The sequence below is a fragment of the Takifugu rubripes genome, chromosome 18, assembly GCF_901000725.2.
Source record: "Takifugu rubripes chromosome 18, fTakRub1.2, whole genome shotgun sequence".
In the NCBI taxonomy this organism is placed as follows: domain Eukaryota; kingdom Metazoa; phylum Chordata; class Actinopteri; order Tetraodontiformes; family Tetraodontidae; genus Takifugu; species Takifugu rubripes.
Window position 1 is genome coordinate 7,873,765 of NC_042302.1, and position 133,540 is coordinate 8,007,304.

Here is a 133,540-nt window from a genome sequence, read left to right on the forward strand (position 1 = left end):
CCTGTTGCCGGGTCGCGTTTTGGAGGTGGCGGCTTTGATTTCAGACGAACGGGAAATTGGAAATTTGTCTGCTGTGTTTATGGTTATTTATGTGGTGTGTGTGTGTGTGACAGGGGGGCAATAATCGACAGAATATTGTCATTTCCTTCCCGGAGACATTACTGATTGGTCTTCTTCCCCTCCGCTTCCATTTATTCGGATTCGTGGCGTGCGGGCACGGGGGCGAGCGTCGCGGCGTGTGCTCGTTCAGGGAGGCGCGCGGTCCCTCGTTCCCTCACTCACTGATGAAGTGGTGAATAAAAAGAATTGTATGTGTGTTTTTATGTGGCGCAAATGCTCTAAAACGACCCTTTTATTTTGATAAAACATGAAATAAACCCCCGCCGAGCAGGAAATTGCGTCTGACTCAAATTGTAGTTTAGATTTCCTGCATTCAAAGTCGCGTAATACGATAACGATCTTTGTCACCGTGACTAAAGGCGCCAAATTTCACGCGCTGCTTCTGCCCTTTTATCTTTATTTGCCCCTGACAGCGTGAGTCTGCCGCCGCTCGCCGAGACGGATCCTTCCGGTAGTTCCACACTTACAGGCGCATCTGCCAGTGTCTGTCTGGACTTGCTCCCATTAGAGGGTCGTTAATGAATAATTAGGCTGGGCTCGCCCTGGGCTGGCCTGGTGGACGTGCGGGGCCCCCTGCTGAGGCTGCGACCACCGTGACCCGGACCACGTCGAGCCCAGACAGGGTGGGAGGACCTCCAAGGGTGGCTGGAACTTGGCTTTGCTGCAGGAGCTTCGGGTCCAGGCGGAGGCGCTTGCAACTGCAGGGCACCAACAGGAAGGCGTGGGAGGATCCTTTGATGGAGGCCCTCCTCACCCAGAAGAGAAGGGCGGCGGGCTCACCGGGCTCGTTAACGGGATCTTACAAGAACCAGGGAGAGGAGGGAGCGGCCCGGCCGGCTCTGCTCCCATTAAACCTCCACTTTTATCTCTTTCAGGACTTGACCTCAGACCTCAATTAATTAAAAAATAGATGGTTTGCTTTGATTTATTTTGGAACACAATAGCCCAAACGTCTTAAATATGAGCGCACTTATCGAAGTTTGGGTTTTAAATTCGCCTCGCGCTGCTGTCATATTCCCTTTGAATTCCGTTGAAGCTCGTGCCTCCGGTGAGCTCGGTTCTATTCGCCGTTTGTTAAAACGGGTTCACCCTTCGCCTTTTCTCCCTCCAATGGAGCTGCGATCAATAGTCCGTCCACGTCCTGCCAAAGCCTCACGCAAGATGCACTTGTGAATATTTAACAAACAAAAACCGTGTTAAGAGCCATCGTGAGCGTGTAGCTCAGGTGTTTAAACATACGGCTGCGTTTCTGACGGTTCCCGGTTCAAATCCCGTTTCTGACTTTTAGAGTAACGAGTGTCCAACTTGAATGTCAAAAGTCCCATGAGGACGTTGGCTCCTCCTCTCCGACGGCCTAGGTGGGAAAGAACGCGACCGTAAGTCGAGTTTCTGAAGGTTCCCGGTTCAAGTCCCCTTTCCTACTTTTAGTGTAACGAGTGTCCAACTTGAATGTCAAAAGTCCCATGAGGACGTTGGCTCCTCATCTCCGACGGCCTGGTGGGAAAGGACGCGACCGTAAGTCGTGTTTCTGAAGGTTCCCGGTTCAAATCCCGTTTCTGACTTTTAGAGTAACGAGTGTCCAACTTGAATGTCAAAAGTCCCATGAGGACGTTGGCTCCTCATCTCTGACGGCCTAGGTGGGAAAGGACGCGACCGTAAGTCGAGTTTCTGAAGGTTCCCGGTTCAAGTCCCCTTTCCGACTTTTAGAGTAACGAGTGTCCAACTTGAATGTCAAAAGTCCCATGAGGACGTTGGCACCTCATCTCCGACGGCCTAGGTGGGAAAGGACGCGACCGTAAGTCGAGTTTCTGAAGGTTCCCGGTTCAAGTCCCCTTTCCTACTTTTAGAGTAACGAGTGTCCAACTTGAATGTCAAAAGTCCCATGAGGACGTTGGTTCCTCATCTCCGACGGCCTGGTGGGAAAGGACACGACCGTAAGTCGCCAGTGGTGCTGCGCCTGGTTCGAGTCCCGTCTGTGCCTGAGGGGGTTAAGGGAGGGGATCGTGTCCCCTCCCCTCCCCTCCCATTTATGGACCCTCTGGGTCCATAAATGGAGGGTGTTATGCAACAGCTGGAATTTTACAGTTACTTAATTAAAAGGAAAGGTTACATGATTACAAAAGGACTTTGATTATGTTGAGGCCTTTTACTTTCACTTTTTGGATGGAAGCATCACATCAGATTAATGAGACAAAAATAGGAACTGGAAAGAAAGGAATGTAAAAAAGTAGGTAGGAAGTTAGCAGGTGATGCTAATTAGTTTAACCCCCCAGACGGGACTTACAGTCACATTCTTTCCCACCTAGGAGATGAGGAGCCAACGTCCTCATGGGACTTTTGACGTTCAAGTTGGACACTCGTTACTCTAAAAGTCAAAGACGGGATTTGAACCAGCATAACGACGCATCTGGAGAACTTCCAATGACTCTTAACACACTTTTTGTTTCTTAAATATTCACCCAAGTGCGCTCACATTTAAGACGTTTGGGCTATTGTGTTCCAGAATAAATCAAAGGATTTTCTTCAGCAAAGTTAGTTAGCTCTAATTTCTTAAGTTTCACTTTTCTGATCTGTTGGACAACTTTGATTACAGAAGTAAAATCTAATTTTCCTTTGCTAGATTTTGTTTTAAACCTCATGAATCTCTGATTTGTTTTGTAATAAACTCCTGTCAAGTTCTTCTATTTGCATCTTCGCTTTCCATCCAACATTTCCTACAAATAAAACAAACATTTTCCAACGTTTTGGCAATGATGAAGGCAAACGAGCTGTGGGGGTGTCTGCTGACATCAGAGGAGATTAAAGAGACAAAAATAGGACCCCCCCCAATCTTCACGGTGCCAATCCATCCATGTAATGACAAAGCAAACTTTCGTCAGTTGAACGTTTTGGTGCTCCATCTTTATTTTCCATTAATTGTTAAATTAATTGGTTAACCTGAGTTAGTTAGCATGAGCTGGGTGACCTAGGCTAGTTCACAGAATAAAACAAGACATTTGGGCCTTTGTCTAAAACCATTTGGATTTTGGTACTTTTGGTACCGGAAGTGGAAATGGTACTTTTGTATTATCGTGTCGGTCTATTACCTTAAAATTCTCCATTCTCTTTCAAGCTTCCTTGCCGTCTTCCTCCTGATCCTCCTTGAAGTCGGAGAGCTTTCTTGAAATACACAGAGTGATCTGAACATCGAGAACGTCAAACAGCTGCCATCCGGTTATCAAATGGGGGGGTGGGGGGGTGAAATCAATCATTTCTTCCAGCTCTGCATTCTGTGATTTTATTCCTCTATATTGGATTTTCCTCATGAAAAGACACACAGACGTTTCTCCGACGATAGGAGGATCTATACTGCTGAAATGTTTGCATCCAGCGGCCTATTTTAATTAAAACATGAAAACGTAAATGGGTTGTTGGAACAAAAATAATGGCCGCTGAATATTAAACACAATATATATATTTTTTTTTTTTACAGATGTGAAACCTGGTTTCCTCCCTCCGCCTGTCACACCAGGGTTTTATTGCAGGACTTTGTTATTTAATTTTAGCACTTTATTGTTTCAAAATTGAATCCATCTAAACCGTTTTCGCTTCCTAACCCAATTTGTGTCCAGTGGCAGCTTTAGCACCCGTCAGTCAAACGGAGCGAGCGGGGAGGTAACGAGCACGTAGCTAATCACAGGAACGGCCAAATCAGATTCAATAATCACAATCACGGCATTTTCATTGTGGCTGAAATGAAGTTATTTGACTTCCTTTCATTAAGAGACGAGCTGTGCTGTTGTCAAGGAGGCGGCTGATTAGAGAACCTGGGTTTATTGGTTGTTGGGAACCATACACAGAACCACGGTGCACCGTATACTTCACACGCAGGCAGCGATATGTAAACATAATCAACGACAGCACATTATCCACAAACGACATAAATAAATAAAAAGTGTGACGTGATTCAGTGTCAGAGCGAACGGTCTTCTGTACAGCAGTGCAAAAACAAAGGTAGGACTCGGGTATTTTCGGTTCGGTTATTCAGGGGGGGCGTAACCCCCCCCCCCACCCTGATGTTTGCAGGATTCTTTTATAGAGCTGCCAAAACGGCCTCCAATCTTTCATTTCCACTTCGCACAAAAGTCCATTTCCACCCTGGTTAACTGCCGTATGTGAAAAATGAAAAGAACTCTGGCTGCACTCTGTTCCTCCAGCAGGGTGGGGGGGGCGGGGGGTATAACCTAGGGGGGGCGGGGGGTATAACCTTGGACAGCCCCTGATGGGGGCAGTGCACTGTCACGAACTCATAAACAGCATTTTACATGAACCACTTCACTTCTTTTACTTTCAGCTAGCTTGCAGGCTAATATGGACCTACTGTACATCAGAGAAGGTTTCAGTGGTTTTTGTTTTTCGGGACCCGGAACTCGAGGTTCGGAGGCGATGAGTGCATGACGTGGGGGGGGGCTCGGCGCGGGCTCCACTTCACCACAGGTGCGTTTCCCTGATCTCCGCGATCACCTGGCTGGCTCTCTGCAGCGCCTGCCGACAACATTACCCAAACGATGAAACGGGCCGTAACGAGCGGTTCGTCGAAACGCCTCCGCCCGGCGAGGTCTCACCTGGAGCATGTCGGCGGACTCCTTGCGCCGCTGGGCCATGTCCTCGGACTCGGTCAGGAGATCGTTGAGGAGGCCCGACTTGTAGAGCTGCCCGACGAGCTCGCTCTGGAGGCTGTCCTTCACGTGGTTGACCAGGAAGTGCATCACGGCCTTGGGAACGCTGCCAGACGGAGAGGGAAGAAGGTGAGATGGCTGCTGAGGCCTCACCCACCAGATGGAGGTGTTCAACTTTGCAATACGGAAAACCCCAGAGAGCTCTCGGGGGGGGGTGTATGATGGCGCCAGAGCACATAAAAACTAATGCGACATGATGATTTTGCCTAATTGTTGTAGTATTTTCTGTGAAAATCGGGAATTCCACCCCGCCTACCTGTCCTGGATATTCTTCCGAACAATCAGGAAGTAGGATTTGATGAGGCGTTCGATGACCTCGCAGTCCCTCTGCTCACGGGAGGACAGCTTCCTGGCGACCGGCACAGGCTGGACGGAGGGGAGAGAGGTCAGCGCCCACTTTCCCGCTCGGGAGATGGCGTGCCGACGGGCTTACCACGTCCAGCAGGTTGATGGCCCCTTTGAGGGGACTGCCGGGCCCAGAGCCGGGGGCGTCCTCGCCTTTCTTCAGCATCCCCCTCCAGGTCCCGGCGCCATCCTGCTCTCCCTGGGGCCCTGCTGCCGGGGCCTGAGGACACGAGGAGGTCGCCACAGGTTAGAGGAGGCCGACGGTTAAGCACAGCAGAGAAGATTGATCCCGGTTCGGGTTTTGAGAAAGTCCCTCTGCTGCTCGGAGCAAAACTTGAAAACCTCAGTCGCTCCTCTCGCGAGTTGGTATTTGTAGGTTTCGGTTCGGTTGAATAATTTGGACTAAAACTGACAAATGCACATTTCCCACAATCACACGATATCTACAACCAAGCAGGAAACAGGTGAAGGAAACGGGGGGGGGGGGGGGGGGGGGGGCACATTTTCTGCCACACGGGGCAGATTGACAGATTCTGCAGAGAACAAAGGTGGTGAGCGCGAGTCCGCACAAGCTGAGCAAAAACATTAACAGCAGGAAAAGAAGGATGGGAGTGCATGCCAGCAGCCCCATGCCCAAACATCCACCCATCCATCCAACCGGCCCCCGCACGGAGCCCGCAAGCTGCGTACGTGCCCACCTTGGCACCGTCCATGTCTGCTCCAGACGCGGTGGGATCGCCAGAAACCACAGTAGGAGCGGCCAGGCCTCTGCCAACAGACTAGCGGGGATATGAGAGCAGGAAGACAGAAAAAAAACAAAAAAATAGAAGGAAAAAAAAAAGCAGCACTGAGAAGAAATGTGGAAAAGGAGGCCGGCAATGGAAAGTCATTTGAGGGGAGGAGAGAGGAGGAGACGCGGGATCGAATTCCTCCGCGGAAACTACCCGAGACACCCGCGGATCCTCATCCCGCGGTGCCATGAGTGATTAACGCAGTACAAGCTCCCTTTATGCTCCGGAAAACGAATGTTACAACAGATGGGTCCGCGCGAACGCCGCTGCACGCCGCTTCTTTTACCTTATCCCTGGGCACGGCGGCGGGCAGCTCTCTCATCCTGTTCCTCCGCTGTTCCTACAAATAAACAAGGACACTGAGTTCTGGCCGAGCAATAAGCGCTTCCTTTACGTTCTAAATGACACTCGATTCTCCCCTTTCAGCCTGTTTCCTTTGATGTATTTGGTAATTGCTGAACTCCTTTGATGTTTTGATCCCTATGCCAGAGAAATGAAATATCGATCTCAGGCTAATCTGCAGCGCACTGACCTCTATATTGTTATTCAGGACCCCGCAGGCATCTGCAAAGTCCGGGTGTTTGGTGTTGATGTAGGCCAGCTCTATGGCAACCAAGTTATGCACCTGAGAGGGCAAAAGACAGAAGCTTTGTTCTGGTTCTGGTTAAAGGCTGCTGCTGCTGACCGGCGGCCGCTCGCTACCATCTCGTTGGTGACGGGCAGCCTCTTCCTCAGGAGGGACGTCACCACTTCCACGATGGCCTCGTGCAGCTTGGGGAATCTCTGCAGCTCCTGCGGCACAAAGACAGGCGGCCTCGGTTCCCCTCCTCAGCGCACAGACGGGGCTAACGCCGCCGTGGCTCCGCCTACCTGCGTGCTGTAGTTGCTGCAGTGCTGGATGATCCGCTGCATCTCCTCGTGGACCAGCTCCACGCAGCGCAGGCTGGGCTCCTCCAGGCGTTTCACCTGCTTCTTCACCAGCAGCTCGAAGGAAACCTCGGGCACAAACAGGGATGGACGGGGACCCTTGGGGGGGAGGGGGCAACAGGTTAGCACCCTGCACTGCTAACATGCGCTCAAGTAACCAAATAATTCCAAATAATTGTCTTAAATAATTCCCAATCTGAAATACCATTTGAACACACAATGATTAAATCCTATTGTATTCTTCTCTTCACGTAATCTTACATAATTTCTCTGCTATTCCTTTAATCTCCCCTTTTCTGCCTTGGCTGCTTTTTAAATCTAATTTATGTTTGCTTATCTAGTTTTGAGTTGTATTAATGCATTCAGTAATAACAGATAACTCCTCCTTGCACAATTGTGCCAGATGAAAAATAGGTCCGGTCATGGCTGCGCGTTCACATTTCCCATTTTTCCAAGTTCCCCACATCAGAATATATCAATCTTTCCGTTTTTATGCTAATTTGTGGTGAATGCACCACCTGTGAGGAATGTAAAACATTAGAAAATGGTGAAACCTGAAACGGTTTGTCTTGACAATATGGTAAATGTCAGCTCCGGTTTTATTCTTATTGGGAAGTGAAAAGATGAGGAAAAAGGCTCACTTGCCGTTTTGCCAATTTAATTAAAAATCCATCTTGGAATTCCAAAAATGCCATATTTTTCATTCAGAAAACTGCAGCAAATTAAAATTGAGACTTTTTTTTTTTTTCCTGAGAAACTCTGTTGTTGGTTTCGTTGATCTAATGATCGTGTTGAAAATAACTTCAGGTTTAAGGGAGCTGCACTCACAGTCGCGTTCCTGATGGCTGTTAGTATGTCTATGGTGCTGAGTCCTCCCAGAGGATCCACAGACTCCAGCGTTCTTCCGAACGTCTCGTGAAATATGTAGCAAATCCGGGCGCCGCCGCACCTGCACAACAGAAGCAGGATGATATTAGCTGTGCTGTGAATCCTGCGGTCTGCCCTGCTGTCAGTCGCCGAGGCTGTGCGTGCCTCAACTCTCAAGTTAAAGCCACAATAAATGGCAAAACCAGGAGTTGGTTTAGCGTCCGTCATCTGGAGCAACAGCGCCCCCGTGTGTCTGTGCGGAGGGGTACTCACAGCTCCGCGGTCTCGATGTACTTGGCCGTGCCCTCGATGGTGTTGCAGTACTCTGAGGCGAACTTGGTGATGAGCTGCAGCAGGGTGGCGCTCTGGTCCTCCACGGGCTCCCCGTAGCTGCTGAGCAGGGACTGGTACTGAGCCGCCAGGACGTTGATCCGGGTCTTCAGCTCCGGGAGGCAGTCCCGGATGTGGTGCATCAGCAACCTGGTGTCAGAGGACGGAGTTAAATCTTACAATTGGCTTGAATTCTGTTGATTTAATTAACATTCTGGTGCTGGTGAATGAAGTGGGAAGTGACAATGAGCATTTTCAACCGTGTCCCGTCCTGTAGGTGAGGGACACGCACCTGTTCAGAGTCTTGGCCAGGTATTTGGTGCCGTTTCTGTTGGCCAGCGACGGATATTTCTTCTGCAGGAAAACGTACTCGTCCCGGATGGAATCGGCCACAGATTTTCTATTGTTAATGTCCAGCTGACTCCTGCGAACGTAAACGAGCGTGGAACGAAGGCGACATGAAGGTCTGAGTATTGGCATCGCGGCAGACTTGTGACGGGCTCACGGACCTGTTGACGACTCCGATCAGGCCCAGTTTGACAGGAATCACCCGGCCCATCAGCACGTCCATGGCGTCGGTGCCGGCGTCCATCAGGTCCAACTTGGTGACCACGGCCAGCGTCCTCCTGCCTGCAGAGGCGCATTATAGGCGGGAGACATTTGGGATTTCTGTTTCGCGTCACCTTCTTTTCTTTACCGTCTGGGTCGACCTCGCGGGCCACCTTCAGGGCCTCCGACGTGGCCATGTCCGTGTTGGCCGCGGTGACGGCCAGGATGATGCAGTTGGGGTTGGAGATGTGCTTCAGGATGAGATCTCTTATCTGAACCTCGATGTCCTTCGGCTGATCGCCGACGGGAACCTAACGGGAGGCAGCGAACGCCATCAGCCAACACAGAGGAGCGAGATCGGATCGCTTCAAAGCTCCCGCAGGGAAAGGAGGAGGAGAAGGAGGAGGAGGAGGAGAAGGAGGAGAAGGAGGAGGAGCAGCACCCCAGACTCCACCAAATCATTGGCGAGCCGGGGCGCAGTTACCTTGGTGATTCCCGGCAGGTCCACCAGAGTGAGGTTGACCACGTGAGGGGAGAATATCTTCAGGTGGATGGGCTCGTCGCTGATCCCCTGAAGAACGACAAGAAAAGAAGAGCGAGTGAGTTTAACTGCTCGGACCGGTTTTTGATTTAATGTTCCAGCATTAAGGGGGTTTTATTTAACGGCGACGCTGGGTGATGTCATGCATTAACAACACAATTATCTGTGAAATGTGCGTCAAACACATTGGTTGACATCAATTTTCCAGGAGTAAAATGGGAGCTGCTAACGTTAGCCCAATGCTACATCTGTCATCATTACTGCGGATGTAAATCATTCTGAACACCCCCCCCCCCCCCCCCCAACATTCTGATGAGAATTTTATTTAAAACAGACAAATGGAATCATTTGTGCTGTGTGGGAGCCAACATTCCTCCTGACGTCTGCAGCGAGCACATTTTTATGTGGAGATGTTCTATTCTGACATCAGCAGCGAGTAATGGCCCCCATTTAAAGGACAGGAAGATTATGCATCTTCACACAAAAGGGACAGATTGTGCTGCATCGGCTTTGCGTTCGAGCGCGCAATTAACTCAGGAAAGTGTTCTCAAGTGTTCTTAGGCGAAGATCAGGCAGAGTGGTCAACAACAGGTCATTCCCGGTGACTTCCTCAATCAAACACATAATACAAACGAGTAAACTTTCAGTTTTATTCATTTTTGCACCCGAAATGCTTTTTTAAACCATTTCATAGGTTCCGCCTCCCCTCCCTCCCCAAAAAAAGCTGTGATTTTCTGCTGTGGGCTGAAATTTGATAAACAGGCTGCATAATCTCTACTGTGAAATCCAGTTTTCCTTAGCTCGGGGCGGTCTCCAGAGCAAAGCCATACCCGCTTTCCCCAAAATTTCAGTCAGAAAAAAACCCCAACTATTTATACTTTCGTCTGCCTGCATCTGTTTAAATGAAACGCGTCGGTAATCCTCACTCTGCCCGCAGCGAGCTGAAGAAGAGGACCTACTTTTCCTACTGTAGGAGAGCCCGTCGAGCTGGTAACACGCCGACGTTTGCCTCCGTCTCACCTTATTGTTCCCTGACAGCCGCTCAGTTTCATTTTCAATCTCTTGCCGGATTTCATCGAAGTCCGTGAAGATCTGAGAGGAGAGAAATAAATGAGAACAAGCCCAGAAGACGAGCGCTGAGCGCACACTGCAGTTTACCTCCGTACCTTGTTTTTTGTGTGCAGAAACTTGCCCCACTCTTCACCCTGCCTGCCTGGAAACACAATAAATAAGAAGACGCGTTGGCATCTAAGATAAAGGGTTCAATATGTTATTTGTTAAGAGATGACTACTCTGGGCTGGGAGCTAACGAGGATCAACGCCCGGTGGCAGTTATGGTGGTGGTGTGCTGGAGTTAAAGGGGGGATTCTGAGGATTTCAGGTGCTAATAAGCTAGCTTTAAAATCTGGAGACACCTGCACACCGATATGAAGCACTGTGCGTGTTCACACCCTGGGATCTGCAAGTAATTAGAGAAACAGTGACAGAATTGTCAAAATCTGCACGCATGCACGTGCAAGCGGCATGCCTAACACCGTCTGGCTTTCCTCTACAAGCGTCCCAGAATTCTAAAGACTCAAAACCCAGACCTTCTGCCAGCTGGGAATTTACCGGTGTCGTCGTTTTTTCTCGCATCGCCAGCATCTACGTGAACCAGCTGCAGGATCAGAGGTCTCCTGGTCACGATGCCGGTCCCGCGGGGCAGCAGGTCCCTGCCCACCAGGCTCTCCAGCACCGAGCTTTTGCCGCTACTCTGCAGTCACAAGGAGAGGCACATGCTGCAGGTTAGATGAGGCAGAACTCCAAGATGATCATGTGGGAAAGCCAGAGCTGCAGCTACACAGGCAAACCCTGTTCCTCTCACACAATGGCCTTCATATGGGAGGTTAGTGCTCGAATGGAGGGCTGTAAATAGCCCTGATTGTAGAGCAAAAATAGACTTCATTGCCACTGTCAATGTAGGGCACATAGGATCTGCAGCAGTGGGGGAAAGGACGCAGCACGTTTATTGCCTGGTTTCCTTGTGTCTGCGGTTTAGCTCAACAGCTTTAAATCGATGATAACCTTTAAAATCACGTTGTGAGATTTATCTGACAGACAACACGGGATTCCTTGTTAGCATAGCAGCCGATATTTCACAAATCAGCCCCAACATTTTACCTGGGTCCCCACCACTGCTATCTGTGGCAGCTGTATGATATCCGCGCCCACGGTGTTGAAGACATCTTGAAGCTTGTTTACCACGGGGATAAGAGCCTCCATAGCCTCGGTTTAGGAATTAAACTGAATAAACTAGCTATTCTCGTGATGGAGCCAAAGTCATTCAATGTCCCACTGACGCCACCATTGCAACAACACCCAATTCGAACGGCGGTAGAATTTTCCGGTGTTGGGAGTTGTAGTCCTCTAACACAAACGGCGCGTTGCAGAGACCTGCATCGACGTTCATAAAAACTACAGCATTTGGAAAATAGCGCGAGACTCTATGTTCCCGCGCATGCGTCGCAGTGTTGTTAGCGGCCGCTGTTTCAGTATAAAAAGTACCGAAGCTTGCCTCGTTCTTTTTCCTTAATTTTTCCACTTTGTTCCGTATATTATTTCTATTTGACTGTTGAAGGCCAGTGTTATTCCACCATGTTGCAGTTTCTGGTGAGTTTTATTATTTTTTTGAAAGCGGAATCAACCTTCGCCAGCGTCCCAACAGATGGGAACTGGTTTAGCTAACGTTTGTAAATGTTCACAATTTAAAACACACCACGCTTCAAAATGTTGTGTAACATTGAATTAACGTGCCTTTAACGTCATTTTATTCCGCTCCCCAGGCCGGTTTCACCTTGGGGAATGTTGTGGGGATGTATCTGGCCCAGAACTACGATGTAAGTTTCTGCACACGTTTGTCCGACTTGTGTTGTGTTTAAAGGTCAAACATCGATCCAGAGGATCAAATTCACGTCAAGGGTCGCATATCCATAGAATATCCATATTCATATCCACAGAATGCAAGAAATATTAGCTTGATAGACAATGTCCAACCAGGTTTGCAGCAGAAAATGATGCTAGATTTACTGCAGGTATGAAAGTGGAGCCTTGCAGGATGATTTTTGGAACCGCTGACCTGTGGATCCCTGTTGTTTAATGTTGTTCTGCAGGTTCCCAACATTGCCAAGAAAATTGAGGCCTTCAAAAAAGACGTGGAGGCCAAGAAGAAGCCCCCCGAGTGAACAAAGTGCAGCTGCAATGTTGGAAGAAGGAACACTTTGACTTCAAATGGCGGATATTTATTTTCAGTTATGGTATTTTAATCAGCATGTAATTAAAGAATTTGTATTGTTTTTTGTTTTTTTTGAGTATTAATAGTGCCTGGAACCACTTTTATACGACTAAATGTGCAAGAACTCTGGTGCATCTCGTCATGGCACGGTTGGCTGGACGCTCTGGTGCACTTTCATTCTCTACGTTTCCTATTACAAACGTGTCCAAATGTTTTAAGAGTGTGAGATTTCATCGTGCTCCCAATAAAGTGGATGATCCATAGTTTGGCAGGCTCTACTTTTTTTTCTTGGGCTTGGACCCCTTCTTTTTCTTCTTGCTCTTTGCTTGCGACCAGCCGAAGCCTCTGAAAGTCAAACAGTCCACTGCATTGTGAGAAATGTAGTAGAGGTTCTCCATGGCTGCTGGGCTGAAGATGTCCACCTCTTTTGGGGCAGACTTGGCACCAGAGGGCCCTTTCTTGGGTGCTTTTGCATCCCTGGGCTTTTTTGCAGGTTTGGAGCTGTGTGGAGTTGATTTTCTGGGTTTGGTGGGCTTTAAAACACAGGCATGGATTTATACTTTTGGTGGAATGGCGAAGAGGAAATCTAGAACAAGCAAACGTACCATGATGAAGCGTGGAGAGAAATGATCCATCTGTAAGAGGAAGCACAAGGGTGCTTTTATTTTAGCGGAAATATTCTTGAAATGCTGTGGGATAAAAAAGGTTTATCTTACCAGAACTTGGCACTGTGGAGAGTGGCAACGGAACAGCCTCATCCCGGACTGCAATACACTTTTGTTTACATTCGGTTGCCATGGAGAGCGGCTCGCTCCTGAGTCGGCCCTGCCCAAAGATTCCTCAGCTGAGGTGCAACACAGCTTCACGTCACTCCCCAGTATTGGAGTTAATAATTGGAATTTTAAAATCGGAGGCAAGTTTACACCATCAATAAAAGACGATAAAGAAGACAATAAAAGAAGCAATGTTTATTTTTCCCATCCAGGCGTTTATGTTAAATCTTTGGCAGGTTTTTGTCCGGACTTTAAGAAAAAAATAAAGCCCTTGATTCACTTTGTAAGGACGCTGCTTTGACGTCATTGTGAAGTTCAAATACATTCACGAAGTTGCAAAACATCGCGCGGCGCTCCCAAACATGCACTGCCAATAAATAACCATCAGGAGGTGGCGAGGATTAAAAAAAATCCACTGTGGTCCAGCCAAAAAGACACGCTGCAAACTAAAGCCGCCATCAAATTCATGTACGTACACGCCAGCTGTAAACGCTCATTTCAGAGTTGGCACATTTGCATTTTTCCAGCAAGGCAATTGTCTTTAAAGAGCATCGATAGTTGTCGTGGCAACGGCGCGGCGGAACCCTGGGGGGGGGTTACTGGGTGGAGATGAGGTGGACTATCATGTGGATGATGCGGGAGCCGCGGGGGCAGCTGCAGAGGTCCATGCTGGGGCTCCTGATTTTGTCCTCCAGCAGCTGGTCCAGCTCCCAGCGCAGCATTTTCACCAGCTCGGCCACCTGGAAAAAACCAAAAAAAAAAAGCATCTTTTCACTTTAGAATTGCAACTTTATCGTCTTCTCTTTCTACTTCTTTAACCTTCATGTATCCTGGTCTTTGCTTAGTTGGCTAAAAGTACTAAAAGTGTCTTTTGCACCTCGTAATTTGGAATTATTATGGGTAGTGGGGATGTCAGGCGCTGTCAGGAATTCCTGGGCAACAGTTGTGCGGCAGACACGGAAAAAGAGCCGTGATTGATGTTTTATGTGACAGATGAGTGACTACATCCAGTTTTTTTTTTCCCTTTTTTACTTCGAGGCTCATAAACACACTTTAGGTCATATTAAAAGGACTTTACGGCTCGTAACTTTTAACAACCCAGATCCGAGACATATTTTATTAGGCATCGAGCTCATAAAGCGCGCTCGCGTGTCGGGTCGTCCATTAAGTATCACCGACCTGGTGAGAAGAAGCACCAAACTGGATCCACCCGTCGTCCAGAGAGATGACAAACTCTCCCCTGTGCAGCTCCATGTTGACCTGCCCGCCTCCGAGCAGCACCAGCGGGTACACCGACACCATGCTGCAGTCCCTGATGAAGACGCGGCTCGTTTTCACCTTCTCGTGGTAAACCAGGTACGGGCTGTTGTAGTGGCGAACCTGCGGCACACAGAAGGGTCACGGGCCCCGTTCGCGTCACACTCTGGGCCCGGCGTGTTATTTCTCACCGTGTAGTTGACGGAGGAAGGGTGCACGTGGACGCAGCCGTCGTTTTTGGTCACGAAGCGGAGCTCGTTGGCCTTGGGGTGCATCTTCATCGCTCCTTTGCTCGTCATCTTGTAATTCTCCTGAGGAGCTCGGACCTGAGGCCCAAAAAGTCAAAGTGAAGCCGAGCGGAGCCGCAAGAGACTTCAAGGGTGGATCGATACCCACCTGGACCACGTTGGGATAAAGGGCAGCGCACAACATGGCCGACATCAACCGGATGTTGTCGGAATTCAAGTTGGCCTGAAAGGCACAAAGACACACGGTGTAGTTATAAACCATCATGTATTGAAAGAAACTAGAAAGAAAGCCATGAAATGTGCGTCACCTCGGGGCCTGTGGCCTCCAGAACACCATCAGAGCCTTTGGAGCCCAAGCGCTCTATGACCCTGGCCCTCAGTCCCTCTTTGATGAAGCCGATGTCCGACAACAGCTCAGCAAACTGCCTCTTCAGACTGGCGATCTCCTGCAACGCGGCGAGAAAAAACCCCTTGAAGCTGATTTTTCAAGCAAGGTCACAGAAATTTGCCGGATTAACGGCTGACCTGCAATCCTCGCCATGACAGGAAGTTCTCCCTGCAGTAGCGGAAGCCTGCCTGGTAGCCGTTCCTCGCAGCGCTGCACCATCCCTGCAACAGAGAGCCATCCCATCGTTCCCATCAGCTTTTAAACATTGTCTCTCCCACATTCTTATCCAATCGGCACCTTGTAGGCCTGCAACAGGGCTAGGTGGTCGCTGTTAGCCAAGGCGAAGGCTAGCTTCTTCTCATTGGCTTCTTCCCGCTTGTCCCACGGAGACACCTGGAAACAGACGCGGGAGGGGTTGGGTTTTATAGACCAGACGTCTTTCACAGGGCTGGAACAACTCGTCCCTTACAAAGGGTGATTTGAAGGCCAGGCTGGCAGCGATGGTGAGCGCCGGGTCCAGGCAGCGGAAGATGGCGCCGAACAGCATGAGTTTGCCGATGCGCACGTCGACCGGCAGGCAGGCCAGGTGGTAGCCCAGCGGGGTCAACTTCTCATCGGCGGTCAGAGCTCCCAGGTCCTGCAGGCGCTGCTCGGCTGCGTCCAAGCTTTCGGTAGCCGGGGGCTCGATGAGCCGGGAGAAGACCGACTCCAGCATCTGCTCGGAGAACACGTCCAGAATCTTGATCCTAAGAGGGAAGAGGAGGAAAATGATGACTCTGGTCTAATCCCCCGACACGAAACTCAACTAGGTCTCCAGGGAGATGAAGTCAGATGGAAGCACCTGAGACAGAGTTGCTCCAGAGGAACTCTCTGGATCTCCGGCAGCTGCTGCTCTGCCAGGTGGTGCTGGAAGCAGTGGCTGGTGAAGAGGTGGAAGCAGACCCCCGAGGCCACGCGACCCGCTCGACCTTTCCTCTGCAGCGCGTTGGCCCGAGAGACCCACGTGTCCTCCAGGCTCTCCATGCTTTTGGTGGCATCGTACCTTTTCTCCTTCATCTTGCCCGAGTCGATAACGTAAACGACGTCGTCAATAGTTACGGAGGTCTCTGCGATGTTGGTGGAGATGATAATTTTGGTGACGCCTTCCGGTGGACAGCTGAACACCGCCTGTTGCTCCTCGTTAGACAAGGTGGAGTGTAGCGGGTACACCGCACACCTACAAGAGCGGGACAGGGTCAGGATCTGCACTGCTAATACGTCCACTTTGCTAGGAAGTTCTGGCAGGAAGCATTCGTGACCTTTTGCTGCCTCTGTTATTGAACATCCTGTTGGACATGAGCTGCTCATACAGCATCTTGATCTCAGCCAGGCCCGGCAGAAACACCAGAACCGCACCTGGATGGAGAAACCACGGAGCTGAACCAGCTTCCACACTGACACAAAGAGCGCAAAGGATCTGCTGGGTTTTTACCGGGGGGGTAGTCGTGCTTTCCATCTACAATCCACTCCAGCAGGTTCTCCACCAGGTCCATGTTGATCTTGTCCAGGTCCATCGCAGCAATGGTCTTCAGCACCGACTTCTTGGTGTCTGCAGCGGCAGAATTCATCCTTTTTTACAAAGCCACTGAAGACGTGTCTGAGAGCGCTCGACATGAAGCAGTAACCCTCCGAGGCAGCAGGGGGCAGTAATCCGATTACACCCATTCAACTGGAGCCAAGGGGGTCTGAAGCAGCTCGGTTTGTGAACTCACCTTTGTATCGGAGTGTGAGCTCCTGCAGGCTGAGCTGCTTGTCTGGAATAGAGTCTTTCACAAAGTCTTTATTACAGAAAGACATGAAGTTCCACAAGTCATCGCCTAAATCCTCCACCACTTCCCGGGCGCCTGTGGTTCCTCTCCCACTGGTGGAAGACACAGCCGGTTTCCCTGAGCGCATGTATGGGCTGCCGTCCTCCAAGACATAGCTGCAAAAAGAGTAGAAACGACCGTGTTCAACTTTTATTTTTCACAGGACAAATTGACCCAAGCACTTCCTGGTCTGAAGGGGGGTGGGGGGGGGTCACACTAACTTGGTCTTTGCAATGGCATCTTCAAGAAAAAACTGGTCAACCGGGAAAGTTCGGCCTGAAACGAGAGGAGCCCGTCCACGTGAGGAGAGACCCGGGGTTGGACGTGCGAAACGGCTGCACCGGTGAGGGCAACTGACCTGGTATGTGGATGCTGGGGCAGTTGTAAAAATAGTCGGAGAAGAGGTGGGCGTTAAGTGTGGCGCTCATCAGAATGATCTTCAGGTCGCTCCGCTGCACAACCAGGTCTTTTAAGACCAACAGCAAGAAGTCGCTGAGGGAGGAGAGACGAGAGCAGGGTTGAAACAGAGAGTTCCAAATGTCTTCAGTGGACACTGGGTCGCCTCAGGGTCATCAGGGTCATCACCTCTCCTCTGTTCGTTCGTGCACCTCATCCACAATGACGTGCGTCACGCCGCCGAGCTCCGCGTCGCCCTCCAGCCTCCTCAGCAACACCCCTGTGGTGCAGTACAGAAGCCTGGTGGCGGGGCTCTGAAAACACACATATCCCTCAGAGCGATGGCTACATTTAAGGCGTTCCTCAAAGGCGGCCATACCCTGACGCTCTCCAGGCGGATCTGGTAGCCCACCGAGTTCCCCAGCTGCTCGGCGCGCTCTTGCGCCACCCTCTGGGCCACGGAAATGGCAGAAATGCGGCGCGGCTGAGTGCAGATGATGTTGGCCACCTGCCCGGCGGGACCCTTCAAGGAAGCATCCAGGATGAACTGAGGGATCTGGGTGGTTTTACCACACCTGGAGCAAAATAAACAATCCACTCTTCACTATGATGTAAATGTATCAAAATGTCCCCCTCATACTGGGGAAGATGTGACCCACCCAGTCATCCCAGTGACCACCAGGACCTGGCTCTGCTCCAGCACACGGAGGATGTTCTCACTCTCTTGCCATGCTGGTAGTTTCCTCCTCTGCTCCAACATGGATGTGAACCGTCTAGATGACTGGACACGAGGGGGGGGCAGAGCACAAACATTAAACCACACACACACTGACGACTTGTTTATCCCCTCTGACACGTTGATTCACCATTTTCCTCTGGAACTCTCTGCACAGCTTGCCGCTCTCCTTCAGATGGTTGTCCAGCTTCAGTTTGAGCTTGTGGGCCGTCTTCTTCCTCAGGTTGACGTAGCTCTCGCTCTCCACGGGGACGGCCTGGTCTTCATCTTCCTCCTCCCTCTCATCCAGCTCCTCTGCCTCTGCTGTCTCTGTAGGGTTGAAGCCAGATTTACAGTTGCAGCACAGCTCTACTTTTTACCATTTTTTGGATTCATTGGATAAGATAATGCGATTTTTTTGGGGGTGGGGGGTGTCAAACTTTCCTGCAGAGATGAAGTTACCTGATTTTCTAACTCTAACTTTCTAACCTGGGCTGCTAACATCCAGAAACGTCTATTTGTTAAAATCTAGATCCTCCATCCAGGAGTGCCACGATCCAGTCCTCGAGGGCCAAAGTCCACCCGTGTTTTCTGTCCCACCAGGTAGATGATTCCACCTGGGATCCTACTTTTCCATTGGGAAGCACTTTTTTTCCCTGGTAGGACAGAAATCCCAGCTGGATCCTTGAGGACTGGAGTTCAACCCAGCTGGGGGATCTTCTTTATCAGCTTCACTTTATTCCTCTTTAGCTACAAAACCCCAGGAGCTGTATTAGAAACTGTAACTGAAAAGGTTTTCTGGGGGGGGGGGGTCCATCTCCCGGGGGCTCAAAGAGATCCGGCTTCTGTTTAACTCACCATTGGTGGCTCTGTTGTTATTCGATGTCACCGTTTTCCTGCTGGTTGTGCGATTCCCACGGCTGCTGCTCCTGCTTTCCTCAGGGCCGTTGCTCCTCGCACTCTTGCCCTTTGCGATTCCAGGAGACGGCAGAGGAGCCGCCAAAACCGGCGGCGGCGTGCTGAACTTGTGATGTCCGACTGCCAGCAGCTCTCGCATCACCGCCTCATCCTCGCATAGGCTGATCAGAGTGTACACGACAGGCTCGCTGCTCTCTGCTGCAGCCAGAGCTTCCCCGAACAACCTCTCGCTCACGCTGAGCCTCGCCGCGGCCCCGACGGACTCGTCGGTGGTGCTGAAAGCTACGATGGGGGTCTCGAATGGATAACGGTTTCCTTTTGGGAAACGGATCTCCAGTTCATACTCGGGAGGGGAGTAGCTGCTGAAGCCCGGCTGGCTCGGGCCTTTCGGGTCAGGGGGTGCGGCTCCGGGCGTCTCTTTGGTGGGGAGCTGGTGTTTAAACTTGCATTTGTCCCCGAACCGACAGCCTTTCCCTTTCATGTAGAACTGGCACACCTTCTGAGTCTTCGCGCTGCGGTTCCTAGCTCCCCCACTCTGCCCGACAACGCTGCCCGGGAGGAAGAGGAGGTCCAGCGTTACCGTCCAGACAGCGTTGGCGATGCGCTCGCTGAAGCGCTCTCCGTAAATGGCAGCCAGGGCCAGAGCCTCTTCCTGCCTGTGGGTCAGACACTCATCCATGGGAACCTCTTTAAGGCCTCGGGGGCAGACTGCCTTCTGACCGTACCGCTCGCAGAAAACCTGCAGGAGGAGATGTTCCAGAGTGGTTCCAAATTCCCCTCCGCCAGCCTCTAGCGCCTGTTTGCTGCGCTCCCGATCGAAGCCGTATCTGCGAGAGATGAAATTTTCAATTTCCTTTTCATATAATCACTAAAAAGTGAGTCTGCGCATCACCTGCAGAGTTTCCCGATAGCAAACAGAGAGACGACGGGTGCGGGAGCGGGTCTTTCTCCATCAGACTCGTAGAGCTGATACGCTGGGCTGTCTTCTCCCTCGTCAGGCTCATCCTTAGTGGCCCAAAACTGACCTTCATCCCGGTGGTCGAGCTCGTCAAACTCCTCTTCTCCAGCCGAACAATCCGAGTCAGACACGCTGGGACGGACGGGAGAATGAGCTTGTCTGATGTGCAGCAGGAGACCAAATACAGGCCACTCACCCGTACGTTTCATCATATTCCTGCGACTGCAGATCGCGCAGCAGCTCCTTGAGTTGCTCCTGGTTCTCGTTAGTCATGAATATCTTCTGTAAGGGCCCGGAGCTCGATTCTGACCGAATGCCATCGTCCTGCTTTTTCCACAATCTGGTGCTGGCCAAGGACCTCGGGAGAGCCTTGGAGCCGCCTTTGCCATCCCTGTCTCGATCTCTGCCACGTCCTCGACCCTGACCCTTAGAGCCGCCACCGCGTCCTTTACCAGGTCTAAGGGGAGAACCAGAAATCCGGTCAGGAAAAGGACCAAAGGTAAAGCAGGAAATCAGAGATTTGATCACTGGGAATCACCTGCTGGATTTAGCGGGTCCAAAATCGAGGCTGAAATCATCGCCATCGTCCCAGCCGCCGAGTCCTCCTTTGCGACCCCCTCCACCTCCTCTGGGCTTGTTAAATCTGCCCCCTCCTCTGTTTGGCTTCCCACCTCTTTTCCTGGCACTCATGTCTCTGTGAAAGACACTTTCACTCTTCGGCGGTCGAGAAGTGAAGACTGAAAGGGACCAGAGACGCACCCACCTCCCGTTACCGTCCTCTCATGGCAGCAAACAAACTGTTGGAAGATGCGCAGATTTAATAGATCTGCAACCCGGAAATGCGAGACAGAGCAGAGAGAGCCGCTGTTTGTGCTAACCGGGGATCTTCTGTACACACGCACTGCAGCGCGGAGTCACGCACAGCTGCGGGGGATGCGGGGGATGTGCTCATGTGTGAGGAAGGAGATGGTGGCTGACAATCTGCGCTGGTGGCTGCGATTACGCAACCAAACCGGGCTTGTAAACAACCCGCAATGCCCAACTACCCGTGGGCATTTAAGTCAACACCCCGGGTGATTACAGATAAAGAAGAGCTCTTGAAATTACACAGAACAGCGAGGCATCAGCTAGCTGGATAGTACATGAAGATACCTGTTGGAATTGTTAACAGTTTATTGATATTTAGTAGTTGTTCTACCCACCGGCAACCTCCTGTTTCTTTCGTCCGAGTGGAGTTCAAAGTTTTTCTTCCGGTATCCGGTACGTCACGTTTTTATTATCCAATCAGAGTAAGCCTATCATCCACGATAGGCTGACTGGAGGAAGTGTTCTTCGTTTTGATTGGACGATAAAGAATATCACCCCACCCCCCAAATGGAACTTAAATGTACTGTAAGTCTGCTTGTTTAACATACCTTAAACGTGGGGCAGGGACTGAATTGTATTTATAAGATTTAGAATGGATCGACACATCAATAGAGTCTTAAAATGGTAAATGTGAAACTATATAGAGTCTATTAGTTAGTTAATTGTCAGTTAATTGTTATTTGCGATATAGAGAGCAGTTGTGCCACGGCTAAAAAATGAGCGTTTACCACGGCCAGTCGTCATGGTTTGCTTCAATAAATCAAAGTTCTTTTGATCCGCTGTGATTCTTTGATCTTTAGCCTCGTTTGGAGAAACCAGCACCCTTTTCAAAATTTAATACCCAAATCCAAGGTAAATTCCTCTAAATTACAAACACCAATTTAGTCAATCACGAGCCATTTCTTTTCGGGTATGTACGTTTCAAAGCCGTTGCCATGGTAACCCCAGCTGGCGTCAGCCACACAGACGTTCGTTGAGACATACTTTGTCAACCACCTCGATATTTTGCACATATATGCTTGTTTTGCAGACATCAGGACCTGCTGGTTTAAGGCTCCTATTTTTTAATTAGCGAAGATTATCCAGGATGTCTGGTGAGGCGTTTGTGTGCGTGGGATTTCTGAAAGTTTGAGTGTTCTATCCGCCCTGATTCTGTGGTTTTCACTTCCAGATCAGGTGAAAGGTGAGTTTTCAGAGTCCAGGTCAACATTGGACTATAACCAGCTGACGTGGTTACATCTGCATTCACAGGGGAAGAAGTCACATTGAGCTCCTTCGCTTTCCCAAATGGTGACAAATATGGTAATAAGACGAGCAAATAGTCAGTTTTAGCGTGTCTCTTTAGTACCAATTACCAAAATATACCCATGTCTGTGTACTATTGATCAGTATTTTTAATTTACATATCAAATAGTGATTTTATATCCTTCCATATCTCAACATTTTGTCTAATACTGAAGATACCTATATGTTATCTTCAAATATTGGTTTAACTCAGGATTTTGACTTGCTGTCCAAGAGACATTAGCAAACCCGTTTAAACATTTTGACGCAGGAGTCCTTGTCTTAGCAATATTCATGATAAATACCTGCAAATACTGTTTTTATCGTATTAAAGAATGGACTTTATGAACCTCTGCCACGTTTCCCACCCCCACAGAGGGAGAGTGCATCAAATCTGCGTCTGGGGGGTTGATGAGGAGCGGCACTGGCAAACACACCTCAGCAGATGGAGCCATGTACACTGGAAAGTGGCGTAAAGATAAAGTACGTATTTACCATTAGCGTGTACTTCATTACGCGTTTGGTCCCCGTGGTCGTGTTTCTGTCCTGTCATCGCTCATGCACGTGCCCTCGCTGTGTCCTCCACAGATGTGTGGCAGAGGCACCCTGCGGTTCCCCTCCGGAGCTCATTATAAAGGTGAGTTCAGGGACAACATGTTCCACGGCACTGGCACGTACACCTTCCCGGACGGATCCATTTACACAGGTCAATTTAACCAAAACAGGTAAAAAATAAGCGTTTCATTCAGTTTTTATTTCATGCCAGTGTGGACGTTTGATGCCATTCCTGGTGTTTGCAGGTTGGAGGGCAACGGTGTGTTCACTGACGCTCGGGGACTGGTGTGGAAGGGCAAGTTTCAGGGTAACACAGCACCGGGCCTGAAACTGCTGAACAGTGTTTAGGAAAAACCCGCGCTGAACTCAGCCGACGCGGCAGCGTTAAACAATAAAAATCCAATCCAAGGACATGTTTGCTGCCGTTATTTAACCATTTTCACAGGTCAATGTACGGATACGGATTTTCCCACTTGGTAGTTCAGGTCAGATCTCTGGGCTTCGACCCACCACCAGGGGACAGAGGGGGCGCATACGCACGTGCCCGTCCACACCAGCTGTGGCCCAAACTGCTGGAACATTGGCCCGAGGAGCTGCGTGATGCGGCCGGTCAGTTTGACCTTTAGCGTGCGTTCTGGTGTGCGTGTGTGCACGAAGGAAAACATCCCAAACGCCATGGTTCCATATGGTTTAATGAGCACGATGCCTCTCGGCATCTGGAATTGCACAGCCCCCCTGAAGGACGTCGGCGCCGAGATGTTTATCTCGACTTCACAGAGACGCAATTAAAAAAAACCCATGAGCTGTTGTGACATCGACACCACGCTGACCACGCGTGTGGCGGGAACGGGAGCCGCGCCTGCGGCCACGCTACGGTTCCCGGGTAGGAAATAGCGGCTTTATTGCGAACCCTCGGCTGCGAACAAAAGACTTTAACTTTGTGTGTGAAGGCAGCGACGATGAAACAGAAAGTGGCACGCCGATTTGGCACGATACAAACCACGAATAACCTCTTGCTAATTAAAATTCAAAGCGGTGAGTGACAACCAGATGCTATTTTCATACACGACGGTGAGGTTAGGTGAGCTAGACGAGCGGCAAGGAAGCATTTAAAATCTCTTCAATATATATATATAATGTCTCCATAAACCTGAGTTTCTATAAGTATACAATTCAATAATTATATATTTCACCTTCCCGGGGGAGAACGGTAAACAGTTAACACTGAGGCCTTGAGGATACACGTACACTTAGAGTGGTGCTGGGAAACAGAAGCAGCTTTGAACAGGTCAAAGCAGAAGGACGGATCATGCATTTGCACAAACTGACTGACTGAGGATGGTTCTAAATTCGGGCTCAACTGGGGTGGGGGTGGGGGTGGGGGGGGGGGGGCAGAAGGCCTGTCCGCGCTGTTTATTTCTGTGCTTTCAGCCTTAGGCGACGTACAAATAAATCCACATTCTTGTGCAACAGCTGTGGTCTTCCATGCAGGGACGGCAGGGTTTGCTCAACCTGGGAGCTGTGTTGATTGATGGGTTTCGTGTTCTGAGAGGATCCCTGCTCAGATTCTGATCACGTTTGGGCCCGGAACGCTGTCGAACTCTAATCGACTCGCTGCTGCCCCCTGACGGCAGGGGGAAGTACATCAGGGATTTACAGACGCGTCAGTGAGGATCTATTAGGTTAATATCGTAGTTATCTACAAAAAAAGAACACTGAGGACGTGGTTTCTTCCAGAAGGGGCTAATCCTGCCCAGATTTTCTGTCATATTTCCATCTGTGCCTCATCTATCATTCCTTGCAACACAATTTTTTACGCTAAAAACCAACACGCTCGCAGCTGGTATGTTTTAAGTTAATATGCGTTTCCTGGAAATGGACCCTGCGGCCCTTTTCTTTTTGTTTTCACTAGAAAATGTTTTACAAAAAAAGGATAAAATCACCACCGATCAAAGACCCGAACTGTTGTGGGTGTTTTTTGTTTGTCTTTCAATAAAGACGCTCGTGAAATCCAAAAAAGTTCACTGATAATTAGAAAAAAAAGTCACTGAGGACTCTAAAAAGCACCATTATTTCAAAAAGGACCGTTAAATTGGAAAAAAAAATGACCTTGCAGTGTAACAAAAGGGAGTGGGGGGGGTCGGTCCAGCAGTCCTCTGCTACAGCGGAGCCTTGTTGGCGCCTTCTATGCTGCCTCTTCACATTTTAGCATCTCTTGGTGTGAATTTCTTACCCGTCCATATCATCATATCCCTGCATCATCCGTGAAGAACCCTCCCCAGGCCCCCGCGGAGCCGTCACGGCCCCTGCAGGAGCCCCTCCCACTGGATGGGCTGGGAGAAGACCTCCCGCTCCAGCCACATCTCGTAGCTGTAGTGGAAGTCCTCGGGCAGCTCCACCCGCTGGCCCAGCACGCTCTGCAGGCAGTTGTCCACCGGCGCAAAGTCGCCGTTCCTGTTCTTGTCGTAGCGGCGGCTGTTGAACCTCTCGATGTTCTCCCGGAGGGCGCACTCCTCCGCCTGGAAGTCCCAGGGACGCGCGTCGATGTCTGGGGCCGAAAGAGGACATCCATTAATATCAGGGGCCGCTTAATCGTGCACATTTCCTCTCATTTCTTCCCCTTTTTTGACATCATTATGGCCTCACAGGTGGATTACTTGTTCCCCCTGGAGGGCTCGAGACCCTGAAAGGTCTCTGGCGTTACCGTGGAAACAGCATGAAGGGAGGTGGAGCACCGTGCAGCTCCTTACCGTTGCCGTAAGCCCAGTCATCGTTGAGCCGGTGGCGGACCTTCTGGTAGATGGCCGACATGGTCTTCATGTTGCTCTTCCTCCACTGGCGGCCCAGGTACTTGGTCTGGATCTTGAGCAGCTTCAGAACGTAGAGCTGCATCATGGCCTGCTTGACCTTCAGCGCTCTCTTCAGAATTGGGGCGGACTTAAAAACCACAAGCATCTGGACAAAGAAAGCGCGAACCCGAGAACATCTGAGAAGGTGTCATACGAGTCCCCAGGGGGAGACTTTCATCGCTCCGATTTGCCACCGGGAGGCTCGGGGGACCCCTCACCATGGTCCGGGAGTGCTTCCACTTGGTCAGCTTGTTTAACACCCTCAGCAGATTGATACAAGAAAACAGGTTCCTCCAGCAGAACTGGTTGTTGTCGCCTGCTTCCTACAAAAACACGCAGGTATGAATGACAGCTGAAATCCCCGGCGCCTCCTCGGTCGCCTAGGCGACAGGTTTGTCTCACCAGGCTCTCGGCCGTCAGCTCAGGCATCTCGTGGACGGCACAGTGGGGGAAGTCCAACACGCATATGCTGTTGAAGACACACAGATGCTGGGTGAGACACCCCCCCCGCCTGGTCACCTGATCAATCAATGACGATCTGAGAGGAAGTGGCCCTCTACCTGTTCTTGGCGCTGATGTAGGACATGATGTTCTGGTTGAAGAACTTGAGGATGAGCGGGATGCAGTTGGCGAACACCAGGTGCTGAGAGACGATCTCAAACTGTTGGGGGGTGGGGGGGGCAGAAAGGTCAGGGGATGGAGGCGCTCTCGGCTGCAATTCTGTCTCTGAGGGATTTGCTTGATGAGATTAAGGACGTTCCTGATAGAAACGTGTCTTAAAACACAATGGTGGCAGGAAATGAATCCTGTATCTGATAATCCTGCGACCGGGATGAGTTTTCAGGCTTTGGAAAAGGCTGCAAGGCAGAAATAATATAATATTCTGCTCCTGATACCTGATCTCATACTTAAATTAATCTGCTTTGCTTGTGTAGATATCTTTTTTTCCTCTGGTCACTTCCTAAAGTAGTGATCTCCCCTTTCACCCGCAAATGTGGTCTCAAATGTTGACAGCAGGGGGCGCCAACACGACACCACCGCCAACAACCCAAAGAAAACCTTCCCCACCAATTTCCCCAAATGGATGGACAATTAAAGCATATTATGCGCGCTTAATGTGGTAATTTATTAAAAAGGAGCAAAGTTTAGGCCAGAATTTCTGTATCTATTGTGTGGTTCTGATGCAGGAGAACATCAGAACGTCCAAAGGTGGATACTGGGGAGGACTGAAGGGAGATAAAAAGAAGTGCAGCACGAAGAATAAGATGATTCTTGTAAGCAGGAAGTCGGGGAGGATGAGATAAGAGTGTGTGTGAGTGTGTGTGTGCGCGCGCGCGTGTGTGTGTGTAACCTGATAAATGTGGTTCAGTTTGAAGTGCTTGAGCAGCAGCAGCAGCAGAGCCGAGATGGCCTTGACAATGATTTCCTTGTGGCGATTCACATCGATTCCCAGCTTCATACTTTGAAGCACCGTGATACTGGCCCCACACACACACACACACACACACACACACACACACACACACACACACACACACACACACACAGTCAGGTTTACTAAGTAGTGCTGCCAGCGTTCCGCTGCGCCATGAAAAGCTCCGTCAGAAAGATTCTTACGGCATCTCCTCTGGCAGCACGTCGGCCAGGATGTTAATGGAGTCCGTCTTGGCCTTGGAGGTCGGCGCCGCAGCCAGCAGCAGCTTCAGGAGGGCGATCTGACACAGACGAAACACGAGACGTCACCAAAAACAAACAAAAAAAGCCTTTGACATCATCACTAAAAACGGGAGGAGGGTTTTTCCCGAGCCGCTCACCACAAACTGGGAGAGGTTGGGAAGCATTCCCAGATAAAGCGTCTCCGCTGGAGTGTCCTCCACCTCCTCCTCCCCCTGCGCCAGTTCCCCAAAACACGACACGAGTCAGGTCAACGCAGGTATTTCTGACATTAATGTTCCGCGAGGCTGTCGTGACTGACCAGGGTCAGAGGACACTGCTGCAGCTCCTCCTCTCGCTTCATCTGGACCTCAGCGATGGAGACGTATTTGTGCTGCGGTGGACAAAAACACCAGCGCGTCACACACATTTCCCACGGACAGATGTCCGATAACCCCCCCCCCCCACACACACACACACACACACCTGTTTCAGGGTCTTCACACTCTCGTGGATGGGCCTGGGCAGCCCCACCAGGGTCTCTACATCGCTACAAAAAGGGAGACATCATGAAAGAGGGGACAGAAACAGGAAGTGGACGGCGTTCCGTCTCGTTCGGGCACCCACCTCCCCAAAGTGAAGCCGATGAACTTGTTCCTGCTGGTCTCCAGGAAGTGCTCGATGTCTTTTTCCCTGACTTTGGGGGCCCAGGGGAGCCCTTTAGGGAAGCTGATCCTTTCGGTGGGGGGCCTGAGCGGAGGCGGCGGCGGCGGAGGCTGGATGATGACGTCCCGGTCCAAAGGGTCCACCTCGCCCTCGATGCCGCTGTCCGCGTCCTCGCCGTCCTCCTCCTCGTCCCTGGCGTCGTCGTTCTTGAAAGGGTCCCGCTCGTTGTACGTGTCCAGGCTGTCCTGCTTCACCAGCGGCTAAGAGGAGCGAGAGGAAAGACGGGGGTCACATGACCTTTAACCACCCTGGAGAATCGTACTGAAGCGGTAACCATGGAGATGCAAAGGTATATAAGACTGTTGTGCTACTAATATATAGCAAAAAGTTCACATTCTTCATTGAAAAAATGCCTCACTTCATACGTAAAAGGTATATTACACAACTTACATTTTAAAAATTAATTTAGAATTTTTTGAAAAAACAATTATAAATATATTCCTTTACTGATATTTGTCCATAAAATCCTCAAGCGAGACTTTTAACCTAGACTACATTTAAACAAAAGGCAAAATAAAGGTGGAGTGATTACTGTCCAGGATAATTAAGCACAATTATGAGAGATTAACTCTGCGGCAGTTTTGGAATCACAACACTCGGGAAAAATCAACTAGATTTCTTTCAAAATACACGATTTCAAGGCCAATTTCAAGATCTTTCACCTTTTTATACACAACCATCACGTTCTAACAGAAGTTCAGTTCAGCCATCTGAAATGATCTTAATGTGTGTGTGTGTGTGTGTGTGTGTGTGTGTGTGTGTGTGTGGTGGGGGGACCCTGTTTATCATCATTCCAAGTGGGATCCACTCACATGCAAGGCAAACAACTTCAACAGCAGGCGGGGTCTGTGCACTTACCGCACACACGTTAATACCAGTTATCCTGTACAAACAAGCCCAGTTTAGTTCACACACACACACACACACACACACACACCCACACACACACACACACACCCACACACACACGACTCCGACTCTCTAATGAAAGAGTGCAAGCGTGAGTTATGAGTCAGTCCATCATGGTGCGCCAGTGATCGTACTAATGCTGGACCAGGTGAGCAGCGTCCCGGGTGTATGGTGGCGGGGGTGGGGGCAGGGGGGGTGCGTAGTGAGCCATTCCCTATGAAGAAGCCATTCATCTCAGCTAATGCTGCTCTATCGGCGTGAGTGGGAAGCTGCCTTTCAGTGGCGTCCACCTAAGGGATGCACTGAAGTCCAAACAGGAGGGATGAGCTGAAGCGTTGGCGACTGCCTCCGCTCAGCTCCCGATGGACGCATTCCAGCCACGGCGACCCCCCCATGTCCGGGGTCAGCGGTGGTCTCTGCAGCCAAACCTGTCAGCGAATGTGATGGAACTACAGCTACTACAAAAGCCTGACGCGAACGGCCTTGACGGGACAGCCGCCGCCACCGATGTCAACAGCCAGCAAGTCAGCCCGGCCTTTAAACCCCGCCCCTTTTGTAGCAGGCAGTGGAGGGGTGGGGGGGTGTTAGAGTTTGATGTGGTGAGAGATGGGCGGTCTGCAGAAAGAAGTAGAAATGTAAGAAAGAGGAGGAGAGGAGGCCTTGAGATGTTGATAACGGCGGGAATTTGAAAAGGTGACGTCAACATTGGGGGGTGTCCAAGGATGACAAGATCCCGGTGGAAGTGTGAGATTTGATTTAAATGAAACAGCACTTTGGATGACGTCTGCCTTCAGACGGCGCTAATCTGTGCATTCTCTTGTGTTTTCACACTCTATGCTAAGCTAAGCTAACGACCAAATGGCCTCAGATGGACGGGGGACGAAAAAGAGGGAAGAGAAGTGGCGGTTAATGGGTGTGAGGAGCGCTAGTGGGATGCAGAAGGAAAGTGCAGAAGGGGAAAGGAGGGAATTGGTGGGTAAAGACCTGCTTCTTGGGAAAGGGACTGTCTCCGTCCAAGCTATCAACAAAGGCACTCTGTGGGGACACAAGGAAGAGCGGCAATGAGAAACAAGAGAGAGAGAGAGAGAGAGGACGAGAATTCAGCGTCAACATCCCTGGACCCGCCCAGGACCAGCGGTGTTGGCGCCGAGGAGCCGAGTTAGACAACAGGTTACAGGTGGAGCCGTTAAACAGCGACGCGTCCGGGGGGGGTGGGGGGGTGGGGGGTGTTGTTAGTGCCGCGCTGGCGTCCACGAGCCGCCCAACGACGCGCGGCGCCACGCTGTTAAGCAAAGGTTAGGAGGTGGGAGGAGTCGTACCCTGCGGCTGCGGCGGCCTCGTTTCTGCTGCTGCTGCTGCTGCTCGATGAGCTCCATGGCCGTGGCGGGGGGGGAGGCCGCCCGCATGGCCCTCACCACCCTGATGCTGTCCTCCGGGAGCGGCGGCAGGTCCAGCTGCTCGCGGCGTCGCACCTTCATCTCCTGGAGCTCCTCGAACCCCCCCAGGGTGAACTGAGGTGGAAAGATTACACGTCAGAGGAAGCTACGGGGGGAGGGGGAGGGGTGGCCCTACTGTCGCCACGGTAACCGGGGCCGCACCAGCGTGGTCTTCCAGAGCAACAGCAGCACTTTCTTCATGGGGAAGTGGGGGGCGTTCATGCTGCAGAACTTGGTCACCATGGTGAAGAGGAGCAGGGCGAAGGGCTCGCCGTTGTACAGAGGCGACGCTGAGGGTCAAAGGTCAAATTAGGGCACCGCTTCCTAGGAGCAAGTTGGCACAGACGGCGGCACGCACCCAGCTCGTTCCTGAACGCTTCCCTGGCGGCTTTCCACTCCGGCCCGTCGTCCTCGGTCCGAACCCGGATGGTCTCCACCATCAGGTACATGATGCTCAGCAACACCCTGCAACAACAGCAGAACTGTAGATTAACAATGGAGGCGAAGGAAAGGGGGCGTGGTTTAAAGTGTGAGGCCGGGTGCGTTGGCCAGGGACGGTTGGAGACCTGAGCTCGGTGCTGTCGGCGAGAGAGATGGCGGGTTTCCTCACGGCGCTGCTGCACGCCTGGTTGTTGCTGCAGGGGGGGGGGGGGACGAGAAAACGGAAAGGCGGCGTTTGAAAAAGGGTCCGTGGCGAATAAAGACAGTTTACCCCCCCCTCCCGAAAACTAAAAAGCTGCTGCTGGGACTCATAAATCATTCAAGCGCTCACTCGATCTCCATGCTGAGCAGCTCCAGCAGCGCGGTGAAGATCCCCATGTCGTAGAGCAGAAAGACGTTGTGTCTGGACCAGCGGAGGACGTCCGCCTCGCTGTCGCACTCGTCAAACGCCCCTGGGTGGGGCGGAGGGGAGACGTTAAGCACGCGGTGGGCGTCCGCGCTCGGCCGCGCTCGTTCGCTCACGCACCTTGGGCCAGATAGAGGATGGCCCGGGACACCTTTAGCCTCTTGTCTCTGTCCGTCACCTCCAGCGCGTCCAGCAGTCTCATCACGTAGGCCCTCTGCTCCTCCGCCGGCAGCTCGATCCACCTCCGGCTCCGGGCTTGGGGGGGGGGGGAGAACAGAGGCAGATCGTGTAAAGCTAGAAATAAATGGCTTTTGGAGACAGTGCTATAAAGGCTTAGCCAAATGCTAAAGCTAGGCTACTTGCTTCCTCAGTTACTGGATCAGAGACCACATAAAAGTGGGGATTGAGGACAAGGACATCAGTTGCCCTGACGTCTCGATGGAGGGGGGCTTTTTTTGCTCTCTCACACACAATGAGGGTGATGCTAAGAGGCAGCTATCTCTGTGAAACAGCAGCCACAGGAGCCCTCGTGTAATCCCACCACTCGTTTCCACTCAGCCTTGAAAAGGAGGGAGCGGATGGAGGGGACACTCGTGCTGCTCCCGCCTGTCTAAGACTCTCAGTTCAGCTACTCAGAGCAAGAGGCATTTTTAAACTCGTCTTTTCACTGTTTCCGGGGGAAACTCGGTTCTTTGAGGAGCTGTTTTTTTTACAAAGGAAAGCTTTGATGTTTCCCCTCAGAGGTTTGACCGTAACTGGACTGAGGATCCAGCATTTAGTTTTGTTTTCTTTAGAAGAGTGAAGAAATCAAAGGACTGGTTGATAATCACGTCTGGGAGAAAGATTTCGGAACGATTTCAGGATTTCGAACTGCTGCTTTGGATACAACATCACTTCCTGTCTTTGGTTCACTTCCTGTCTTTGGTTCACTTCCTGTTTTTGGTTCACTTCCTGTCTTTGGTTCACTTCCTGTTATGGTACACTTCCTGTCTTTGGTACACTTCCTGTCTTTGGTTCACTTCCTGTCTTTGGTTCACTTCCTGTTTTTGGTTCACTTCCTGTCTTTGGTTCACTTCCTGTTTTTGGTTCACTTCCTGTCTTTGCTTCACTTGCAAATGAACGGAGAAACAACGTTTTCAGGCGGACCAGAGTTCAGATGAGCCCTCCCCAAACTGAGCAGTGTATCCGTGGAAACCAACTCTGGTCCGTTTAAAAAGGACCAAACAGCTCTGGTGGGAATAATTCTTTTCACAACCAAAGAACCACTTTGACGTTAAGACTCCTCAAACTCCCTCTTTGACTCCGTCCCACCTTCACAATAAACCTCATCCTGGACTTTGATTAAATCGAGGTTAAATAAGAAGAAAAAAGCGACTTTTATCTAAGTACGACTGTTGTTCCTCAACAAGCAGAGAGACGCCGGTGTTGACTGCTGCTGCTCAGTCGTCCCGATTAAGTGGTGCGTGCGGGCGTTGCCAGGTCAACCTTGGCCTTCGTGCTTCCTGACGGTGTTATCGAGCTAATGTGAGCGAGGCCACGCTGGGATGCACAAACCAACAGCCTGTCCTGACCGTCAGCAGCTGGGGGAGCCGCCGAGGGCTCCGCGATACCCAGCAGGGGGGCGGGTTCAGTGTTTGGTGCGACACTCGGGAGCAGATCTGCGACACACATTTGAGCCGACGTCTCACACGCAGACAGGACGGTACCGTGGCTCCGGAAGTCCTCTTCAAAGTAGTCTCTGTTGAGGGCGAACTCTGGCTCCTCCGTGTAGCTGTAGAGCTCTGTGGGCGACAAAGAACGACCGGATCGAAGCTGAAACGATCCGAAATGGTCAAAACCCAGACTGGATAGAAGTGTTGGATTGATCTCGATTAGGGGGAGTCCAGATCCATTCCACAAGACCCGCGATCCAGCCGGGATTTCGGTCCAAAAGGTAGACAAGCTTTCCTCGGAGAGACAGAAAACCCGGCTGGATCGTGGCCCTGGAGGACTGGATCTGGACACCCCTGGTCTTTAGAGAATTCTTCAAATAAACAGATAAAATGTCATATAAATGTGTCTGGACGACTTTAATTATAGTGTAATCACGTTCCCCGTTTCATCGAATGGGTCAGGGGTTATTAATGCGTTATTACAGCTCTTACCCCCCCCCCATCCCCCCATCCTCAAACCAGCGGCTGCTGTCAGTCAGTGTTTGCCGGTGTGACTAACGCTCCCGGCTCCTCTCGTGTTTGTCTCCTTTCACTCGTCTCCATGATTCATGGCTGAGGAGGAGGGAGCGGGCGAAATGACGCGCTGCAGCTGGGATCCTGTCGCCAAGAGTGGGAAGACCGGGAAGCAGCGAGGCCGCCTGCAGCCCGTGAGGCGAGGCCGCTGGCGGGGGAGGAGCCAACACCTGCTAGGTAGGAGCTAATATCGTAACAACACAGCGGGGATGTTCGCAAACACCCCTGGAGGTTCCACGTTTTTGCCCGTCAGACGTACCTGAAAGCTCCGCCGTCAGCGTGTCCGTGTCTCCGTACTCGAACTCCAGGTTGGGCGACTCCATGGAGCTCTGTCGGGAATGGCAAACGCACAAGTGAGTGACACCCGACGCTGGCGGCAGATGTCCCGACTCCCATGCGTAAAGCAAACAGCACAAACACACGCGCTCACACCTAGCGCTAATCCGGAGCGGCCGCACGCCGCCCACGCCTTCACTTCAGGGAACTTCTGCAATATGGTGTGTGTTTGAGATCCCACCGAACCGGTTCACCGTGGGTGAAGGCACAAATAGGAAGAGGTCCCCTGGCTAAAGCGACTCCAGAACCCGTCCTGTGACAGTTGGACGTGTCAAGTCCTGTTAAACGGGCCCCAGGCCAACCAGCACTCCGGGTCCAACCGCTCCGCCTGCCATGATCATGAACGACTCCTGACAAAGACCCAAAGGAGGCGGCACGAAACACCCGCGGGGCCGAGGTAGCGGCATCAGGAAGCGATTCTGGAGGGTCCAGCAGAACTGGAGGATAAGAAAAGGGGGGGGTGCTAATTCCCATCAGCAACATCAGCTTCCCATTAAAGCCCCCTGAGACACCAGTTAACCCTGATGTCACTGGGGCCCCCCAGCGTCCGAGCACGTCGTCATGATTTAACATGGTTCCGTGCATCAGCGCCACGTGTGTGGGTTTATTTCATGAAGATTTCAGCCGGTAAACAAAACAGCACTTTGAAGAAATCAATAAACTCAATAAGACACCCCCCGACCCACCATCGCAGCTGAGAGCTGGCCCTCATCCGTGCTCCCACACACTCGCTGGGCACGGTGTCAAGGCAGGACACCCCCCCCCCCACACACATATGCCGCAGAGAAGCCTGCTCCACCACAGCACCAACCGGGTCCAGTTTCCTTACACGAACCAGCAGCTATGTCCATTGATGGGAGGGGATGTCAACATCCAGGCCCCCCCCCCCCCCCCCCAAACCCTGTTAGAGATGCTCCAATTTCCATAAAACGACTCAATGCACTCATACAAAAAAACCATATTGTTGGTGTCAGGCCTGGGGGGGTAACGCTTCCAAAAACCCATTTTCTCCTTATTCCTCATGAAGGGGTGAATTGTGGCTCCATGACAGAGCAGAGAGGTCTTACTGGTTAAACTGGACCAGGGAACCAGGTCCAATCAAACGGTGTGATCAACAATCCGAGGCTGTCATATCAAACCAGTCCGCCCCAGTGACCGCCAGCCCTTCCTGGTGGTGCTTTCTGTCGGCGAGGTGGTCGCGTTCTCTCTCAGATTACGGTGTTATTTATAGGAGCCGGTGGCCAAAATAACACCTGGCGTCTGCTTGCAGGCACGTCTGTCTGCACACATGCACGCGTTTAAAGCCACGGCTGCAAGTGACTGCATGGAAATGATATTCAGCTGCTCTGAAAGCTCCCCAGCAACAACACACACATACACACACACATCGTTCCGATACTAGAATGTGACACATGCGCCGCTTTTTTACCTCCGACTCCTTCTGCTGATCCTTGAACGCATCTTTGCCCTTGGGTCTGAGCCTGTCGCCGTTGTCGTTGAGGTTGTTAATGATGGGCACCTCCATGTCCTCCGCCTGCATCTTTCCCTTCTCATGCGGCTCGCCTCACCTTCTCCGCGGGTAACGCATACCGGGTGTTACAGCACAGCACCAGGAGGAGCACCGGCTCCGGAGGACAACACCAAACTCGACCCCTCCTCCTCCTCCTGCCGCCGCTCCTGTCGCCGCTTTGCTCCGCTCGTCCGTTCGATTCGTTGTCACCGCACGCCCCCGGAAGGCGGGGTTAAAGAGTCATGTCTGCGGGGATCCGATTAATTCCAGTCAAAGGTCACCCAAGTGCAGCTTGTGGGTCGAGAAGAACTCGGGGGGAAATCCCTGGAATTCGTTGGATCAAAGGAATCAAATTTTGAGGAAACTCGGAGACTTTAATGTCGGAGAGTCAATACAGAGGAAGTGTGTTAATATTAAAGGTTAATCTCAGATATTATCTCTGGTAAATATTGGCTAAAAAGCTCGTCCCTCTGTGTCCGAATGTCACATTCCTTCGTCAGTTTGAGCACAATGTTTAAGCGCTTTTAAATTTGAAGTTTTATTGAATCCATTTTTAAAGTGATAAACTTTATTTAGCACCACAGGCCGACCAACTTGCTCAAGCCTCTTGTTGGCTTTACTTTTATTTTTGATTTCCATTATACAAAAGCCAGTTATACAGCGCCACTTTTCCCCCTTTGCCAAATATTTAATTAGCATTTCCACGAGGTCACTGCCGCCGTTCCCATCACCCGTAGTTCCCCAGGCACCCTCCCTTCGGAGGAATTTGTTTACATGGAGATTTAAATGTATGTTCCACACACAAACAGGAAACCACTTAAGCTAACACAATTAGGAGACGTGGGCACCAGTCGTGATCACATCACCCTCCTCTGGGGTGACTGAAAGGACCCAAATGTGGCTGAAATCAGGAATCGTGCGGTCATTGTAACACTGGCTGCTCTGCAACAACGGTAATAAAGTCGATCATGGACGCACGGGGACGTGACCAGTGTGATGGAGCTCAACAGCTGAGGTGTGACCCCCCCCACCCGGGGTCGCCCTGCCTCCCCCAACACACACACACACGTAAAGATAAGACACTCAGGGGGTTACAATTTTTACATCTTTATTAAGATTACAGGTGTTTTAAATTATTGCTCATCTACAATTATCACTTGTAATATTTATAACATAGGGTATTTTTCTTTATTAGTCAACTTAAAATGTGAGAAGTTTGCCAGTTTGAGGATTTACAACAATAAATACAGGAGTCCGTTTTACCTTCCTATACGTTTAAAAGTTTGTCATATCTGTATATAGTGTGTATATACATATACGATGCTGGTGTCATCCCGCGCCCTCCCGTGTGGTTTACATCAGCTGACAAAATAAAGCAAAACGCTTTCTTCCCCAACGCACCCGTGGCCCCTACAAAATAAGAGCTTTGTACCGACACAGACTTTTAGAAGAACACACGCACACACCTCACACACACACACACACACACACACACACACACACACACAAAGATAAAGAGGCCATTACATCACAAGACAGAATCTGAACATGAGGAAATGTTTGACATCATAGGAGCTGGGACACAGTGTAGGTTCTCGCCAGGAAATGGTCACATGGGTTCGAGGTGGCGCGATGACCTCGAAACGGTGAAATTTAACAGAAAGGGGGCAGGAAATAAGATCATAAATGCTTTGTGTCATGTCAGAGGTGAGGAGGGGGGGGGGGTTGGAGGGCATGATGATGGGCGAGCTGGGAATGGGTTTGGGTCAGGATGGACGTGATGGAGATGGGATCAGAGCCCAGCAGAGCGTCGGCGGGATGTTTTATCAGCACCGGACTTTTCAGGGGACATGATTGAAATCTGCTGCACATTTGGCATCTCGGAATATGAGCAGTCACAGTATTCAAAGGGGGGGGGGGGGGGGTTAAACGTTACATTGATCACACTTATTTTAATTGCTTGAATTCATGACGACGAACTATTAGACGGCGCAGGAGAGGAGAAAGATAGAAAAGAATCTTCATTTGGATATAAATATCTACATATAAAGCAGCCCCACGGCCCTGATCCGACAACCTGCATCGCTTCTAATAAAGTGGAGTTGTTGTTAAAGGGAAATTAAAAAGGTTAGCTTTGACGAGCTTCGCTTTTCACTGTGGAAGCCGAGGACGAAGCGGCGAACGAGAGTTCAGGTGGAAGAACCGTCCGTACTGTTCTATACGTTAAAGGAAAAAACACTGATCCCCAGGAGAACATGTTCAAAAGTAGGTTTAAAAAGGAAGGAATCTCACTGAAAATCATCTAGAGGTGATATGATTGGACCCTGAGATCCTGCCTAACCCCGCCCCCAGCGTAAACCCCGCCCCCCCAGCGTTACGCAAGAGACGAAACAAAATCAGTAGAAAAGAGAAGCGAGAACAACAAAAAAAAGGACAGAAAACAAAAATCAGTCACTGAATCTTCAAAATAAAAAGGTCCTCTTCATTCACGCTGATTTTTAATCAATTTTTATATGGTATATATATATATATATATATATATATCTTATATCATCCATACTCTCATCTTTTATAGTTAAACAATAAAATATCTGCGACACGAAGGGAAGATGGCGGACTCACAACTCGACGCACAAATGGGCGTGTGAATAGATGATGGCGTGATGAGTATAAGGAAGTAGCGCATCTGCCGCACGAAGAGGTGGAGGAGCTAGCTAACGGCAGAGACGGACTGAATGTTATCTTCACAGATGCTGATCCTGATTAAATAAAACATCTGCCACAAGCGCAGGAAAAGACACGCCCCTTCCTCCCCCTCAGGCTCCTCCCCTTTCCCCGGGAACATAAAGCAGGTGTTGCCCTTCTTCACCCCCTCCTCCTCTGTAATGCTGTGCCATTCACGGAGTAAGTTCGTCCTCTGTCCGATTAATACCTGAGGAGGAGGGAACAGAAAGCAGAGAAGCATCTCAACCAATCGCGTCTTCAGGATTAAACTAATGAGCCAAAAAAAATAAAAATAAATAAAAATCGGTCATTTCTGTGTTTTTCGGGAGGAATTTGAACGCGCGGCAGATTAATCTGGCAGCACGGCAGCGCCGTGGCTGCGTGTGGGTGTGTGTTGTCAAAACACCGTTACCGAGGCTGCTGCAGTGTTCTAACGAGGAATTTAAAGCCGTGGTTGTCAACACAGGCCCACAAGGACCCCAGAATCCAGCCAGGTTTTCAGCCCCCATCCAACTTCCCTTCGGTCACAAGCCCGGTTGGCGGGAAAACCCTGGGTGGACTCTGGGCTTTGACGGACTGGGTTGATGACCGACCTTATTCTTTACGTACCTGTAGTAATTTGGCTTAAAGGGCCCGTTCTTGTTCAAGCCCAGATACTTGGCCTGCTCGTCGGAGAGCTCTGTGAGATGAGCGTCGAACGTTGGGAGATGTAGGCTGGCTACATACTCATCTGGGGGGGGGAGGGGGGGGGGGAGGAAGAGCGCATTAGCACCATTCGGCTGGGTTTCATTTATCATTTATACGAGGGGGAATAATCAGGATGCGGGTGCTTCATCTGTCTTCAGCTTCCTCCTCACGTCTGCCCGCTGAGACGGCAGCAGCCTACTGCCGACGCCGTGACCCACATTTGGCTCTCTGCTGCTCCTCAGCGTGCACGTGAGGCTTATTCTAGTGGGAGTGGTGCCCAGAGACAACCGCAAACTGAACAGATGAGGCTGCCTCCGTTGGTCCGAACCAACGCGGCCTCCAGGCGAACGAGAGGAAAACAAACACTCTACTCACTTCCTGTTTAGTGGCGTCTTAATTTTCCCCGATTAGAAATCTTACCCATCTTCTTGGGCAGCAGGTAAACATCCTGTTTGTAGCGTCCCTCCGGGGCGTTGTAGAGCTCTATCAGGGCCAGCGCCTGGACAAAAACACGAGTGAGGGCTTGTTTTGAGGCTAGCGATGGCGGCGGGACGGGAGCCGAGCCACCCGTACCTGAGTGGTGGCGGTGATGGAGAGCACAAACGTGGGCACCGTGGAGCAGCTGAGGTTGAGCAGGCGACCCTGGGGACCAGAGAATGTGGAAGGAGGACGATTTCAATCGGACGGAAAACAGAAATAACTCAAAACAGACAACTTCCTGTTTCGTAACACGGCTTTAATTTAGCTAGCTTCACATTTGACATTTCCCAGATCCGGTTCATTAGATATATAGATAGTCAAAGTTTCCGTGTAAATAAACAACAGAAGATGCACAGTGTGTGTGTGTGTGTGTGTGTACCTCAGCCAGCAGCACTATCCTCTTGCCATCGGGCCAGATGACGTGGTCCACCTGAGAGCGCACCCTCTCCCACGTTAGCTCGGGCGTCCGCAGGCTTGCCTGCAGCATATGAACAACATTATGAGCGGCCTTTTGTCTGCGCTGGGTTTTTTTTTAACCCCACTTAGTTCCGCGGGGGTTTAGCTTCCACACCACCGTCATCCTCTCTGAGTCAGCGTTGGGCCTTTTCCCCCCCCAATCTAAAAGGAAGACGCAGCCTCCTCTCGCGCCTTCCTTCCGTCCTCTAGCGCTCATTTAGACGAATGTAGCAAAAACAAAGCTATTTTTGGTAAAACCTCCTAACGCTCGGTTGCTATCAGCTCTGCTGTGCCTTCACTTGTGCCTCTCTGCGCGTCCCGCCGTGGATTTATCTAGAAGGTCTATTGTTGCCAGTGTGGCGTGTGCACGTGGGCGACTGACCACGTCGATCTCGGTGTTGGAGTGGCCCATGTTGCAGACGATGCAGCCGTTCTTCATGCGGTCCAGGTTCTCTCTCACCACCACGTTCTTGTTGCCTGGCGGAGACATTAAAGAAAGAAACTTAAAAGGAAAAACGGAGAAAGATTGATGAGTCGGCAGAAACGATCAAACGGATTAAAGTGGGGGGGCATCACAGATGTCTATGACCCTCCAAACAGGCTGTTTACAACCCTGCATTTAATCACTGTCGCAGTTCATCAAGTCCAACTCCCCTCGTTTGTACATCAGAAACTCTTTTCTCCCGTTTTCCCCATGTTTCAGTGAACGCATCGCGGTGGAAATCTTGTTACATTCTGGCGGCTTTTAAGAAATCCTGTCCATAAACGCTCCCTTTAACTCTGAGGTCGACCGGCTGAAGGAATCCACTGGACTGACCTGTGCAGGTGATGACGATGTCCACTTGCCTGATGACTTCGTTCAGTTTCACCAGCCTGAAGCCGTCCATGCTGGACAGGACAGAGGGGACAAAGAGCGTCAGAGGACCGTCCAACCCCCCCGACGCCCTCAGAAAGAGTCTTACCAGGCCTGCAAGGCACAGATGGGGTCGATCTCTGTCACGTAGACGATGGAGCCCATCGCTTTAAGGGCGGCGCAGCAGCCTTTCCCCACCTGAGCGTGACAGAAAAATGTCCCCATAAGAATACAATCTATTTCATATGCGTAACTAGAGCACCAGTTCATAAAGACAAGACAAAAATGTCCGCTCTACCTCTCCATATCCACACACCACCACTTGTTTGCCTCCAAACATGACGTCAGTGGTCCTCTTCAGGCTGCAGGTAGAGTCAGTTTATTATGCAAAACGTGCATGCGTCGATTTCTGACCATCGTTTTTCTGTTACTGTTGGACGGCGGGTTCCTACCCATCTAAGATGGACTCCCTGCAGCAGTAGAGGTTGTCAAATTTCTGTTTGGTCACAGAGTCGTTGACGTTCATGGCGGGAACGCTCAGCTTACCCGCTTTGGACAGCTGGTACAACCTTCAACACACATTAAAGCAACACTCACGTACTGTGGATGTGTGCCTTTCCCTCAAGGCCCGTACTCACACTCGCCACTAGGGGGAGCTCTAGCACCAGCGTGCGAGTGTTTCAGAGACAGAACTGGGTTCTGGAAATAGGATTTCTGGTTCGCAACCTCACCTGTGAACTCCAGTAACACTTTCCTCCACGATGCCCTTGATCTTCTTGAACATGTTGGGGTACTTTTTATAGATCCAGTGGGTCAGGTCGCCGCCGTCATCCAAGATCTGATTGAGTGGAATGGAGGTCAGGAATGAAGAGCCACGGAAAACACGACAGAGGGGATTTTTTTTTCTGGAAAGATAAGACTGTGGGTACCATGTTGGGCTGCCAGCCTTCCACGTTGACACACCGATCGATGCACCACCAGAAGTCGTCTTCGGATTCGCCCTTCCACGCAAACACGCTGAACCCTGGAAGACGACAGAGGCTGTTTTAAGCACAGCGAGACCTGAAACTGCACCGCGAGGGAGGAAAACGGCAGGATGCACACACACACACACACACACACACACACACACACACACACACACTCTCACCTCCCTCTGCCAGAGCCGCTGCCACTTCATTCTGGGTGGAGTAGATGTTGCAGGCCGCCCATCGGCACTGAGCCCCCAGAGCCGACAGGGTCTCCATCAGCACCTGACAGGAGCAGAAGGACCGACTGAGCTGGGCCAGGAAGAGCAGCGATCCCGGTTTGCACGCGTTTGTTCTCACTCACTGCAGTCTGCGCCGTGATGTGGGTGCAGCCCACCACTTTGGCGCCGGCGAGCGGCTTCTCCCCCTGGGCTCGCTTCCTCAGGGCCATCAGAGCCGGCATCTCTGAGGGGGGTGGGAAGAGCAGCCGGGTCGGTGGAAAAGGAAGCTTATTTAATCAAACTTTGGTTCTGGTGGGCCGGCCATTAGGGAGCCCCGCGTTACCTTGCTCCGCGATCTCGATTTCCCGGCGTCCGAAGTCGGCCTGCTTGATGTTTTTGATGCAGAAGTCGCCGTTGCCCTTGGAGTTCTTCTGCTGTTTGTCCCGAGGGGACGTCTCGTCGTCGGAGCTGTCCGTGTAAGACGCGGCTGAAACATTTATTGAGACGTGAAGCATCACAAGGGGGGGGCTCGTGAAACCTTTCCCTTCCTACAGTAGGTGAAAGGAAACACCTGCCGGCTTTTGAGCCTCACCCGGAAGTCAGACGAGGCAAAAGCAGGGGGGGGGGGGGTTCCGAATAATGCATGCTGTGGTGGAGGATGTGGGACTTTATTAGTGAACCACAAGAATACATTAGTCCCCGCCCCCCCAATCCACACAATGATTTTATGTCCTCATCACAGCAGCATCATAAATAGAGCAAAGGCCCCCCCTGGTGTGTAGAAATGATGTCGTCACACTTAAAATACCTCCAAATAAAACGATCTCCACAGGAATTTAAATGTTAAAAAGGACGCTGGAATTTTCTTAATAAAAACACAGATGGACACAAATGGGATGGATTCGTGAAATCTGTCGAAAAAACGCCTTTTTGAAGACGCACCTGCGAAATAAGAGCCGACTGGCGTATTAGCATAGCATAAGAACAGGGGGACACCAGGATCTCTGATGTTTCACCTTAATTATCCCCAGTTTTGGATATAATTTGATCAAATTACCGGCCAATCAAAGCTTCTCTCTGAAATTCCTGCTCATGTGACTTTGGGCTACAAGTTTAGCCCGACAGGTTGGATCATAAAAACCTGGCAGATATAAACAGTGTTGCCCTCAGCGAGATGATAATAGACCCCCCCCCCCCCCCCCCCAGCCTCAGCGTACAAATACAAGCGTGGTCCTTGATAAGAGCTTCGCCACAAAGCCCGACCTCCCCCCCGCCTTGGAAAACGGTACAAGATGCTTGAGGATGGCTGTTCGGCACTGTAGCGGTCCGAAGGTGAAAGAACAGGCTGTGATGTACCAGGAGGGAAAAGGATTTAGAAAAAACCCTAAAAACTCGGTAATAATCCAAGAGTGTCTTTTTAAATCTCCCATGTGGAGAATCAGTGGGGTCGTGTGTGACGGCACATTCACTGAAGGATACTTGATTATTTATTCATGTTCCTTTTTTTAGATATATCCCCTGAAGGGGCATGAAATGTCATTAAAGCTGTAAATACAGGTGATATCTGTATATAAATATGGAAATGAGATGAGTTCATCTGTCTTCTCAAATATTAACCTGTATTTAGTTTCCCTTTATGTTGAATCTAAACAATCTGGCCAAAGGTGCCGACGAGGCGTTGAAACACGTCCTGTGGCAGCAATCAAAGCAATTCGAATCAGGCTGATGACAGAATTATGTAAAGTGATGAAGGGAACTGGAGAGGAGGAGGGGGGGGGGGGTCAAAACAGCTGCACGAGGTTCAGCGAGCGGCGCCAACACGTTTCACCTCACGTGCTTCTGCCGCTAACATGTACGACGCTAATAAGACGGACAAAAGGGAGCAGGGAGGGAAAATGTGACGGCCCTGAGCCGGAGAGGAAGGTTTCTGGGTGGTGGGGAGACTGAACGAGCCCAGAGCTGGTTTCAGGAGAGGGGGGCGAGGAAAACCGAGCTACGAACGCAGGACCGGTCTCAGCGTAGCTTCCTGTCGCACTAGCTAAAAAGCCCCTTCGCGTTTGAATGACTTCAAAAAAGAGAGATTAACCTCGTTTATGTGATTTCCTACCACTAGAAAGCTATTAGCGTTTTTAAAAACCCCGTCCAGGGCGGCGTTTTTCAGCCGCCCACTAATACCCGACGTCCATTTGTCCATCTGCTGTCCATCTGTGTCTCCATCATAATGTCCCGCTAACGATAACAGAGGCCAGATTACGCCGTCGCGTTCACGGCGTCCTAGAAAAGGAGCTGAGAATTAACAGTTACAGGCAGCAGTAATTCAGACTCTCTAATCAACGCCAGCGCACGTTCAAAGGATCCCCAGTCGCCCCCCCCCCCATATCAGCTACTTCTCTTACACAAGTGAGCCAGCTTTTACTATTCAAGGTGACCGGCGTTCTTTATCTCCGAGGCCGTAAAAGCGATAATGGAACGGCTTAATATGTCGCCATGGCGACGGCTTGCGAAACCAGGGGTGTTTACCTGAGCTGTAGCTGTCTGTGGAGGACTGGGAGATGGAGCGGGACAGGGAGCGCCGGCCGATCTTGGAGGGGCGCTTGTTGAACTCCTGTTTCTGGTCGGCGAACTGGATCTGCGGGCGACAGGACGACCCAAAACTGGTAACTTTGACCCAAGATCAAAACTGGTCAAGCGGCAACAGCAGGACGACAACAGAGGCCTCTGGGTTATATTGTGCAGGTCTTGTTGCCGACTCTCACAGGAAGTTCACTGTACGGCACAGGACATCCAGGTCATCATCACCAGGTGTCTTATACCCCCCCCCCACACACATCGCCCATTCCAGAATTCTGCTCTCACACTTCACTGACCCGGTCATTTATTAACTTTCGCCCCTCATCTGTAAACAGCAAAAAGGAGCATCAGCTCGTTTCAGGTGTGGTCAGAACCGGTTCCTGGTGAGAATTGGACCCAGATCCACCCCCCCCTCCCTTTAGTGCCTCCCCATTCCCATGGATTAGGTTTCATGATTTGCTGCTTAGCGACTAGCTTGAGGCATAATGCTAATTATCCACAGATGTTCGACTGCTCGGTACCCACAGCGTGAACAAGTCCGACCAAATAAAAAGGCGGCGCGAGCGGCAGCAGAAACGGGACAGCGGCGTCCTTTGTGCTTGAACGAGGCGGCGTGGAGCCGCATCGCCGCCATTTGCCTCGAATAGAGAATTTACCGCCCAAATACCCAGAGCTTGAAACCAAATCAACCCGCTGGTGAACGCACGTCAAGATAGCTTGACAAAAATAACTCCAAGGTCACGAGGTCGTGGAAATCAGTGGATGTCGCTTTAAATAACGGCGCGCACGGCAGAATTACAACCGTTTCAGCCGTTGTAGGAGGTGAATAGTCAGCCTGTGTGCTGGATTGAGGTCTCACTGAAAGGGTTTAAGGGCTCAGGTTTTTAGTGGCGGACTGAGCGGCATTTTGGGGATACGGGCCAGGATTTTGGGGCAAGATTACCGCGGGTTTGCTTCGGAACAGCAGGTCCTGCCAGAGGAAACACGGGTTTCTTTATCATCGTGCAAAGCACCATTTTTCCACCTGTTCATCGGTTATTAACACGAATACTGATGATGTCGTTTAGCGAGTGCAACAGTCCGGACAAACAAGCCAAAGTTGCCTGTGTTGAATGAAATTTCTGGTTGCACGGTAGCGTGACGCTCCGGAGAGGCGAGCAGGGCAGTGAGGACTATAGATGTTAGAGAGGCTCACATGACTCAGACGCTGCCCTTCTGGGAAAAAAAAACCCAAACGCGCGGCCTCCGATCAACCTTCCGAACACGTCATCGCGCTTCAGATTGTTTAAACCATGACGGGATTGTTTTCTTTCGTTGCCGTATACTTAAAAAGCAGGAGGAATATACCGAGGTAAACAATGGGCTATTTCTGTGTCTTGAAGCAACAACAGAAACCTAGCCTTCAGGGGTCAGGGGTCACGCTCGTTCCCACATCCATCTCCTCTTTCTACAGCAGCAGGACAAATAAGGTCTACTTTCTCTGTCCTTCAAACCTCACAATATACTTGCCAACAAAATGGTTGCTTATTAACTGGGAGGGAAACGACATGTGAATAATAAATGCTAACTCAATAAAGGCACATTAAGGGCCTCATCTAAGTAGCCCCCTAGTGGCCAGAGTGCAGATTTACTGCGTCCCCGTATAACCTCGTTTCAATAACGTCGTCAACAGTAAAAAAGAACTAGTAAGAACACTTTTGACGCCACAGTCATGAAAACGTGTCCTATATTTGTGTAACATCTGACCTTTTCCATCACCGTAAGAGAAACTATAATCACAGCGAGTCTCCTTTCAGCTGGGATTGTTTTAGGTGTAGAAGATTCTTCAACATGCGTTCCGCACCTGTGACAGAGGCAACATGATCTTGATCAGCGGTGGGGAAGGGGGGGGGGGGGGGCAGAGACCTTTGGGACAGTGGGCCTCTCTTCAGCTGTCAGCTGAAGCCACATGCAGACAACACGGGACAGCTCTGGGTGAACACAACCACCGCGGACATCTTTCCATGTTACGGGGCTCTGCCAGCTCCTGCTAACACAAGAGCAGCGGAGCGCCATCCTGCTGCCCCCCCCCCCCCCGCATCTCTCCTGGTATCCACTCCACATTCCTGACAGCGCTCCGGGAGACACGGTCCTCGCGACAGCGCGTCAGGATGAAGAATCTGCTGCGAGCTGCAGACACCACCGACCGGTTGGAGTCGTTTTAGTGTTGGGAGTTTATTCGGCGAACGCAGCTAAAGCTCGTCTAACCCTACGAGGCCAACGCAAACAGCCATTAAGAGCAGCAGTGCTGACAAGACCGACAGCGTCAGCAAAAACAACCGCCCGCGTTCGCTGTTAAGAGCGTCTTCTGCTCGCGTTCCCTCATTTGCACGCTTCGACGGAGCGATCGGCTCCTTGCAAATTAGACGGAAGGGTGGCAGAACAGGTCACCGCTAACTTGTGAAGTAAATAAGAGCCATTTGGCCACGTTTTCGCACGTCGATGGTAAAATTCGGACCGGGAGACGCGTTTCTCGGAAATAAATGAGAAATATCTCAGAAGAACCAAGGACGTCAGATGGGAGGGAGAGAGGAGGAGGAGCGCCGAAGGACAAAGATTAGAGTTCTCGTAATCTGTCACGTAAATTCACACCAAGTCCAGTCAGTCACGTAAAGCGGCGAATGTGTCACTTTTCAAGCCGGACTGACGACCGTCTGGTGTAAACGGTTCCCCTTCGGAGAAAATGCTGATGTCGTGGAAAAGGTCGGAAACTGCAGCTGACGTCAGCAAAGTCTCCTCGTTTCAAACCCGTCTTCCTTTTGTTTAGCACAATAAATAACAGCACAAGCTAAATGTGGCGGCGTGGTTCAGTGTTTTTACTGGCAGCTATTGAATTCTGATAATAGAGCCACTATTTGGACCACAAACTAGACGTCATTAGGACAGTTCTGGTAATTTTATGCTAAGCTAAAAGGGGAATGTAACACTGACCAATGTGCTAAATAACATGTTGCAGGTCAGGTGAGACCTGTGCAACGGTCCTCTGGGAAAGGGAGGCAGGAAGCGCCTCCTCTTGGGATCAATGGGAAACGGGCCGTTTGTTCCTCCCCAACGCCGCGCTCCTCTGGGAGAACCTGTCCATCGTAACCCGAGCCGAGCGTTCAAAGAACTCGCACGGGATGACCGCACGTGTCCGACCTGAGCGAGTCTGACCCGCAGGAACGGGAACACAAAGGAATAGTCCAAAATGCTCCACTCAGCACAATCGACGGGCGACGTACGGCGCCTCCGTGACCTTTCCTGCGTCCTCGGCGTCCCGTCGGCGGTAGAATTACGACATCTTTGTCCAACGGGCTCCATTATTACGTGCGACTGCAGCAATGAGCCGGGCCATTATGAAGATGAAAGCGTCCCCAGCAACAATTCCATACGTTGAGCCGCGTCCCAAACAGCAGCAGAGGTCTTTGTTCAGTCGCCCTCTCAGCCAACATGACGCAGCCGTCTCCTTTCATCCAAGTCACCCCCCCCCCCACCCCCCCGAGACGCCGCTCTTCACACAACGTGACAAACTGAGGCGAAGCACAGTTCATTATGCGGCTCCATTTAGGAAGGCCTTGGGAGGCGCATCGAGGGAGCTGTGGACAATTCGGGGCATTTTCAGCAGCTATTCCCGGTTCATCTTTGTTGGCTCGGAGAAAAACAAAAATAGGCCGCTATTGCGCAAGCTTGATCAAACGCCATCCCGGCCGGCCGGGGACGCCGTGGCCTCGGATTCAACTTGCACAGACGTGGATGAGGAATGCAACGTGTGGCGTCTGTGGAACATCTGTGTTACTGTCGCACGCCATAACGACCGTACTGACTGGCAGGTTCCCTGATGGTTCCTGTCGCATTCATGGTAAAGATGTGGGGGTAGGAGGGACGTATGTGGTTGCCACGTCGACTCAGCACACTTCCTGTCACCTCAACGGCCCAGCTAACACTTGCTAGCGGCAAAGTCCAAGACGAGCAGTGTTGGGACGCCAATAACGTCGGCCCAGACGGCAAAATCGGGCCGATTTGAACGCGGTTTTGCTTCCTGCTCCGGTCCGACAGTGAACCTCGGGGACGGCGTGTAGAACGACACGAGGGGACGCGTTTCCGTCCAAATTTAATTTGAGTTTGACGAGCGCGTGTGACAAAAATCAAGATCCCCTACAGAGCCCGATACCACACACGCTCGGGGATAACCTGGAGCAGCCAGGGTACAATTAGTCTCCTCGCATCCGACGGCAACCAACAGCAGAGGGGAATAGTGCACGGAAACGACCAACAGGCGTCGCTTGGTGTGTGTGTGTGTGTGTGTGTGTGTGTAACACTACCCTGCGGCTGACTGTGATGCAAGAACGAGTCCTGGTGATTTATATACACAGACAAGTGCTCAGACTCTAAACAACAACGCGCGCACACACACACACACACACACAAACAAACACACACACACACACACTCGTAGTCACGAGTCAAATGTGCTTACACACCCGGCCGTTACCGGCGTGCACGCTTGGCAGTTACAGGGCCCACACGCGATTACTGGCGGCTGAACGCGAGCCCACACGCGACACGTATACGTCGCCAGAGGAGTCGCGCCAACAGACGTCAGCAGAGTCAGCAAGGCCACATGGGGGGGGGGGACGCGATATGGAGAAGACGTGAGGATTCTCCGTTTGTGTGTCGTGGAGGGGTTTGGTTTAAAATCCCGATTTACCGCCGATTTCCGAGTATTTTTGATCGCTCCGGCGGTGCAAGAGTGTAACCGAGGTGTGGACATTTATGAGGAACCTTAGCCGCCCCCCCGACCTGCTTATCTGGTCGGAGAGAAGCCAGAAACAAATTCTATGAGAAGAAAACGGGCAATTAATTAGGGAGCTTTGTGACAGATTAAACTCTACCCGCGAGGTGGGGGGGTGGGGGGGGCCGACTTACTGGGGGCTTTCTCAGACCTTTTTTTTTTTTAAACCCCTTCTTGTTCACAGGCTTTTCCCCTCTCATCTGCCACTAAAGGGCCAAAACTTCAGGTTCTGAACGTCATTCAAGGACCTCAAGATTGTTGGAAACGCGAATCAGAATTCTTCGTATTATCTGTTACACACACACACGCACACACACACATACACGCGCGCACACACACACACACACACACACACACACACACACACTGCCCTCTGATTACGCAACAAGGTCTTGCTGCCTGTGTGGCCCAAACTAGGGCAAAGTTGGAGCCAATAGGCTTTGTAATCATTAATGGTGATCAAATCCACTCCGGCCAGAAGCCGAGCGATTGTTACATTGATCCGGGAGTTTCAAACCCGACGTCGTTTCAGCGGCTGATACGGACGGATCAACAACGGTGTGGCTTTTATGGGAATTAAATGGCAAGCTGTCACTGGCCACTATACATCCATACGCATCCGTCTACGCCTGCGTCAAAACACGCCTTTGGTTTTGAACCCGACGGCCCGGAAGGTTCTAAATCCTTCTACTGTACTGAAAAGCAAATGGAGCATTAGTGTTAGTTGTTAAGCTTAAACCGTAAATTCTTCTATAGGCTCAAAAGCCAAAGACCTTTAAATTTTCCATTTCAACTGGTCAGCTGCACCCTGCGGATGGGGTATAATTAAATATCAAAAGGGAGGCGCTGGTCTCTTCCTGATTAAACCTATTATGGGGACAATAATCTACAATTAATTAGATATGTGGAGCAACTCTTTATCAGGGCTGTTCAGAAGAGAATTCCCAGCCCGAGAGGCTTCGTGTTGGCAGAAATCCAACGTGATTAGTTCATTTCTGAAGATGTCCATCATCCATTTCATGAGAAGGCATATTAATGATTCACAGAAAGTTAGCTCCCAACCCAGAGTTCCCCGAGCTCCTCTCCATGATTTCGAGCCTCTTTTCAGCTTAAAGCATTGACTTAACAGCTTTACAGTTTAGGTCGACTGTAAACACCGGTATCAGGGGGGCTTTGCTCCTGCTAAGCTAAGTAAAAATGGCCGACAAGGTTAGCAACCTGCAGGTGAAACGTTGCTGCATTCCGTTACAAGTTGAATATTTCCCTCCTTTACTGACCAGCTAGTTAAAAAGGTGAACATACGATTAAAAAAAGTGTTATAATTTACATTTTAGAGCTGCGCTCCTCGTATATCCCTCTGAGAACGTCTGCTAGTAGCTACCAGGGGTTTGTATTGGTTTGGAAGGGGGGCACGGGCCGCGTGTGTGTGTGTGTGTGTGAGCGTCCTTTTGTGACGCAGCACTTCTGAACACAACACAGACCTTTTGTTCAATGCGGTATTGCATTCCTCGTCTTCCTGCTTGATCCGATCGGCGCTACAACCCTCTGCCAATTCTAACGTGACATCAACACACACTCACTCGCTTGTTCGGGGGGGGGGGGGGAACTAAAACGAACGGTTTAAAATTTCCCTACGCTGCCGTGACAACCGGGGACAGTTATTTTTCTTCCCCATTCTTCTCGCTTTGGCCGTCCCAAGAACCTGAGCCCTGCGAAGCCCCTTCGGACGGCCGCTTGTAACCCGATGAGCCGGAAACGGCGCAGTGACGGGGCAGGAAGTGACTTGTGCGCGGGGAGACGCGGCTGCGTTTGGGCGCACAGGTGATTCTCCTCCTCCTCGGCCGGTATTAAAAACATCCGCGCAGATTTAATGCCAAGCCGACCTTAATTAACGGCCGTCCCGAAACGCAGCGATGATGACCGCAACACTGCCTAGCTAAATGAATTTCCCTGACATTTGGGATATTGCGTTAGCATTCAAAGGTTGGTTTATTTCAACACAATTCATCAATGATAATATCACCCTCGCGCTCCATATCGACTCAGCGTGCGCGCTCTCCAACACCCAAGCTTTTAATTATAACCCTAATAAATGATAAAATCGTCCTCGTTACACAAAGAGATACTTGATTTCCACCGTTTTATTGTGCTTGTAACATCACTCTGCGCCGGAGTCGCCGCTAGATTAAAGTCAGAACAGCGAGAGGTCGTCTAGCAACCAGTAGGTGAGAGGAAACCAAACTGGTCCGAGGTCTAAAGGCGGCGACGGAACCGGTTGAGGTGTGGAGGTGCGGGGGATTTACCCTGGAGGCTGACGCAGACGCCGTCGGCGGCCGCCCGTCACGTAACGAGCATGAGGTGAGTCAACCTGTCTGAAATAGAGGAGTGACGCAGCAAAGCAGATGTTAGCGTGCGCTCATCTGAGTAAACGGGAAAAAAAAATATCTGGAGAATCAGCAGAGGTCATTAAAAAGGCTGATAACCCGCTAAGTGCAGCTAAAAGCAAAGCCGGACCAATATACTCCCCCCCCCCCCCCCCCCCGTGGTTGTGTAGCAGAGGTGGTAAGGTTTAAATCCCAACCCTGCCCGGGCACCTCGAAGGGCTCCCGACCCCCCCCAGGGACGCCGACATTTACAAAAAGTGAGAGGACCCTGAAGCCCACAGCTCAACACAATTTAATCCAGATCAGTCGGGAGAATTCTCACTTCTCAAAGGGGCGACGGAACCATTCGAAGGTTAAACGAAAACACAACAAAGTAAATGTTGGATAAAGGCAATTTAACACATGAGCACGCTGAACTGAAGGGAAATTATTTAATGACGGGTCTGCGCGCGGACAGCTGTTAAAGCTCCCCGAGGACAGATGTCCTCGTGATGCATGAATACTACTGCACGCTTAATCATTAACAACACCCCCCCCACCCCCCCCCGTCGAACCAAGCAGCTTTAAATAAGCGCAACGTAATTAGGAAAAGTATAATCTTATCTCATCTCGCGGCGCGGCGACAGAAACACGCCGTTTACCGTCCCGCTTCCGGCCGCGTCGCATGGTCGAGCCGCTGATGCCACTTAACCTTGCAGATGACCTCTGCTAAGGGGGGGGAGGGGGGTTTGACCACGATCCATCGTGTCCCTTTATGGGTAACAGATGAACGCTCGAAATCGAGCCGTGGCGCCCGCGATTATTGTTTTACAGACCCGGCGAGGACCGGCTGGGACAGGATTTTTTGACTCCAATGTAAGTGGACGTGAATCCCGGGGGGGGGGGGGGGGGCACGTGACTACAGCCGGACCAGCTCAGCCCCAGAGGTGACTCAGAAACGAGAAGACGTGAGGAGAGATGGGCCGATGCCTTTTCCCTCCTTCCCAAACGCCCACATCAGCCAGGTTAACCTCTCGATGGGCTTCTTACCTCCGCGCCCAGCACCGCCCGCAAGAGGCGGTTGTTTACATCGGCGAGACCACCGACGAAGCCACAAACGCACAAACACTCAGGGGCCGCAGTTGATAAGACGGCCGATATCCAAAAACAGGAAGGAGGAGCGCAAAAAGTTCGGGTCTTCTGATGGTTTGAGCCCGATTAACCCGGCATGATACCAGGAACTCCAGCTTTAGTTTGTGGTGACGCAACCCGACGCCCGGGCAGCGGCGTTTGGGCTGGAAACGTCCGACTTTTAGCATCGTCCCGGACGAGCTGCAGAGCTCAACGTCCCCCCATGAGAACTCACTGCTTCTGCAAACTGGAGATATTAGAAATCACGGTCCTCACGGAGCCCCCACGCTTGCAGACCCACCTTAAAGAAAAAGAAAAAAGGTCCGGGCCTTTTAATCCCTTCGTGTGGCGACGTGGATTAAAAGCTAACCCAACGGTCACACTTTTACTGCCCACGTTGGAAGACACGCTGTCGTCATATAGATCTATAATGCTGCGTCCACCGAGATCCACCCGCCCCCCCCCACGTTCCATAAATAGACCAGGAGTAACCTTTTACGGCACACGTGTGGGTTATATAAAGTATACATTTAAAAGAATGAGATTTCTTCCCCAGGGTATTTACACGTATGTTATTATTGTGTTGAACGTGGGTAAAAAGGCCACTTTGGTTCAACACAGCTGTGAGATCAGCACTTTTTCGTACCCGGGCTAAAAGGTGGGTCGAGAGTTTCCCAGGTCTCAACATCAACGTTGCTGCCCAGCAGGTCCGGTCCCCCCCCTCCCCCCCGGGGAAAATCGGATTTCCGCCCCATACCTTCAAAGTGGAATTGATTTACTTTGTGTTAATTGCCAGTGGGAGAGCAGTAAACTTTACCGCGGCGGATTTGTCAGAGCAATTTACAGGAAGTCAATGATTCATTCTTACTCAAAGAGAAAAAAAACCATTTGTCAGTCTGGCCACTTCTGATAACATGTATTTTAAGTGACTGCATTATTATTCACGGCACATAATAACAGATTTCAGAAACTAAGCTGTAATTTTGGAATCAGGTGAGGCTTGAGGAAATCGGGCGACGGGAAAGCTGGGGTCAAAGGTCACAGACTGTCCGAGTTTGGACGCACACCCCCAGATGACACCAGTCAAAGAAAACCCGTGTTAAAGATTTACTGTGCGAGATTCGGAGGTTAAGGACATTTGTCCTCAACCCCAACGCTGCCGAAGCTCCAAATACTGCAGCTTTATCTCGTCTTGAATCTCGGCTTTTAACTCAAAACAAACCCGGTCGCACCGTCTGGTAGCAGCCTAATGTCGGACCACGTGTCCCACGACTCCGGTTGGCGAAGACTCCCGCTAAAGTTCGCCAGAATAAACTTCACTTCTGACCTCCAGAGCGTGTGGACCGACACAAACGCTGCATCGGACCGTGTCAAAACGAAAAGCTGACCCTTGATCACCAAGAAGGAGCCGCTCCATAAACTTCTGCCAACAGTTGGACGTTTTAATCAAACAGCCGCGTTTATCACGCGGTGACGTAGCTGTGAATAAAAGTGCTTTTTTGAATATAAAGAACGCGTTGGCCGTTGATGACCCTCTCTGCGGCGTTTGTGGCACCAAACCCCGGTTTAAAATGCGTCAGTGCGGGCGCCCGGACCAGCTAGCCTGTTAGCATCGCCGCACAATGAAGGCTCCCCGAGCCGTGTGCTACGTGGTGGTCCGATAACATGGACGGCGCGGCAGCCGCGGACGTCCGCGTCGCCTCACCCACCTTCTTCATCCGCGGGGCTTCGGCGACAGTGCCGTCGCGGTTGACGAAAGCCTCCCCGCCGTTCTGCTGCGGGTCCGGACGCTTCATAGCCGACCCCTGCGGCATCTTCACGGGGTTCGGAGTCAGCAAGCCCAGGCTGCTCTCCCCGGCTTTCGCGGAGGATTCCGCTATGGGGGAAGAGGCAGCGGACGAACTGGCCTCGCTCCTGGCCAGGCTCTTTCCCTCAGAGGTCGGGGTCACCGGGGAGCCCACCGGTGCATCTTTGCCAGTAAGGACGTCTTTGAGTTCGACCTCTGCCATTTTCGCTGCCACAACCTGGACTGACATCGCTGCAGTTTCACAAAGTCCTTTTTCCAACACAAATAGCGAGTCGAGCGGATGTGAGCTGAGGGGGCGAGGTGCATTGTGGTCTTCGTAGTTTCCGGGAATGTTTGAGTCGCGCTCTCCAGCTTCAACCAGCGACATCGAGGGTGGGCTTTTGGTGGCAGCTTCCGAAATGTCATTCAGCGCGAGAGGAAATGGCAAATTTACTACTTTTTAATGTCAAATTGAGCAGACGGATTTCGGCAATTGACATATGGACTCCATCTCCCTTCAGGAAACGCTCAATATTATAGGCATTAGGGGAAATGATGTTTGTAAGAAGAGGACGCGACTAAACTACACAAATACAATTCGCACCCGATTAGGTGATTCCCCCCCCCTAAAAAATTGCTCTTCCGTGTAATTTTATATATGCGACTGCTTGGATCGATGGGTTTACTTTCTGTTTTAGAGCATTTTCTTTTCACCGCACCGAGACTTCAGAAGGACACATTGTAACAACAGGACGTTAACACTGGCCCGCAAGATTATCTCCTGGTGGACTTCTTCCATTCAGATCCTTAGAGAAACAGTGCGGCACACGGCTGCAGATACTGCACCGCATCCTGCAGCAGATTGTGGTCAATTCATGTTGAACTACGACGCCCCCAAGCGGACGTCTGTTGTAATAAACCAAGATCCATCCAGTCGGCTTATTTAACACATTTATTTTCAACTGCATTTTAAAAATGCCAACTTTAAGAAAAAAAAAGAAAAGAAACAGAGGCCACCAATGCTGGGTTCACTTGCAGTCTGAGCCCTTTAGTTTATTTCTATCACAAATCAAACAAATAGACATTACATGTTGCGGTACAGCCTCACAACGGACGTCTGTGCCAAGACCGATTGTATTGTTTCTCCTAACAAATGCATTGTTTCCTTTCAAGCGTGCCAAAGGCAGCAGTCACTCATAAAAGTACAGATATAAAAACCAAACCAGATGAAGTTCTCACATGCTGCATTTGCATTCAAGGTCAGACAAACCTGAGGTATATTCTATACAAGGCTGCCGTGTTGGTATCAAGTTAGAAAACAAAACATTTAAAAAATACTGTTGCCCGAAACCAAGAAAACGTCCGATTTCGATCTCTGACGCGCAGCGCCGCTTTGCATTGTGTCGCTGAACTTCTCCCCCAAACTGTGCACTCGACCAGCAGGGCCGCAGAAATCCACTCAGGTTTAGGTCACTTGTGAAAGACCAAGGATCATTCAAAGATCCACAGGATGTTCACACCAGAGAGGCCGAGGTTCACTCTCCTGTGGAAGGGATGAGCCGCAGTGTAAGGTACGTTCGTTTTCCCTGGATCACGTTGGTGCCGCCGATACTCACCCCAGCATCCCCGACTCCTTGGTCTTGATCACATACAGGAACATGAGGATTGTGTGGAACAGGTTATTCCTGCCCTATAACACAAAGCAATGTTAGAGTTAGATAATCTGGTTCTGCCCTTCCGGGACTAAAGAAAGTTGCTTTGAACTTAAATTTATATGGCTCTTCTAAAATAGCAGCATTGCCGGGGTCTAAAATAAGACCACCGCGAGAGGAATCTAGCCTGAGATGATCGTACGTCAGCAGGGATAAAATAAGAGCGGTTATGTAAAAGAGAAAAGCAAAGCACCTTGGGTAGATTGTAGCTGTGTCCTTGGTAGATGAGATGGTAGTGAGGAGGAGTGGTGCTGCTTTGACAGATGCAGAACAGGTTCTCCTTGGTAACATCTGCGGTGGTTCGTACAAAACAGGGCACAGTGCCTTAAATACTGCCACACGGCATCTTGGCGTGACCAAAGTCGCGCTGGGAAATCCAGCTTCCCGCCACCTCTTGCTGATACCCACCAGGTTTGTCTTGGGTGTGACTGAAGTGCTGTGCCGTAAAGGTCTTCCCATCCGGGTACTTTGGGTGTGGAGGAAGTCTTGAGTCCAGGTATGTGCAGAACACGTGCATGATGATCTGGAGATACCAAATATAAATCACCCGTATTGAACTGATTTATTTCATGGTCCGATTCAAGGTCCTTTTTTAAAGCTTTCCCGATACCGTTAGCTGTTGTAATCCAGTAATTTCACTTATTTATTAGCCAAACTGTCGCAAACACCCACATTTAAAGCACCCTTACAACCTCCGTGAACCAACAGATGATGACCTAATTGCTACTGGGCCACGTTATATTATATATATATATACTGTATATATATATATATATATATATATATATATATATATACACGATATTTACGAATGAAATCCTAATTTTCATGGGGTACCGGAAGAGACCACTGACCGAACATCCCCGGAACAACTGAAAAGAACAGATTTTTGGATGTCGTGTGTGTTTGCACGATGAGAGGAGACTCACGGCGCAGTCAGTGGGGAGGTCCGTGTCCCACTTCCTGTTCTTCAGATCACCGCCGCCGTTCCAGCGAAAGGAGCTCATGCATCCGCTGTGGGCCAGCTCTGAAAGAATACACCCAAAAAGGCCTTAAAACCACGTTCCAGCAGAATATATCACCCTGCTGTGTGTTCCCAGTACCCTTAATGCGATCTACCAGGTACTCCTGGTTGGGAGTGACGTCCAGATACTGGACGATAGAGTTCAGCGTCGGGATGGACGAGGCTTTCATCACTGCTGCCTGTTTCAGGCTGCTTATGCTGGCCTCTGGTGGATAAAGAATGACATTGGAGAATCTTTTCTTTTTTCCCAGTATATAGGAAAATAACGCCATAAACAAAAAGACTTAATAGATAAAACTCACCTGCGCTATAATTCTACAAGACGCAAATATAAAGCAACATTTTACCTCCAATCTGGAGCTCGGGGCTGCCCATCCTCCTGAGCTGGCTGTTGACAGAGTCCATTTCTTTGACCAAAGGGTCCAAAATGGTGTCACTGATCCACTTTTAGAATAAAAACAACCGTGTTTTTCCACTGTTTTTGAAAAATAAATGAAAATCTGTGGCGAACACTTACATTTCTGAGCTTCGCTGTCCAGCAATCAACGTAATCCACGATGGGACGGCTGGTTGTGACCCTGGCCCACACCTACAAATCAGAGCAATAGAGACGAGCCATACACTTTCTGCTCTCATGCGGATGCTAAACCAACACCCAGCGCACGCTCTGACCTCCTCTGCAGCCTGTTTGGAGCCCAGGTCAGTTTCATCCTTGTGGGCAGACGGGGCCTGAGAGCGACAGGCTGGCTGGTACGAGAACTTCCTCAGACTCTGGGCATAGTCTCCCATCGAACGGTTGTAATTCCAAAACGTTGGGCTGTGGGCTGGAGACACGGACTCAGGGCTCCCTACATAGAGAAAGAATTTCACTCTGTTATTTTACAGCACAGGAAGTGAGATCAAACGCATTGCTGCTATCAAAACACAGTACCGAGCTGGCTGCGGTGACTTTTCTCCTCTTCTGTGCGAAGGAACCTCTCCAGGATTTTCAGATCCTCCATACAGTCCTCCTTGCTTCCAGGGGAGCTCAACACTGAAGGGGACGTGCGATATCTGGCTCTCAAACTGGAGCCTTCTGCTGGTCCAATGCTGCTGGGGTAGGGGGAGGTACCAGGGGATGGACTGTAGTTCAGCACCTGGACAACAGAGGACAGAGGAAAAGAAACTATTTTATCGGCATGTTCAGGTAGATGCTGAAAGACTTCAGAGGAGAATTATTTATTAGGCAGACTGAAGGTGTGGACACACCTTTCCAAAGGCCACAGTTTGGGAAAAAGCTGTTCCCGCGCTGTTCGGGGTTGAAGGGTTGTTGAGAGAGGGACTGTACCCAGGGACACAGCTCGGAGAGAACTTGGGACTCGTACTGGCTGTCCGCGAGGGGCTGAAACTCAGCACACTCTGGCCCTGCAGAGGAGATAGCTGGGCTGGAACTGGAGACTCCTTTTTCTCTGTTTTTTGGGGTGGAGAGGCCTGAATACCTACAAGGGAACATACAAAGTTTAGTGCAGTTTAGTGGGATGTGCAAACTATTTGGGGGACAGAAATGCTCACCTGTGTTTCTCAGACCGAGAAGACGGTGCTGCTCTGGGCTTAGAGCTATCGTGGAAGGAGCCATAGTGTATTTGAAATATTTCCAAAAGTCAAAAACAGCGTTCAGGCTAAACAGAGTTGCCAACACCAGCTCTGTGGAAGGGAAGACAGAGAAAAACTTATAAATCATGTTTATAGAACTATATATTAGATTTGTCACTTTCTCTTCAAAAAATATCCTCAATGAAATGGAACTTACCAATATACCATATAGGCCAGTAGGTGATATTATAATATCGACTTAACAGTTTTCCCGACCTAAGGAAAGGGCAGAAAGTCATATTTTTAATGGACAATAAACAATGAGATGGACTACTGCGTTAGTCCTATAGCACTGGGCACAATCCTGGTTTTGCATAAACTTACATCTCGGTGTAGATCATTCCAGCCAAAGAGACGTTGAGCACAGCCCAGGCCAGAACCACCTGGCGAGCCTGTTCCTCCCTCCTCATCCTCAGTGCCTTATCTATCATACTGGGTACCCCCTCCCTCGATGGAGTCGTCATTGTTTATCAGACTGTCAAAGGCAGAAAAAACAACCCCTTAAACACATGACGGCACGCCAACCTCCCTTATTTCTAATTGCAAGTTTCGAGGAAACACTGAAAAAGTAAGAAATCAGAAGGAAGCAGGACATGTGCACTTCAGCTAGCAAACAACTATTAGCTAACCGTTAGCTTTGGTTAGCATTTGTAAACAAACGAATAGCAGCATGCATTATGTTTCATTTTTAGGATGTAAAGATGACAATGCGAAACACACGAATGCAAAACACAAAACAAAGGAGCAAAAGATGTGCGAGGCGCACCTAAATCATACCACGCTAAAGCGAATGACAACTGCGCGCCGCGGCGCATAGTTCGGATCGCAACCGGAAATGTTACTTTACTTCCGGTGGAATCGAGGGCGGCTTGAACCGTTTATTTATTTAAAACTTTTTCGTGTTCTTATTTTATTTATTTGAATAGCAGTTTCAAATGAAACAAATTAAAATCTATCAGAAGCACAGGGAGGATTTTGTTAAGAACATGTTTATGGCCAGTAAAGATCGTTCTTCTTCTACGCTTATGGTAAACCGATCACAGCTTAATAACGGTGGACTGTTTATTAAAACATTTAACAGTTTAACAGTAAAAAACCATTCGGGAGGATATCACATTGTTTTGCAGTTGAGGCAGAATAAACATAGAATTACCTATTGTGTTAAAATGCATGGCACCGGATGTAAATATCAGTCCTTTTTTCCTAGTTAGTAAGTACAAAAAAGGGATTAACTACAAATGATAAACAACTTATAAATTCCATCAACCAAAAATCATACAGGCCTGAGTTTAATGTAGACAATTGTAGCTTAGTATAAGACAGATGGTCACAATCTGATAGTGTTATGAAGATCTTTTTAGCAGCATTTTAGGAGAAAACAGTTGAGAAAATTAAATAATGGAATATTTTGCGATAACAATTATAGAGGTAATGTCAGAGTTGAAATAAATAACAGGCTTTTGGAGAGGCACAGTGTTGTCAATGAGAGGGCGACAAAGACTTCTCAGAGTTATAGCCGCCAACATCCAAACCGCAGTCCTCACTGCTGTCAATGTGTCTGTCCCCTCCTTTCATTCTGCGCCTCCCGTCGTCCTCCTCTTCTTCGTCCTCTTCGTCCTGCTCCTTCCTGGATGTTCTCTCCACCTTTGGCCCTTTGCAGATTTTGAGGTGACGGGTGAGGTGGTATTTGGTGAGAAACGCTTTGTGGCATTTCTCGCAGACAAAGTCTCTGCGGCCCTCATGAGAGTTCATGTGCTTCTTCAGGTGGTTGGTCTTGAGGAAGTGTTTGTTGCACTTTGGACACTGTATCCGGCGTTCACTGAAAAGCAAGAAGAAGAACATGGCTGGAATTAATACGAATGGCTTTTAAAGAGTCGGATGACAGTAACAAAAAAATGTTGGCTGATGCTGGAAACGCACTGCGTGTGAGAGAACATGTGTTGTTTCAGGTCATGTTTCCTGATGAAGGCCCGATCGCAGAGGTCACACTTGAGCTTCTCAGCACCGGTGTGGATGAGCATGTGTGACGCCACATGAGACTTCTGGGTGAACAACTTATCGCAGATTGAGCATTTGTAGTTCTTCTGGCCTATAAAGACAAGGGGAAAAAAATGATTTGAGGAGTTGAAAATTGCGATGAAGCGAAGATTATCGTAGACAGTCGGATACCCGTGTGAATCTTGAGGTGCATCCTGAGGTTGCTGGGATCACTGAAGGCCTTACTGCAGTACTCACACTTGTGAGGCTTCATCCCCACGTGCCCCATGAAGTGCACATTGAGCTTAGTGATCGTGATGAACGCCCGGGAACACATGCTGCATTTATACTTCTTCTCACGCACGTGACCATGACCTTTCCCCCGGACGCTGACCCTGTTAGAGTTTCCATCCGCGCTCCCCCTGCTGTTATCACCGTTTGTCTGTCCCGCATGGGCGTGGCAGGGCCACGGGGAAGAGGAGGAGCTCGAGGCGCCGTTCGCCAGTTTCTCTTCGTGGTGGCTCTGTTGCTGCTGCTGCTGTGGCTCAGGCTGTTGCTGTGGTTGCTGCTGCTGAACGTGGTCCTGCTGTGGTGGGCTGTGGCTGTGCGGAGGCTGGTTGTGGCCGTGGTTGCTGTTGACGCTGCTAATATGAGACTTGAGGTCGGAGAAAGAGGAGCACTCTTTGCCACACTGACATAGCTGACCTTCAGGCACCTGTGGAACACCTGTGTAGACAGAGAAGTAGACAGATTATTCTATTTTACACACTGTTGTCATGTAATAGTTTGCATTAACATGGTCGTGTGCTGCCCTATGTGGCTCAATGACTCGACCTAGTGGTGGATATTGGTTGGTGCAACTAGTAAATAGACCTGTAAGATTCAGAAATCTTCCACTTTATTTGAAGGAAGTCGGCTCCAGTGAAGTGTTGGGATGATTGCACCCTGTTAGCTTGTCATCTTGAATTTGAACTGACATCAGATGACATGGTTCCTGATGACATGGTTGCTGAATTTGGAGCTTTTATTAAAGAGTGTGATGACAATGTCTCATGTTATTTGGCTTACCCAGCAGCCTGCAATAGTCCCTGCTGTAATAGAAGAGCAGCTCTTGATCCAGGTGGATCTCTGTCGTGGTACAGAAGAACAGCTTCCCGTTAGCCGGGTAGGCCACCAGGTTTTGCTCCTCGTGGGTCCTTAAAAGTTGAAGTACAAGAAATGAATAACTCTGATAACTCAACTGCAGGATGTGACCTTTGTGCAGGAATCACACCTTGCTTTGCGGACAAACATCATCCAGTTGCACTCGTTCTCATCTGTCGTCACAATGGAGAATTCCAGCACGTTGTTGTGGTACACCTTAAAGAAACAAACGGTTCTACCTCCTTATAAAAGTCCCCCCTCCCTTCCTGACAGTGACAGCCAATAATAAGACCAAAGAGACTTTACCAACCTTCCATATCTGTGGGGTGTCCTTCTCTGGCCAATCGGAGAGGTCCACGTTACTACAGTGCTGTCCCACCATTGGTCCAAAGCATGTCCTCTGAGGGATGATGTCCCGGGCAAAAACTCCTGTGTGTGTGTGTGGGGGGGGGGGCATAATTACACCCTGTCAGCAGTTTCAATTAATGTAAAGGGTCGTAAAGGCTCCAGATGCTTCCTGCACACCGAGCACCGCTAAGTTTGCCACACAGATATGGATAAGGGCGTGTTCACGGTGGTCGATCATCTTACCAAGAGGTTCGTTAGCTACTGAGATGCGCAGACAGAGCGGCCGTGGCAGAGAGAGGCGAGCTCGGCTTTGGATCGGGGTGTCGGGGATAAACGTGACTGGACCGTGCTCGGGGCAGTCTGAGGTATATGAGCGCTCACATAGCGTGCACCCTGCAAACGGTGACAGTAAAAAGTGAGTCAATTTACGGCCTCTAACTATATACGGCGTGTATAAAACGTTTAAATCCAACCGTGTGTCTCGTGATGAATATATACTTACAGATGGTGTAAGCAGTGACCATGTTCTCTTTGTCAGAAGGAGAATCCTCCAGCTGCAGTGTGGAATTCACCAGCACCAGGTTGTTTTCTGGCCCCAGCGACACCTCGGCAGTGATGGGAGACACGTTTACCGCGTCCAGTCCAATTCCGGTGTGTCCATGAAGTGACACGGGCTCCAGTTGGCCCTGGTTGGCCATGGAGCCGGTGAGCACCACGCTAACCACGCCCGAATTCAGCTCCCCGTTGGAGTGAAGCTGCTCGCCAAGTCCCCCCGCCCCTCCTCCTCCCCCTCCAGCACCCCCCACCCGGCTCCCCATGTGATCGGGCTCCATCACCACCGGTAGTTCAAGGACGGAGGGACCGTGGAGCGGCATAACGCCAGCGGATGCGTCGACCCCAGCCAGGCCCTCGTGTGGCTGAGGTTGTCTTCCCCCTCCGAGCTGCTGCTGGGTGTCGGACTCCGCCACCACCCCAACGCCCTCCATAGTGGCCAGCTCTTCCCCCATCCGGTTCGGGGACATGGGGCTGCTGACACGTGACTCCATGGTCAACCCTGTTGAATCCAGTTCATGACCACCAGTCTGATGGAGTTCCCCCTGGCCGCTGACCTGCCGGGAATCCATAGGTACCAGACCCTGTTCTAATGGGCCGCCGGGCCCACTATAAGGGTCCATACCTGTGGGGTTGTTGCTGGCCACAGACAAGGTCCCATCCATGTTTAGACTGCTGGGGTGGATGTACTGAGGAGGTGGGCGGTCTGCTAGATATGACAGGATGCCTTCAGCAGGAAACAAAAGGGGAAACTTTATTACAAATTCCTACACAGGTGCTTCATATAAAGCTTATTTAAACACATAAAGAGTGGAGTTATCTGGAACACAGAAACAATGGAACACCTAATGCCCACCTGGCAGTATGTGTCTGAAGTAACTGCTCTCCAGATGGGGGTAGGGAGGTGGAGGCAAGGAGTAATTCCTGTCCGGCAGACCGCACATCACACCTCTGTCACTCAGTGGAGCCATTGGGAGCATCAAAGAGAGGGCAGAAGGCAGGGAACCAAGGGAAGGACCCAAACTGGGGATGGCCACTGGCATACCTGAAGAGCAAGGAGTCATGGACGCACTGGGTTTAGCACTGGGTGTTAAATTAAAGTCAACAGGTACAGAAGGGTTTCAGACCTGGCGTGGGGATTGGGTTGTGTGTGGGCGAGGCGGGCAGACCCAGGTGACTGGCACTCACTGAGGGCACGGTGAGCTGGTCCATACCCACAGGACTTAAATTAATGTCATTCATGGTGGAGAAGAAGCATCAAAGTGGACCTAAGAATAAGTAACGAAGCAATATTATTCCAGTGTTTAATGCTTTGGTTCCATTCAGGTTATCAAAAATGAGATCATTACGTGTTGCCTTTCATAAGTCAAACTAAGGGAGCCGTCAGGTGAAAGGGCTAATGCTAACACACAGGTGATTCGCATATGTAGCATATGATAAAATTAGCTTACCTGAATTCAACAACAAATATCCATCAGTGTTAGGTTTACATCTCTGTCCCTGTGGAATAAAATACTCGCTGTGAGAAACAATCCAACGAAACGTTTGGTACAACATCATAACGCGGGTTTTTAATAACGAAAGCTGGAAGTAATCCCATTATTATTTCTATGTTTACAACTACGAGGAGAGACACCAGCTTGTTTTGTTGGGATGCTAACGTTAGCATTGCTAACTTGCGCTTGTGAACATCGCCTAAACAAAGATATTTGGGGCGTTTCGTCCCCAACACAGCACAACCAAACGACGGTGTTACTGTTCCATCTGCTGCATCAACAATAATAATCTGGAGAAAAGCAAATATGTTGAAAATGAAACCATACCCACACAGTGCCTCCCTGAAAGGGGCCATGACAGCGAAGGGCCTGGGGTGCGCATGCGCAGTCGCGTCGTTTTAAGCGCACAGAGAAAAACGCTTGTTAAAAATATTAAAATATGAAAAAAAAATATATGGGTTTTATATTCATCCCAGATAGATACATCCTATATCTTAGTCAGTCCTAGAATGTGCACTTTATCCAAATAAATCCCACCAAACTTGACCACTTACAAACAACAAAAATAAGTTGAGTGTTTGTCACTTTTTTTTTAAATCTATCCGCCTTATTTTTTGCTTTTCTTAAAGATCTGGTATAAAGAAGGTCTACTCACGTCACAGAAATGTATCAACATCAAGAGTCGATTCTATAATCATCTGCAGAAAGGTGTGGTTTCCATCAGGTGTCGACGGAAGGAAGAAGATGTTATGTCAACAGTTTTATCTTGATGTAAAATGCTTTGACTGCACTTGCCTTTCCTGGAGCACCCCCACCCAGTCTAGAGTCTCTCAAACCCGACACTCATGTCAGGGGCTTGACCCGATTATAAAGGAGCGCAATCAGAATATCCACTCACTCGGTGGCGAGATTGAACTGGAAACCCATTTGACTCTGACAGGTGACTTAAGTAAAATCTGTCGCAACATAAGAGCTTTTTAGTTGAGGATTTTTCATTTTGCATCTAAAAGCGTTGATGGATCACATTGCATATGTCTTCATGGACAACAGTGGGACATACCGAGACGCGCTTCGCCTTGGACTGCCCTTCCACTTGGACCCTTACCTCGACCCCGTGCGGGGTCAAGCCTTCCAGTACGGGCGATTCTCCTGTTTTAACTTTCACGGAGGTCTCGGTGTGTGCGACTACTCCTTCGAGCCTGCTTTCATCCGGAAGAGAAACGAGAGGGAGCGCCAGCGGGTGCGCTGCGTCAACGAGGGTTACGCGCGTCTCAGGGAGCATCTCCCGCAGGAGCTGGAGGACAAGCGACTCAGCAAGGTCGAGACTCTGCGGGCGGCTATCGAGTACATCAAGCACCTGCAGAACCTGCTGGACTTGAGCGTCTCCGGGATGGAGACGCCTTTTGGAGACGTGCGTAAAGGAGACGCGCGTCGTGCGCCTCGGGGGTCAGAGTGGAGCAGCGACGGAGAATCCAAGACTGGACTGAGCGACAGCGGGGAAGTTTACTGACTCTCACCACCGTTCTCTGTCTCCTACCCCGATTATAGAAGCAGAACGTGACGACTTACACAACCTGCGCCCTCTGTGATGGTCACCAGCAAAGGTTAATGAATGATTTTGGACCAAATAATCCACAGTTAATGGTCTCAATTAGGATTTCATCTTCAATTACTGCTCAAGTCTGTCGTAATTGTGACTCATATGTAGATTTTGGTTCTGTCTGAGATCATTAGTCAATAGAAATTTGGATTAAATATGCAAGTCAAGTCCTTTGATTTGATGAGATCGCTGTTACCTTATGAAAAAGGTGCAGAGTCAGCAACTCTGGGTCAACCCTTGTCCAGGACAGACCCAGCTGGAGGACAGTGGTGAACACGGTCGGCTAAAGAAGCGAGGTGGCCGCCGTCGCGCCTGTTTACAGGTTCTGTGCTGCTCATGACACAGACGCCAGTGAAACGGAACAGCCATTTTAACAAGTTTCTCTTTTTTATTTGTCGTCGTATTTACCCTGTGATTGTGCCTCCTCTCCACATTCACCCATGAATCAACAGGAAAACATAGGCTACGGTAAATCTGCAGCTATAGTGATTGTTTCTCTCCCCTTTCTGTCCTTTACCCACCAAGAGGGTCCTGCTCAAGGTTTTCTCCTGTTAAAAGGCAGGTTTTTCCTGACCACTGTTGCTTGTTTGGGGGGGGGGGGGGGAGGTTCAGAGTCTGTGTTTCTGTGAAGCACCTGGAGACAGTTTTGACTGTACCAGAGGCCGGATAATAAAGATGGATTGAATTGTCTGCAATTAAATTAGCATATGACAATATTAAAGGGGCCAAATCTGTAGCTTTTATGTCCCACTCGTTTATCTGTGTTTATCTGTGTTTATCAGGGAGCCCTCAGAGCTACCGGCACCCTCCTGCTCTGTTTACGCTTCCCACCTCCGCTGGCCTGCACGGAAAGAGCTTTTACAATATCTGGAGTACCAGCAACACGCAAATCGGGAGGGGGGGGGGGGGCAAACGTGACATTGTATACAAGTAAAAGGGGGGTGAGGGTGGGGGGGATCAGAGGAGAGCTGCTCAGGAGAAGCATGCTGGTAGGTGAGAGCGGCATTGACAGCCATGGATGCATGAAAGGAACAATAAAAGGCTTTTTTCCCCCCCAGTGCAGCAGGAGAATCTGAACCGATAATTAACCAAACGCTCGCGGCCTGTTTGATGGTTCAGTGAGACCCTGCAGACGGAGACCGTGGAGTTGCCGCTCCCTCTCCGCTCTAATCTCATCCCCACGCTGGTTTAGGGGGACAAACCCTCCACCTTTGGGGCTCCTTTCAATTAAAAATGCCCCCTTTTCATGATCATAACAGTGAACTATGGAACCCTTCAGGAGTTCATGAGGTCAGGGGTCAAAGAGAAGCTCGAGTTTGGCTCCAGGTCGCAGATCTGTGCTGCTGAAGGCGAGAATTCCCGCAAGTGTGCGCGATGACTCGGGCAGATAAATGTTGTCGGGTGAAATATCAGATGGGAATCGGTGCGGGACCACCAGGGGAGGCGTGTTGGGACGGGGGGGGGCCCGCATTCAGAGGCGGAAACGGAACAACAGAAGGTAACAGAGCACAGACTGAAACAGGATTATCTCCCACACGCAACAACAAAACACTCCAAGGCTCTTTCGTGCCGAGACTGACCGGGAGATCTCAAATTAGATCAGGTGAAGGAGCAGCGCTGAGGAAAATAATTCCCATTTAAGGATTTTAGCTTGCCCACAAAGAATGTGGGATTTAGGCTTCAGGCAGCATAAGTAAATTAACAGTTACTGTTTGAGTTATTGAATATGGACTCTTTGCCATTAATCTATATTGTTTTGGCACACTCGATGCTTTTATTTTGAAATCTCCACTGTTCGCAGGTCCACTGTTCGCAGGTCCATCAAGTGGTTTCATTTATTTATATGGCTTCTGTTCTTGTAATTTCTAGTTTGTGGCATCCTGTGCTGTCTGCTGCTACATCTGGATCACTGTTTTTAGGGCCGACATCGGGTCAGGGTGGTTGGATCACACAGAGACAAACACTGCAGTGTTCAGGGAAAAAAATCTCTTTATCAAATTAAATACATATTAACAAATGCTACAAGAGCACGTCCCACTTATTAAAACAAAGCGGCTCATGTGTCTGCAGACATGTAAATGTGTGTGCAGGTGCTCATTGGACCTGCAGGTCATCAAGCTGTTCAAGAAGAGCATCCTTTTCCAGCTCTAATGTGGAGATCTTCTGATTTTTTACACTCACTTCCTGTCAGATGAGGGGAAAAAGAAGCATGTTGATCGATCAAGTATGGATCCATTGGTGGTGTTAAACGTTTCTGAACTAATTTGATGCTTTCATGCCTTTGTATTTCTTTAAATTTACATTTAATGAAGTGTGGGAGGATATAAATGCGACCAGTCTGTACCTGCGTCAGTACCGCATTGTGCCACCGGAGGGCGCCATCCACCAAAGTCTCGGGCAGAGACGGGGCGCTGCTGTGGGAGATGTTGGGCTCACTCATCACAGAGCCCAAGGAGTCGTTTACCCGCTGGAAAAGAGACCTGAGCAGGCATGATTGAGCCTGCACAGACGCAGACACGCAGCACTTTAGTCTTTCACGGTATCCCCGAGCTCATGTTTACTGCTCGTCATCCTCGATCGTTACAGAGGTGTTTGCGTAATTGCAGCCTCAGAAGAGGAGTTCACGTGGGTGTCACGGCCGGAGCAGCTCAATGAAACATCAGCTTCATACCTGTAGCGTCGCTACCTGGCTGCAGCCGAGCTCCCTCTTGGCCTCCAGGATGAAGTTCCTCCTCGCCCTGTTCCCCTCCAAACTCTGGAGGTACCACAGCCGAGCCTTCTCCATGATCTCCAGGCCACAGAAGAGTAGATCCTTCTCTTTTTCCAGATCCTTCAGACGCTTCACCTGTGGAGGGAAACATCTCAGGGTAACGAATAAGCCCTCAAAACACCAAAAAGGGATGTACCCGTGGTTGGGAGCGTGTGGATGACCATACGTGATGGCCGACATGTGATTGGCTCCGCACTGCCTGTTGTCTTCCAGAGGCCCCCTGTGGCTTTTGTTTATCTGTGCTGGGCCAGGTTACAAAGCAACAGGGGGTCCTTTTGTCCCACGCTGTTTTAATGCACCTGAGCTAAAGTCATAATCAGGAACTTTAAGCTGGAGCGGGGACACCACGGGGAGGACAGTGGGGGCGCTATTAGCATCCGATCACTCATTTAATAAAGGATTTCAGATGTTGGTTAAACGTCACTGGAAAAATGGTTTTATTTAACCCGACAGGAAACTGGGAGGGTCGGAATGTGTCGCAGGGGCGACTGTGGATACTCCAGCTGCAGATCAGAGGGTCCAACCAGGAGCTCCTCTCATTTTATAGCATGTTTATCACTGTAATAATGTAAAGTACTTTTTTTGGAATTTTGCCTCCTGCTGTTGACTCACTGGAGGCCTCAGTGAGGGGCATTTTGACAGGTTTCTGCCCTATTTTGTTTGCATTGTCATCAAAAATCAGACTTTCTGGATCCGCTACATGTAAACACAATAATAAGGAGAGCAGTGACCTCATGATGACCTCTCCAGTGACCTTTCCTGGTGCCGTTCTGTTGTAGGGATTTGGAAGAAGTCCAGGTCGGATTTAACCTTCAGCGCTGTTATTGATGCGTCTTTAATGGTCCCTTAAGTTTATGAACGCGCTTCCAGACCTGGTTTATGGTTCATCCTTGATCCGCTTTTCTCTCCTCAGCACGCCATAGCTTTTGTTTCTCCCCGACTGAACGCCGATGCGCAACCGCTCCTACAAAAACACCCAGTATAACTTGCCCGACTCGTTCAAGCAAACACGACTTTGCGGTGATTCGTAAAGGCGACAAACGCGCCCGTGTTCCTCCGCTGGCGTCCAGAAAACACGAAACTGGGAGAATGATGAGGCCTCGGGACAGAAACGATCCACGCGGGCCGGCGGTACCTGTGGCCACCACCTGAATCTGCACCCTCCTTAAATTATGTTTGATATGAAATAACAGAAAACCACATAAACGGCACCATCATCACACATTCACGAACCCATTTTTTGTGCATAAATGAGGATGTAAAGACGTCTCATAAAACTCCTGTGACATCAGTCTGGACGGACAGCTAAAATCCTCATACTTCCTCATCTCTGAGTCAACCTGATGAACTTTTAACCGAGAGTGTAGAAGACAGGGTAGAATGCACACACACACACACACACACTCTCCTCTCACCTGTAGGTAGAAGCGGAGTGCGTCCAGGCTGCGGAGGCTGGTCCTGAGTGGGATGATGACCACGGTGTAGGAGCCAGAGCCGTGGGGACGACAGGCCATGGAGACGAGATGAGTCAGTGACGCTGCCCCATACAGCCGGCTGGACAACAGACAACAGACCGCAGCTCCCCACCGCCTGACTCACAATAACACCAGAGAGGGAGAGAGAGAGAGGGGGGGCGGACGAGAGTGTGTTTGTGTGTGTGAGCCAGTGGAGACAGGAGTGGAACAAACAGCAGGATACACAGGCACGGGCAGCGTGGTGCCCCCGGGCGAGGGAATGAAAAATTCCACATGTCACTGCCATGACTGGTTCATCGACACACAGTGACAATGTGTGTGAGGGAGAGAGAGAGACAGAGAGAGGGAGAGACAGAGATAAAAAGTGAGCGAGGGAGAGAGAGAGTGACAAACTATTATAAGGCCCATTTTCTGTTGACACTTAACCTTAATTCCTCATATCTGACTCTAATCTAGTGCAGTTCCAAGCATGCATTCACACATTTATTCATGCCTTCGCTCCCTCCGCTCACTGGTTTCTGATTGTGACGTCACACAGCTCCTCTCTGCACCAGCAAATAATCCATATTGTGCAAAAAGAATTAGGATGGACGCATGCAAAACAATGGGGATTAAAATGACACGAGGCGCGCAATTAATCCAGAGATCAAATAATTGAACCCTGATGGCGAAATGTACATGAAAACCACCGTAATTCTGCCACCCGTCTGCATCCCAGAGCTCATTTTGGACAGCAGAGGCAGAAACCTGACATTCCTCTGCTGCACGGATGAATTCAGGCTCCATCTGATCATTATTTTCTGGTTTCAGGTGAGAGCAGCTCTGTCCCAACACGCTCCGTTGGAATGTGAGAAAGCCTGGAGATGCACAGAGGCGCGGGCAGGAAGGCGGAGCAAACACGGCGGCCTGACGACAGTCGCTTCCAGCCGCGTCGAGCTCGGTTGCTGGGCCGGTCGGGGTCATCGATCACGCGTGCAGGGTTTTATTGACTGAACTGGCTGCTGGAGTCACTGGAAGGAAAATCCACAGCAGGCGTCACAGTCAGGCTGGTGCAAGAGAAAATAAATAAATAAAACAAAGCAGAAACATAAAGAAAGGTCAGAAAAAGGATTAAAATATAAATTTATCCAACCACAAATGGAATTGTTGTAATACAGAATAACATGAAATTGACAAAAATGGCTTCTTCTTACATTTTATATTATATTGTATCCACTGTTTCTTAATCTCTTCTTATATATCATATAAATATCATCAACTACATTTGTGAAAAAGTTATTATTATTATTTATCTAACAGTTATGAGTTGTGGTCAGGAACCAAAGATTGCGAGTTCTGATTGTTTCCCCAGACTCAGTATAGTTTAACGCTCCATCACATAACTTTGCTGACAATACAACTAAATTTCAAAGGTTACAGAGGTTTTAAAAACATATTTATTTATTTTCAACTGCCGTTGTGGTCACCACGAATATAGTTTTTATCCCAGATGAAATGAACTTTATGTTTGCGGAGATAATTATTGAGGAAAACCGCTGCAGTTGCGTGTCATTGCCAGCAGAGGTCGCGGTCAGAGCGGATTTGGCTAAAGGGGGACATTTCGTGGCAGTTTCACTTATCAAACACCAGATGGCGCAGCGGTCTGACCCGCAGGAGTCTGCCCCAGAACTGTCGGAACTATTGACACACTTTGCAGTGAAGGACTTTGGTCTTGAATTGTAAATGCTGACCTAAAACTGAAGGCCTGGAGCTCACGTGTACACATCATAAACCGTGCACGTTGACCCAAATTCACCAAATATAAAAAAACTCGTAAAAATGCGCCGCTGACGTCAGATGCTAAGTATATACGACACACGGTAACTGTTCCATCATGAAAAATGAATACACAAACATAATTCGAGCAGTATCAACTCTATTAAATAAAAACAAAACTATTAAATTCCCTTTGATGGACTGCTTGGATGCATATTTAACATATTTACACACACAAGGTACACTCCAGTGACCTGTTTCTCTATGCTGACTCTTGGGGCCCCGATGGAGAGTGGGCCCCACTGCATTTCCTGTCTCACTTCTTCATGTGCAAGCACATTTGCGGACACTCATGTTTGCTGCCTCTGAGAGCCACCGTGCACAACATGCACACAAGCACTGTTCAAAGTGAGGAATGAAGGGGCACAAATGAGACATTATTCGGGGCCATGGAAACTGGGGCACTCCCTTGCCTCCGGCAGCCCACGCCAGCGCGGGGCTCACTGTTCCAGATCATAGCCTGGAGGAATCTGAACTCACCACGTAGGCCTCCCGCTCCTCTCACAGCTACAGATCTCAGATACTCTATTTCCCAGAATGCAGCTGGGCCCAATCCAACTGGAATAAGAGACATTAATGGAAACTGTGCATCAATGCACTGTAAAACTAACCCAGCTCTTCAATCCGCCCATCCTCAAGCAGCGTGGAGGTTTTTTACAGTAAATTTAGTGTCAGCGAACTCAACATGTGAGACACATGCCAGGCTTCAGCCCCAGGAGGCTCACACACAAACACACACACACTCACACATACACAAACACACACGCACACACAGTGCTGTCAGCAGAAAGATGTGTTAAATCATATTTTAGAAAATGAAGCCAATACATGAGCGGATTTGGGATCTAATTTTATTTATTTATCCTTCTAGGTAGCTGTGATTGTCATGGTTATTATTTATTATTATTATTATTTAGCATGCTAATCCACCGTTGCCTTATTTGAACCAAGCTGACACCTACGGCACTAAAACAAATGAAACGTCTTCACACAAAACGGCATTTTAAAAGCAACATCATGCCACGTGCCTCGATATAGTGACTTCTTCTTCTCCTACTCTTTTCTTCTCTTTCATTCCTGCCCCCCCCCCCAGGGCTCGGACGTCCTTTTCATTGCGTATACAACAACAAATAACCTGTTTGTCACTTGACCTGACCTCCGACCCCGCGGACCCAATAACCACACGTGACGTGACTCAGCACAACAACGCACAAACATGTCATTGTTTATTATGCATTACAGCGTATTTTGTTCATAATGTATTGATTATTGTTAATTATTTTTTAGTCATTACTTTGCGCATAGACTTTTTTCTGGAGGCAAAGGGTGACTGGCAACGCCAATAACACCCATCAATTCTATTTCGCTCCATCTTTTGACGAAAATCAACTAATAAATTGTGGTCCGCAGACGTTTCTGTAAATTAAAAAAAAATCAACATTTCTTTGTCAACAAAGAAAAAAATCGACCCCCCCCAACTCCCCAGTTTTAGTGCCATCGCCCGCTCCCTCATTCATTTCCAATCCCATCCGCTCTCACGCACACATCTGGTCCCGCTCGGTCATACGCGGGCCAGATGCGAAGCAGCTGTTCTCCAGATGTAGATAAGGAGCAAGGGAAAAAAAGGAAAACCATCAGCTGAGGCTCCCCCACCTTTTCACCTCGGCTGTGTGGAGCAGAAACAGGTGGCGGGAAACGGCCCCCCCGGACCCACAGACGACAGACCCTGTGTCTTGCTGCCGCTGAAGTCGAAACAACGCTTGATTTCGGCGAATCTACATTTTTGCTTTTATTTTGATCACGCCGGACGTTGGACTGGTGTCAAAGTGTCCACAGCGAGGCCAAAGCAAGCTCCTCTGAAGACATCCATTTTCCCCGCCCCACCCACTGACCACACCCCTGACTCCACCCCCTGGTCCCACCACTGGCTCCACCTCCTGGCCACACCCCTGGTCCCACCTCCTGGCCCCGCCTCCTGGCCACGCCCACAGACACACTGCCAAAACAATATTGCTGGAGCCTGGGCAGCTCAACCCGGAGCCCCTGTTCTGTCAGTTAACCCCGGCGGGGGCCTGAGGAACCCGCCACCAGCCCCAAAACAAACACGCCGAGCCGCGGTTTCTTCGGGCACATCTCTTCGTAAACCCGCTCACCCTGACATTGAAGCTCTCCTGCTCAACCCCTGATAATAACCAGCTGCTTCGCTCTCGCCGAAACTCCGCACCCTCCCCCGCGTACCCCACCTGAGGTCTCTACAGCTGGGCCGACACTCCCACGAACACCCCTCCTGCTCTAATGTTTACCACGTCATTTTTGGGCTCTCCGCTCTCTTTATCTCCTCCCGTCTCTAAAGTTCTAAATATAGTTGATGACCCACAGACCCGCAGATGGTTTTAAGGGTTTGCAGGTCAAAATTTAATGAGGACAGCCAAGAAACCAACTGTATAAATAGAACCAGTGAGGCTGTATTTCAGTAAGTGGTTACGCTCTGGTGCACATTCCCGGGAGGGATGGGTCCTGATTCTGGGAGTACTTCAACAATTGGGATAAGATAATATGTCCTGTACAGTCAGAAGAACCCTCAGAAGATGAGAAGGTTTACGCGGAACCGTAAATGGTGAATCCCTGTGAATCCTGCAGGTTTTGGCTACAAGATTGTGTCGGATTCATTCCAAATCTGGATTCAACATTCCATAGCCTGGAACTTATAGAGGAGTTCTGTGGGAATCCAAAGATTTTTGAGGTCTCAGTCGACACCTGTAGGACAATATTTTCGCTGGACACCAGCCACGTTGGTTTTTACGTTTAGCATCAACAGATACATTCGTGCATCTACCGTAATGCGTTTATGGGTCGAACTGTTTTAGCCCGCAGGCGTCCTTTGCCGAAGTTCTATGCTGTTTGTTTTGAGTCAGATCTCAATCGGAGTGTTTGCATGTACACATGTTTGCATCGGGATGGGGGGGGGTGGGGGGTGGGGGGGGGGGGGGGTGGGGGGGTCCCAAAGCATCGTCGCTGTGGACATAAGTTAGCAAACCTCTAAATTTAGCCTGGATGAGGACTTTATTTCACATATTTGCATTGTGCCACATCCCACAGCGCGATTCTACAGCTTCCCGTTGTCCCTTCCTTTGAAATCTGCTTTGATTTAAGTCACTCTATTGAGACCCCGCCGGATAAATGCTGCTCTTTCTCAGTATTGGCTTCCTGCATCCGAAAAACCGCCACCATCCTTCTGACCTCGTCGCCCCGCGGCGACAAACGTTGGCACGTTCCGATTGTATCCCGTTGGTTTCCCCAACATCTGAGCATCGGTTCACACTGTGGGTTCTGTGTCATGCTCGGTCCTGGAGGGACGCTCCAAGAGGTGTAAAATTGAGGAATTATCTCACACACGCTCCATGTGACCAGTCACACTGGGTTGCGGGCGGTAGGGATGCACCCTAGAGGCGGGGGTTCACCAGTCCACCACACAGTAGTCACACGCAGCGGCCCCTCATGACGCCTCCGGGGAATTTAAGGCTCCCAATTGATCCAATGTGCATGTTTTTGTGGCTGTGGGTGGATGCCGGCGTCACCTGGACAACACGCCCAGCTACGAAAACAAAAACCGCACATGACTCCCAGGCAAATGACTTTCTGCGCCTGCTCTGTCGATCCAGGACACGGGTGCATCTCCCGTTCCCCCCTCTGGTGAATCGGCACCTCGTTTAAGCGTTAATAGTTAATAGTTTTCCCATCACAAGACGCTCTCTGTTTGTTGGTATTACAAGGCTCCTAATGTGTTCCACGAAAACAGAGAGCAGAGGGGGGGGATAATGGGCTTAATGACTGCAACACAAACTGTACATACAGGCCAGGATTAGGAGTCCAGGAGGGTTGGGAGGGGGCACACCAAAACACACAGCACACTGTCGGCAACAAGAATGGGACAATAATGTGACTGTAAATAGAGGTCAGGGAGCTGACAAAACAGTGAGGGATCAGGCTGTTGAGGCCTCATTATCTGTTGACGGACCCTCAAATTCAACAGTGTGTGAAGCCCAATTAACACACCGATTAGTGGGGCATTAGGGAACTGGGTCACAACTCTAATTGACTATTATGTGTTCCGATGGGAGAGACCTGGAATAATTTCTTAAATTTTTATTCAGGGCATTGCTAATCCCATCTGGGGAACCTCTACATGGAAACTGTGAAGGCTTAAGTTGTTTTTTCTGTGTTATGGAATACAATAGGTTAAAAAAAAGTATTTTTTGTGGGTTTAGAGACCACAAATAACATTAATTTTACTTTGGAGCTTGTGAATGTACTTCTGCTTATGTAGCTGTATGCTAAGCATGAATGAAGAAATGTTCAGGTTTAATTTAATGTGCTTGTGCTTTGTAAATGTGTAGCAACAACAATACGAGGAATATCTTCTATGGAATTTAGCAGAAATACAACTGTGATTTTAGAAGGTACCCTCTGACTGCTATCGCCAAACTAACCAAGCTTTCTCCAACAATGATTTTCCAACAGTAGAGTGTGAGGTTTTTAGTTGCCTGGGGATTTAGAGAGTCAATACCTCTCGAATTTACCCTTAAGGGTGTATATACGGTTAAAATAAACACACCTCGGCACACCTGAAAGGCTAATTTTGTTCTGTTCGCACACTGTAAATGTGTATGAAGCTCTTGCGGGTGACCACCATGTTTTTTCCCGCTAAGAAAGATTCCATAATGTTGAGATAATTACCTCTTTAAGCTGAGGCTCTCAGACCGCTCTGATCTCTGCTACCGGCGCCGCTGTCATTAAAACACAGCGTCTCAGGAACTGTGAACAGTCAGATGAAACCTTCACACACAGAGCAGAAGTCCAGCCACCGTATAAATAGAGTGTGTGCAAAACTTCAGGGCCAGAGGTGAGTCAGGCAACAGGTCAAATATCATTGCAGTCATGTCTGAGAGGCAATAATCACACAATCGCTTGCATAAGAGCAACAAAAGTAATAGTGTGTTTTGTCTGTCACAGGTGAGATTATGCTGAATTTTCATAAAAGCAAACAGGCAAATGGGCCAAAAGGAGGACGCAATTTAAATGCTATATTTGATTTATATTCTAATGAGCAGTCTCTAAGAAATAAGTGTAATTAAAAAAATCTTTTCTCAAGCTAATTTCATTAAACTGGTTTAACCATATTTATCAATTAGATGCACTCTGTACAATAGATAGAGAGATTTAATTCACTTTACGCGCATACACACCATACAGCATACTATATAGAACTGGAACACATTCTATATAGTACATTCCTATACTGTATATGTGTCTTGAAAACCAGTATAGTGACTAAATCTATATTTACATGCATGTGACTTGACCTTGTAAGAGTGCAACTAGGAGCAAAAAGTTAAAAGCATGCATGCACCTTTTAATTCGCTTTCCAGACCCGAGTGTGCATGTATTTCCACAAAAAAAACCAAACGAAGCTCTAGGGCAGTGAAAATGAAGCAGTGTGTTTGAGAGCGAATGGTCACGTTGCAGCTCAACGTGACTCTGCTGCAGCTCCGGGTTCCAAAACAAAACGTGATGCAAGGGCAACACGAGAATGTGTGTCACATTTGCCGGGAAGGAGGAAATGGCCGCCCCTGCCAAGATATTTGACCTACTTCTGCTGGCTCAGAAGGAGAAGTGGAGCACACGGCAGAGCGCAGGAGCTGCAACTTTACAAGCGCACAGAGGCAGAAAATAAGCACACGACCAACTTCGGATTACTTTTTGTAATCAGAGTACAAAACTACCTCGAATGCGCCCGGTCAACTTTCTGTTCTGCGTGTGATTTTGTAGTTTATCCGCTGTTCTGCAACTTATAACGTCAGAATCGACGAGACGCTCGCGTCTTGGCCGCAGGCCAACAATGAATGTTTTGACGGACCCACGTGATTTCGGACCCGCCCCCTTCAGCGCTAGCCCCTCCCTCCCCGCTCGAGCCACAAACAAGTCGTAGATAAAACTGTGCCGACCCCGTCTCGTGGGTAGTGGCTACAAACACCTCTCGACGTGACTGTTTCCACGGAGCTGTCAGCGACACCTTTCCCCCGCGACCGATCCTCATCTGCGCTGTCAGTTCTACGAGTTTGTGGAAGAAAACAGCCTAAAAACTCCACTTTTAGGAACTTTTGAAGACTTTGACGCTGATGGTAAGACCCACGTATTTTATTTGCTGAGCCTCCGTTATTTCTGGGCACTATTCTAATATGGTCTCGTGCGGCTCGCTTGTTGGCGGAGGGTTCATTTAGGTGTTAATTTTGGTTTTGAGCGCAACCCTGGTTGTCACCTTATTACACTTTTTTTAACGTGTTTCGATAATCATCTGTAATCTGTTCGCGAATATTTTGCGCATGTTTTTCCCCCCACCTGGATGTTTTATTCAAAAATATATTTCTGAAGTCATCGCGCAGCGTGGAAAAAGTGCGGAGTGTTTTGACGTGTTGCGGGCTGTTGCGTCGCATCTCATTGACCCACATCCGCGCATATTCTGACTGCGTCACAAAGTTCAGGTTTCCTCCAAATTTGCGCCACTTCTGCTCAACCTATGCGCGGACATGTTGCTCTTTTATGTGTGATAGTGTATGAAAAAGCCTAAAACTGCAGGGTAGTCGTGTTGTTTCTATGGTGGAAACATTAGAGGGTTCTGGCGGGGTTGTTCGCTCTCGAAGCGGGGACACCGATAGTGGAAACCCGATCTGGGTACCGCGCCCACTTCACCCTCCACACAAACAACTTTCACCCGGTGGGCTGGTGGTGAATGACCGCAGAGGTGACTCCGTCTCCCCCGCTGCTCCGTGATACATTTCCCCTTCCGGAGAAGAAGTTGTGGGGGTTTGAGCGAAGTGCGCACCCGGACCTGTTCCAGTTTACGCCTCGATAAAATACGATAAAAGTTTTTTTTTATATGGGCATAAAAAAAAACAACACATTGAGTTAAACATCGCCCTTAATAAATATTTGTTTTAGCATTGCCATATAATTGCGTGACCTTTTAAAATCAGCACAGTAAATATTTCCCAGCCATTACATGTGCCAGGAAACGAAAGTCACTTAATTTGGATAATTATGCGGTTAGAGCTGCCGAACACTGGCTAAAAATACATCCCAAAAACTACCACCTTCTTGGAAGAAAGGGACAGTTCTGTTCAGGCTGGGCAGGTCCGGATTAACCCACTTTGGGGCCCCTTTGCAGCCTCCCACCCTCCTAATCTGATTTATATTTGTCCATTTGCATACATGCAACCACTTGGCCTGGCATTGTAGGTAGGAGGAGTTAAAATATACCGTATTTGCAGATATTTCCAGTGTTTCTAATGGACCCATATCTCCTAATGTGAGGTCAGCTGCCACCCATCACCAGAAAAGAGTTAAAAAAAAAAACCTTTGCAAAAAAATGAAACTAACTAGTTATTCCTGTATTCACTCCACAGGCGTGAATACAGGAATAACTATGAAACTCACACATCGCCGTGCAGGATGTGAGTCAACGGCGTGGGGCTTTCCTCGTCCGAATTCCATCACTCAGCTCTAAATTAACACAGCAGATGGGTTTTTTTTCTGTGTGCGTGACCCGCTGACCTCTATAGCCGACCTTTGACTGGCAGACACCGGAGCGAGGAGCAGGTGGACAGTTGGCCCGTGGAACTGCTGCGGGGTTTATTTGGTGCGGCTGCTGTAATTACTGCGCGGGCCCGGGCACACGTGTGTTTAATCCCGTAAAACGCACCAAGACTCGAGACTTTGTGCGTTTGTTTGTGAACCTGCGTCTGTAAAAATCCACCCGCACCTCGTTGAGGCTCGGCAGGCTCCGCGCTCACACCTGCTTTTCCTTCCCCAGGGACATGGCGATGGTCTCTATACCCACAGCAGAACCAGCGATGGCGCGTGAAATTTCCCGCCTGGGGGGCGTCGAGGCCTTGAACATGAAGGTGGGGCCGGTACGGAGGAACCTCTTTGGGCCGGTGGACCACGACCAGCTCCAGCAGGACTTTGAGCGGCTGCTCCGCATGAGCGTGGAGGTGGCCAACAAGCGCTGGGACTTTGATTTCCAAAACGAAAAGCCAGGTCGTGGCGCCGGCGTTGAGTGGGAGGAGCTTAGCTGCCAGGACGTGCCGGCCTTTTACCGCAGCTGCCTGGTGAGGGCAGCACCGCTCCCACCGAGCAAGAGGCGGACGTCGTCCTCGTCGTCCTCGCCGTATTCATCGTCCGGAGAGAGCTCCCCGGGGTCCAGCAGTTCGCCAGGAACCTCCGATCAGTACCTGGATGTGACCAGGAAAGGGTGCTACAGAGTCAGGCGGCAAAGGAAGCGCAGACAGCCCGCCATCACAGGTGAGGCCCCCAGACCAGCCGGCACTCCCTCCGCACAGGGGCGCCAGGAGATGACGCTCACCTCTCCTCTGTTCTGTTGTCTTCTAGAATTCTTCAGGGTGAAGAAGAGGAAGCTTCTGTATTACAAAGAATCCTCCCGGCAGTAGAAGAGCTCCTGTAAGGGTCCTCATCCGTCTACTGCCCCCCCCCCCCTCCCCCTCCCCCTCCCCGGATACACACACGTATACTGTATCATGTACATTTGTAGCAGTTTGTGACAGACTGGCAAGCTCAGGGTGGGCTGAAAACTCCCCTGACACCACATACCTTTAATTCTCAGCACAAGTTAAGCTAGCAACCAGACGGTTTTTACAACTATTCTATGTATCTCTCTTTATAGCATGTTACGATACTGTGAAGTGGCTTTTGAATGCACTCGAACAGAGTCCCAGCTCCAGATTGGAGAGGCCAATCCCGCCTCAACAGGCCTTAAATAGTATTTGACCTCAGTCCTTGACCTTTTTCTCCCTTTTGCTAAAAGTCATAAAAGGTTTGGCTCGGAGGTGTAGCTGTTCTTGGCCTGGTGTCACACTTTAGTCTCACCCCACGAGATGAGCCAGGGGTCACGACCTGTCCCGCGGCTCCAAATTCAGCAGCAGGACTGCAATTAGCTACAGGTCAAAGGTCAGTGGTGGAGGTTGAGCCGCGACCTAATGCCTGAGCGATTTGGCTTAAAGATTTAAGAAATAATTATTTATTTATTATTTGAAGAACTAGACTGTATAAAAAACAAAACAAAAAAAAAACCCAACAATTTGGGCGTTAAACATTCCACCACCAGATATTCACCAGCCAAACTTTAACAGATTCTTGTGTTATTTTCATCATGGGGTTGTACATTTTGGGGGTTATACCAGAACAGACTTTGTACCATGTTTTTGTTTTGCTTTACGCTTCTGAAGATGTAGCATTTTCCACCGTAGCCTTCGCAGCATCCGCAGGTGCCTCTTGTGTTGTGGTCGTGGATGCGTCACCGTCTTTATTTTGAGGATTTATACGAGTTTTTTGAGTCATGGCAGCTGAGGCAGTTGAACCAAAGAGGAATTTATTGTGCCTTTTTAATTCGTACCAATCATCCAAGTCGCTGTCCCAGTGATCAGATATGGGATATACATGCAAATAAGTCGTTTGAACAGTGGTCGTCAGCCCAGTCCGGAGGGAGCCGGGTTTTCTGTCCCACTGGGGGGGGCCTGCTTCCTTCCTGCTTCCTTCGAAAAACTAGGCAGGACGGAAAACCCGGCTGGAGGACAGGCCTGTTCGGACTGGGTCGATGACCAGCGCCATATATGATCAAGAGGCAGGCTGACTCCCAGGCCTTCGCTGATTTGAATTAGCATTGGGATAAAAAGCCATTTTAATCCACTCTTGCTACCTCATGATTGATCAGAACAAGCTAAATCCACCAGTAGGGGGCGCTAGTTATGGCTCCTCTGGTCTGCCCCCCTCAGAAGGCTCTGCCTCAACTCAATCACCTCCTTCCACGGTTCAACCAGATTTCACCCAGCTAAAAAATGAGTGTGGAATCTGTCAAATGTTTGTCAGAATATCCTCGTTCGTGTGTGTGTGTGTGTGTGTGCGCAACTATCTTAGAATTAACTTATTTTAAGTGTTTCATCTGATAAGTAGGGAAATAACTCCAAATTCCCTTTTTTGGCTCCAACTAACTTTACTTCTGAAACTATGTCTTTTGCACTACTTTAAACATTGTTGACAAGAGAACTATTTTTCTATGGTAAACTTAAAAAAAAACCATAAAAAAAAAATCCACACATCAAGTTGTTGCCATTTTAACAATATTTTTTAAATATTATACTATACTTTCCCCCTGATTAGACTTTTAACGACCGCTCGAGGTGTCGTTTTAAAAGTCTAATAGGTGGGACTAAATAAATAAAATAAACATTGATCTCAGCGTGCCTAAGCTAACTTTACCTTCCTAATTTACCTGTTGCAGCTATATGGAAATGTAGCTTTTGTTTGTTTGAATTTGTATATGCATGAATGTATCCTCGCTGTTTATAATAAATAATTTAATACTGGTTCCTGTACTCTCGCAACTTGTAAGGCGTGTGCACGCGAGCGGACGTGCGTCTTGATTCTTTGTACAGAATGCAGTTGTGATGTTGTTGCTGGGATGTTGGTACACTGGTGCCTTATATATCCATGATTCTATAGAGTGCTCATCATAATAAATGACAGGATGAGATGGATATCGACCCAACTCTGTTGTGTGGCTCTTTTCCTCATCAGGTCCAAACACACCCTCTAGTGGCCACCTCGGGGATCGTTTAGAAGCTCTATTTTTGCAACATTTAGGTTCTTAGGAACCAAAAATAAACCTGTTGAATAATTTTTTTAGCCTTGTCATAAATTGACACCACATCTCGCTGTAAAACTGACATTTATTGAAAATGAAGCTTGGCCTTTACATGGGTTAAAACTTAAATAGCACATAAATAAAAGGGACACCCACACACAGATAATGCTACACATGTTAACGTGACAACGTGGTAACGTAAACAATTCTATCGTTATGGAGCCACGATCACCTTCGAAACCTTCAGGACAGTTTTCTGATTCACATTTGTGCTTCTACTCACAGGCTCCCGTCAGCATACGGACAGTATTTCAATTTGACTGGGGGAGGATGTAAACATATTAAAAAAAAAAAAAAAAGTTTTTTCTCCCCTAAAAGCTGTTTGTGTGTTTAAATTAAGACATTAAAACACAAGGTGCAACATTTGGAAACAGATCCAAGTGGTTCCCTTCAAGGCTTCACAATCACTGTAAGACTACTTTAGTGCAACATTCATCATTTAAAATAATAAAAAATATACATCTCCATTCGTTCTTGTACATCTAAAGTATTCACCAAGTCCCGTTTAGCACGACTGAAGTAAAGGAAGGTTCAACTACGACCCCGAGATTCACCTACGCGTCCATTGGAAGGTTTACATTTATTTAAAGCCTTAAAGATACAGTATTTACACTCTGAGGCGGCCTGTGGAGGCAGGTCCTGCATCGCCAACACTCACCTCTGAGGTGAGGGGGGACGCACTTTCACAGCTGGTGGCGCCGGGCCCGTCTCTCCTGCAGCATGCTGCGCACCTCTCTGACCAGTAGGGGAGTGATGAACACGATGCTGCCCGACGTCTGCGGAACGCAGGACATAAAATGACCCTCCTGTGGCTGCGCGGGAGCCTAAACGCCCCTTAAATCAACCGCTGAGTTCTGTTCGACGGTGGCGTCTCACCATGACGATGAAGAAGTAAAAAACGCACATCCAGCCCAGCTTGCTCTCGATCAACGACACCAGATACTGGAGGCGTAAATGACATCGAGTGTTAGTGGCGTAGGAGGCAGATAGCCTCCACTGAGGGTCCCCACCTGTCCCGCAGCGGCTCCGAAGCTCCCGGTTCCGTCCACGATGCCCGTGACAGTGGCCAAAGCCTCCTGACTCCCCCGCAGAGCTTCCTGCCGGCCCAGGTCAGCAGATATGGCGGAGCTGATCATGGCGGACGGGCCGCCAATGAAGCAGCCGATGTTGGCCAGGAGGACGGCGTTGATCACCTGGTCATTGGGAGAGCCTAAGAAGGCAGAGAAACAAACTCCTCTTTAACCTGCTGGACGCTTCGTCGCTTTCGGAGAGATTTATACTCACGGCTGTACCCCCACAGGGATGCTATCGCTAGCACCAAGCTAACAATGACCACCGGAGTTCTCTTTCCCATGAAGTCCGATATTAAACCCTGAATGGTCCCTCCTGACACGGAACAAACGAGTCAACCTCTGAGGCTAAAATATTGCTCGACGTGATCTGACCGGGCGTCCCCCAGGCTCCCTGCTCACCGAAGATCCCTCCGACATCGTACCATATGGACAGGCGGTCGGCCTCGGCCTCCTTCCAGCCGTAGTTGCTGCTCAGATAGAACGGAAGCCAGAAGAAGAAGGAGTAGTTGACCAGCTTCAGACAGGCGTACGCCAGGGAATACTGCAGGGAACAGGCCACATGTGACATTCAAGGAACGTGAGCTTGGCTTGTGTTGAAGACCTGGACTTACAGGCAGGACTCCAGGCAGGCAGAAAGCCCTCCAGAAGCCGATGGCCTGAGAGGGCGGCGTCCTCGTCTCCTGCTGCTGAACCGCGTGCTGTTGCCTGGCGTACACCTCCACCTCCACCTCCTCGTCGCTCATCAGAGGCTGGTGGCTGTCGGCGTCCGTCTCCACGGGGCCGAGCGCGGTCTCCGACAAGCTCAGGCCTGGAGAAACCGAGAGCCTTCAAACATCGGTGGGAACAACAGGAAACACGGCGCCGAGCCGAGCCGCCACGCTTCTATTTACCAACTTCTTTTGGAGAAGCAAGCAGGCCGAAGAAGACGACCACCCCCCCGGCGAACTGCACCACCGACGTCACCAGGAAGGCGTACTGCACACAGCCACACAAAGTGTCAGCGTATTTGATGAGCGCATCAGACCCGTCTGTGTCCGTCTATCTGACCTCGTATCCGTACTTCAGCACACTAGAGGCCAGGAACGCCCCCAGGATGTTGCCCACAGGAGCACAGGCGCTCCACAGGCCGAACACGAAGCCCCGTCTGGGGGAGAAAGAAAACATCACGTTTGGTTTTGAAACGGCCAAAAAGGGGATTAAAATGTCTTCTGTCCCCCTTCAAGGTTTTATATTTAGACTTTTGCCATTTCCACGTGCATAAAACTATGTTTCCGTGTCCCACTCTTGAGGAAAAACCCGTTCAAATGGCTTCTCTGAGTCACCGTGTCAATAATTGTGTGTGTGTTGGTGTCTCAGTGTGTCTCAGACATGAGCTGTCGGGCAGTGACTGAGTAAATACGCCATTTAGGACTTGAACGCACACATTCATTCAGAGCCAAAGTAAATGCGGAGAGTGAACAAGAGTCGCTGTTTGGGGGGGGGGCGGGGGGCGAGACGGCGAACACACCCGGACTTGCCGAACCAGTTTCCCATGACAGCCACCACGCAGGGCCACACGGCCGACTGCAGCAGGCCGTTCAGGACCCACAGGCTGCAGTACAGGTAGATGTTGTAGATGTGGAGCCACTCCGTCACCGTGCCGAAGACAAACTCCTGCAAGCGGGACAGAGGGGTCGGGACAGGGAAGCCACAAGACCTCGGGAAAGGAGCGCGGGCTGCGAACTCACCACCACAGCGGAGCCGCACAGGCCGAAACAGAGGACGTAGCGAAGGTTGACTCTGTCTCCGATGACGCCGCTGAGATACAGGCCCTGCGTTGCGTCATCAGGTTATTACAGCGGCTTAGAAGGAAGCGACACACACTGGCTGTTCCGTGTTCAAATGACCCCAAAACCCAGGAGGAAAAAGCTCTGGTGTCTCACCACGGCGTACGAGAAGAGGAAGATGGAGTCCAGAACCCCCAGGAACAGAGTGGCCTGCTCCTCATTCTCGAACAGGTGACGCTCCTCCCACCTCTGGGGGCAATCACAGCCACAGGTGAGGCAGAGGCGAGCGTCTGACCTGGGATCCCTCCCTACGCTGCACCTACCTCCACGGGGGCGACGCTGGCGTTGTAGAGCGGCGGCGTCCACTGGGCCGAGATGCTCACCTTCACGTTGCTGAAAGTCTTCCTCGAGGCATGCAGCAACACATAACTGGAGACACCAAAGCACAAGGCGAAAATAATATCAACATATTTGACATTTGGCTATTTTCCATATTGTGGCTACACGACGCAGCGACCAGCCGCCTCGATCGGCTCCGTTTTCTCCTGCCAGGGGCACCACGACATGACAGGAGAGAGCAGATGGACTGGAATTAAAGATTAACAGCCCCAGAGCAAATATAAATAGGGCTGAAGTGACTCAAAGGGCCAAAGGGGCTGTTTTGAATTGCCAATATCAGTTTAATCCCAGGGTTGTTTAGCTCCTTGGCTTTTTTTGATAAGTGCAACCGCGCCCAGAAGAAAGCCACACTCGCCGTTCAAAGGTCTCTCAGCCACACCTGACCTAAGCTAACCTTTGACCTCGCTGAGGACCCAGCATACGTGCTCCTGCAACAGCAACATGTTGCTATTGTGCCTTTCATGGGATGTAAATGGCTAATTAAGAGAGTGGTTGTTCTTAAATTATGGCACAGCTTTTCTATGGTGCTGCGAAGTATTAATAAAACAATCAAATTGCAAGATTTATTGCTAGGTTTCATTTTACGGTGCCAGTTGAGGCCCAGGACAAACCCGGATGTGAAGTGAGCCGACGGCGTGGGCAGGGCACACGCTAGTTTACCTAAAAAAGGTCAGGAGGAAGGTAAGCAGGTGGTGGTGGGTGTACTGTGACAGGCAGCCACAGCAGGAGGAAGGCATCACAGGGACGGCGAGAGGGAGGAGGAGGAGATGGAGGACCAGGAAGAAGGTGGAGGACGTCTTCAGGGGGGGCAGCAAGGACAAGGAGGGGATTTCAGTTAGATCCCACTACACCAAATGGGGCAGATATCACTAGAGAAGAGCCTGGAAAGAAAGAACTGGAACCCAGTGTTAAATGTTAGCTTGCAACCCTTCAAATTCAAAGCATTAATGTCAATATCTGGGATGATTTAAATGATATATGTATCTTTGATGCCTGAGCTGCCGGGAGCACAAAGAGGCACTTCTTTCTCTAAGAGGAGTATGAATACGTGTATCTGGCAGGAGTGCTGAGGTGTATCCGACACTCACTGGTATCAATGGGCCCAGTGTGCCAAACCATTAAACGGCCAGTCCGAACGGAACCAGGCTGAGATTATACTGGACTTTTGCAGTCCTCTTTTATCAACTCAAAGAAATGTTTTTGCCTGAAAACACAGTCGCAGCGCCTCAAATAATAGCAAGATATCTCAAATCCCAGCACAATAAACGACCTATTACACGAATGTGTTAAAAGAACTTTAAACCCCCGGAGAGAAATGATTCATGTTTCGATTCTGTGGCGGACAGGTGGGATAATGATAACATGACCCCTTCTATCTCTCTGCATTATGAATTCTGCGTTTAAGGAAGATGTAGATTAAGATGTCGAACTATTTTAATTTTTAAAAATAAACATATTGTTTACCAGCAGAGATTGAACTGTTTTCCGGCTCGGCGGGTGCCAACAACAATAACGACCGTTCTGTGAAATTCCCGAGCTCTGTCACACATTCGTGCACATAAACGACGTTTCCGGGCCAGGCGGTGACACAAACAGCAACAATACACGCGTGTTAAACGCAACAATCCACGCGCGTTCTTACCTTTGCGGGACCAGGTGGCAGGTTTATGTGGCGGTGCTGCGAGATTCACTCTGCTGCGTCACCGCGTCGTGTTGTCGGAGCGCAGCGGCGCTCTGCCGCCGCCAGCAGGACGGGAGGGGAACTGCAGGTTAAAGGTGACAGGTGCGCAGGCATCAGCTGTCGCTGTCGGGACTCAAACTTTATTGGCCGGCGGCTTTTTGACACACAGTTTAAAACGGGCTGTGCAAAAGGGATTCCATTGAGCCACTCTGACTCTGACAAGATCCAACGCTGAACCTTAATGCTGGTAAGCCTGAGTGTGAACCTTTATATTCTGTGACTTTGTAGACACTAATTCTGCATGACTGGACATTTTCATGGTGCCTCATGATAGGATTCAACATTGTGATGTACACAAGAATGAGGATTTAACCTTTTATTTAAGGGTATCGGCATAACTGAGTCCAATAGTGCAAATTGTCTGAGGAGGCGTTTTGAAAAATCCAGAGGAAAAAGATTTGCTGTTCGTGATTAAAACAGTTGATTCAATTAACACAGATAAACAGACAGATAAAAAGAGCATTGTTCCTACCCTTGGGGAAATCCGTTTTTTTAAATAGTTAGTTAGTCAGATTGTTGAAAGTTGTGTTGTAACGTAAAAGGCAGTCAAATACTCTTGATTAACAGAACATTTACTTGAGTGTGGAAAATGTAGAAAAGTGGGGATGTGAACACACACTCGCGCCACAGCTGCGTGAACAACTGTAGCTCAGGGGCAGCTGGGATGAAATTCCCGCGAACATCAGATTTGGAGGGAAACAACGTGACACAGTGACTCTGTCCCAAGTGTCCTCCCGATTTCCGAGGGGTCGCGATATCTTTAAACCAGCGTCTTGACTATTTCATTTGTTCGTTCTGTGCAGCTCTGAAGTCATGTGGGAGACGGGGGGCAGATAGAGGGAGACGTAAAGAGAGGAGGGGGGAGTCAGAATCATGCTGTATGTGGGCAGAGAAGGAGTGAATGAAAGTGATTTTAGTAGAGACATGGAGAGGAGTGTGCAGCTTCCAGATGCTCGCAATATACAATTAACCGTACGATGAGCCACCGGGCGAGCTGGGGATAGTTACGACTAATGGAGTTAAACCACAGAGGTTTGGATTTGGAACACATGGGAACTTTACAACAGGAGGTAAGGTTTAGCTTTCTAACAGCCTTGCTCTTTTATTTGTGCACAGATGGGCGATGGGACAGTATGGTTGAAGATCCCTTTTCTACTATTGTCTTTCTGTATTAATGTCCACAGTGGTTCTTTATCAGAAGCTTTTTCCATCTAATCAGCCTCCCCCGAGCCTCGCTGTCATCCACCAAACAAATGATGACGGCCTCCTCAAAGCTGGGAAATTACAAGCGCTATCTCGCTAGGGGTAGTGAACTTTAAAATGTTGGCCTCGGAAATGTGGAAGAATGAGACTGAGAGCGTCTATTTGAGGGCCAGAGTGACAGAATACAAAGAAAGTCGTTTAAGAGTTCCAAAATGACTGATGAAATGTTGGTTTCTGTTATAAATCGCTTGAGGGAGACACAGCGAGTCCCTGCTTCTCCTTGATTCCCCCCAGCTGGCTCTCAGATCCTGGACATTCAGTCCTGAAAGCCAAGTAGAAGTGCAGATATTTAACACACCGTGTCTTCCACAGGTGTACGCGGATCCCAAAGGTGACTACGAGAATGACATCCCAGCCGCGCTGCGTCTACTCCACTGTCAAAAGGTTCGTATCAGGGTTTTTGGAGGGGAAGGGGGGTTGTCTTGAAATTCCTCCGTAACGCCTGAGAAATAAGGCACACTGTTGCCCTTTACTCATCGCATCCATTACGCAGGAGTCAGAGAAGGTCTTCCTATTTCCTCCTGTTTATTTATTAAAACATAATGGTTTGATGAAATGGCCCCCGTCCAAATATGTGTTTATTTAGCGAGCGAAGAGGATCTGCGGTCGTTGGGTTGGTCTCTGGCCTTCACTCTCAGGCTGAATTTTCCCACTGTTGCCAGAAAAGGAAGTGTCCCCGAGTTACAGTGGTTGAACTGGGAGGATCTGAAAGCTCCCACAGCCGTCGCAACATTTCCTTTTTATTGGCGAATGGAGCAGTGGAAAGATGTCATTTTCTGCGGAAGTGTGTAAATATGCGCTTCCTCATTCTTTTTTTATTTTTAGCTAGCATGCTGTACCCTACAGTCACCTTTTGTTGACTATTTCAGCTAGAAATTCCAACAAATGCTAACTAACCACTAGCAATCTTATATAAACACGTTTTAATTTAAGAATTAAGGGATTTATTATGGGGAAAACCTTTTTTTTTTTTAATCACGTCTCTTGGAAAGCTGAGATCACTCTCCACGTGCACACTCATGTCTGATGACTTCCAGCCCTGCTGAACCAGGAATCACTCAAACAGATCCTGTCCGAAAAAGTGAAGTTCTTAAATATCGTCAGAAACGAATTGCTGGTATTTATCAGTACGGAAAGGGTGACAGGCCTTTTTCTGAGGTTTTGGGACTCTGGTGAGATCCAATGACCACCGGAGAGAGGGGGTGAATCCTCCCATATCCTCCCACATCATTTCAGGGGTGCATCAATGACTCCTTCAGGAGGTCACAAAAGGAACCAGGAAAATGTTTAAATAACCGGGGACAGAGATTTGAGCTTCCAGAACGATGAACACTTAACCCTAATTCATTCCAGGATACCCGGATGCTAAAATTGTCTCTCTTTATTGTTAATCTTCCATGTTGTGCGTTTAGGCTAAAGAAGAGCTGTCTCGCTGAGAGAAGTCATTGCCACGCTGCATCCATCTACCAAAAAGGAGGTAGCCAAAGACGTCCCGGGGCGCCGGAACTCCCCTTTGCCCCGTTAGAAAACCTCTGGAATCAGAGGGAGGAGTCCCCCATGATGGCTCACAGAAGGACAAAGTTTGAGCCTCTCAGCAGTGAGGGGTCTCTTTCGCTGGGCAGCAAGCTTCCCAGGAGTAGCGGAGGCAACATCAAGGATAAGATTTCCTTGTGGGAGGGCAAGGAACCCATGGGCTCTTTGGGGCCCTGCACAAGTATCAAAAAGACAGAATCCCTGGTACAAAATAGCTGTAAAACCAGTGAAGAGCAGGAGGCAGAGAGTTCCCGGAGACAGGAAAATGTGGGAAGAGAGAATGGGGATTCGAGACCTTGTTCTCCTTCTAAAACCAGACAGCTGAGAGGGACTACCAAAAGCAGCAAGCCTAAAGAAAACCCAAAAGCTGAGGACTGCAGTGGCGCTGTCTGTAGCCGAGAATATGAGAAAGAGAACGTTGAAAACCTCCTTGCGACAAGGCCCCTTCCTCTTGCTGAAACTGGGGGGTTGAGAGGGAACGACAAGCTGAATGGGAACCAGAAAAGAGAAGACTGCAGAGTAGTCCAGAGAGAAAAACAAGAAAATAGCAAAGAACTTTGGGAAAAAATGGGGGATTTGCAGCTGTGTTCCGCAGTTCAGGAGCAGGTGGGAACACTGAGGAGGCACAGCGAGAGGAAAAACCCGACACAAAACAGCCAGGAGAAGAGAGCCGTATTCACCCTCTTCAGAGAGCTGGAAGCAATGGGCGAAAACCGAGGAAGAACCCCGACAGAACTAGGAAACTACTTCAGCCCGCCCAGCAAAGACAAATCCATGGAGTCCAAGACCACTGCAGCGGAAAGAGGTCCGATCTGGGAAAACGTGTACGCAGAACCGGGAGCACCCCCCATCAACCCAGTCCCCAAACCCCAACGCACCTTCCAACATCCATCCTTAGAGAGGAGTCAGAGGAAGGGGAGAGGGCAGAGGAACCTCCCTCCGCTGCCGACCTTCTCCACAAAACCTCCCTCTGGCGTCTACTCGAGACCCAGAGGTGAAAGACTCGGAGACAACACGAACAGGTACCGAAAAAACATTCCCGTGATGTTTATGCTAGCTGGAGCCAACAGACCACGACTGATACGCTTATTGATCATTCTGACAGGAAATCCTTGGAGTTCGAAGACCTCTTCTCTCACTCCCTGTCTCAGGAACATCACTACGAAGACATCCTCGGTCAGGAAAACCTGCCACACACCTGGAATTTAAATGCGCTAAAGCTTAACTTAGCTTGACGTAGACTGAAAGTCGAAGCTCGAGCTCCGCTGAACACTAACCCGGTTGGTCTCCCTGCAGATTTATCCAAAGAGAACCCGTATGAGGACATCGAGCTGGACAGTCAGTGCTCCCAGCAGTCTTTGCCCTCCTCCCCTGGCGCCGACACCCCCAAGGTCTCTGCAGATCGCACCAGGCGTCGCACTTTCCTCCAGATGCTATTCTGACCTCAACGGTTATTTTTCAGGCTGCGCGACCTGGCTTTTTCAGACAGAACTCAGCCAGGAGCTTCAAACTGCTGGACCTACGCAGAACCAACCAGTCGCCCCAGAGCACCAGCAGCGGCGGCCTTTCCTCTCCCGCTCAGCTCAGCCCACCATCCACCCCCGCCGGCCTCGGACACCCTCCCTGGCCACCCGGGTATCCCTCCAGCCGTACCAGCTGCAGGATACCGACGGTGTGTTCCTGAGTGCACCTTTTCAAAATTGCAAATGGAATATTGTCTTCACACTCACCCTCAGTTTCCTTTTGTCAGGTTGTATTAAGGATAAACAGCATTTTCGAAGCCCGGGTGGGGAAGAAACATCTGCGACGGATCTACCATTACGCTGAGACCAGCTCAGGCAGAGGTGACGGGGGTTAAACGCGTGAACAAAGATGCCATCGCGTCTCTAAACGCAGCCTTCTCTCGCATATTTTTCGCTTGCAGTCACAGACGAGAACAGCGACTCCGAGAGCGAAATTGAAGAGAGATCAAAAGGTGAGTCAGCGGATTTCCCCCCCCCTTTTTCCCGCTGTCGTAACCACCAAACTGGGCCTGTTCTCAGCCCACCGTCAGCGCCTGGTGTCAGTCCAGTCCATCCTGAGCAGGCCTGGCAGAGCCCAGGCGTCCCGCTCCACCACCTCGCTGGAGCCGGAGCTCCACCAGCGGCAGCTTTTCGAATACTTCCTGGTGGTGTCGCTGCAGAAACCGAAGGCCGGCGGCCACTACCTGCCAGCGGTCACCCAGCAGTTCCCGCTGAAGGTGAAGAGCACAACACCTCAGGCCTTAAAACCCACATTTCAACTAGACTGACGCGGTTCTGTTCGGCTGCAGCTGGAGCGGCGCTTCAAGTTCATGAGGGAGACCGAGGACCAGCTCAGGATCATCCCTCAGTTCTGCTTCCCAGATGTGATAGACTGGGAACCAGTGGAGAGCTACCCAAGGTGAGCACGTAACAAAGACGCCTTCCACGGCACAAATAACTGACTGTTCTATTGCAGCACCTTTAATTTCTGCGTTTGTCCTTCTCAGCGAGATGTTTGCCTTTGTCCTGACCGGAGAGGATGGGAGCAGGAGATTCGGATACTGCCGCCGTTTACTGGTAAATGCAGCCGAATAAACGAGCGCACGGCTACCGGACAGGAAGTGGCCGAATACCACGATGACGGCTGAGTAAATAAGCGTGCCAAAATAGTCGGCGTGCCTGTGGGAAAACAGAGCATCTCAGAGTCTGAAAGGAAGTGAGGCTGGGAAAGTGTCGTGGCTTTATAGGCATCTCTGACGGATGCCTGCTTCAAGTATTTTATGGTTATAGCATGTTTTAATCACTACACCGTTAAAGGCACCATTCTCCCCTTTCAGCCCAATGGAAAAGGCAAACGCCTCCCTGAAGTCTACTGCATTGTCAGTCACCTCGGCTGTTTCAACCTTTTCTCCAAGGTGAACTCCTGTTTTTCATCCCTACTGTGACACAAACTACACCCCTCCAACACGCATGTGTGTGTGTGTGTGTGTGTGTGTTGTAGGTGCTGGACGAGGTAGAGAGGCGCAGAGCTTTGTCTCCAGCTCTTGTGCAGCCTTTCATGAGAGCCATCATGGAGGCTCAGTTTCCAGCCCCCGGCAGAACCATCAGCATTAAAACCTTCCTGCCTGGTTCGGGCACCGAGGTGACCGACCCCAGTTCGGATTTAGATTTTTCTTTTTTGAGAAGTGGAAGACAGACGTTGAGTTCTAATAAGGAAGTGTTCTCACGGTGGTTGCAGGTGATGGAGCTCTGCAGACCCTCTGACTCCCACCTGGAGCACGTGGACTTTGAGTGCCTCTTCTCCTGCCTGAGTTTGCGGCTGCTGCTCCGGGTGTTTGGATCTCTGCTGCTGGAGCGAAGGGTCATATTTACAGCCGATAAGCTCAGGTTGGTCCCCGTGCTTAACCTACAAATCAGAAATATGACCGTCGGTGCGATTAAACTTCAGATATAAGGTGTAAAACAGGGAGGGGTTCATGTGGGTGGTCCACATTTTTTAATAAGCAGAAGACGTAGTTATTCAGGGAGCGGTGCCAAAAGAGAGGCTGGGACCAGTTTGTTTGTTCTGCAGGAGAAGTCAGGGGGAGTCACAAAGATCAGCCACACTATTTGGCGACTGGAATGAGTGACGTCAGTGATTTAAAAAAAGAAAAAAAGAAACGTTCTTGCTTAGGGGAGCAGTCAGTGTTTAAATGGTACTCCGCACCGTGGCACCCCCTTGTGGTGAGAACTAGTAAGTGGCTTGTTGAAAGAAAGAAAGAAAGAAGGAAAGAAGGAAAGAAGGAAAGAAAGAAAGTCTTTTACCTGTGCTCACCTGGTGTCTTGCAGCACTCTCTCTCAGTGCTGCCACGCTGCCGTGGCGCTGCTTTACCCCTTCGTCTGGCAGCACACCTACATCCCGGTGTTGCCGCCGGCCATGCTGGACATCGTCTGCACCCCGACCCCCTTCATCGTGGGCCTGCTCTCCAGTTCTCTGTCCCAGCTCACCGAGCTGCCACTGGAGGAGGTAGGACCTCTCGATCGTGGGTCAAAGGTCAATCAAAAGTCATACAATGTTCCCACTCCAGTGGCTGAACTTTTCCATCTCCAGGTTCTAGTTGTGGATCTTGAAAACAATCGCCTTCTCAGACAGGTAAACGCGAGCCACCTTTCAAGCATCAGCTCGTGCACGCGCATGTTTACGAAGTCATTTTGTCCCATTTAGCTGGACGATGAAGACGTCCTGCCTCCAAAGCTCCAGGCTGCCCTGGAGAACATTCTGGAGAGGAGAAGAGATCTCGCTAATGAGAGAGACGGAGACTCAGCAACTGGTGAGGCTTCCCAAAAAAAAAACCCCGGTTGCATTTTCACACACGCAGGTGACGACATTTACACTCTCCAGACTCCGGCCACCTGAGCACGGTGGTGTCTGAGGCCTTCGTTCGCTTCTTCGTGGAGGCGGTCGGCCACTATCAGCTCTTCCTCGTGGGCGAACGAGAAGACGGCTACTCTTCCTCTTCCTCCTCGCCGGTCCCCTGCTCCTTCCGGTGCGAGGGCTTCCGCAAGGCGATCCCGTCCAAGACGGTGCGCCGCTTTGTGGAGGTCTTCATGGAGACTCAGATGTTTGGCTGCTTCATCCAGGAGCGGGAACATCGCAGACACGCTGTGAGAGGTACGAGACTCAAACCAGGGGTAGATGTTCATCTGAACAGACTGTCAATTAGGACACGGAGAGCTAAAGAATACCATTCCCCGTTTTGATACCAATCCAGTCATGACTCCTTTTCAGGGCTTTTTGAGCTGAGGGTGCAGGAGTACCTGGAATCCATCCACGAGAATGAAAACCGAAGGGTCAACAGGTTTCTCAAAGGTTTGGGTAAGGCTGGTTCTGATTTTTGAGGTCGCAGGATTTTATTTAGCATTAGCATTCTGAAAGTGCGTCCATTTTCCCTTAAATTTGCAGGCAACAAGATGAAATTTCTTTCAAAGAAATAAGAAGATCGCAAAGGCCTCCCGAGGATCTTGTGCAGTACCCTGTGTATCCACTAGGTGGCAGTACAAGCTCTACTCTGGTTGACGTGAGGGGTCAGAAATGACTCAGACCCCCCCCACTGCTTCAGTTATCGTTTTGTCATAACTGTGACAACATCATACGAACTCAGCTCTTTCAGATGTAAATAAACACTCCATCGTGTGTTTTTGAAGTTGTGGAATTTCGCCTTGATGTCCCCGGCGCTCCACCCGCCCCCCCTCCCGCTCACCAGCAAAAAAGCCAAGGACAGCTCGTGTAAATCATCACGTTGCACGTTTGGAGATGGATGTCTCTTTTGTAAACTGTAAATATCATTCCCAGCCATCCCATCCACAGGATCAGCTTTGTTACCTTTTGGAACGCCTTGAAAAGAGACTCAAATCCGCGTAAATCGTGTTTGCGCAGCACTCGTGCAGCAGTTTTACAGTGAGTGACCCCCACGCCGCCCATTTGTTAACCATTCACTGCTGTGTTTGTGCGCACAAAAGTGCCTTTATCCCCCCCTTTTCCTACAAAGCGCCTTGTTTCAGGGGCTGGTGGCTTCACTATCTCAGTCAGTGACTCATGGAAGCGCTGGGGACCACAAACAGGAAGGATCTGAGTGTCGTCGTGGCCCCTGGGGGCCTTCGCACAGCAGCTAAGCTGTTACCTCGGTGGCGAGTCCACACAAACACCTGCTGGGGCGGATTACGACGAGTACGCGCAGATGCACGGAGCAAACCGTGCACAATGGACCCGCGGCGCAAGTGCACGGTTGCACTCGCTGGTGACCAACTGTGGGCTGTTTGTGGAGGCACTTCAAAGAATAAACCACGGGCTGTTTTAATAAACTGATGGATTATTATTGGATGTAATCTGTTTATTTACGCCAAAAAGAAGAAAGCCGCGTTCAGGAAGTCGCAAATCAAATTGATTGTTTAATTGTGTCCGTGCAATCATTTGCGAGAGAAATTTTTCCCCCCGTGGTCGCCGTAAATCTGGGGGGGGGGGGGGGGGGGGGTGCAGAAAGGCCGCCACTTACCGCACAAGAAACAACTTGCCTCTCACAAAACATCAACAAATTATTCTCAACAAGAATAAACTCTCACAACCATCACGGTCCATTAAAAACGGACCCCCTCCATTAAAAAAGACTCCCCTGAGATCGCCGACCTCCTTCCAAAACTCCCAAAATTTATAATCTACGGCGTAATTTGGGAGAAACAGTGGATCAAAATCCAACGTCTCAACTCGTCACTGCGCCCCCCCCCCACAGATTAACCAGGTTTTTATTCGCTGTGGAGCAAAAGGTGGCGCCGGCTGCAGCTCCCAGGTGCCAGTTCCCTGCATGCTAAGCTAGCGCGCTCCGGTTCTTCACATCATCGAAGCCCCAAAAAAAAACCGAACCGTTCCCATGAGTTCTTTCTCGTTAGAAGTGAGGAGCTGACTGGTTTTAGTGGGAATAACCGAGGGGGAAAAGACAGGGAAGTTAAAATGGCGGGAAAACCGGGATGGAGCTGGCAAGCACGGAGCGGTGGGTTTCGTGTGTGAGATGAGAAATTAATACCGCGCACGCATGCACGCACGCGCGTGTTTTTTTTTTTTCCAGGGCTGCAGGTGCAGTGCGCAGCTGCAGCCCTGCCATGCGTGCCAGGGGCCTGAATCACTCCCCCCCCCCCCCCCCACCCCACCCCCTTCAGGAGAGGAGCCATCAAAGCATATGGGGAACATAACAGCAGGAGGGGGAGGAGGAGAGGTGGATGTGATGAGTGGGAGACAGAATTCTGCAGAAAGCTCAGCTCTGGTTATGAAATGAAACCTCGCTTTGGTCCCTCTTTGAACTGTAAAACTAAAAAGAGCAATAAAGCGGAGGAGGCGGTTGGGTGTGGAGGTGCAGGAGGGCCGACCACACACGTAGAGGTCCAGGCATCGGCGTGCATCAGTCAGGCCTGTCTGCATGTGGTCTCCCGCTCTACGTGTCCAAGTTTATCTAGACCACTGTAACAGCAGCATTAGTCATGGCATCTTGATGACGCGGGTTCAAATCCCCCCTTTCCTTTGTCTCCCAACCACTCAGTCATCTCCGAGGAGCCTGAACTTTTTTCCATTTTCCTATCTCACCTTACTTGTCTGTGTTAAGCGTGATGAGTGGTCTGTCTAGAGGATAGGACACACACACACACACACACACACACACACACACACACACACACACACACACACACACACACACACACACACACACACACACACACACACGGAGTCAGACATACAGCAGTGGGCTCCAGGCCGGTCAGCGGGGGATTCGCTGTCAGATGAGCTGACAGGGTGGTCTGAGCTATGGAGACATGTCGTCCCTAATGTGGTCTGTATGTGTGGACTCTTTGTGTGTGTCCTGGAAGACTCAACTCTCGTCTTTTCCGATTGTTGCACCGAGCAGCAACACGCAGATTAAAATAACGTATCAGGCAGTCGCTCAAATATTTAATATGTTTGCATTTGATGCGAAACACACAGGAAACTGTGAACTGTGAAACTATTATCAACGTTCAAACTATTATCAATGGAATTTTTAGACGGATGGGGAAAAAAAAGAGGATTGTTTCATTTATAAATGAGCCAAAACACAGAAAATCCCAAACAAATGTAATTATAGTCGTCAATAATTTTCGGCAGTTGCTCAGATGCTGCCAAAAAAGAGATGAAAGTATAATTAGAATTTATGTCACAAGACAGGAAACTCTGCCACCTAAAAGAGTGTCGTCAGGGGTGACAACTCCAGTCCTGGAGGGTAGTGATCCAGCCGGGTTTTCCACCCTACAGGTAGACAAGGCTTTCACCTGGGCTCCCACTTCTGCCTGGTAGGACACAAAACCCGGGCCGGATTTGAGACCTTCTGGACTGGATATTGATACCCCTGGTTTAAACAATATTGGAAATTATATATAATATAACACGATACCTGCTGATTGTAGCCTTTCCTGACAGTTTAACCCCAGAAATCCCACACAATCATCAATTAAGCCCTTTTCTGAGGCTCACTCCTCTTTATTCCAGCGTGTTTGTTGGTCGCTCCACGTGACCTTCTTCAGGCGTTGGGCCCAGCAGCCACGTGCACGATGACATGCTTTTGTTTGTGGCTAATCTCCCTCTTCGCCCGTCAACCCTTCCCCCCCCTTATAACTCGCCAACATCACGCGTGTCGCGGTCACGCTCCGCAGTCACAATGTGGCTTTTTGTGCACGCTACCATCTGTTTAAGACATATTCTGCGTGGAACACGATCCGAGAGCGCACGTAAATCACCTCCGTTGGCAATTTCAGCCGCGAAGAGGTGGAAATCTGCACCAAACAAAAGGCTCCTGCCTCGACGCCGCCGTGGTCGTGGGCTCCTGGGTCGGGGTGATGAGGTCACCTGCAGTAATTAAGTGTTTTTATTTTAACTCTGCAGGGCTTCCCAAGCGTGTCGAGAGAGCGGACGACCGCCCGACGACTGTACGCGCGAGTGTTGTCGTAGGAACCCGAGCCGCGCAAATAGGCTCCATTTTTCAGCTGTCACTCAGTCATTCAGCAGCCTGCAATTTATTCCCTGGGAGGAGGAATGCTTATCTCTGCATGGCTGTGTTTAGTTTGCTCTGGAGCTGCCGTCCGCGTGCACGTCAGCTCTGATCCACGTCTCCTCAGGTGTCAGAAGCTTCAAATCTTTATTCCTGCTGGCTGCATAATTACATCCTGGAACAAGTCAGGCTGCACTTGACAGTATTTTGGACATGCAAATGTATTTTTTTTCCCCTCTCTGTTTGGCGCCAAAGGCGTATTTTTACAGCAACATTTTAATGTCCAATCAATATCGATGTGATTCAAAACACAGTGTAACAAGATGAGCGCAGAACGTCGTGCCAAAGGCCCAAAAAGTCCTTTGAAAATCAAAATTCCAGCTCAAGCTCCCCCGTCCAGGGCCTAACGGTTCCCTCTTTTGAGGTTCTGCAGCAGATTATGTTTGAGGATCAACCCGCGATCGCAAACACAAGCGGGCAAAACCTGCTGCTGCCTCGTCGCCCCCTGTGCACATTCTTCAGGACGCGGAGCCTCCAACTCTCAATCAGCTGACGTGAAATTCGAGCGGCATCAGCTGGTCGTTCGGCTGATTTTCATTTATGCATTTAATTAGCAACTCTGGTGCCGAGTGCTGCTCTCCAACTTCTGTTGTTGTTTTTTTTTTTTAGACTGTCTGACTGAATTAGCGTCATTTAGGTTTCCACGTTCTGCACCGGCAGCATGAAACATGGAACAGAGGAGAAGTCGGTCTGTGTGTGTGGGTGTGTGTGTGTACATGGGTGCCCATTTCAGACCACTTCTGTCCTCACACATTATTAAGTGGACAGCTCTGAGTATGTGCACTCACACCTGTATTTACAATGTGTCCACTTGTGATCACATTAGTCTTAAAGCAAAGAAGTGTCGGTATTATTCCTCTTAACAAAGGCCGCCTGCAGTACCGCATTGTCACCAGTGGTGGCAGCACTGCGCCCCCGTGCGAACATAATATTTACCAAAACTAGGATGTGAGTCATATAACAAACACGGTTCACATGATAGTGCACTACGAGCCAGAACAGGAGGTGAAGTTTTGGTATTAAAAACAAAACAGCAAGAAAGACAAAAGAGTTGTGGTGAGACTGAAACAAGTGTTGGCATTGTAAAAAACGTGACATGAAATACGGACATATAAAAACCCAGAGTATTATTTGTGAGTCTTCTTTTGTGTTCAATGCCAATTTTCTGATTTTGCTAATATTCAGACACTAATATACTGGCATTATTGTTCTGGACGATGACCCAAAAGACAAAATGGATGTGAGTTCACCTGGAACTCCTAAACCACGAAGAACAAGTTAATTGGTGCCCTCATGTAGAGTTTCAGTCTGTGTCATATATAATTGGTCCGCTGGAGGGTGAATCTCTTCCAAAATATACGGCTACTTTAAATGTAATTTGCTCTGCTTTTAACACGTAATTCCAGTGATCTCAGCTGCTGTGCTGCTGTGCACCTCTGCGTGGTGTCACACACCATATGGACACAACCCAAAACCAGATGTGGGCTTGATTCATTTTAGGTTGTATACTTGTTTCTCGCATGGGAAAAAAAACAAAACTAACCACAAATTCATGCTAATGTAGGCGATCCTGGTACCTAAAAGGCCTCCAGGTACTGTTAAAACCTGCAGGGTTCCAGTTCTGCATCATATCAATCCATATTCTTTTAAACATTCCTGCAATTACTGGAGAGGACGGGAACGTGTGCTGCAGGGTGCGGTTTAATGTATGTACCAGCACTTATACTGCACCCTGTGAGTAAAGTTCACATGCGCTAGCGCGTCCGTGTCTTGATGAATGTGGGAAGAGGGGAAGTGGCCAAGTTATCTTATCCGCTCCCTCCTGTGTGTGGACCGTGTCCTGGGAGTGACGAGCACGACGGCCTGTGCGGTAAGTGGCGGCCGATGCCAGACGGGTGAGAGTGAGGGACAGTAGAGAGGTCGCAGCCATCAGACAGCCAAGTAGCAAACCTGAATCTAATCCTTAAACGGGGTATCCGCTGTTGGGGGAGAGGTTAAGCCGAGGCTTCGCCTCGAAACAAATGCTTTGCGTTGCAGAATTTGACTCTCTGACTAAACGGCTTCGGCTCGACAGATGGGCTGAGTTGATCAAATGACTTATGGATTCTGCCCAGCGTGTCCTTATTCGAACTGTCTGGACCAGAGAGGCCTGAGCTGCCATCCCACACACACATAAAACCGCAGCAGGTGGCCCGCGTTAGCCTGCGAACGGGCTTTATGTAAAATTCCCCCCTTGTGCATGTGTTATTAATCAGTATAGATCCTCCTCTCATCCAAACTGAACCAGGAAAGGGGAGTCGCACACACACCAGACTCAGTATATACCAGCCAGCCGTGACACAATGGCTGTTTTGGGCGACTTTCTGGACCACCTGGCCAAAAGTGCTGCTGTTGCCCTCGTTTGTTGGCGGTAGAAGGACAAATAAAGATATATTGGAAATGTTAGAAGCATTCTCAGCTGGATATGAAATCCACAAGTGAAAATCTCCACAATCCCACCAAATTACAAAAACACCGGATGGTGGACTTATTACCGCACGGTTTCACCAGAACATGCTGCCAAACACGTGGAAATCCAGCCATATCGAGCAAATCCATGACTTCTTGTGATTAAAATGTGGGTCCATGAGCCGTTTTGTGGCTTGCACACTGGGAGAGGTGCAGCATGGCGATACCAGACAGGTGAACCCCTGAGACGTGGATGCTCTTTGGAGAAAAACCTCCGTTCATCCCCAAACCATCCGTCACTTTGTCTTTACTATTCAGAAATCTGCCTTGGACCCATCCCAGGCGAAACACTTGTGCAAACACAGATCCGATCCCTTTTATACATCTTGGCTGTCGGTGGCTCACAGCTGCCCCGGGGGACGGGTCTCTTTCCAGTCAGTTTCCATTTAGAAGAAACCCAAACACATCCTGAGCTGGCTATGGATACCAGTCTGAGACTTTTGGGGCTGAGATATTTGGTGTTTGTACCCTCGCCATGATCTCCTAACCAGTCCCTGGCCACCGAAGCTAAGCTAGTACAGGAGTCACCTGAATTCAACCGAGCTGTACTGGATCAGTCATCAAATCAACCCCATTATGGGTCCTGGCGGGTTCTTGAATTTCAGGAGGTTTGTTCCTTGTGTCGTGGCCTCGTCAACCACATCAGAACCAATCGGATTTTCCCCGATAGCCTGGATCATTTACCTTTAGATCTGATTTCGTCTGTAGCTTGAGACGCACATCTGCAACGCAAAAGTGCCAAATTTATATTTCGGGGAGCCGAGTGGCTCCAAAACAGCTGCGTTCTTCAACTTGAAATTCGCTCTTTGTCCAGACGTTTGAAAGAATCTGCAGCCACACAAGCACATTTACCGTTTATGTATCTAATAATATCATTTCACAACTGCAGATGTGCTAACGAGCTAGCTACAGCACCTTTGGTCCATGTGTACACCACATGGAAATCTCGCTGTGGAAGATAAATCTCGGACAATTTGCTGATCGAGATTGGCCAAACCAGTACATGTGTGAATATAAAACAGCGGGAATTATCTTTTATAGCCATTAAAGCCAGATGCCGGGCTATGGGAGCATTCAAGGTAACAGCTAAAGCTCGCAGCCTGGTTGAGAACTCTCTAAATCCCTCAGCTTTCTGCGCCCATCCTGATGCACATCATTAATCTCTGATTATTCTGCTCCCAAGGTTTCAGGCCCTGGACCAGCTCATTATGAAGGCAACAGAAACCAGAGCTACCAGACGAAATTGTAATAACGCAGCGCGTTTCCAATTGCTATCATCTGCTAGTTTGTCTCAGACCGTCAGATCGGATCTTTAGAAGCATGCAAGCTTTTGTAGTGTCTAAAAAAAACAAAAAAACTGAAAGCAAACCAAAAGCTTTGGTAAATGAAGCCGCACTTGAATCCCCCACGTTGTGCTACAGGCTATTAGCATCAGAATTAGCGACTGGCTGACCTCTCCTGCCCCCTCTATCCGTGCAGATTTCCAGCTCCCGCCTATCGGGGGCAGTTCGGGAGGATCTGGTGGGACCCGTGGAACATGTGACGCAGAAGTCTGGTCAAATTAATCCAACCTAATCCTGAAAAGCAGGTGTTTGAGAGGAAATGCCAAAGATGTCCACTAGCGTTTATTGTGAAATTAGGATTCTTATTGGGGCCATTTTATGTGTTCCGCTTAAGTTGGAACATCCAACCCATTTTACTGAGAATTCCATCAAAGTTTAGGAGCTCTATTAGTCCCCCTCTGCTAAAAATAGAAAGATATACAGAAGTGACTCAAGCTAATGGTTATCAGGTTCCATTTGGCTAATCTACAAGTTGCTCTGAAACCACTCCACTGCAATTATTCATCATCATTTCAACAACCTGCCTTTGCTTGTACCCCCGTTCGCTCACTGCGGCTGGTATTTCAGGCGGGCGTAGATTAGGAGTGGTGTCAAGTGTCCTGCGCTACGTCTGGCACCGTGACCTATCTGCTGTGTTTTGACAGCCGTTAACGAGCACAGATAGCGCAGATAGCGCAGCGACTGGGAGTGTTAAAGCCTCTAATGGAGAGCAAATGCGCGCCAAAACAAGCGCTCCCTGCCGGGAGAGGAGAGGACGGGACATCGGCGCGGTGCCAGGCCGGGGCGGAGGGCAACGGACGCCGAGGCGGCGCATCTACACGACAGCCCGGGGAGACGATGGACTTAACAGACACGGGCAAATTTGACTGGGATCGCATTTTTATTAGCCGGTGCTGACTTATTTGGCAAACTATGTCAAATGGTCGGTTCTCCACTTGGGCCTGGGCTCAGTTAAATACGACGTATCACCAGTCGGGCCTCTGTGTTTTCCACTCATACCAACACGGAGGTAAACCCTCAGCGTCCCCCTCCTGACATTCCTGAGTATCGATTTCTGTTCCTAAATGCAATTTCGCGATCGTTATAAAAATAATATAAAGATCCTCCATAATGGCTTTGACATCAGCTCTGTGGAGCTCTGGAGATCTCTGTTCCAGTCTTTTCCCCCCGCCTGCAGCTGGCGCTTACCCACTCGCTAGACTACTGTTTTGCTAACCTACACCTCTGGGCAGAGCTCCAAAAGGGTTCTGAAATGAGGAGAGAGGACGCCCTGATTCCTAAAGTTCTCTTGAATTTGATGCGTCAGTGCTTCGATACTGGTCCTGTAGGGGCTTTTCTGCATGCGTAAACATGGCAAACTGTGTAAAATGGTGGTTTGTGGTATACCCGATACCCCCGTTTAATCGCATCGTTCTCAGAAGGAAGCAGAAATGGAAACGCACAGGAAGAAATAAACAGCGAACCTTTTCGACCCAGAACAGCTGTTGTGGTTTCACAGTGCGACAGAAGCGGGCGGCGTAGGCATCCGTGCACGGTTCCCGTCCGGGCCCTTGGGTCGACGCGGAGGCCTAGCTCGGCCTTTATGGGGAGGCTTTTTCGCGCCATTGCACGGGTTAATCCCGTGCAAGCTCATGCGCCCTGTTCTCCCTTCCCGTGTGCGTGCTAACGGCGCCTAGCCTAGGCACCGGATGTGTTTATTTAAGAGTCTGCAGCAACGATTCCACTGCGCCTCAAAGACACCCTCAGCAGAAGATGAAGCACGCCGCCTGTATATTTAGAGTAAACGCTAAACTAGTCAAAACATCTTGTAGCAACAGAGCCGACATTAATAACGAACAGCTTCCTGCCGCTAACGGAGGCTCGTTTGGGGCATCGCAGCACTGAGTTTTCTGTGAGGTTCCACGGGACTTTTCAAACGTGGGCCCCTGAGAGCTGTGGTCACCGTGGCATCAGGAGGGAGGGCGTCTCTGTGACTTTATGATGTCTCTATGATCGCCGCGGTCGGACCACAGTCAGGAGGGAAGTACCGGCACCAGATTACAGATGTGAAGACGCAGATGTAGCTTCAATTATTGAGGTTTCGACAATGCTGCTGAAAAGACTGGCGCTCCTTCAAATTGGAAAACAAGGCCCAGAAGACGCCTGCATGGCTAATCAGAGTGTCGTTTGAGTCCCGGCACCAGTTTTTAAGATTTCTTTGGGGTTATGATTCAACTACAAGATATTTTTTTACAGTGTACAATAACCTTAGTTTACCAGCCTTTCTGTTTCATCACTTAGCTGATATTTTTAGAAATCTTGACGCATGAGTGCTAAAAAGTTGCTGTTCAGTGTTTTTACTGCTAATTTCAAGGTGCTCAGCAGCCGGATACTCAACTCTTGTCATTCTTACACATGTCAGTGACAAAATAAATATAAATACAGAATTTTAAAGGAATTATTAACACACACACAAACACACGCACACACACACAAACACACACACACACACACACACACACACATCCGCCGAACTTGAACCACAAAGTAAACCCACAAAATTAAACCACACGAAGTTGGTTGGACCCCACGGAGTGTATGAAATCCCCAGACCAGGAACCCACATCTGCAGTCTTGCACGCATGCATACACACACACATACACACACACACACACACAAACACACACACACACACTTATCACAGGAAGTGCAGACTTCTGGTATTCGCTCCACTGCAGGTGCAGGAAACTGACAGCTCTGGATACTGGGTACTATCATGCACACACACACACACACACACACACACACACACACACACACACACACACACACACACACACACACACAAGCTCACACATACACATGTGTCGGAGCTATAGAGGCTTTCACATCATTATCTTCGCTTAAAATGAGAAAATGTTTGATTGTTGATGAGCAACGACACTCTTTGAAGTGTTTAACTGTAGTTCAGCTGCAATGAAAGGTGGTTGCATTCAATAACCTGGCTTCTTTACGTCTCTCTCTCTCCTGGCCCAAATCTGGAAGACTCACACACTTATATGACACATAGGCAAAGTTAACTAGTTTCTACCCCCTCAGACTGATTAGAAACATGAAAAGGGCCTTTTCACTGTGTCCGAGGGCCCATCTCTGACAAGAATGGAGGCTGCAGAATGTAATAAACAGCAAAGGTTTGAAACAAGGCTACTCCGACAAATATTGTCTTTGGAGAGCAGCCAGATTCTCGGGCCGATGACTCTGCGCCAAAGACAAAAACTCATCCAAATCCCAGAGTACTCTCAAGTGGTCCTGAGTGTTGTTTTGGAGTTTGGAGGCAAAAGAGAATAGGCCAATGTCTCCATGTGAGATAATCCACTCCACACACACACACACACACACACACACATATACACACACAGACACAGACCGGTCCAACTCTGCATTTCTTCAAAATGTGGACCGGACAGACACGAGACGGATCGTGCTTTTGTGTGATTTCGGCTGTATCTGAATAGTTACTTGTGTCTCGATCCAAAAGTAATCTGAGTTTAGTCCAAACTCATCTAGCTGGGCTTAGTTATTCATGCTCTGTGTGCTCCACCATTGTTGCTCTGTATCCTGAGCTTTGTGTACACATCAGCTTTGAGCAAAGGGGACTTTTTGGGTACTTTTCCTCCGTGTGTGTGTGTATGTGTGTGTGTACCATCTCCAGTGCTGCACACTCTCTCCTATTTAAATGCAAAACCATTGTGTTTATTTAATTAAGAACATTTGGGGAGTACCTGATCATGACGGACCTATTTATTGGTTTCAGTTATCAGGAAAGTCACGAAGGATCTGAATATTTGGGCCTGAACTGGAATAATTAAAATGCCGTGGGGATTGTTGGGCCTATGCCAGGCTCGCGGCCTCCGATCCGGAATTAGCAGCCAGACATACGGTTGGATCCTCCAGAGACTGATGGAGCTGATCTAATTCCAATAAAGCTATTTTCTTTCCAAGGAATGTAAACATACTGTTAAACTTTGGTTATAAATGGCGTCTCTGACCGAGCGATGTTGGCGGCATCTCTGCATGTGAAACCTGTTAGCCTAGCCTAGCCTAGCCTAGCCTCCATCCAGTGTGTGTTGGCTGTGTAGCAGCCTGAGGCCTTTGCCATTGTTGCCTTGCTCCGCTCTCAGGCGAGCGCACGTCACGTCTCGAATGGAGGCATTTCCTTTGTCGTTGTTATCATTATTAAAATGTCTTCTCAGAGCGACTCACCGGGGACGCTCGTGGGCCTTGTCCTGAGCCGGGTCGTGACAGGCTGCACGGCTCGCCTCTTCATACGCGAGCTGTTTATACAGCTGGACCCAGTCCGGTAACGCAGATGTTTGGGTGCCGCCTGGTACCAGCTGCTGACTCCCGAGCCGAATTTCATGGTTGATGGAGAGGGTAGGCGGTATCCATGGTTACGGGGATGGAAGGAAGTGTGGGAAACAACCGGAGAAGAGAGAGAGGAGAAAAGAGAGTTAGATGTGTAAGGAGACTTAAAAGTGCATCTGATGTGACTTGGAGAAACAGGTATCCCACAATGCATTTCACCTTGACCAGCCACAGTAGCAGCCATGGCGGAAAGTGTGGACTCCCAAAGTCCACAAGTCCGTGTTTGTCTATCGACAGCGTGCAAGATGAAAAATGTGCACAGAAAATAGAAAAGCAGGGGAATTGGTGAAGAGGTGGATTCTGGGAATTTAGCCCTTCCAACTGTGGATATCAAGCAGCGGTTTAACTCACAAATGTGGTGTGAAGTGCAATTCCCTTTGGCTTAAATTGAAAAGAATTAAAATCAGCAGACCTTGGGCCACAAATGTGAGGTTTTCTATGATGTCATGGTGATTTAAAGTGCATCTGGCTGATGGAACAATAACAAAGGAAATCATTCTGAGGCTGCGAAGACCTCATAAACATTCGCTTGTGTCCAAATACTATCATACACTGTTTCGTGTCACTTTTTCGTTCAAGTGCCACTCTCCGGGCGAGGGTCACAACAACAGGATGTCACGCAGACAAAGACCACCTGCTGAGCAGCCCGGACACACGAACTTGAACACGCCGCCGCGCACCGATCCCGGGAGTTCGTTTACGCTGCCAAAAACGTTGATACGCAATCATAAATCTATAGAACCGCGGCCTCGCGCTTCCATGTATTGTTTACCTTAGTGCGGACGTTGAGCAACACAATGCGGCGCATCCATCTGTGGGCGGAGCCATAATGTGGCGGGCTCGAGCTCGCGCAAACTCGAGGACTGCAAACTTCCCGCCGCTTCCCCTTCTGTTACCTTAGAGCTCCCTTCTCGTCATCTGACTTATGGTTCACTTCTTACACGCAAACCTTCATTTTGAGCTCCTTTCTTGCCCACATTGGTCTTTGTTGTGGTGCTTTGTTCTTGCCTGAAGGGTCTGACATCACATCCAAGGAATCTCGAATACTGCCACGTCGGCAATTATATATATAAAGAAAAGTTAGCCCTTGTTTTCCCAAGCTCTTTCTTATTTCCGGTCGGTTTTGCCGAACAGATGCAGAGAATTGGTGAATTGCAACATCAAAGACAAATTTAAGTGCAAAGGATTAACAAAATTTGGGGGGAAAAAAATATCAAATCACTGTTTTTTTTTTTATCCGGGGCCTAAAACTTTAAGGGACATCCTAAACATGGCTGCTCTTCGCCTTCCTGGAAAGTTAGACCTGTGTGTCAGAGCCACATTGTCCATCGGCGGGGGGTCGCGCACAGCTGCATCACGTTGAACCAGGCAGACGTCTGGAAAATGAACGCTCTCTGAGGGGTCTGATGCGTCACCCTCTCCTGGAGATTCCCTCCGCACACAAAAAAGGAAAGTATGTTCATCCCTGTGTTATGATCAAAGCAGGATTCTCCACTTTTTAGCTTTAATGATTGTTTTTTTAAACCTTTATTTATTTATTTTTTCAAAATTCCAGACCTTCTCACAATGCAGCTAGCACGGGCAGCTAGCACGGGCGACAACAGTTTTTCGGAACCTTCCGGGATTATAATTTCCTACCAGACGCCGGCTCGCTTTGACGAGGAAATGGAGGCCGCTCTGACGGACATGTCAAAATGCGGTTTGGAGCCTTGGGCCTCGGGAGTCGGCCCCTTCCTCCTGTGCCCCTGCCACCCTTTGATTCAGCTCAGCTGCAACAACAATAAATCAGAGGTTTACAGGTTGTTCTGGGCGGAGTGGAAGAAACGTGGGAGTTTCATTAACATTGCTGGAGCCCGCTGAGATTAGCCACTTCCTCTCGAGCATTTAAAAATAGACTCCGGTGCACGAGCGAAGAAAGACAGGAATAAATCTTCCATGACAAGTCATTTTTGATTTCAATTTAGGAGGTTTTGGAAAGTCCTTCAGGAGCCTGGTGTGTTTTATTAAAGGGGAATAACGCAGTTTAGGCGTATCCTGACAGAATTTCCTCACGAGTTGGAAAAGTCCAATTTGAAAGGAAAGAATGTCCACGATTCAACGTCAGCTCGCGTTCAGGTCAGAGCCGTTGGTATAAACGAAGGCGGATGCGTGCAAATTAAATAACTCGGCAGCTGCCATCTCGCGCCGCCTCGACGTTATCGGGAGGGTTCCAGCTAACTCAACCGCACAGCTCAATCACTCCGCCTTGTTTTTGCAGCTTCATGTAAATATTTTAGACAAACTTGGAAACAGAGTGGCTGGAAATGATTTTCCTAAACTTTCGGGGAGAAAAAAAATCTCACTGATATATTGTCTTCAAAGTTGGATCGTGTCCATTAGCTCTTTCTATGTTGTCAAGGAGAAACCCTTCTGGAATGCAACTTATTATATTTATATTATTTTGTGCATAAGAGTCAAAAAGGGAGAGTAAATTTCATAAAACTCAAAAACCTCGACACACGGGTGTCCAAATGCCAGATCAAGCCTATTAGCTCCCCGTTAGCCTGCTCCATTAGCGTGATAATTACCAGTGACTAAACTTGTTTTTTACACCTTATATTGGCTCCGTTTTATCAGTTAGAGGGTCAAGGACAGTCAGGGTCAGGACTCTTTGTCATCTAATAAAATACTATTTATGATAAAACAGATGTTTTCTCTCAGTGTCTTACTGCCGACATACTGCTGTCGAAACTATCTGAAACATCACATCACCCTCGGACAACCTCACTGATGATTAATTTATGAAGGACATCTCAATGTGGCAGCAAGACAGCGAGGATGGGACTCAAAATTTCATTTCAAAGGGTCAAATTGACAAGAATGTTCACATTCTGGAGCTTTATAAAGCCTCCTCTTTAAATCATCTGCTTATTTTAATCATCAGTTTGATTGACCACAAGGGGGCAGAGTACTCAGGATTCAGGAGTCAGTCGGTGACACTGAGGTCAACTTTAGAGGATCTTGGCAGGACATTTACAGTAACCCTGCAGTTTTAATGTGTTTCTGTCCATGACCAGGCCTGCAGGTATATATTTGAGGCTGGAGCGCAGAGATTGAGTCCAACCCAAGACTCAGATTTGTGTGTTTTCCTGTTAACAGAAGCTGAAGTGAAGCCAGCAACAGTAATTTCTCCCAGACCACCTCCTCTGTAAACACATGTATGTGTGTGGACAGTGGAGGCACGTCAGGGAGGGACACTCCTTTAAATTTACAACTGAAATCAACGCAGAGCTCCGCGCTGCGTTGCCGTGGGAGAAAACACTCGGCCCGCGGCTGCCTTTTTCCCACCTTTTCCTTCTTTTCCCCAGAGAGCCCCAAAACAATCTATCCCATAAAATTCAGACTCAAAAATTTACAGCCCCCACAGGCATCTTAAAGGAAATTTAATGAGGCAAAAGAAGAGGGCTCTTTTTTTATTATTATTTTTATGAAAGAATGTCCCGATGCACTGGGGTGGTGCTGGTCAGGCCAGTACCTTGAACTGGGTAAACCTGTCAGAGCAGGCGGGGGAAGTACAGCTCATCTGCATCACACCAGTAAGAGGAAGGACAGAAGGAGGTTGTTGAGACTGTTGCGCTCTGTGTCATCTGTCAGTCATCCAGCCCGGGGCCACTCCATTAGTAGCTATTTCGCAGCGTCCTGTCTCTTCCCGGGACAGTGAGTTCATACAAGGAAAAGGGGACATCGGATTTCACGCTTGATAGAAATGTTGTTTTTATACTGATGCCGTCCGCGATGGAACGAACCCGCTTTAGAAATGGCAGATTTGGCCCCCGACCGTGTTAACGACACACGGGGACTTTCCAGCTTCTCTCTGATTGTGAACATGAGTAAAACGCGAGGGTTTATTATAGGACGCCTGCGTGCTGCACATTTAGGCACGAATGGAGCAACACCTCTGTGGTTAAAACACACAAACATGTTTGATGCGGCCTGAAAGGGCGACAGGCGATGACGCTGCACTTACGACAGCTAATCTAGAGAATCGTTTCTCTATTTAAATTATGGCGGCTAGCTGGATTTAATCGGATCTGAATCGAGCAAGTGTGTGTTGGTACGCCCGCTACGTCGCCGTCTCGCTCCTCGTTTATTTAACCGAAAACAAACCCCAAACGCTCGCCTCTAATTGTGTGGTCGCCGGGATTATTTTATTTGCGCAAAACAGCTCTGAGAGTTTGGACAGTTTATCCCAACCCTTTTGACTTTGATTTTATTTACACGTGGTGTGTCGCCGGTTGACGTTAGCTTTTGCACGAGAGGCCACATCCTCAAAAAACACTTGCATTATACCCCAGTTTAGTCAGGGGAAACCTTATGAGTTTAGCTGCAATAAAGTGACACTTGAGCATCTCTGTCTGCGTTAACACACAGACAGTTTAGCACACAGGATGTGCTGAAATCTAAAGGGTCTTAGCATGTTTTCCAAGAGACGGTTCCTGTGTTTGCATGTGGTTTATTGGTGGTTATTTATTTTAAGCCGTGGAACAGAGAGAAAGGTGGTGTTGACGCTTGTTGCACATCCTGCCCCTAAAATTCTGTGCATTGATTGAATAAAGTGAGTTTTTAGGTGTTTTTTTTTTAAAGCAGAAGTCACACTGATGCTTTGTAGCGCAGGACAAGGCAGCGAGCAAAGCTAGTTGGTTAGCCCGCTAACTCCACACATCAATCACGTCTCCCCGTGAAATATGTCCAATTAAAGTATGAATCTCAAATGAATCTTCCTCATCAAGACGTTTAGAGCTCAGCTCAGTCCAACATCTGCCAAATGCTTTAAGCTGTTCTTTTTATGATCAAGCTGTACCATGAAACCCAAATGGCGCATGTATCAACAAGTCGACCGCAAACGCGCAGTGGCGCACGCAGGCACGGAAACATGCGCCCTTCACCAGCGTCTGGTTTTCGTCTTGGCGGGACAGATAGGACGGGAGCAGCCAGTGACGAGTGCTGACAGACCGGGCGGACGCTCCCGTCTCCGCCACGCAGAGATGTGGCAAACGTGGATTTCACAAGCGGCTCCCTGTCTGACTCAGGCCGTTAGTGCGTGTGGTAAGGCCGCACGTCTGTCTGTCGGGAAAGGGCAGGAAAAGTGATTCTGTGGCGCGACCAGCGAGAGGAGCACGGAGGAACCCGCCGACCTCCACATCCTCCCCTCCAGGCGCCACATGTCTATCATGTACCCACTTTTAATAATACGCGTATGAGTCATGAGTGCGCTGGCACGCCAATACGCGCGCATCTGGAGCGATTTGATGTGTTTAGCGCCGGTCAGGTGCGTGCGGGCGGATATAGCGGAACCAGTTGGAAGAAACGACCCGCTCCGCGCTGCCCTTGCTCACCCCCGTGGCCGCACAGGCAGCTGTACCTTAGAGAGCTGACAGGACCTGGTCCCCGGCTCTGGAGATGACAGTTATAGTTCCTCATTATTCAGACCTCAGCAGTGGTTTCACAGCGCTGTGGTTTGTGGCACTAGACAGGTTATCAGCAGTCTCTGTGTCATCCTGTCACACACAAAACTATCAGCTATGAGTTGGGAGTAGCAACAGCGCGCATCCACCCAGACCCAAATGAGTTATCTTCCTCATAAAACTATTGTAACGGGCCTCTTTTACGGCTTCCCCTATCAGCTGTAGCTAACAGAAATATGTGACTCTGCAACGATGGTGAGCAGAAGTCAAACCCTCCATGTTCCCTATCGGTGTCACGTCCTGTGGCCGTGCAGTGACATTATAAAGTGCACACATGTTTCATGCAGCTGTTCGGCAGATGAGCCAGTGAGTAGAGCCTTTTCCTTTGCTGCACGTGTGTGTCAATGAGCCTGCAAAAACCTGTCATCATCAGTTAAAATGACATCTACAAATGTAGACTGGAGGGCAAAAGCAAGTTTAAAGACTAAACCATGGCCTAAAAATGTTGCGTTTCATTCCGGATAACAGAAAGAACGAAAATCCTTCCAGAAGCAGCAACCATCTATGAGAGGATGCAGGCCTTGGCCGCGGGGTCAAAGGCCAAAATCTCTCTCTCCCTGAGCTCCGATCACGTTACAGACGTCTGAACCCGCTGACACTCGGCGTGTGATGAAAGGCTTTGCTGACTCACTCAAAACCCCAAGGAGAGGTTATTTATTTGTCAGCGTCAGGCGTTTAAAATTAGAACAAAGAGGAGAAGGAGGAGGAAGAGGGCTTGAGAGTGCGTCAGACGCAGAATAGTAAAATGGTTTTGTCCTCTAAATGTATAAATAGGCATTTTTTTGACTCAAAGAGATCTGGTGAGAGCACCTGAACTCTGTCTGCTTTGACATTCTCCCCCGAACGGAGGAGAAGGCCACGTTTCGTGCACGTGGCACGTCAGCGAGATGCTTTACGAGGATGAGAACTCTCCTGTTTTTCGTCACAGGTCCGTATTTAGGCCCCCCCCCCCCCCCCCTGCCAGATCCTCCCATTGTCTCCGAGTGTTGTTGGTCATGTTCATCACGCCTGACGCCCCTTTGATCCTGCCGGCTGTTTGAAGGGGAACATCAGTTGCTTACATCTGCCCGATAAGCCGGCGGGGCTCAAAAATGGCTGACATGGAGCGTTCCGCGCATTCCTGCGCCGTTTTTCGGACTTGTTTTTCGGGGGATCTTGTGACAGCGTCGTGCATCATTTCCTGACAGCAGACAAACAGCTCTCAGAACAAAACGACTCCTCCGTCCTGCAGCGCCGCGAAAAACTGCAGGAAGTCTCTGGACGAGGGCCATGACGATGGAGCCTCACGTCCCTCTGAACATGGCGACATACGTAGTCCGGAATGAGCCCCCGGAAAGTTTTAAAACTTAAAAGGGAGCGCATAATTTCAGCTTAATAAAATGATAAAAAAAAAACTTTTGTTGCGACATTTAGCAAGGCAAAAATGTATGAGATATCATTTAATCGAAGAAATAAAATTAGCATAATAGCTGTGGCTTTGGCTGAATCCATCCATTAAAAATCACTTTTGCGAATCAGAAGGAGGTATTTTGTCATAAATATTGGGCTTTCTGAATAAACGACACCGTCATTCGTTAGCTAGGATTGCTAAAAACGTGACAAATGCTGCTATGATCGGCACATTTGCTGCGTGGGAAGGTGAAAATCCACTTAAGAGGATCTTAAATAACCCCAGGGTTCTCTTTTATTTGTGTTAAACTACATTTACTTACTGAACGTGCACAGGTGTCGGACACAAAGATGCAGCCAAGTCATTTGGGTTTTCCCTGGAATTACGTGAGCGCTGGTTGGGGGGGGGGAGTGAAACTGTCAATCAGCACCTTAGGCTGGCTGGTTTCAGTAGAGTAAAGCGGGCACGAGCGAAGAGGCTGCAGGGCTTATTGATGATTCATACAGATAGTCTGGTTGAATGTCAGCTTTTGGGGCGTTGCGCAAGCCCACGAACTGTCATCAGCTCCTGTGGTTGAAGTGCACCGTGATGGTAACGGTCATGGGGGGGTTGGGGGGGGTAAACAGTTAAAGACTTAAACAGCGAGCGACGATGGAGCTCTTGATGACTGATGGCTTTTTTCCATGACAGCGTTCAAACATCTGTCATTCTGGGGAAGGTGGGGGGGGGCTTTAGGAGCAAAGGCCTCGTCCATCCCCAGGCCTCACCCCACAGGGAGTTTCTCCAACAACCCCCCACCCCCACTGAGCCCAGACGGGGCAGCGTTCTCTCTGCAGACACTCACGTGAGTTGATAGCAGGAGCGGGGGAGGGGGAAGGGGCAAAGTTGACAAATCCTTCATTGGCGGGAAGAGGTGTGTGTGTGTGTGTGTGTGTGTGTGTGTGTGTGTGTGTGTGTGTGTGTATGTGTGTGTATGGGGGGGGGCAGCGGCTGGACTTTGAATCTATGCTATAGCTATTTCCACTCATCAGCTGTTAGTCATGGCTTTGGCTCGCAGGCTGCAGACGTGACTCTACCGGGCCAATTACTTTACCCAAGCAGGGACTTTTATTTGACAACGCCGCTCTGCCGTTCTCGCTTTTTAAGGAAAGTCTGGCGGTTCAATTAAGTCACCCACTTTTCCGAGGTGCAGCGGCTGTTTTCACCCTGGTGGAGAAAGGAGGAAAAGACTTCTTCATTTCAAACCAAGATTTCAAGGTTTTGGGGTTTTGGGGTTTTTTTTGTAGATGAATAAAAATGCTCACACAAGCAGATAAGTCAGATGATTCCTGCCCACCGTGAGTAATGCTCAAAAATAGCCTGAACTTCCATGGCTAGTGTTGCAATAGTGAGTGATGATGAGGAATTCTAGCTGAAGTTGTCACTAAACCACAGCTGTTAGCATATGTTAATGACTGACTAAGCCCAATGTTTCAGGTCAGGGCTTCTGCTGCTTTTTAGGGGGGGGAAACACAGCATTAGCTGCAAAAACACCATGTAGCTGTTAGCTAACTTTGTGTTTGTAAGCTACTGAGGAAACATTGGAAAGGTTTGGGTGGCAAAATGAAAAAGAGCTATTAAATTTGACGCATGGCATCTCTGTTATTACACAACACAGTTACGCTGATTGAAATCTTCGCTCACTTACTCACAGTGCCGAGTTTAGACCACGGCTAAGGTGGGAAACAGCTGTAGCTGAGCTACGGCGCGTTGTTGGACGACCAGCGTCCCAGTGTACGAACAAGGTGGGAGAGAATAATCCCAGTCTCATTAGACTTCATCCAGATCTGATTAACTCCAGGATCTTGATGCACGGTCATCGGATTCAGTTTGTTTCCAACGTCATGTACTTCACATGTTCACGTGTGTGGTTTTTATCGTGATTTTACGCATTTCGAGCACTTTGTTTGAGGTCAGAAATGTGTAGAAACGCTTTTCCTCGGAAATGCCGAGACAGCCGGTACCGGCAAACAACCGCGAGAGGCCAAAAGACAGATTTTCATTGAAGAGAAGCAGCTTGCCAAGCTCCACATTGCTGTTATAAATCAAGCCCAGCGCTCACGTCCTGTGTGGATAATATCCCGACTGTCTGTGCGCCCCGGCCTCTGTTTTCTCTACTCTTGGTTGGCCTCCAACCAAAGCACGGCCCTCTTTTCATTGGCCCTTTCAATCGCGGCGGCTTCGCCGCTCGGATCGGCCTCGGCTCTCTGCGGAACAAAAACATCATGTTTTCTTCTGTTTCGCTAAGTAGCCGAGCTGTGTTGGCGACGTCGCCGTCGCTGGGCAGCACTCGGCGATGCTTCGCTCGTCTCGAAGGACCTCCGCGTCCTCGCTCCACCCGGGTCCCAGTTTCCACAGGTGCTGTTATAACCCATAATACTCTCTGTGCTATTTGTTCTGGAACTAAATGGCTCCACCTACCAGGATCTGGACAAATACTCGAGAAACAGAAGCAAAAATGGCTAAACCCCCCCCCCCCCCCCAGATATAACATTAAATCGCTGGTTAAGTGTTTTATAGAGTATTGTTTTGTGATGAAAAGAACAATAAACGGGGTCATTTAAATGTGTGAACTATTATTGTCGTACTACAGGGTAGTGATGCGAAGGGAGGATAGAAAAACCTGAGTAATTTCTTCTTTCTATATGAGTCGGACTCAGTGAGATGTTCTCTAAAAGTTTGGCAAATTGACAGAATTTCGTAATACCTGAACAAGGCGTCTTTCTCCGAAATCTGTGGGCATGTAAAAAGTGATTCTATTCCTGGAATATTTAAAACGGAAAGCTGAGAGGGTGGACAGTAAAATGCTAAAATCGGGGCTTTTTGATCTGACCAATCACTGTATTAATTTAGATTAATCTTCATTATTTGGTTAATCGGGATTAACTAATTAATTCATGATCGCGTTTCCAAACAGATGCAACGTGCACCTTTATAAGGCCGATGGGGTAAATGCACCAGGAATTCCTTCGGTGGACTGAATATTCCCTTCTGCAGCGTGTAAACTAATTTTTGCCAATTCAAGTTTAGTCATCTGTTACAATGATGGTTGTGTTCAGCGCTTGACAGAAAGCCGGAGCCTGTCCGAACAAGTGGCAGAAAGAGAAAAACTCCCTTTAAAAGGACGAAACCGTGAGCAGGAACAGACTCACGTGGGGGGAGTTTCCCCGCTGGTGACCATTAATATTGGATGATTGATTTATTACAGCCTGTTTAGGTCAGTGAATCTGTGGATTAGCCTCAAACGTCCCTCTGTAAACAGCACCGTTGTGCGTTTTAATCCCATTAATCCCATAATCCCTTCTCCCTCTCTATTTTTGCGCCTTTTTCCCTGTGCAGCCCTGCGGAGTGTTGAGCCAGTGTTGTTAAAGCCTTCAGATGGAATCATGCTAACCACCTGTTCCAGATTCAGGAGGCATTGAGGGACTCGTGTGTGCAGCCTGCGGTTCAGACATGCTAAAGACATAGTGGAGGAGCCCAATCATCCCATAAAAGAGAGACAGGTCCAGGCACGACAGGGAGGAGGACGTATGGAAGCATGAGGAGAGATGAGGAAAGATGCCCTGTGGGAGCTTCTTGTCATTCGTCTGGCAATTAGACCGTTTTGTGTCCTCGACTAAGACGTCTGTCAGCTACCTTCAGCTCTGGATTGCTGCGCATGTTAGCATATCGCATTAAAAAAGCCATAAACATCGTAGCTAATGGAGCTTCTCAGGTGAAGAGCCTGAGCACCTCGAGTGTTCCCTAAATATCCCCGTCTGTCCCGTTTCCTCACGCCGCCGCATTTAAACGCAGACATCCTGCCGGCTGTCAGGATCGTTTTCACGGCTCATTTCGAAAGTCGGAGATGAATTCAGGTGGTGTTTATTCAGTAAAAACATCTCATTAAGTGTGGCCAGGCGTCTGCTCTCTGTCCACGGATGTTTTCAGAAGACATTTGTGCAAAAATACAGCCCGTGTGACGCGCACGTGGGTGGGTGCCGTAAATATCGAGGCCAAAATATCCTCAGGATTAGCATTAGCTTGGCCAGAAATCTCGGAATTTTAAAGCATTTCGTTGCAAAACCTCAATACAGAACCTCCTGTGAAGGTCACCTGGGCCAGATCGTGACCACTTTCAACCAACCGGTGGACCAAAACAGACCCCCGTCCAAACACAACTCTGCCAGCGGACGTGCGCGAGTGAGGTGGAGGTAAAAGCAGCATAATCGGAAAGGAGGAAGTAGTAAACTCCGCTAACCACAGGCTGCTAACTGGCACTGAGGGGGCGAAGCCTCGGACTAAAGCACCGATGACATTAACTGGTGGGTTTTATGGTCCGGTAGAGACGGATCAGGTGGGATCACTGTAGGTAAACTTTGGTGTTGTGGTAAATCTGGTCGACGCCAGGAGTTGAATTCCCAGCCGGGACTCAACAGTTGCCTCTTGTTTTTCTGCCCCTTTAGTAAGAAACAATGATGCCTCTTATTAACTGAGAAAAGTTGATTTATTTCACTTAAACGGGCAAGACTGGCCTTCTCTGTCTTCAGTCCTCCAGGACAAAAAAAAGAGGGGCATAATTTACTGCTACACTGACTCAATTGTTGCTCAAAGGCGATCAGACGCTCTATTAGTCCGGGTTTGTTTCGGCGAGGACGCGCGAGCACATTTGTCATCTTAATATTTATAAAAACAGAACAGTGGTGGCAGGATATTCAGATAAACACTCAGGGGATGGAGGGGCATGTCCATACATGTTCCACAGCTCACAAATGAGGTCCTGACAAGAACAGAGTCCTGTGACACAGCAGGATAACATACAGTACTTGTTAGCATGCTGCTAATGCTAGTAGCTACAGCTACATTCAACGATGTTTAATGGCGTAAACTGAAAGTTATGAGGATTTGGGGCATTATTTATTAAAGTTTTGCTCATCAACAGGCGTTCTGATAGATACTTGAAAGTTGTGAAATGTTACCGAAACCTTGTTATAGACGCTGCGTTTCAGTCCAAAATAAACTATTTTCATTTCTTCTTTTGATGAAAGGAGCTGCTGAAGGGCAGCTATTTTTCTTGAGAGAAACTGTTAAAACTGTTAATAAAGCATCTGTTGCTCTCTGAATGCTGGGATCAGTTTCAGTGTGAGTCTTACGGAGGTTAAAGTTATTAAGACAACAGTGAACACAATAAGGATGTTTAATTATGAACATAAAGCAGTTGTGGAGACGTCTACGCGTGTCAGGATCAATTTCCTCCGAGTTCTCATGCAGTAACTCATTTTTAAAAATAAAATCACAAAAAATTGTAGCTCCAAGTCAGCTTGATGGAAGGAAATATTCCTGATTGAACAAGGTTAACAGCTGGAGTTTATCTTTGACATTTTAAATGTATTATTACTATTCCAAATGTCTTTATTTGGCCTCCGCGGCGCCCTGCTGCAGGCCTTGAAATTCCAGGCATCATCAGCTGACTAATCCTACAGCTATTATATGTTCCACGCAGGCGCGGCCTCGCTATTGTCTTCCACGTGCTCACGTGATTGAAAAAAAACGACATTTCAGTTCTGATTTTGCCTTTTTTGGCCGCAGTAAGATCTCGTGAAGCGACTCCCCGTTGATTAGATACAAGATCTGGAGGGATCCTGGAGGCTCAGCATCGACTCCAGATTCATCGTCGTGGTTACGGAGGTTGAACACATCGGCAATACCCAGGTGTGAGACGTGAGCGGGAGCGGCCGTGTTTGCTCTGTGACTGTACAAACAGGTACTTGTTTAAGTTCACGTCCATGCGGCCGCGTTTACTCCCACTTCTTTCTTTGAGTTTCGATGACATGTTGAACAAATAAATTTGGTCAAAGCGCAGACACATGATGTGCCCGTACAACAGCGGCGTGTCCGACAACAGCAGCGACAGGAGTTGCTAATAACACACACACACACACACACACTCACACACATACACGCACGCATCATCGTACTTCTATCTTTGTGAGGACTAACCCCAACTCAACCCTAAACACTAAAACCAGGTTCATACACACTTTTGTAGATCTGAGGGCTGGACAAAACGTCCTCACTTCCCTAAAAGTGGTGGGAAGGAGCATAAATGGCCGTCACTCCCTGCTCACCCTGCTGACGACCTTTTCATCGGCTCTGACTCTGATCGGCAGCGGTTGGAAGGCTACATCTGGATCGAATGTGATAAAAAGAAGACCCAGAGGCATTAACCAAAGGGGGGAAATGATATGAAAACGCCTGTGTCTCGTGTCCACGAGCCGGCCTCAGGTTGTCAGGACAGGGGACCTCATCACCGGGGATTTCTGGCGGTCAAATATTGCACAGCGCTGGTCAAGTCACAAGACGAGGAGTCATGTAGTGCGTACCGTTCATCAAACTACAGAATACATATAGCTTCATTTACAAAGAGGTCAACATGTGATTTGTTTCTGTGCAGCAGTCAAATGACGCACAAAACGGTTCTTTATCGGGGCCGAGATCCTGAACGCTGAACTCACATAAACTCTCAGGACATTTTCAGTGGAGGATGAGGTTTTTGTTGTGGAAACAAGAGTTGAGGGCCTTCAGTCCCGACAACGTGACACACCGACGCACACAGGATCAGGCATTTCGATGAGCACAGGCAGACGCACACTAACGTGACGCCACCCGGCGACCACGGCGTGTGTGTCGCGACCTTAGCCGGGAGCTCACACTTCCTCCGGTGGTTGTGGCCTCGCGACTATCAGCACGTTTTGAACCTCGGCGACGGCGACGCGCTAGTTTCACATAAAGCTCCATTCGAGTGGACGGGATCGAGTATGTCTGGAATTCCCAGCCTGTTTTTTAAATTATTTTTAGCACGATGTTTGCAAAATGCACTTTGTTGTTTCATTTCTGGGAAAAATCCGGGGGTTTTTTTGTGGATGACATCGCAACTTTGGGGCTGTTACCATGGCAGCAGAGGCCCGTTTTGACACCGACGGGATGAGCGAAAGCCTCACCGTCAAAGGCTCCCGGAATTCCGACACAAAAGTGGCTCTGAACTGCACCTTTGCTTATTTCTGAACACAGCTTTATTGTCAGGAGAAGACAGGATTCACCGGGAGGGAGGCGGCGTAACTCCGGGAGCTAAGAAGGCGGCTCGTTATGGTCCTGATTTGTCACAGGTGCGCGGGGCGAACGAGGACTCCCGGGCCGGATTACCCGCACCTGTGACAGTTTAGAGGTTCCACACGTGATCCGAACACTTCAGCTGCTAATTGCTTTAGCATTGATCTACCTTAAATGGTCAATGAAAGACAACTAAATTGGCCCCTCGCAGTGGAGGAAAGAGACATTTAGCTTTATGTTAGCAAATTTGTAGGCAAAATAATCCCTCCTTTCATCCTAAATGCATGTTAGCTCAGATCGACCACAAACACCACAGCTGGTTTTCTGTGTGTGTCCTCCTGGTTCGGGCTCCTTTGGTTCTGCTCTTCAGGGATCGATCTGTGATCAACTAAATTAGCCCGCAAACGTTAGCATGCCTTTAAAGCCGATCCCATTCGTTCCAGGCCACCGTGCTGGGATCTCTATGGGCCGTGTTCGAGTTTCCGACATGTGTAATTCCCAGCGTTCCGATGATGTGCGTCAAGCTCCTGTTGTGTCCCAAAAGCTGCACATAGTCACATGTGAAGGCAGACAGAAAGATTTGTGTCCAGTCCAGAGCTACTGGTCCTGAGTGGGTGTGTTACAATGGCTGACGACGGGCTCAGCTGACAAATAGCCGCCACGCCTTCCCCAACAAAAGAACACGCGTGCTGAGTCACAGTTGACCGTGTTGTGGTTCTCGTCTGTCGTGTTGCTCCTGTGACTCAGCCAATGTTTCTTCTCACTGGGAAGACAGCCCTCCTCCTCCCCCTCCCCCCTGTCGAGATGTATAGAAAAGACCCGTCAATTCTGTTACCGTCGCCTCACCCGCTTCTTCTCAGCAAACAGGGTTTCTGAGCAGAGGCGATATTTAAAATCTAGAAATGACCCCCCCAGGAAGAGAGCGTGAAGCAGAGATTCCGTCCCTCTTCAAACTGAGAGTGCAGCCAAAGACTAATGTGAGCAAAGTTCACCCTGGTCTCGCCCCAAACCCTGAACCACCCTTCAAACATTAGCTTCCAACGCACGCTTCATGCATGTGCGCTGATAATGCCTGATCATTATCACAGACTCCTGTTGTTTTTGGTCCTACTACATAAACTCGCTTTAGCGGATTTAAACATGATAAGTTACCAAAGTTAGACAGCACAGGTAATAAATACCTGTATTTCTATGTATTTATCCGATCATTATTCCGTCCCACACCTCCTCCGGACCCATTCCTGTAACTTATGATGTTGACCTAAGCGTGTCACGACCTCACGCCAGGATTCAGACTCAACATACCTCACTAATCTCTTAATCTGTCTTCATAACACAATATTCCTGTGGCACAAATATTTAAATGTCACAGACATACAGACGCTGTGAGGGAATGTTTTAAAAAATTGGAGAATATGGAAGTTTTCATCAGAAAAAGGAGGAACTGGCCCATATTAAAAGAGACTACAAGGTTCGTCGCATCCTTTATAGGAGAAAAGGCTTCAGATGTGCCTCGTTTCTGCAGATATGTGCTGTTTTGAGAGTTGAGGCCTCGTGCACAGCTAGAACAGCACAGTGTGGACCACAAATAGATAGCTTGAGGGAAGCTGAGGGATGGTCCACCTACTGGATGACAGTCAATTTACATCATCACGCTGAACTCTGTGGCTTCAGAGGACTTGATGAATGAGCCAGGGCTTCATAACCAACACACACACACACACACACACACACACACACACACGCACACTCATTTCTATTCAGTTATACTACATTATCCAGTTCCTTACCCGAACCCTAGACCCACTTAGCAAACATGGCCCCACTTTGCTAGTAGAATAAACATTTTGGTACTCAATATGTAGTAAATGTGTAGTAACTGTGAGCACATGCACGCACACACACACACACAGATGCATGCACGCACACTCAGGAAGAGAGAGAAAAAAAGGAACAGCGTGTGGCGTGAAGAGTGCTCCCTATACTTAGCGAACTTCTGGCGTTTAATGGGCCTGACGTAGCTGCATGCTGCGGTCTGAGGTCTCTCCACCAGCGTCTATTTTCCCCCAGAAGGACCTGGAAACAACATGGAACATTTAAGCAGGCTAAAAATGTATCTGATGGTAACCACCGTTGGCTGAAAATAACCCTGCAAGGGCATTATTATCATTAATAAGGGATAAATTTGTCAGCTGGCCTATCCTGGAGGCATCGCTAGTCTCAATGAATCTGGAGTTTGCCCCCCCCCCCCTTTATTTTTTTATTTTTTGTGAACCTGCTGGCACAGCAGAAGCACCGAGTCCAGCTGAGGAACTCCAGCAGAAGATCTTACTGAGTCAAGACCAGTAGCAGAACGAGTCCCTTTAATGATGCTGCAGAAAGTTCTGCGGGTTTTGACCAGATAAATCAAGGGTCTGATTTGTTCTGGGTCCATCATTCAAGGTCACGCTGCTCTTTTAAAGGAGAATTCAGAAATTTGCTCTCTGGATGCTGAATAAGAACAACCATTTTTAATGTTGTAACCTTCTGGGCTGGGCCAACCGTTCTGTCCCCCATCGGGTCTGGCAAGTTCCATCCTTTTTTTTTACTGCCGCGTCTTGACAAACAGGCCTGGACTTTGAGCAAACAACCTTCATGACATGTTCTTTTCCAGTAAAGAGCAATTACAGCGCGGATATAAATGAGCTCATTCAGAGATGCCACTTTGAGAATTTCTCTAGTGTAACTTTTGAGCTCGAATTAGCTACAGTTTTAGCTAACGAGAAGATTGAAAGGGCTCTTGAAAAGGTTTTCGCCCCGACACAATTGGAGTCCAGAGAATGACGGTCATTTTAAGCCCCCTGACCTCTCAGAGGATGACCCTAGAAGGTCAAAAAGGTCAAATTTGTAGGGTATGATGGATAAAATGTTTCATAATGACTAGCCTGGTGAAGGCAGACAGGTGATGTTTAAAGTGAGCAAGAGGGAGGACGGCAAGGTAAGAGAGAGGAAGGGAGTGTGAGGGAGTGATCTTATCGTGGCCAGTGAGCACGCTCACGTGCACATAAGGGAGGGGGAGTTCTTTATCATAAACCAGAAGTTGTCTCCTGTGTTGTAATTTATGGAAAGTTTCTGTTTGGATTTGTTACATACAGACAGATATAATTAATCTGATCTGCCAGTAGCCATATAAATGATCTGATAGGCTGAGCCTGGACAAGAAACATTCAAGAATCTGATTTTCACTCTGCAGTAATATTATTTGGCCACTGGGGGCAGCAAAACAAGCTGCAATGACTGCGAAACTGACACATCGCGCGGCTCGAACCTTGAAATTTGGCTCGGGAACGAGATCAGGTTGACGTTTTTATTCGGTATGAGTCTAAATTCAAAGTGAAAGCCTCAACAAAAACCCGGGTGCTCCACCTCAGCGAGGCGTCTTAGCTTTTGTTAGCTGACGTGCGGCTCATAATGAGAAAGGGCTAGAAAGAGATGATATCTCATCAATACCCTGCAATGGCAGCGTGAAGATGGCAGCGCTTTAATAGCAGTGACGGGCGAATGGAAAACTGTCTGAGTTGAACATGAACACAAGAGGAAGTTGTATTTTTATGACACTCAGCAAATAAACGTCAACTCTGTTTTTCTCTGCTTTGCTAAAGAGTAATAAACTAATCTGGGAGCTCAGCGAGGAGCGCTCCCGCTGAAAGCTGAGCTCATCGCGGGACTTTATTGACCATAATGAGTATTTAATCACCACCTGCACGACTTGATTCATGCCTGGCTCGTAAACTGCAGAGCTTTCGCCTGCACGCGTGCACGGGGACATTTATCTTCCATCTCGTCGGGGTCACGGCCTTGTCACGAGCTGGGAGCGCAGGCTGTTACACACAAATGGGTTTACACATTTATAAAGGAGGAGACGCCATCATAAGGCACTCCCACTCAAGGAACGCACATGCACGCCCTCGCTCAGACGCAACCCAAGCCTTTAATTCATTTGTAACTTTTTTTTAATCAATCTTCTCAGGCTCTTAAGAAAACATGCTTCCAGGCAACGTTTTTCACATAAAGTCACACCCCATCGTGAAAAAACCCCCACAGCAGCACAGATTAGAGCTTCTGGAGAGGCTGGAAGGGCTGGAAAAGCACCTCTGTAAAGTTGGAACGGTCCCCAGCAGAAAGGAAAAGGTGCCAGCAGCCGTGCACCTGTGGCTCCACCCAGGCTTCTTGGAGGGAAATTGTCTGTTCTTGCGCTCACAGTAAAATCCCTTCTCCCCACGTGTTTACAGTTACTTTTTCATTTTCCGTCACAAACCCCAATCAGCCCTCAGTCTTGCGACATCCAAGTACCAGTTTAGTCCACACAAACCACACGCTGACGCGATTAAACGTCCGCCTTCCTGCAAATTCTGCTCAAATCAAGAGGAATCTACCTGCAGCTGCTGCTAGGAGAGTTTTAGTGTGTGTGTGTGTGTGTGTGTGTGTGTGTGTGTGTGTGTGTGTGCAGGCTGCATGCGAGATGTCACAATTCCTGTCACCACAACAAGAGGCCGGCGCTCGTGTGAAGGTGTGGCGCCTTACCGGCTTTAGAAATCTAGCAACAGCCGAGTTGACTGTTGCTACTTAAAGGTTGAATCAATTTGAGGTTTGTGGTCATTCGATAACTTGATACGTGCTTTGATTACGCGGCTTAACTTGAACAATAGGCGTGATTGTGCTGATAATGGGGCTTTTGTGGTTGCAGGGCGGCTGTGGAGGCTCCTGAACGCGTCGGGATGCTTCTGCCCTGCAAGTCTGTTCACATATGAACCTGCTGGGTAGTTGCACCTGACCCGACACCCGACCCGACACCGACCCTGTTCCCCCTGTTAGGCCACCGTCTTTCATCAACACTCTGGGGAAAGACTTTCCCGAGACGTTCCGCCCAATTCAGCTGTCAGGGGTCCAGATCTGCGCGGCTGTCAAACAGCAGAAGGTGAGAAGCAACGCGGTGGCGCGGAGCAGCTGGACCTTCTCCAAACCACACGAAGAGAGAGGGAAAAAAGACAAGTTGCTTATTTCCTCGCTCCATCGCCGCACGAAGACCCGCATGATCCCTTTAAGCAAGTCCTAATTAGATTACTTGGGTTTATATATAAAGACAGAGAGAAAAGCGCGGAGCAATCCACAAACTTTAAATGCCCTCCGTCGGCCGCTCAGTCACGCACTTTTGCCCCGAGCACGCGAACCAGCACCTGTCTTTCATTTGGACCAGGGAGACGGGGGCCAAGAGAGACAGTGGGAGAAATTACGAGACGTGCTCCCAGCATTCCTTCCAATTTAATGACCACTGTAGTATGTCCTGTTTTGACAAGGAATGAATTTGGGGCCCGATACTCGCAGCAATTTCCAGCAGATGACTTACAGCCCAGCGTTTGGGCCGTTCCAAAAGGTTGTCAGCTTGGGGGTTGAAAGTTTACCCCAATAGAATCTAAAGTTTCTAATTTGCAAACCATCAGTCTGGCCATTAAGGTGCTGGATTTCATCCTCCTTTTCGGGGGTTTAATGCATCTTTTAAAGCTAATTTTATCCGGAATCCGATGGCGAGAAAGTAAATCCACGCGTGCTGGTGTTGTTTGGAGCAGGTTCCCATCTGTTGTTGCTCCGGTCGCCCGGTCGTGTCAAAGCTAGCGAGTTTGTTTTGGGGAAACCCGACTCCAAACAGTGCCGAGGTTAATGTGCGAGTCAGCAAACACTGTTGTGCACGAGTAGCAGCTGTTTTCGTTTCACCTGGAGACACCGGGGGCTCGTGCACACTCGGAGGATGTTTAAACATCCAAAGTTCTTACGATCAGGTTCGCGATGTGGGTGGATCTGAAATCATCCGCGTCCTCCTGAAACACGTCGCTGAAGACGAATGTGTAACGTTTATCTGATTTATCTGATTTTGCAAAACCTCAACACGTTCCCACTAAAATTCTCTGGGGGATAAAAAAAAAACTTCCCTCAACCCTGAACTTAGTCTGGAAAAAAGTTCCTGGTAGGAAAGTAGGACTTTCTTGAGGGGCGGATCTTTTAGAGGAGGAATGCTGATTGGTGGAGCACACTTGCAGCCTTTATTTCACCTCGACAACCTTCACTTTATTCGTGTTTTGATCCTCATTTGGGAAAAGGGAGTAAAAGAAGAGAAGCTTCCCCATTTAAAACTTTCAGCACCGCGTGAAATATCTTTTTGATCATTATTCCAGTCACAACCCTCCTGATAGAATCTCCCCCTCACTCCCACGTCTACCTTCTCTATGCTCCACTGATTGCGCTCTTGATGGGAGGGAGACAGTTTGACCCCTGACCCCGCGCTACTCTAATACCTTTGAAGTGACTTGGCAATCTGCCCGGAGGTGGATTGGAGTTTTAACAACACTGGACATTAGAGAGAACGCTGATAAAACCCACTCCTGCTTTATAGACTGACCTAAATGGGGAAAATGGCCTCCCACGGGGCTAATAACATGTCAAATGAGCGCAATAAGTTACCCAAAAGTAGCTGCTAAAATGTGTCAGTTCGTGAAAAATAAAACATGGATGGGTAAAAAGAAAAATAATTATTTGCGGAGGTAATTTCCCATAATAACAGAGGCCTGAAGACTGTTTTACTGCTGTCTATAATGATGTTTTTTTCGGCCATTATGGAATTTTTGGCCATAATTCTCCAGATGCAAACAAGTATTAATGCTGCCTCTTAAATTCAAACCGTGTCGCTATAAATATATATTATCAAGCAGTCAGCTTCTTTATTGTGTACACAATACATGTCGTTAACTTCTCATGATCGTGCTATAAACAGGGCGGTCAATAACTTCCCCTATGCAGACGATACACTGGTGATTATTGGAAATGGTTAAATGGGAAGTCCAGGAACGCCGGTGATGAATCGGTGTGTGCTGGTTACAAAGAGACACAACTCTGACCTTAAATTCGTTACATTTATTTAGCTAATTGCCAGGTGGAGGCTAATGTTCGCGTTCACCGTTTTCCGTCCCTTCGCCGTTTTGCGACACTCGTTGCTGCTGAAGTCAGGAACGCTTCTGTTCCAGAAACATCTTTAGGTTAATTACCTGGACACAGCTCACATTCTGGTCCCCTGAGTTTCGGCCGGGACCTGGTTCAGGCTTTTCTCTGTGGTGTCGGCAGGAGCCAATTTTTCCAGAGGGGCGTGGCCGGGCCGTCAAATCTGCGTGCGTGCTGCGGTGGCGAGCGGGATAATGAAGACCGTATGCGTGGTTCTATCCCAATGAAATGTGAAATGGTGTGACCACCGCACAACACGGGATAGAACGTTGATAAGGGCGAATTCATCTTTTGCTCGCAGCGATTTCCACTCGCTGTGTTTGGTTTAGGGGACGATGCCGCAGCCCTCCTTTTTCTTGCTGCATGAACGGCCGAACTCGAAAGCCAAGACATTCCAGCAACGGTGCAGAAGGATTTCTCCATTTCTTTCAACCCCCCCCCAAATCTGTGCATTCGCTCTTGGCATTTATCTGCCTTTGTCTGTCAAGCCAGCGAAAATTTGTGGTTTTAGCTATCTGCTCTCTGTTAGTTCTATCTGTTCTTCCTTTTTTTTTCTTTTTTCCTATTCTGCGGGCCTGGGGGAAAACTGCCAACACTTGAGCGCGTGCGTGCGTGTTTGAGTCATGATCCAAGGGTTGCACACTGCAGCAGTTTGCAATCTAAAACATCCACTTCCATAATGACGGCTCATTACCTTCCATGCTCGCACATAAAACTATATATTTATACAACAGAGGACATAACCTCATTGCTTATCTACACAACAATTATGGCTGTGTTGGAGCCATGTAGGAAGCTCAAAATTCACCCAGTTGCAAAAATGGCCTGGATGACGGACGGTTTGGGAAATTAGCAGAAACCACCATCATATTCTGGTCATGTGTTTTGCTCTGACCTTGAAGTTTGGCCACTAATGTCTGTGGCAGGTCGTTAAATAGATCAGTTATGGCAAGTCTCTGTTCACAGATGACTCCATGCTTTACTCTGCTAGCATGGACTACACCATGGTTAGCATCCAGAGTGAAAACATCCAGTGTGCCCCTCTGTTCCGCTGAATGAGCGTTAAAGATGACCAGATATGTTAGTTTTAGTTTTGAGAGCGGTTTTGTGCTAACAGACAGTGGCTAGTGACCACAACTGGACAACACAGTTTCCAACAGTTTTAAATCAACACTTTCAAGAAAGAGAACTTGCCAGGTTAGCAGACAGATCAGCTAAATTCTGGGAATGATGAAATGAAACTGGAGAGTTTGAACATTTGTGGCTGTGGGTTCTTGTATTTTGGTAGCGTTAGCGGGGTTTGTCGATAATGCACCGTTTTATATTCTGGTCCAAAGGGAACTGAAAACAAATGATTACACCACAAACAACTAGCGGCTACTTTTTATCTGCTAATTCCAGTTCTGGTAGTTCCAGAGTCTGTTGGTCCACCTTTGCCAACCTGGACAATAAAACCCTTCAGCGTTTAGCGTTAAAACTGCTAACCTACAATACAGACATGGAAAAATACAATAAAAAAAACACACAATATCACCAAATGACATTTGGTTTGGTGACAATGGCCCAAAAAAGGCCAAGTTTATTGCTTATCTCACAGTCTTGAAGGTGCAGAAGGATGTCTGAACCCTCGTAGCTGAAATTTTAACTGGGACGTGAGTCAACATCGCACGCGAGACGCCGAAGGATGCGCATCAGAAACAGGAAAACCCGTTTGGCAAGTTGAGCTCAAAGGTAAAAAGCCAAACCCGGACTCTCTGAAGAGCCTGCATAAGGGCAAACACGCCTGGTTTACATGTACTCCGACAGGATAATCCACTCCCGTGCGATGCTAGAGCTTAATTACAGTTAATAATCTACCGATGCAGCCACATTACTGCTCATCGCCTGAGTCGTAAAATACAGAAGCCTCCTGGAGCCGTTCCAGGTGCACACAGGTGTGTTTTGTTCATCCAGCAACAGGTTGGGGGGCAGATGGTGGCCGGTCAGAGGGGAGGACGGGAGTCTCCCGATGACCAGGCAGACTTGTCTGCAGTCCTTAAATACGCGGAGCCAACTTTAAACAGAGTCAATACCATTTGTTCGAGACTTCAAGCGTTCGGTGTCCTGGCTGTTTGCACGCGTGGGCGCCCGTCTGCCACCGGAGGTTCAAAATGCCAGCCTGGAGCTGCAAACCAGATGAAAGCGCTACTTGAAGCGAGAAAGTGTGTGGGAAGTGGTAGCTCTTAAGGCTTGTGTGTGCAAACGAGAAAGTGTAGGGGCCTGGTGTGGTGTGACACTGATTACCGCAGACGTTCGGGCGAAATGAAGGAGGCTGCAGACGTCTGCCTCTGTTCTCTCTCTGTTTTTTTTCTCACTCCTACTCACATGCAAAAACAAAACAGCCTCAGTAGAGCTGCGCCTATCTGAGTTTCATCCACTTTGATCGCTGCGTCTACTTTAAACCTCACTGAAAGCACTTTCATCGGCGCGATTGTTTTGGAAAGTATTTAAGCTAAACTCACGTCCTCGCCTTTCCCCGCCCACTTCGCTTGTTACATTTGTAATTTGCTTCCAGCCTCGAGGATACGCAAACACACAGATGCGCTAGCTTGAAAGTACACCGCCCCACCACAGAGGGAACTGAGCATTTCCACCATTGTTGTTTTAAGCTAAGCGTACAGTAGGTTGACATCGATTTGAAGGATCCCTGTAAAGAAGGCGTGCTTAGATGCTAACTCGGCGGCAGCAACTTGGCATTGAGTCACACGCTTTGCATTGCAAATGTGTTTTAAAGGCGCCCGATCGACATAGTGCACACGCAGGCGGAAGCGTGGGCGGTCACAACCTAGCCATGCATTCAAAATAAAAGTGGCTGCAGAATTAGCGTTCACACGTGGTCCGACTCGTTTGTGCGAGTGCACCTGCAACCTCAACGTCTCTTTCGCCAGACAGGTGAAGGGGCAACAATGCGTTTGATTCCCAGGACAACTTCCTGACACAGCTAATCTGGCTGTGCTCCAACCCCACCCTAAAACCTTACCTCGCTCCCTCCAGTCTAATAAAATCAGACGTCACTTCTCCTCACACGCACACATGTTTGCACTGTTTACCCACTTTGTCCCGCTGCAAAATGCTAATTCAAAGCAGCAAGGAAGCCCGCGCAGTGTCTCTCTTCCACATCTGTAAATCATCTCTGCGGGTAAACCATCACGGCGGAGACAAACGTGCGCGGTGGAAGCGAACGGGACGCTGTTTTTCCTGTGACTGAACTCCACTCCCAGAGGCCAGTGTGGGTTGTGTTTGTGTAACTACTCCTACGAGCGGAAAACTGATGCCATTCTTGCTCAACGGCGGCTTTCGAGGCATTAGCAAGAATTTACAGGGGAAGAAGGACAAAGCAAACACAGTGGTTCACCAAATGCTGCTTTAGTGTATAAATACCATAAATTCCCCCTTAGTCCCAGTTTACACTTTGCTTTATCTTCTCTTGGACGGATGGTCAAATGTAGATAATGTAACAGACTGAGATCGTCATGCCGCGGCTACAATAAGGAGTAGCTGCAGAAAGCTTTCAGTCATTAGCTGCGCTTGTATATGATATTCCCAGACAGAATAACGCTGCCTCCATTAGACTTCACAATACGCTAATCTGGCGTGTTTATGGTGCGCCCCTCCCCCGCACGGAGGGTTCACAGGGTTCGCTCCTGCCAAAATACATTTAAGAACATTAAATGTCAGCGATGGTCTCCAATAAATGGGGCTGCAAACTTGAAACGAGGCCAAAAACAGAGACTGTTGTGGACGCATGGCTTAAAAATCGCTGCAAAAACATGTAAGCTAACACGTCCCCTGATGGCACAACACTGACAGCATATTTGTGGTTATGTGCACGTGCTATTACCCAGAGGGCCAAGAGAGCAGAGGCGGTAGTCTTAGTTTCAGTCGCTTCTACAATAACTTGAAGCAGCAGCAGTAACATTAGCATTAGATGCTAATCTATAGTGCTAAAGCTGTTGGTTTCATACTAGACAGATAAATTCAGCAGTTAACCTGACAAAATTCTGGTTTTGATTGTCCCAAAGAGTTCATGCCCTCGTCCCACCGGGGTTTCACGCTGGTCATGGATAATTTTTACCCACAGTCAAAATACACACTGGTGTCAACCCCGGGGCAAGTTGGAGGAGAGGTCAGAGATTCAGAACATCCCCCACCCAGAGACCCGAGACCCTCGTTTATCCAGGTCTTTAGAGGAAACTGGTGCTCGACGTCATTTAGTACTGAGACACAGGCTTCTGAAGATAATTCCTGGAGAGGTTTCATTCCTCAGACGGTTCAGCTGAAGGCCGTGACCTGAGTCTTCCTGGACAACGGTGGTTTATTTTACTGGAACATCTCCTCTGGGCCGCTGAAGTGACCAGTGTGAGGAGGGTTCAAATGGAATTAGGGTCAGTCCCTTTCGGTTCTTTTCAGAGATGTAGCCTTTAACATCTGCCCCGGTGCAGGTTATGACCCCGGCCTGCTGGATGACGGCCCCAATCAGGCACATCACAGCGGTTCGTCCTGCCCTCGGCCTGACCTGCGAGCGCCGATACTTCCTGTAGCCACGCGTCTGGCCTCCTCTCGAACAGCACCAAAACACAAAAGCTAAAACAGACGCCGGCACGGCCGAGAGGGTCAAGTGTTGCCTGGTCACCGGCGGCTCTGAAGTGTGTGACGCCGTCAAGGTTCAAAGTTCAAGGTTCAAGCTAGCGTTGCTGTGAGTGTGTGACCAGTCCAGAGGACGGAAATATTGGCCCTGAAGGGCCCGTGGCCCTACGGTGAACACTGAGTCTACAAAAACAGAGGTTAAAAATAAAAGAATGAACCTAAAAGAAACAGTGGAAGAACCAGAGAATCACACAGCTGCTGTCGTCAGTGCTTCAAATATATCAAAAGGCAGCGCAAAGATGGTCGAGTCGGCAATTAAAGCGGATAAAAATGAAAACGTTGCTACAAAGTGTTGCATAAATAAACTTGTAATGAGATGAAACACACACAGTAAATACCAATTTCACCATCCACACACACTCCAAGAGCCAGATGACACTAATCAAAGACATGTGATCCACAATGGGAAGGAAAAGTGTGCGCGTGTGTGTGTGTGTGTGTGTGTGTGTGTGTGTGTGTGTGTGTGTGTGTACAGAGGCAACAACAGAAGTCAAGGTCGCGTCCTCTCCCTCTAAAACCATGAGCGCCATCACGCTGGTGCCAGTGTCGGGATGATTTGTGCACGTTTGTCTGCCCGCAAAGAACACGACGTTCGGATCGTCTGTCTGTAACCAGATGATCTATAATCCACCTGACC

At 49.1% G+C, this 133,540-nt stretch overlaps 14 protein-coding genes across 40 annotated transcripts; 5 read left to right on the top strand and 9 right to left on the bottom strand.

Annotated features, from left to right (window-relative positions):
- Positions 1-3,917: 3,917 nt before the first annotated feature.
- LOC101075619 (dynamin-1-like protein) lies at positions 3,918-11,562 on the bottom strand. 2 transcript variants are annotated; one of them, XM_029825477.1, is made up of 19 exons: positions 11,349-11,562; positions 10,800-10,941; positions 10,355-10,401; positions 10,209-10,280; positions 9,132-9,218; positions 8,796-8,958; positions 8,608-8,728; positions 8,391-8,522; positions 8,042-8,248; positions 7,730-7,850; positions 6,845-7,000; positions 6,677-6,766; positions 6,507-6,599; positions 6,261-6,314; positions 5,882-5,962; positions 5,272-5,403; positions 5,095-5,204; positions 4,725-4,884; positions 3,918-4,644 (listed from the first exon to the last, which is right to left on the bottom strand). In XM_029825477.1, the coding sequence occupies exons 1-19, from the start codon at positions 11,448-11,450 to the stop codon at positions 4,588-4,590; spliced, it is 2,127 nt and encodes a 708-aa protein (XP_029681337.1). In that variant the 5' UTR covers positions 11,451-11,562; the 3' UTR covers positions 3,918-4,587. The 2 variants fall into 2 exon arrangements, with proteins under 2 accessions (XP_029681337.1, XP_003972969.1); XM_003972920.3 differs by lacking the exon at positions 5,882-5,962 and having other exon boundaries at positions 11,349-11,561.
- Positions 11,563-11,669: 107 nt separating this feature from the next.
- Positions 11,670-12,720, top strand: stmp1 (short transmembrane mitochondrial protein 1). The gene is made up of 3 exons (XM_029825480.1): positions 11,670-11,837; positions 12,011-12,064; positions 12,338-12,720. The coding sequence occupies exons 1-3, from the start codon at positions 11,823-11,825 to the stop codon at positions 12,407-12,409; spliced, it is 141 nt and encodes a 46-aa protein (XP_029681340.1). The 5' UTR covers positions 11,670-11,822; the 3' UTR covers positions 12,410-12,720.
- Positions 12,705-13,276, bottom strand: smkr1 (small lysine rich protein 1). The gene is made up of 3 exons (XM_011613497.2): positions 13,176-13,276; positions 13,065-13,094; positions 12,705-12,992 (listed from the first exon to the last, which is right to left on the bottom strand). Exons 1-3 carry the CDS (start codon positions 13,215-13,217, stop codon positions 12,735-12,737), a joined length of 330 nt encoding a protein of 109 aa, XP_011611799.1. The 5' UTR covers positions 13,218-13,276; the 3' UTR covers positions 12,705-12,734.
- Positions 13,277-13,405: 129 nt separating this feature from the next.
- dhx57 (DEAH (Asp-Glu-Ala-Asp/His) box polypeptide 57) lies at positions 13,406-21,238 on the bottom strand. Of its 2 annotated transcripts, none has more exons than XM_011613496.2 (23): positions 21,162-21,238; positions 20,498-20,756; positions 20,162-20,416; positions 19,894-20,091; positions 18,942-19,828; positions 18,235-18,413; positions 18,028-18,149; positions 17,748-17,943; positions 17,558-17,682; positions 17,331-17,464; positions 17,194-17,248; positions 16,877-17,088; positions 16,597-16,713; positions 16,424-16,520; positions 15,967-16,341; positions 15,595-15,871; positions 15,423-15,518; positions 15,263-15,346; positions 15,046-15,183; positions 14,886-14,960; positions 14,681-14,815; positions 14,412-14,612; positions 13,406-13,972 (listed from the first exon to the last, which is right to left on the bottom strand). In XM_011613496.2, the coding sequence occupies exons 2-23, from the start codon at positions 20,647-20,649 to the stop codon at positions 13,829-13,831; spliced, it is 4,254 nt and encodes a 1,417-aa protein (XP_011611798.2). In that variant the 5' UTR covers positions 20,650-20,756; positions 21,162-21,238; the 3' UTR covers positions 13,406-13,828. The 2 variants fall into 2 exon arrangements, with proteins under 2 accessions (XP_011611798.2, XP_003972990.2); XM_003972941.3 differs by having other exon boundaries at positions 20,156-20,416.
- Positions 21,239-21,335: 97 nt separating this feature from the next.
- On the top strand, positions 21,336-23,076 carry morn2 (MORN repeat containing 2). 4 transcript variants are annotated; one of them, XM_011613494.2, is made up of 7 exons: positions 21,336-21,351; positions 21,857-21,920; positions 21,998-22,009; positions 22,078-22,128; positions 22,487-22,593; positions 22,699-22,835; positions 22,911-23,076. In XM_011613494.2, the coding sequence occupies exons 2-7, from the start codon at positions 21,914-21,916 to the stop codon at positions 23,011-23,013; spliced, it is 417 nt and encodes a 138-aa protein (XP_011611796.2). In that variant the 5' UTR covers positions 21,336-21,351; positions 21,857-21,913; the 3' UTR covers positions 23,014-23,076. The 4 variants fall into 4 exon arrangements, with proteins under 4 accessions (XP_011611796.2, XP_011611797.2, XP_003972989.2 ...); XM_011613495.2 differs by lacking the exon at positions 21,336-21,351 and adding an exon at positions 21,435-21,450; XM_003972940.3 differs by lacking the exon at positions 21,336-21,351 and adding an exon at positions 21,547-21,678.
- Positions 23,077-23,337: 261 nt separating this feature from the next.
- strip2 (striatin interacting protein 2) lies at positions 23,338-35,332 on the bottom strand. Of its 3 annotated transcripts, none has more exons than XM_029825475.1 (21): positions 35,076-35,332; positions 33,570-33,639; positions 32,792-32,866; positions 31,206-31,340; positions 31,011-31,131; positions 30,805-30,873; positions 30,597-30,703; positions 30,401-30,528; positions 30,122-30,313; positions 29,787-29,837; positions 27,795-28,093; positions 27,654-27,717; positions 27,490-27,561; positions 27,329-27,403; positions 27,132-27,229; positions 26,866-26,992; positions 26,075-26,175; positions 25,917-25,983; positions 25,733-25,837; positions 25,416-25,620; positions 23,338-25,213 (listed from the first exon to the last, which is right to left on the bottom strand). In XM_029825475.1, exons 1-21 carry the CDS (start codon positions 35,184-35,186, stop codon positions 24,963-24,965), a joined length of 2,523 nt encoding a protein of 840 aa, XP_029681335.1. In that variant the 5' UTR covers positions 35,187-35,332; the 3' UTR covers positions 23,338-24,962. The 3 variants fall into 3 exon arrangements, with proteins under 3 accessions (XP_029681335.1, XP_029681336.1, XP_011611793.2); XM_029825476.1 differs by lacking the exon at positions 35,076-35,332 and adding an exon at positions 33,743-34,339; XM_011613491.2 differs by lacking the exon at positions 29,787-29,837.
- Positions 35,333-36,247: 915 nt separating this feature from the next.
- On the bottom strand, positions 36,248-54,609 carry ahcyl2b (adenosylhomocysteinase like 2b). Its single transcript, XM_003972938.3, has 17 exons — positions 54,130-54,609; positions 44,066-44,174; positions 41,889-42,032; positions 41,689-41,789; positions 41,507-41,609; positions 41,286-41,380; positions 41,088-41,194; positions 40,809-40,925; positions 40,655-40,718; positions 40,466-40,554; positions 40,321-40,391; positions 39,886-39,980; positions 39,427-39,525; positions 39,141-39,209; positions 38,988-39,066; positions 38,490-38,610; positions 36,248-38,088 (listed from the first exon to the last, which is right to left on the bottom strand). The coding sequence occupies exons 1-17, from the start codon at positions 54,592-54,594 to the stop codon at positions 38,082-38,084; spliced, it is 1,935 nt and encodes a 644-aa protein (XP_003972987.2). The 5' UTR covers positions 54,595-54,609; the 3' UTR covers positions 36,248-38,081.
- A 619-nt stretch (positions 54,610-55,228) lies between these two features.
- On the bottom strand, positions 55,229-59,445 carry tmem209 (transmembrane protein 209). Of its 3 annotated transcripts, none has more exons than XM_029825478.1 (15): positions 59,341-59,445; positions 58,899-59,049; positions 58,732-58,790; positions 58,494-58,625; positions 58,191-58,420; positions 57,874-58,078; positions 57,615-57,790; positions 57,460-57,531; positions 57,290-57,386; positions 57,022-57,147; positions 56,848-56,945; positions 56,304-56,441; positions 56,112-56,266; positions 55,823-55,896; positions 55,229-55,749 (listed from the first exon to the last, which is right to left on the bottom strand). In XM_029825478.1, the coding sequence occupies exons 2-14, from the start codon at positions 59,036-59,038 to the stop codon at positions 55,851-55,853; spliced, it is 1,674 nt and encodes a 557-aa protein (XP_029681338.1). In that variant the 5' UTR covers positions 59,039-59,049; positions 59,341-59,445; the 3' UTR covers positions 55,229-55,749; positions 55,823-55,850. The 3 variants fall into 3 exon arrangements, with proteins under 3 accessions (XP_029681338.1, XP_011611792.1, XP_003972986.1); XM_011613490.2 differs by having other exon boundaries at positions 56,112-56,209; positions 56,327-56,441; positions 59,352-59,444; XM_003972937.3 differs by having other exon boundaries at positions 56,112-56,209; positions 56,327-56,441; positions 59,341-59,444.
- Positions 59,446-59,622: 177 nt separating this feature from the next.
- Positions 59,623-64,505, bottom strand: prdm4 (PR domain containing 4). Of its 2 annotated transcripts, none has more exons than XM_011613488.2 (12): positions 64,418-64,505; positions 64,046-64,094; positions 63,722-63,862; positions 63,451-63,639; positions 62,545-63,321; positions 62,286-62,435; positions 62,005-62,123; positions 61,825-61,910; positions 61,620-61,747; positions 60,744-61,277; positions 60,495-60,663; positions 59,623-60,393 (listed from the first exon to the last, which is right to left on the bottom strand). In XM_011613488.2, the coding sequence occupies exons 3-12, from the start codon at positions 63,834-63,836 to the stop codon at positions 60,054-60,056; spliced, it is 2,607 nt and encodes an 868-aa protein (XP_011611790.2). In that variant the 5' UTR covers positions 63,837-63,862; positions 64,046-64,094; positions 64,418-64,505; the 3' UTR covers positions 59,623-60,053. The 2 variants fall into 2 exon arrangements, with proteins under 2 accessions (XP_011611790.2, XP_011611791.2); XM_011613489.2 differs by having other exon boundaries at positions 64,422-64,478.
- Positions 64,506-64,863: 358 nt separating this feature from the next.
- LOC105417785 (achaete-scute homolog 4-like) lies at positions 64,864-66,555 on the top strand. Its single transcript, XM_011613487.2, has one exon. It carries the CDS (start codon positions 65,106-65,108, stop codon positions 65,598-65,600), a length of 495 nt encoding a protein of 164 aa, XP_011611789.2. The 5' UTR covers positions 64,864-65,105; the 3' UTR covers positions 65,601-66,555.
- Positions 66,556-67,661: 1,106 nt separating this feature from the next.
- On the bottom strand, positions 67,662-77,552 carry LOC105417784 (suppressor APC domain-containing protein 1). Of its 13 annotated transcripts, XR_003891744.1 has the most exons (7): positions 77,534-77,548; positions 77,402-77,455; positions 76,488-76,565; positions 69,876-70,981; positions 68,362-68,535; positions 68,035-68,190; positions 67,662-67,874 (listed from the first exon to the last, which is right to left on the bottom strand). XR_003891744.1 is itself a non-coding variant. In XM_029851633.1 (5 exons), the coding sequence occupies exons 2-5, from the start codon at positions 69,972-69,974 to the stop codon at positions 67,785-67,787; spliced, it is 504 nt and encodes a 167-aa protein (XP_029707493.1). In that variant the 5' UTR covers positions 69,975-70,981; positions 76,488-76,603; the 3' UTR covers positions 67,662-67,784. The 13 variants fall into 13 exon arrangements, 2 of the variants coding, with proteins under 2 accessions (XP_029707493.1, XP_029707492.1); XR_003891745.1 differs by lacking the exon at positions 77,402-77,455 and having other exon boundaries at positions 77,534-77,552; XR_003891750.1 differs by lacking the exon at positions 77,402-77,455 and having other exon boundaries at positions 69,876-70,945.
- Positions 77,553-77,772: 220 nt separating this feature from the next.
- On the top strand, positions 77,773-82,360 carry cdkn1d (cyclin-dependent kinase inhibitor 1D). The gene is made up of 3 exons (XM_003972935.3): positions 77,773-77,932; positions 79,621-80,111; positions 80,199-82,360. Exons 2-3 carry the CDS (start codon positions 79,625-79,627, stop codon positions 80,255-80,257), a joined length of 546 nt encoding a protein of 181 aa, XP_003972984.1. The 5' UTR covers positions 77,773-77,932; positions 79,621-79,624; the 3' UTR covers positions 80,258-82,360.
- A 174-nt stretch (positions 82,361-82,534) lies between these two features.
- Positions 82,535-93,656, bottom strand: slc37a3 (solute carrier family 37 member 3). Of its 3 annotated transcripts, XM_011613484.2 has the most exons (15): positions 93,532-93,656; positions 87,408-87,528; positions 86,426-86,660; positions 85,690-85,795; positions 85,523-85,615; positions 85,328-85,411; positions 85,108-85,253; positions 84,648-84,744; positions 84,491-84,575; positions 84,212-84,408; positions 84,000-84,141; positions 83,812-83,913; positions 83,538-83,737; positions 83,404-83,469; positions 82,535-83,303 (listed from the first exon to the last, which is right to left on the bottom strand). In XM_011613484.2, the coding sequence occupies exons 3-15, from the start codon at positions 86,500-86,502 to the stop codon at positions 83,211-83,213; spliced, it is 1,488 nt and encodes a 495-aa protein (XP_011611786.1). In that variant the 5' UTR covers positions 86,503-86,660; positions 87,408-87,528; positions 93,532-93,656; the 3' UTR covers positions 82,535-83,210. The 3 variants fall into 3 exon arrangements, with proteins under 3 accessions (XP_011611786.1, XP_029707491.1, XP_011611787.1); XM_029851631.1 differs by lacking the exon at positions 93,532-93,656 and having other exon boundaries at positions 86,426-86,562; positions 87,408-87,526; XM_011613485.2 differs by lacking the exons at positions 87,408-87,528; positions 93,532-93,656 and adding an exon at positions 87,230-87,392.
- Positions 87,576-95,980, top strand: LOC101078711 (DENN domain-containing protein 2A-like). Of its 3 annotated transcripts, XR_003891740.1 has the most exons (21): positions 87,998-88,576; positions 89,082-89,153; positions 90,182-91,324; positions 91,408-91,478; positions 91,599-91,693; positions 91,765-91,974; positions 92,053-92,146; positions 92,227-92,277; positions 92,345-92,541; positions 92,614-92,723; positions 92,812-92,881; positions 93,142-93,219; positions 93,306-93,446; positions 93,543-93,691; positions 94,133-94,310; positions 94,395-94,436; positions 94,509-94,614; positions 94,686-94,955; positions 95,073-95,159; positions 95,247-95,741; positions 95,833-95,980. XR_003891740.1 is itself a non-coding variant. In XM_011613483.2 (20 exons), exons 2-20 carry the CDS (start codon positions 89,113-89,115, stop codon positions 95,276-95,278), a joined length of 3,165 nt encoding a protein of 1,054 aa, XP_011611785.2. In that variant the 5' UTR covers positions 87,576-87,693; positions 89,082-89,112; the 3' UTR covers positions 95,279-95,980. The 3 variants fall into 3 exon arrangements, 2 of the variants coding, with proteins under 2 accessions (XP_011611785.2, XP_029707490.1); XM_011613483.2 differs by lacking the exon at positions 87,998-88,576 and adding an exon at positions 87,576-87,693 and having other exon boundaries at positions 95,247-95,980; XM_029851630.1 differs by having other exon boundaries at positions 95,247-95,980.
- The last annotated feature ends 37,560 nt before the right edge of the window (positions 95,981-133,540 follow it).

Excerpts from the sequence above, each read along its gene's own strand:
- LOC101075619 (XM_029825477.1), bottom strand. The coding sequence starts at position 11,450 with ATGGAGGCTCTTATCCCCGTGGTAAACAAGCTTCAAGATGTCTTCAAC. Across the intron at positions 8,249-8,390 it reads CTGGCCAAGACTCTGAACAG|GTTGCTGATGCACCACATCC; the intron begins GTGCGTGTCCCT and ends CTCTGACACCAG. Across the intron at positions 4,645-4,724 it reads AGTCCGCCGACATGCTCCAG|GCGCTGCAGAGAGCCAGCCA; the intron begins GTGAGACCTCGC and ends TGTTGTCGGCAG.
- stmp1 (XM_029825480.1), top strand. Across the intron at positions 12,065-12,337 it reads ATCTGGCCCAGAACTACGAT|GTTCCCAACATTGCCAAGAA; the intron begins GTAAGTTTCTGC and ends GTTGTTCTGCAG.
- smkr1 (XM_011613497.2), bottom strand. The coding sequence starts at position 13,217 with ATGAGGCTGTTCCGTTGCCACTCTCCACAGTGCCAAGTTCTG. Across the intron at positions 13,095-13,175 it reads CTCCACAGTGCCAAGTTCTG|ATGGATCATTTCTCTCCACG; the intron begins GTAAGATAAACC and ends TTCCTCTTACAG. Across the intron at positions 12,993-13,064 it reads TCTCTCCACGCTTCATCATG|CCCACCAAACCCAGAAAATC; the intron begins GTACGTTTGCTT and ends TGTGTTTTAAAG.
- dhx57 (XM_003972941.3), bottom strand. The coding sequence starts at position 20,649 with ATGAGTGCCAGGAAAAGAGGTGGGAAGCCAAACAGAGGAGGGGGCAGA. Across the intron at positions 18,414-18,941 it reads TAACAACAGAGCCACCAATG|AGACAGCAGAGGCAGAGGAG; the intron begins GTGAGTTAAACA and ends TCAACCCTACAG. Across the intron at positions 14,961-15,045 it reads TGGAGGCCACAGGCCCCGAG|GCCAACTTGAATTCCGACAA; the intron begins GTGACGCACATT and ends TGTGCCTTTCAG.
- morn2 (XM_011613494.2), top strand. Across the intron at positions 22,129-22,486 it reads CCCAAATGGTGACAAATATG|AGGGAGAGTGCATCAAATCT; the intron begins GTAATAAGACGA and ends CCACCCCCACAG. Across the intron at positions 22,594-22,698 it reads GAAAGTGGCGTAAAGATAAA|ATGTGTGGCAGAGGCACCCT; the intron begins GTACGTATTTAC and ends TGTCCTCCACAG.
- strip2 (XM_029825475.1), bottom strand. The coding sequence starts at position 35,186 with ATGCAGGCGGAGGACATGGAGGTGCCCATCATTAACAACCTCAACGAC. Across the intron at positions 31,341-32,791 it reads AGAGGACTTCCGGAGCCACG|CCCGGAGCCGGAGGTGGATC; the intron begins GTACCGTCCTGT and ends CCCCCCCCCAAG. Across the intron at positions 25,984-26,074 it reads TACATCAGCGCCAAGAACAG|CATATGCGTGTTGGACTTCC; the intron begins GTAGAGGGCCAC and ends TGTCTTCAACAG.
- ahcyl2b (XM_003972938.3), bottom strand. The coding sequence starts at position 54,594 with ATGTCGCTGGTTGAAGCTGGAGAGCGCGACTCAAACATTCCCGGAAAC. Across the intron at positions 40,926-41,087 it reads AGTGTTACTGGAGTTCACAG|GTTGTACCAGCTGTCCAAAG; the intron begins GTGAGGTTGCGA and ends TGTGTGTTGAAG. Across the intron at positions 39,981-40,320 it reads CATCGTCATCACCTGCACAG|GCAACAAGAACGTGGTGGTG; the intron begins GTCAGTCCAGTG and ends TGTCTCCGCCAG.
- tmem209 (XM_029825478.1), bottom strand. The coding sequence starts at position 59,038 with ATGACGACTCCATCGAGGGAGGGGGTACCCAGTATGATAGATAAGGCA. Across the intron at positions 58,626-58,731 it reads CTGGCCTATATGGTATATTG|AGCTGGTGTTGGCAACTCTG; the intron begins GTAAGTTCCATT and ends TCCCTTCCACAG. Across the intron at positions 58,421-58,493 it reads TCTCGGTCTGAGAAACACAG|GTATTCAGGCCTCTCCACCC; the intron begins GTGAGCATTTCT and ends GTTCCCTTGTAG.
- prdm4 (XM_011613488.2), bottom strand. The coding sequence starts at position 63,836 with ATGAATGACATTAATTTAAGTCCTGTGGGTATGGACCAGCTCACCGTG. Across the intron at positions 62,124-62,285 it reads AGTAGCTAACGAACCTCTTG|GAGTTTTTGCCCGGGACATC; the intron begins GTAAGATGATCG and ends ACACACACACAG. Across the intron at positions 61,278-61,619 it reads GGACTATTGCAGGCTGCTGG|GTGTTCCACAGGTGCCTGAA; the intron begins GTAAGCCAAATA and ends CTGTCTACACAG.
- LOC105417785 (XM_011613487.2), top strand. The coding sequence starts at position 65,106 with ATGGATCACATTGCATATGTCTTCATGGACAACAGTGGGACATACCGA.
- LOC105417784 (XM_029851632.1), bottom strand. The coding sequence starts at position 69,974 with ATGGCCTGTCGTCCCCACGGCTCTGGCTCCTACACCGTGGTCATCATC. Across the intron at positions 68,536-69,875 it reads CACTCCGCTTCTACCTACAG|GTGAAGCGTCTGAAGGATCT; the intron begins GTGAGAGGAGAG and ends TTCCCTCCACAG. Across the intron at positions 67,875-68,034 it reads ACAATGCGGTACTGACGCAG|GAAGTGAGTGTAAAAAATCA; the intron begins GTACAGACTGGT and ends CTCATCTGACAG.
- cdkn1d (XM_003972935.3), top strand. The coding sequence starts at position 79,625 with ATGGCGATGGTCTCTATACCCACAGCAGAACCAGCGATGGCGCGTGAA. Across the intron at positions 80,112-80,198 it reads CAGACAGCCCGCCATCACAG|AATTCTTCAGGGTGAAGAAG; the intron begins GTGAGGCCCCCA and ends GTTGTCTTCTAG.
- slc37a3 (XM_011613484.2), bottom strand. The coding sequence starts at position 86,502 with ATGCCTTCCTCCTGCTGTGGCTGCCTGTCACAGTACACCCACCACCAC. Across the intron at positions 85,616-85,689 it reads CCAGCGTCGCCCCCGTGGAG|AGGTGGGAGGAGCGTCACCT; the intron begins GTAGGTGCAGCG and ends GATTGCCCCCAG. Across the intron at positions 84,745-85,107 it reads AACTGGTTCGGCAAGTCCGG|ACGGGGCTTCGTGTTCGGCC; the intron begins GTGTGTTCGCCG and ends TTTCTCCCCCAG.
- LOC101078711 (XM_011613483.2), top strand. The coding sequence starts at position 89,113 with ATGACATCCCAGCCGCGCTGCGTCTACTCCACTGTCAAAAG. Across the intron at positions 91,694-91,764 it reads CTGGCGCCGACACCCCCAAG|GCTGCGCGACCTGGCTTTTT; the intron begins GTCTCTGCAGAT and ends GTTATTTTTCAG. Across the intron at positions 94,615-94,685 it reads AGACGGAGACTCAGCAACTG|ACTCCGGCCACCTGAGCACG; the intron begins GTGAGGCTTCCC and ends TACACTCTCCAG.